At 35.5% G+C, this 121896-nt stretch overlaps 1 protein-coding gene across 1 annotated transcript; it reads left to right on the top strand.

Annotated features, from left to right (window-relative positions):
• The first annotated feature begins 43788 nt into the window (after window positions 1–43788).
• LOC149805234 (sacsin-like) lies at window positions 43789–119423 on the top strand. Its single transcript, XM_089933761.1, has 10 exons — window positions 43789–43855; window positions 50624–50685; window positions 51888–51961; window positions 53258–53343; window positions 60958–61091; window positions 65641–65754; window positions 76748–76895; window positions 88695–90272; window positions 102781–113738; window positions 118448–119423. The coding sequence occupies exons 3-10, from the start codon at window positions 51888–51890 to the stop codon at window positions 118733–118735; spliced, it is 13380 nt and encodes a 4459-aa protein (XP_089789887.1). The 5' UTR covers window positions 43789–43855; window positions 50624–50685; the 3' UTR covers window positions 118736–119423.
• The last annotated feature ends 2473 nt before the right edge of the window (window positions 119424–121896 follow it).

The following is a 121896-nucleotide window of genomic DNA, read 5'->3' on the forward strand; positions in this document are numbered from 1 at the left end:
TGAATTGACGTGAGGTACAAACAATATCCTGATGGAATGAGCTCAGCTGTTTACCCCTTCCAGGATATATTTTCTGATGTGCACTATCATAATAGTTCGTACACCACGTGAATGGTGCGTCGATGCTGTGAATAACACAATAAACAAAATAAGGTACTTTTAATTGATGATGACAGTATATGGATTTAACAACTGACCCCTCTTCACTTATTATGTTTTCTTTTCACTGATCTTCACGATACTTTTTCCGTTTCATATAACAAATTATCGACACCTTACCTTTTTGGTATTTTTCTTTTTATGTCACTATAACTTGTCTAATGTATTTGTTTTCAACTATTTGTCATATATTTGCAGTGATACCAAATTTTCCTTTGTTGTCAGCTCTGCTGCCTGGCCACAAGCATAGTTTGATAGGATTATCAAGACGGTGCACCTTGGGCGCAACAGAGATGCTACCTAATTCATTATCAGTTTTAGGACTACTGTTTATTTGAAACCATTTACTATACCTATCCCAACTGTATTTTATGGTCTATATACATGATCTCTTGGTGTGTTAAAATTGACTCTATATAAGAAATATTTCATATGTATTGTTAAATTGATGCAAGCCTTTTTGCTATTAGCCCATTTAGTCCAATCTAAGTTTGAGTTCTTGTTTCATATATACATGCAAAGTTATATATTGAATCAAGGCAAGATTCACATCATTCCTTTTGCATTTTATCTGGCCAACCTTCAAACCTTCAATGATACCATCTCTTTCACCTATATTCATTACGTTCATGGGTCTTGCTTTATAGTGAAATTATCTTTATTCAATTTTCTCTCACTCTAATGCTTGCCTCGTTATAAGTCCGATCACTTAGCATATTTGAACTTCAACAGTTCTAATATTTTGAAGTACTTTTCTAATGAAGGTATTCTTAGGTTATGAGTCAACGCAATTAAAATATTAATTTCTTGTGTGTTCTTACTGTAAAATATGTACTAAAGAACCTTTATTTTATAATAATCACTGAGAAAAATCCATGTGATTCTTAATTCTTATATTGTTAGTAAAATTATTATCGGATCCTTGTATGTTTTTCTAACTCGCTTTCGCATCGGTTGATCACATAGTTAAGATTACATCGTTGAATTTTATGTGTGTGCGTGTGTTTGTGTGTGTGTTTAATTGCCCGTCCTAGGACGGGAATAAGAAAAGGCAAAAAAAATAAGTAAATTGGGTTGAGCAAGTTTTAAAGAAAGATTGAACATAAAAATACCCCCAATGTTTAAAAAGCGTTTGGCTGCGAGTTTCAAACTCGCGACCTCTAGTTTGACAGCTGGGACACACATGAAGACAAATGTGTGTGCTTATATATTTATATATTAACACTTTAAATTAACACTTTAAATATGTGTGAAAAAGAAATTATTCAACTTGTATCCCAAAATCTTTACCTATGTGCGTAAAGCCTTGCTTCTGTGTGTATTTATGTAGGTAAAATCATACATGACACGCCGCGGGGGGGGGGGGGTAGATTTGTGGATCTTTCTCCTACGAGACTAAATTTTGTTCTCATATGAACGTTTTGTGTTTTAAGTTTCGAAAGGCTCTGTAAGTAAGCTACACACGGGACCAGCACTTGCATATCGTCTTTCTCGTTTCCTAGGTTGCTTCATTCTGACAAAAGGTGGTTCATTTAGCCTCTTGTTTATTATTTATTTTACTGTTATGTCACAAGGCACCCAACGCATGCTCAAAGCACAGATCAGTTCATTACTTGAGTCATACTAACATACTTCAAAGCGTTTACGTTGAAACGTTTCGTTTTAATTTTTGGTTTCGAAATTAAATCTATCAAGTAGAGTTTTATCATCTTCGCTAAATATAATAGTAAAAAGTTTCATCGGAAGCAAGATTCAAGCTGGCAACTTTCTCGATCTAAAATCCAGCTCTAATACCTTCCATGCTATAAAAAGGTCATTTCCAAATAATGCGATTTGCAAATCATTGTAAAGACTGATTTTTGCTGTTCCTCTGTCTGTCATATTTTCAGCAGAAAGATGTATAAAACTGTCTCAATATTTATTTATTATTGCTCTCTTTCATTCATCTGTGTACACTGTACACAACAGTGCTTTTATGATTTGTGACGTTATAAAACTATTGTCTGTTTGTGTTGTAGTTAACTATATATCTACGGTGAAGTTTATTAATTTCTCATGAATCATGTACTGTGTGTATCTCTCTCTCTCTCTCTCTCTCTGTTGTTTATATAAAACAAAGATTTTTTTATTTAAAAAAAAAATCTTCCCTGCCACATCCGAGTCAATGCACTGATTTTCCTGACCTCGTCACATCTACATATATCGCTAGAGGAAATATCTTCTAAAAGAATATCTCACAATATAACTCAGACTCTAAACGTAGCAATCAATCATCGTTTCTTCACTACACAGTCAATACAATCCAAGGATGACATATCTTTCGAGTTCAAATTTGACCTGTTGAGGTGAGATATTTTATGTACCGTTGAGACAGAAAAGGATCACTCAATATGTTTAAGTCTGATGGAACCATCAATGAAGAATGCAGTTCCTTATTCAATTAAATCCTTTTTGTAAGGAGTTTCAAATAAGTACACGATGAATGTTTGATAATTGAGATTTATGCTGGTTTTTTATTCCTACGCATTTGCCTTACCAAAATTGGTCTTGAAGGCTAGACATTAGTCAGATCATGGATGAAAAAGCTCTACAAGATTATTATTGACGAGATTACACTTAAGCGAAAATTCCTTCCACCATTGATGTATTTGATATTTATGTGGTGCGAAAGATGAGATGGATACCCAACAATATACAATGTAATACAGATCATCTACATATTATTAAACAAGGAATGGTCTAGACTATTTGTTCTGTAATTGTAATTGTTCTTTTCAAAGATCGTTATTGCATTGCCTAAAATTGTGGTGGTCATCACTGTATAATAATAATTATAACCACTTTAAGTGTTAAAATTGGCATTAGTGTCACTTTTGATATATTTCCTCAATTTAGAGTACAACTGCAGTATTTGATGTGCAAAGGATACTTTAAAGCCCTGATGCTGCTGTTTTTCACATATTGCACCATTCTTCCAATCTAACTAAGTTTTGAAGGATTTTTTGATGAATTATATTGACATTAACCGATCTTTGAAATAATGAAGATGTTACGTTTCAACGACGTTCACATATTCAGATTAGAATTAAGAGGTGCCACATCTTAATTCAGAGGCCGAAGTCGCGCGTAATATCTTTGTTTTCGAGAGTGCTTCAAAATTAGTGTTTTGAGCGGATCTGAGTAGAAAATGCATGCATTAGATAACAATAAGACGGATGATTATGGAGATCGGCTGGGGCGCTGGAATACATTTGAAGGGCGAACTTGGGCTGATGACAAATGCAGCAGTTTCGGATGTCCGTATTAATTGGTAAGAATACGACACGGATCTGTAAAACAAAAAAAAAATGTATATCAGTTATGCCTTTAAAGAAAAAATACTCCTAAATGCTAGACCGAGTACTGCATCGTATCAAACGCAAAATGATAATAGCATATCACATAAAGTGATGACTTCTTCTCTTTATAACTGTGACGTAGTCAAATGTTGTGTTCCAGCCATCGACTCAAAACGGGTTGACGCACGGATGTCGCCGATTAATATCGGATTAATTCGTACACATGTGAAAATTGCCGTGTTTACAGTTTGAGAGAGAAATTACATGTGATAAAACGTCGATATTGTCTAGTTTTAATGGTGACCAACGATGTTTAGGACCAAACACGCCCCCATACGCATCAAGAGAATTAAACGATCAAAACAACCAGAATGGTATACTAATGAAATCGCAGAGGCACAATGCAAACGAAACTACTACCATAAACATAAAGACGTCACAAACTATCGGTTATGGCGAAACAAAGTCAAATCAATCATTGTAAAACACAAACGCTCCTTTTTCAAAGAAGCCATCACATCAAACTCCGATAACAGATCAATCTGGAATCACTTACGAAATCTAACTTCTACGAAACCTGCGCCTCTAGCTCCATGTGAAATTATAGTTGATGGCACTAAATATACTGATGAGTTTGATATTGCAAACCAGTTAAACCACTTTTTTACTAATATCTCCCAAACGCTTGACAGGTCTAAGAATACAAAGCCTAATTTAGACAAACTTACTAAATTCGTGAATGAAAGGGTACCCGATCATGTTAGTTTCAACATTCCCTTAATAACAATAAATGACACTTTTGATATTATAAATAAACTTGACACAAACAAATCAGCTGGTCTAGATGGAATTCACCCCAACACTCTGAAAAATGTCGGCTTTGTCAATCTCAGAGTCGTTGAATGAAATAATTAACTGTAGTATCACTTCCAATAAATTCCCGGAGTCACTGAAGTTAGCTAAAGTATTCGCAATTTATAAGGTAAATGAAAAGAATTACCCATCCAACTATCGACACATATCTGTTCTATTCGTACTTTCAAAAACTATGGAAAAACATGTCAGCAAGCATATTTTCAGATATCTTGACAAGTTCCAACTCCTCCATAGATCACAATCAGGTTTTCGAAAGAATCATTCATGTCAAACTGCAATGACAAAACTTATAGACCAATGGCTACTAGCAGTAGAATCAGGTGAACTTACTGCTGCAATCTTCATTGATTTTTAAAAAAAAGCATTCGATTTGGTTGACCATTCGGTGCTCATTAAAAAACTTTCAGCCTACAAGTTTTCTGCAAACTCATTTGCCTGGTTCACGTGGTATCTCACAAACACACGCCAGGTTATTTGCACGGGTAAACATATATCCGAACCAAGTCATATCTTAAGTGGTGTTCCTCAAGGATCTATATTAGGGCCTCTTCTTTTTCTACTATTTATCAATGACTTAGCCTTGTATCCAGCGCACACTAACACAGATCTTTTCGCTGACGATTCGACATTGCATTTATCTGATAAATCTCTAGACTCCATTAAAATAAACTTCAAATCAACCTCAACAATATATCAGTTTGGTGTCATCAAAACAAAATGCATATTAACATCTCTAAAACGAAATGTATGACAATTGGAACAAGGCAGCGTCTATCTACTAACATGGATTTACTTCTAACTCAAAATGGCTTAGACGTATCTATTGTCAAAAATCAAAAACTTCTTGGTATCTACATTGATCAACACCTCAGCTGGAATGCGCATATCGGTCACTTATTTGCAATGGTATTCAAAAGAATAACTCTATTAAAATTGCTTTCGAAATTTCTACCTCTACAATCACTTGAAATTTATTTTTACGGCTGTACCATATGGCGAAACACATCAAATTATAATCTGTCCAGAATTGATAGACTCCAGAAAAGGGCAGCCCGAATAATACTGAAACTTCCTGTTATGACTCCCTCAAATGTTTTGTTTTCATGTCTGAAATGGCTACCTATACAAAAACGTATTCTTTATTTTAAAGGAATCATGACATACAAGTCTTTAAACGGTCTTTCTCCAGATTATATCTCTAACATAATTGAACTAAGATCATCGAATACTGAGCGTAATCTCCGATCGACGACTAACAACGATCTCCAGATTCCTTGGTCGAAAACCAATCATTACAAAAGCTCATTTGCTGTATCAGCACCTATTGTATGGAATTCCTTACCAATGAGGATATGTAATTCAACTTCTCTTGCTTCTTTTAAAATATCATTAAAGAAATTCCTTCTAGACCAGCTAGAATGACATATTAAAAGCTCTGAATAGAAAACTTTATAATCATATCCATAATTGACATATATTTGTATGTTTCCCAGTATAGTCACACATAGTCATTCATGTCAAATATGTACGAATGAGTGTGCGACGATACATGGTTATGTGCATGTTTTGTTTTTGTGTTTTTTTTGTTTGGTTTTTTTTATACAAAAATTGAGGACCACATGGCAGATGGGTCAGCCATGACCAAATGTGTTATCCTCGTTAAAGATAGTTTATTATTATTATTATTATTATTATTATTATTATTATTATTATCTTTTAAGATTCAGTATTACTCAGGTGATTTTTGAACGTAAGAGTGGCATTGGGGTTTTAATATTTTTTGAGATATTACTTTTTTAAGCTTTCCATCTCATGCATGTACTGAATAGTGTTTCGTAGTCATTAACATTCCCAGCGAACTTAAGAGCTAAAAAGTCACGAGTTGAACATGAAAATCAATACTGGAAACTATTATTGCAACTTGTAGGCAATTTGTGCCCCAAACAGAATAAGTACAATATACAGCATGTAGCATTTACAACAATTTTCACTTCATACGGTTTTAACACATATGCGGAAATCTCAAAAACTAGTTTGTCTTCTATGAATCTTTTGCTTTCCCTTTCAAGCGACAAAATACTGCTTCACGATTTGGAAATACGTCGAGCATCATATTATATTGTATCCCTAAGCTGTGATTTGTATTTGTGATCCGGTTAAATGTACTACCAAGAAATAAGTCTTGCCATTTGTTTGCTCTTTTTCAAGCGAGATCGAAGCGACATTAATAATTTCCTGTTTCACAAGTTTAGTCGCAGTGGAACTTGAATACACTAACAAAAGAAAACGAACAAAGGCCAAGCAATAATAAACAACAACAATAACAACAAAAGCAGTGATTTCGTTTATCAAAATCTTTAGAGATCTGGAAAATACCAAATGGTGCATTAGTGAGAAAGAATCTTGATCGCAGGACGTTGTTCGTATTAATTTGTAGACCAATCAATATAGAAGGGTTATAGAATCGAACATTCCAGCTGATTAAAATTGCTTTATAAATTCAGTCTTAATGAGGATAAGAAACAAATCAATGCATCCGCCCTCTATTTTTTGTACAAAGATGTTAACTTCCGAAAAACAGCAGAGGGCGTTGTCATTGTGACGCATTGCTGTATCTATTATTATACGGGTAATCAGTTCTACCTAGAGTCTATGACTTATCTTAAAATTCTGCACCCCAATAGTCGTGCAGATAGTCTATATGACACAAAGAAAGGTCCAATATCGACATTCAAGTCATTGTCAAAATAATTTCACAGAAAGGAAAAGAGGTCATTGATCATCTACTGACACCAGTACTGAGACAAAAATAATCCATGTCTGTCATCGTCACTTGGTGGACTATCTAATTTTTTCATAATGAACATAAACGTGCAGTACACACAGATTCGAAAACTTAATATTGAAGTATGTATATACAATATACAACCGAAAGCATGTCTTATAATGAATGCCAGCTTTCGCTAGTTCTTTCATGACTGGAATGCCACTAAAATGTCTTTGTATTCAAGCTAATATTGTGGAAGGACACACATATTGGCAATTTGTCTCACAGATATCACAGAAGAGCAGTTGTTTTCGTCTTGTAGAGATGTGGAGTTACAGAGTTCCATCTAAAAACCCATTATTGATCAATTCTGAATTGTTTTAAATTATTCATTGCAATTACAAAGCGCTCATTGACGTTTTGGACTAAAACACAAATTTGGGATTACCGAGGACTCAAGCAAATACGTTTTAATGTTATCTGTATTTGATGAAACTATATCTGCTTTAATATATATTTATTTTAGTGTAATTGTTTGTTTGTCAGTTTTTTAAAAAAATATTTTTCATTCACATGTTATTGTAATGTAAATTTATTCACTGGAGATGATACCTTTTCCAGAAAATAGTTTGACCTTGACTGTTAATTTTATTAAATATCAAATGTTGACCTAGATCCTGACCTTGATTCAAAATTAGTAGCAGCCACGTAAATAAGTTCTATTTTTTAAAAAAATGATTGGTTGTTGTCAAGATCATGAGAGGACTACGTGATTAAGAAGCAAACAATTTTTTATTTTATTTCTTAGAGTAAAATGATTGGTTTGCGTCAGGGTCATGTTAGGCGTACGTGATATAAACATGATCACGTGACCATCCCCTTTTATATTTTGCAACTTGGCAATTTTTTAAACTGCATTTTAGAATACGATATAATCTTTGTTTTAGAGAAATGCTCTCAGTTGGGCTTTCATCGTTACACTGGAAAGTGTTGTGTCGTTTGGAGTTATTTCAAACTATTTGGATTTAAAAGGATTAGTTCTTTATTTCCTGAAAAATAAGTGTGCTCATATGAAATTCTTGAACAAAGACAGCTCTTATACAAATTTATTCGGATTTCCAAAACCGAAGTGATAATTCTTGTTTCTACAAGGAACTATAGACTTCAACACACTACAGATTACAGTATACGTCATCATCTTCCATCTTGGATTCTTCGTCGAGGCTTGAATCATTAGAACATTTTGTTATTAGGACTTCTGAAATTTTATTTGTGGATTATTCTTGGATTATTTTTGGATTTGATTCTTAAAACAATAAGTTCATATTTTTTTTTTCATTTTTACAGTATTTGTCCAGGGAAATAAATTATTCTATTTTGCAAAGCTTGTTTTCACTCTTTCTTGTGTTATTGTTTATTCGAACCTAAACAGGTAACATAAGACTAGATTATATCATTGCGGTACATCAAGACCACTGGAATTCATTTGAAACATTCTATACTTTTGGACATTTTATAGGACATTTAGGATTATTTGGGATTGAATTCATAAAACTGTAACTTCCTCTTAAATTTTAACTTTTTAACGTTGAAAAATAAAATATTTTACTTGCTTTGATGGTTTTACTTTTTTCTGCTACATTTTTTAAGACATATAGTTGTAACATCAATATAATTTTACCAAAATCACATAAGTTACAAAATAAATTTACAGTGCTGTTTCCACAATTCTCCATCATTTGGAAGTTTCAAACGTGAAACACCGACATTCTTTTTGTATTTGTAATTTATTTACCTTTGTCTAAGAAAATCAGTTTGCATTTATTTTCAGTATCCCTTATCCAACGTTAATGTAATGATTTAAAGACTGAACTTGGTATTCTCAGACATATTTTAATTTAAGGGCAAAACGCGGCCAAAAACACCAGTTGATTGCATTTATCTATATTATTTGCTCTCGTGTCACTTTTATACTTTTAACTTGAATATCACGGCTGCTCCGTTTCGTTAAATCAAGCTTGCGTTAAACGTTGCTTTGAATTAAAAGTAAATGTCCCAACAATTTAAATTATGCCCTTCTTTTCACACAGAATAAATAATGTATTATGATTTACGGGATTTAGTCAATATTTCGATGTGGATCTAACACTTCTAGGAAACATGTAAAAACAAGCGTATATTAAATTCTGGTATGCTAAAGAGCTTTGTATATCCATGAGCTAACTCATTGTATATCTTCATGACTGATAATATGATATGTAACTTAATTAGTATTAATCCTAAAATATATAATATTAATCCTAAAATATATAAGATTAATCCTAAAATATAATATTAATCCTAAAATATATAATATTAATCGTAAAATATATAATGTTGATCATTTCAGTGCTAAAGATGCAACTGTCGGGTCCCAAACAGAGTAAGGTAATAATCTAAACTTTTGGCTGGAAAGATGGCCACGTATTCTTATCATAGTGTATTTAGTTAAATTCTACTTATTAATGACACGACGTATGATACAAAAGGACGCTCCATATACTGTTCGCCAAGAAAAGTAACTCAAATTCGATTCGTACCAAAACGTTTCTTTGGCTGGCCAGGTTAAGAAAGTTGTCCTGGAAATATGCGCTGCATTCTAAGGAGATTTACTGGATAATATCACGCATAATCATCCTTAAGTTACCATTTGACACATATGAGACGATGCGATGTCCACCGATGGAAAACAGTCACTTTAATTACAATTTGAAAGTCCTTGAGAAAAAAATTTATGTTACTCACAAACAGAAAATATGAAACAAATTCTGCTTAAGAACACAAGTTGATATATGCGCTATGAAAGAGATGAACTGCAATATTATTTAAAATGATAGCACAATCCCTAGCCCAAGTTTTCTCTCTCTCTCTCTCTCTCTCTCTCTCTCTCTCTCTCTCTCTCTCTCAAATTTACTAAAATAACGCTAAATTCTTACGAAGACTGGTATAGCATCCTTTTACTGAATCAGGCAAAGCCAGTAATCCGGTGAATTAATGACCATGTTCTTGACTTACCTATAGTTTCCCTCATCTCTCCTTTTAGCATCTACGCATGGCGCCAGGTAAATTAAAGATAAGAAACAAAAACACTTTATGTCATGGTGTCAGCGATATAATGATCTTATTTCAAGCTGGGATCGAAGTAAATCTGTGTTATTTTCCGTGATAGAGCCAAATAACATTGGAAACTAACAATATTAACAACTCAAGCAAAATGGTAATTTAAGAATCATACAACAAGATGCCAATCTGAAGATTATTTCGAACTAACGGACAATTGTGTTCCAGACCAGTACGTATATTCTGAGACAGCAAATAAATATTATATTTTGCCTATTTTGAATCGACATATTAATTTACATTTAGTTTTGTATGTACAAAAATATTACGATGTAAGTCATAATTCATCACTCTCTTAAAGATTCTCCTTTCTATGTATTCACAATTTAGAATTTTACAAAGTTTCCGAGATCACAATTATACTTTGATAATTCTAGTAGCAGAGTACAGTGTTCCGAATGAATACCAACACTGTATGTGCTGATGTCCCAATATTCTTGAAAAGGTTGATGTATCAACAGTGTTAATGTATCACAATGACATAATCCACTAGTTGTTTGAATGAATTCACAATAATCCCAAGATGTGTTTTAGTCACAAAAGATAATAAGCACTTTGTAATCTTCTTTCAATAATTTTAAAAAACGATTCCTCTCAAACTGTATCTGAATACGACAGAAAACGATTCCACAGACTGAACTTGAGTCAGCAAAAATAATTTTCTTTACGAGAACATTATGTAAAAACCTAAGACAAAAAAATATGACCAGAATATGGGTCACACGTTCGCCTCTAGAACATTTTAAGTTTGAAATAAGGCTAGACTTTGAACTAGAAATTCAGTAGACAACTTATTCATTACTTAAAAACATGACACAAATCAGGTACACAAAAAACTGTATCCTCAATCAATGGGAAAGTTTAGTCAGGCACACAATATAAATTAAATCTACATAACAACAAAAATAAAGAATTTCGAAAGTGTTTTGTGTCATTATAGACAACAAGCTGAAAAGTAACAAAAGCAGTTATATAAGAAAATTTCAACGAGAAAGTATGATATGCAACACAGTTATTCCAGTCTTAAACCTTACAGTAAAAGATTTGAGAATTCTATATTCATAATGCATGTATCTTCAACCTTTACTTAGTTTCATGTCGGAGATATCTTCTTGATTTACCCATTGCTGTATAATATAATAAATTATACGAGTTGTATAGCTAAGACATTGGCGGCGGTCTTCATTCAGTTAGCCAATATCATTTTCGTAGCATTTTGGTTTACATACAAATTGATAGTAGTGATAACCAAATGTTTGATATTTGCAATGCTTTGTTCTCTAGTCAGTAATCGTGCTTCTCCAACCTCGTAAAATTTAATTTTGAAACAAACTTATCATTTAAAGTATTTTCTACGTCGGGTAACGTCAGAGACTACTGTATACGCGTCATGCTCTTTCGTGTGAATTGTCATCAAATAGATCAGACGATGATGTCATTCTGTGCTCGTAAAGAATATAGCCATATATTTTTGATAACATTAAATACTTTTTAAATCAGCCTGTAGCTTTGAACATCGATTGTACTTATGGAAATCGCAGTAATCTCATTTGCAATTTTACCAGCTATTTATCTCACAATGGCGTGAGTAGATCGTGTAGTTTATCAATGGATCATAAACTTCAAACATTACATTTTATTACTTTGTTTTATGGCCAAACATGAGGTCGTAAAATGTACTGCTTTATACGCTTGAATGCTGCAATTAGGCATCAAACATCAATGAAGCACAAAGCCGTCTCTTCTGTGAAATTTGCAAAATGAATTCTTTTATCCCTATAAAGCCGTTCTAGAATTAATTCATTCGCCTTATACTGGCCACCTTTATATACCGCCAAATTTGACCGAAGAAGAATAAACGTCTAGACTATTTCTTCTGACTGTCATCTGTAATCCTCCTTTTGGAAGATCGGTATTGCCGTCAGTTACAGGCTGAGAAATTGCAGTGATCTACTATCTCTACTATCTATCTATCCATATATATATATATATATATATATATATATATATATATATATATATATATATATATATATATATATATGAATAAAACGATTTAATAACATCGCACCATTGTTTGAGTGCCATCCTATGTTTTCTTATGTCGTGTGTTTAGGCTCCATTAAACAGTAACACAAGAAAGAGTGAAAACAACAAGCTTTGAAAAATTTAACAAATAATTTTTCCCTGGAAATATACTGTAAGCATGAGAAAAAAAAAAGAACTTAGGTTTTAAGAATAAATTTTAAAAAATAATCGAAGAATAATCCACCAGATAAATTATAGAAGTCCTAATAATGAAATGTTCTAATGAATTCAAGTTCGAGTCCCGACGAAGAATCCAAGATGGAAGGCGATGACGTATGCTGTATCTGGTACAGTGTTGTTGTCTACCGTTCTTTGTAGAACCACAAGAAATACCACTCCGGTGTTGGAAATCAGAATAAAATTTTTAAGAAATATCTATGTTTAAGAATTCTGTATGAGCACACCTATATTTCCAGGAAAGAAAGAATTAATCCTTTTGAATGCAAATAATATCGAATAAATATTAAAATAACTCCAAACTAACACAACAAAAGAACACCGTGACATCAAGTGTTTTAAGCACAGACTGAGAGATCTCTCTAAGCATGATTGTTAAAACTAACAAATACGCAATTATGGAAATGCCTGAATTGCGAAATAGAGGGTCACGTGATCATCCTTGCATATTCAAAAAACCACGTATCACCATTATGACCTTGATAAAAACCAATAATTTTACTCCGGAATAAAATAAAAATAAATAGTTGTTTACTTCACTAAAATTTATTTACAAATCGAGGTTCAAGTATCAAACACAGCCTAGATCTCGGCCTTATTATTCCCACAATAAAAATAAATACATAAAAGAACTTGTTCACGTGACTTACTAATTTCGAATTAAGGTCGCGAACTAGGTCAGCTTTATGTGTTTACAAATGAATCAGTAAAGGTCAAACTATTTTCTGGAAAAGTATCGAGTTCCTAGTAAACAAAACTACATTATTTTGCCATATATAATGAAATTTAAAAATAAAATAAAAAGATTTTAAAACTTACAAACAATTAAATTAGATATAAATTAAATCAAATATACATAACGGTTTCTATATTCAACTCTCGCTCCTGTATTAAATCTGTAGGGAATGTGGTATGGAAAATAGATGGCCAAAACAAAAACAAAAATCAGCTGCATCAAACACTTATGGAAAATATGATGAAATTATGAAGACCTTTCCAGAAATCTCGACTACATTGGCCGAAACATTTTAAAAACACACCTCACATGTGAACTATTCTGAAAACTTCCACAGTGTAAAAAGCTGTTATGACTCTCTATGACGATATCCGATTTGGACTTTTAAAACACCTACTTGAGACAACTATAAATACACTGCTAAACAGTTTCAATAAAATTCGGAAAACCGGAGACTTTCCTCACTTGTTATACATCAACTTTGTTGTTCTGTTGGGGGTGGGGTGGCCTGTTGGGATTTTGCTTTTGTTTTCGTTGTTTGCCTCATTTGTTTTTGTTTTTTTCTTTCTCATTTTAATCTGCTATAATTCACAGAGTATGCATAATGTCAAATATCAACTTGAGACGTGCCTCAGTAGAGTTCGGAAATACGGGTTCGAATTTTCGAAAACTAAAAGTGTTTGCATGCACTTATGATGATTACAACGAATTCACGAATGACGTAAAACTCAATTTTGTCAGTACTTGTATTCCTGTAATGGATAAGAAATCTTTTTTTATCGTTTTTATGCGTTAAAGTAAATTTCATTCCATACGTTAGATGCCGAGTAGACAGATGTCGAGCAGCCCTGGATTCATCACGCGCCGGACTAAAGACAGATTGTGGAGTAGACCGGAAGGTCTTGCTACGGTTTACACGAGTCTTAAGTAAGTTCTAAAAATGATTATGGCTGCATAACTATCTTGTTGTTGTTGTTGTTGTTGTTGTTGTGTGGTTTAACGCCATTTGTCAGAACATGATAGGCTATGCATAGCGGCCAGTATTAATGGTGGAGGACGAACCCGACAAAAAACCGGGAAGAACCACCGACCCACGAGAAGCTACTGGCAAGCTTTCTCACATACCCACATTGGCCGAATCCTAGACTCGAACCCACGCAGACAGAAGTGAGATGGCAGTGATCCGTAACGGAGAGCGCTTTAGACCACTCGGCCACTCGGGGCCCCGAGCTATCTTGTAATATTTCCGATCCCGCATATGAAGTATTCCTTTAGGCTCAAGTACTAAACATTGATTGCTCAGAAATCGTATTTCATTCAAACCTTGAGCGTAAGAATTCGTCCTCATCTCGAAACAGTTACAAATAGCTTTGGCCAATATTGGAAACTACAGAATTATATGTTCCGAAATAACCACTTTGGTCATCACCCCACCCACCCACCCCACTCAACCCCTAAGAAAAAGTATTTTATATTTGCCCCCTTAAAAGTCTTCAACAAATCCTATAATGTTTAGAGTAATTACAATGAAAGAAGTTCTAAACAATGGAGACAATGGTATAGCTGCCATTTCAATATCACATTGCGCGAGATAATGCCTTCATTTGTACTGCATAAATTACAACCATTCTCAATTCTCTGAACTATATTGAAATGCCTTGAAACTGCATCATCTTTCTGGATTCTGGATTCCACACTGAAAGCACTGTTGAACCTTAAATTTGGTATCCTGTTGATATTCCATGCTGCGAAGAATCTAAAAAATATATATTGTAATGTTTGCTACATAGTCACAATGGGGTCAGGGGCAATGAAAGGGTAGATAAAATAACCATATCTGCCCTAAGGTCGCCATTTCCTGATGGAAGTTCCATATGCTGCCTCCAAACATTATATAAATCAGCTTGTTCTATTAACATGGCGTACAATTTGGAATGAAAACTCCACCAACAAGCATTTTAATATTAAATCCATCATTGGAGAGTGACATCCTTTATATATAATAAATCGCAGGGATGAGATGGTATTGTGCAGATTGCGTATAGGACACAAATACCGGATTTACTCATACCTCCAGAAAAGTGAACTTCGATCAGAGTGCTTACGCTACTGGTGCCCACTAAAATTCTATTGAGTCGGTAGATTTCCACAGTCTTAGACAAAGTGCTTAATTGAACTCAAAGATCTTTTTATTTTGAAATTCCATCCGAGACAATATGGACCTTTGAAGAGAATAGGTTGATATTAGAACATTTGCCCTACATTATTCGGATTTTATATTGTTCTTCTTTATCCCCCTTTTTATGTACATTACTTTTGATATGTTATCTTGTAGTACCTCATGTTTGCAATTATTTGATCTGTTAATGTTACAAAGTGCTTGTGCATTTATTTATTTGTATACATTTAGAACCTTACTTTTGATCAGTACCATATATCCACTACTGTGCTGACTTGCCGCTAAACACTTATACAGACATTACGAGAGGAATGAATTATCTCTATGATTACTTTCCCCTCCCTTACTTGAAGGCCGCTTCTTTTAACCTAGTGGTTAGAGAGTCCGCCTCGGATGCGGGAGGTCCGGGTTCCAACCCCGGCCGAGTCACAACAAAAGACATAAAAATGGTATTAACAGCCGCCTCGCTAGGAGTTCAGCATTAAACGGTTGGCCTGGTGTCAAGATAATGTGAATGGGTGGGATATGATGATATACGTCTGCGGTCTGCGGCAAGATGGCGCTGTGCTAGAAAATCACTATAAAATGCCACACTGTTGACATCGTAGCAATATAAATGAAAAAGTGTTAAAGCTACGTTAAAAATCCAAAACACACACACACACTCGCTTCAAAAAATAAAATCTAATATAAATTCTATTCTACTCATATCCCTACTATCATTATAATTCCGAACCACCTCCCTGTCAGAAAAAAAAAAAAAAAAAAATATATATATATATATATATATATATATATATATATATATATATATATATATATATATATATATATATATATATATATATATATATTGTATAACCAGATGTTTTTCGCGGACATAAATTTTGGAAATTTCACAAGACAACAGAAGACCGAAACTTAGTTAGATATATTTTATAGATTGTGAACCCAGAGAGGTTACGGTATTGAATGTCACAAATTTCACAAGATCTCTTTTCGCTACCTCCCTTAGACGCCGCTAAATCACTAGCATTTCTCTACTACTGAAAATTGGTGTTATGGGTAACTAATATACACTCTTCATCTGATATATATATATATATATATATATATATATATATATATATATATATATATATATATATATATATATATATATATATATATATATATATATATATGTGTGTGTGTGTGTGTGTGTGTGTGTGTGTGTGTGCGTGCGTGCGTGCGTGAGTGTGTTTATATGAGTTTATCCAGTACAAGATACAAAATAATTTTATCCGCTCTCATTTGATATGGCTTACGTTCTTTCTTTCCCTTTCTTACCGAAATTTGTACATGTCTTAGTGATGGCTTTGCATGTAAACCTTGATTAGAATCTGTAAATACTTATAAATTTTGAAGCTTTAAAATATTTCCCTTGTTATACACCTTTGTTTAATTTAATAAATATTTTGTAAATAAGCGGTGTCTGGTAATCTGCTTTGTTTCCAATGTATGCAATTTACCTTGCAGACAATAATTAACCTGATTTTATAAGCAGCCAAACCAGCGAAATAAAAACGAATTGGAGATTGTGGGAAGAAGAAAAAACCCACATATAAGATAAGTATAGGCATCCGATGATCATTAGCACTTACAATGGCAAACCCACTAGACCATACGTGTATGCAGAGTGCAATCAAAACTTATTGCAAACCCCTTAGACCATACCTGTATGCAGAGTGCAATCAAAACTTATTGCAAACCCCCTAGACCATACCTGTATGCAGAGTGCAATCAAAACTTATTTCGTCCTTCAGAATACAAATTTTAATTTGATATTTGGACGAACTGTATTCCTGATACACAATAACTGTACTGAAACTAAACGTTTTTCAATGTACGTAATGATTTGGGTAAACATTTTTTCTTTAATCATACATTGGTATTAAACAATTTATAGGTCCAAGATTAATGTAAAACACTTATTAATTGTTGTCGATAATGCATTTTTGAATTAAAAAGTAAAATTAATCAGACCATGACATTCCATATTGAGAACATTGATTATGTCGAAGTATCTCATTCAGACTTCGTCCCATCTGTATTATAGACAATGTCAAGAGATGTATCTTCTCACAGGTTTCGTTGTGTTTCCCCTTGTTTCACTCTGGTAATATATTTTATTCATTTTTACAGGACTAATAAAATTAACTGGTAAATTTAACGTGACGTATAGAATAAATAATTGCTGTAGATGGATACTTGTAAACACATGACCTGCTCACGACAACCGTAAATTAACATCAGTGACAAAGCAAATAACCAGATGTAAAATGATGACTCAAATGAAAATAGTACATTTCATGGTGATAGTTTTTTTTTTAACTCGAAACATTTGAAAACATTTATATTTGAATGATATTATTCTGCTTTACAATCACGTAATCGTGTATATTAATTATGACATTTAAAAGCCCTCGATTTTAATTATACATTTTCTTAAGTTTATTATATTTGATGAATTTGAAAATGTTGGTAAATTTGAAACAACTGCATGCGCTAAAGCTCCATCTCCAGAATGAATATCCAAGCAAGAGTTCCACACAGTCGAAATGAGAGACAAATCTATACATTTGCCCATTTCCTTTATGTTATTTGCACGGTTCTTTACAGTTCGCAAAATCGCTGAATGTACAAAGAGTGCATGGCATGAAAAATGGTGCAAATCGACACTCGGTGTCTTTGTCAAGTGAATGACTAGTTATATCCGGTTCTGTCGCAAATACGAATCCACGTCATTATGGATTATACAAAACGGCCCCGCTGCAGCAATAAAAGACAAAGCAACAAATGTATTATAGACTTTCTGTCTGTCGATAACAAATTTGCAATTGTGCTTCGTCAAAATAAAATAGTAGGACATAGGGAAAGCGCAGAAATCTTGTTTGCAATTAGATTGCGCACGTATTTAAGAGTGGCGAAGAAGCCGCCTGATACAAATAAGGGTCATTTACATTTCAAGATTCTTTCCTATTTCTATTTCATTATGTTTTATAACAAGGAATCATCAGCTTCATAAAGACCAATTACTGTTGGTCGTAAAAGAAAATCATACGGATTTATACTGATACATTTTTAGAAAGTCTTCGATGTTGTATTAGCAGACAATTGGTGAAAAAAAGTGAAAATAGGACAGAAAAGCACCTACACTTGGATGCGAAAATTTTTCTTTTCCTAAATCTGAAATTTATGCTGTTTCTTGAGGAATATTTCATCGAACTCAGTGAAATGCATAAAATATGGTGCATGCGGTATTTTTTTATAATTAAAATAAAGTTTTATTAGGGAGAAATACTGCATGCGCCGCTAGGCTAACTTTCTTTCACGATAAATTAGGAAAGATTTCCCGAAGTGACTGTGAAAAGTTTATCCAAAACTTTTGAACGGATTTAGAGATTTGTTATCTCAATGACAGCAATTCTGTCAGCTATTTTATTGTGAGAATCTAGAGGCTGACTATTTTTCTAATATATTTTGTTGAACATGGTTTTTGGGTGTGACGATTGAATAATCTCTACCAATAAATAATTTTTCTTTCTAACCAGGTTTTTCTTATTGCGAGATAGCAATTTTATTTTTTCTTTCTTTTTTTGATTAATGATTCTTTTAAAACTTGTATACGTAATGGGTGATTCCCTACACATATTTGTGCACATGCTTTAGACACGAATTGGAGTATTTTAGCTCGCTTTATGCAAATTTTGATATCACTATACTGACATTATCGTGATCACCTCAGATGCCACCCCTCCGATACTCCACTACCAACCCACCTTAGTCCAAGAGTCACATCACATGTTACAGTGAACATAACAGGATTCTTGCCTGTTTAGCTATCTTTTCTAACTAACAAAAATATGCAATGCTCATACATTTTCAAGCTATAAAAACAGTATCTATATTGAAAGAACTGTGTCCAATTTATCACAGTTATTGTTAACAATAAAGCGGTGTCTGGTTATCTGTTTAATTTCAAGTGCATGCAGATAACCTTTAAGATAAATATGAACGTCATTTTGGCTAGGAAACCATTCTCAAAATTACCCCTAATTTAATGAAATGCAAATAAAATAATACCGGATATACTCCGAAAATGACAACTTATAAGATAACTTGCAATTTATTAATCTCATGGGAAATTATATTTAATCAAGCAAAGTTCATTAACTATTGCTTTGGATATGTTGGATAGAATTTAAACTTTCAAGGTAAACGTCTAGATTGTATATCTAGACGAATGATTTACATCATGAACACCATTTTCTTGGACTTCACAGTTGTTCAGTGTACGCAGATATGATGCTAAACATTTCTTTCTTTATGTAGATTCTACCCATTGTATGAATGTACAACGATTTTTCCCTATAGTCAATAATATCTTATATTTTCAGAAAAAATAATCTTCAGAAGAAAAGAAATCATGACGATCCATCTTGAGAACATTGTAATGGCCTGGATGTATGTAATTCGGATTTCGTCGGATCTGTACCACAGACGAAATAGAAGAGTTTCTTCCTCCTCGCGAATTGCATAATACCATGCATCATTTTATATAAAGACTAATTGGATTAACTTGTAAATCAAATGTCACGGATAGAACGAATAATTACAAAATAAAGATACAAACAGGAGACCTTTCCACGCTAGAACGACAGAGTAAAAATAACACGATTAAAAAAAAATATGAATGATATAAAAAACAAAACAATTTATGGTGATAATTCTTTTAAATTGAAAGGTTTGAAAACTTTTTGATTTTAAGGTTTGTCTCTCCTATCAGACTCACTTCAACATATGCAAATATTGAACCCAATTATTACATTAGGAGCAAACCAGATGAAGGATAACTGACTAGATATATTTTGTCTCATATGGTTATGCAGTTCATTAGTGTCATTTTGTGTTCTTCACATTTTCTGAAATTTTATGGCATTTTGATGATTTGAGAATGATACAAACATTTTAAATTATGACATACGCTATGGTGCTTATAAAATTCAAACAATTGTTCACACATTCGATATATGAGACAAATCCACAAGGTTGGCGAGACCTTTTGTTGAGACGACAGCAATTTCTACGATTCTTGTGTGGCCTGAGCAATTGCTGAATATACGAAAAATGTACACACATAAAAAATGATCCCGGTATAAATAGATATTGGTACGTAAAATTCTGCTGAAGTCAGACACGGACGTAAAGAATAATCTAGTCCATGGTAAATTAAACAAGACAGTCCCGTTGCGGCAATAAAATACAAAGGAACAAATCCGTGATAACATTTTTGCTGTTATCTTTAGTCATAAAAAAGGGAAGATATATCTCGTATGCAATTCGATTGTCTATACAATTAAGATATGCAAAGAAGTTACGTCATGCACATAATTGTCATTATTATTGCTAATATGCGTTTTTCTCTCATTTATGACAAGCAATTATCAAATAAATTACTGTCAGTTCGTAAATAAATACTTACTTATACTGACATACTTCGTCGGTGTCTTTAATAGTCATCAGACAAAGGTAAAGTATCAAAGAAAAATACCAGCATCTAAAACGCAAAGAAAACTCGAACTTTGAGCCCACTCTTGTAGACTTCCTTTTCTGAATCTGAGAAATACCCGTAAATCATAATCTGTCAGAAGTGATACGTATTGCAAAGATGACTTGTCAGCTTTCATATTATTTCAACTTCTATGTGTAATGCGTGATTCCCAAACGTTTAATTCACGTGATCAGATATCAATTTGAATATTTTTCTCATTACATGCAGGTTCTCTCAGTACGTTCGACATTACTACTGCCACCAGTTGGATAATAATATGTTAACCTCAGATGTCAGCGGACAACCTATGCTTAGCCTCCCTTCCCTAATAGCCCCCACACCCACCAACGGAAACATTACAAGGAGACCGCTCATGTGTATTAAAGATGCAATGTAGTAAAGAAGTATCCTTCGCCATCCCCAATGGGCGACCTCTACCCATCCCCTCTGTTCCAAGAGACTGGCGTTTCGGCGCAGTACAACAATGTTCTTTGGATGAGATAAACTTCCAAAGATGACAGGTCTTAGGCTGATGTTCCCCATAAAAACTATGACATATTTATTTCATTTGATTTATTTATTTATTGATTTATTTACTCGTATTTATTTTCCAACTTTTGTAAATCTCACACTGACTACTGGAATAGATGTTAATGATGATAGAAATGTTTTGTATTCTTACTATGTCCTAGTTACGATTGAAATCACAATTTATACCGAGGCTCTTACGGCAAAACTTCGTAACCCTGGTATTCAAATTATAAACCAACACATTGATAAATGGTTGCCTTGCAACTGTAGCAAATATAATTTCTTAGGCACCGTGGACAATAAAGATAATACACAATGATAAACACATAAACAAATATAGCCTTAACGCAAGCAACATTTCCAGGGTAAAACGGATGAAGATAACAAATTAAGAAAACCAGATATCACCTTCCGACAGATCCTTGGCATTTTTAGTCATCACTGCACACTTAGATAATTTCAATGGCTTTTGGCTCCACTGGTCAACAGTGAAATCATTACTGACTTGAAAAGGCCCTAATCTGTAGTATTTTGGTGTGCCGAACACGAATATAACCGTGAAAAATTTGTATTGGCTCTCGTTTTGAAGATATTCATATACCTCATTTTCTATGTTTCACTGTGTAAATTTCTCCAGTAGGACTGCAGCAACATCCGGAATAATGATGTAACATTGCATAATACCATTATGCTCACATCATCCACAGTTGATTGCATCATTTTCTGATGCAGTGCAATACTAATGCCATGCGGCTGCTGAAGTAAGTTGACGTCAGCAGTGTACTATACATGTGTAGGCCTATTATACTAATGCCAGGCTGCTGCTGAAGCTGACGTAAGCAGTGTACTATATAAAGCCCAATCAGATAGGTTCAGCATTTAAAATATTTTAGACGTTGTGCGAGACAGTTCAAGCTACTGTTACATAAAACTTATTATTTTATCCATTTACGTACAATAAAGAACAGTAATGCCTCGAAAGTGTGTTAATACCGCGGACAATTTTTGCTATATTTGTGGGGAAGTGACATTTGCCAACCAGAAGAAAAGTATCAATTCTCAAGTGAAGAAGGCATATCATCTTTACTTCGGATGCAAGGTTGGTGACCAAGACAAGCCTTGGGCTCCGCATATATGCTGTGCTACATGTACAACACAGCTTTCACAGTGGTTGAATTGCAAAAGGTCATCAATGCCGTTTGCAGTCCCAATGGTGTGGAGAGAGCCAAACAACCACCTAAATGACTGTTACTTCTGCTTGGTTCCTCCTCTTTCCGGCGGAATAACGAAGCGAAAGAAGTCGAGAATAGTCTACCCAAACCTTCCGTCTGCATTGAGACCAGTTCCACATGGTGAGGGACTTCCTATTCCAGAACCTCCAGCAGAATATTCTCTTGATTCATCTGACGAAGACAAAGGTGAGTCGACCTGTTCTTCTCCTGGTCCATCAGCATGCAGTGATCCAGATTTTCACTGTGGTGCATCATCAACCCCACACAGAATAACACAGGAAGAACTAAATGACCTGATTCGCGATTTGGACTTATCAAAGAACAAGGCAGAATTGCTAGGATCAAGACTCCAACAATGGAATCTTCTAGAATAAGATGTCACAATTACTGCATATCGAAAGCGCCACCAGCAATTGGAGCCTTTCTTCAGAAAGGAAAGTAATCTGATATTCTGTTCCGATATTGAGGGCCTCATGAATGCTTTAAAAATCACTCATGACCCACAAGAATGGAGACTATTTGTGGACTCTTCGAAACTGAGTCTCAAGGCTGTGCTTTTGCACAATGGAAACATTCTTCCATCTATTCCAGTAGCGTATGCTGTCCACATGAAAGAGACATACGATAACTTAAGGCAGCTACTGAATTCCATTGAGTATAACAAGTACAGCTGGCACCTCTGTGGTGATTTGAAGGTAGTTGCCCTTTTAATGGGACTGCAGCAAGGATATACAAAATACATGTGTTTCTTATGCGAGTGGGATAGCCGAGCAAGGGAAATGCACTACATGAGGAAGGAATGGACTCACAGGCAGAATGTAGCCATTGGAGAGAAGAATATCCAACACCCAGCTCTGGTTGAGGCTCAGAAAATCTTGCTACCACCCCTTCACATCAAACTAGGTTTGATGAAGAACTTCGTGAAAGCCATTGACCGGACTTTGCCAGCATTCCGATACCTGCATGAAAAATTCCCTCGACTCAGCGAAGCAAAGATTAAAGAGGGAGTTTTTGTGGGTCCTCAGATTCGAGAGCTTTTCAAAGATGACCGGTTCAACAACTTGCTGGAAGGTGACGCGAAACAAGCATGGAATGCTTTTCGCCTAGTTTCTACAAACTTCCTCGGAAATGTTAGGGCAGAAAACTATAAGGAACTAGTAGAAGACATGTTGATGAAGTATAAGAAACTTGGCTGCAATATGTCTCTAAAGATTCACTTCCTTCATTCCCATTTGGATTTCTTTCCTAGCAACTGTGGTATTGTTAGTGATGAACACGGCGAACGTTTTCATCAAGATATCGCAACAATGGAACAAAGATACCAGGGAAAATGGTCCACTACAATGCTGGCTGACTACTGCTGGACACTCCTCAGAGATGCTCCCGAACAGCTGTACAAGAGACAGGCGAAGAAATCTAAGATGTAGTCAATGACTTGATTTTTTATAGGTAGGCTATTACAGTTGACCTTTTACTATTGGAATGCATTTCGTTATGTAAACATTAATTTCTTGCAGATTACAAAAAAACTAGAGCCAATTTTGCAATTTGACTGTCATATTCGTGTTCAGCACATAAAAATTGATAAGAATTGACTAATTTTATTTCAGTAACATGACTTTTGTAAAAATTTGTTGTCCAGTGCTCTTCTTCTTGGTAGCAAAAGTGTGGATATTAGATATGTGAACAAAAGGACAAAATATAATAGAACAAGGCATATCGACATGTCAAATGTGTACCACATTTGATAAAGGTATCATGGACATTCGATTTATACATCAGACTCGGAACTGATTCATAGATCAATGTAGAAATGGATACAAAATGTTGAGACGAAATTATTGTGTAGAGATATTATGAATGCTTATGGAGTTTTGTCTCAAAGCAAAGGGTAGATAATTGATAGATAGGAAAATAACGGACGAAAATTAATCAAATTAAATTTGTAATTTCGAAACTGTAGAATTGTGGGTTGCAGCACTAGTCTAACACCTTTTCCAAGTTTCTGAGACATGTATCTCGAATTGTTTTAGTTAATGTTCTAGAAACAAAAGTGTGATGGACACACTGACCGACTTCTGCTTGGAACCCATGTTTATTTCCCCCACCATTTTTGTTGACTCGGGTATATTAATGTAGATAGATACTTTAAATACAATTCCTTGTTCAGAATAACTGTTGTAACTATATTATGTTTGCAAAATACCAATCCTTGCATTTTTTTTTTGACAAACGACTCCTGTTTGCAGTACTTTTCAGGCATGATATAATTCTGAAACCTCTCTGAGATATGTTCACCTGTAAGTCAGTGACGACATACCAACTCTCAGATGTGCATAATTCAATCATCCGATGTTATTTCATTTTTATGAAGACCCACCCGAAGCATAATCTTGTCCCCTAGAAGCTGCATCAAAATTCTAAAACCATTTGGCACATATGTAGGCACCAACAATCATATCCAATAATTTCAAGTCTCCACATCATTTTAAGAAGAGTTGTACGAAATCGCACACTCGTGAATGTACACATGTATACACATCTGCACATATTGGCAGGCTCAGAATGTATACGCCTTTTCTGTAACAATGCACAAGGATAATAACGTAATAATTGCAGAGTGAAATATGTATTATATTTCAGTATTCTACTTACAAGGCAGAGTATTCACGTTCAGAGATGGCGTATTGGAGAGAATACGCATTATTGATCATGATGATAGAGCAATGAGGCAGTGGCAAGCAATACATCAGAGAAACTGCAATGTCACAGTAACTAGTCAGCTTTAGTATGTTTATGTGTACGTGCATTAACATAATGCAAAACATGCACCAAACTTTATTAAAATTATTCTTTTGAAAATAGTTTGTTCTTAAGAGAAATATCAAACTGGGCAAATTTAGAAAAATTATGTTTCTTGCATAGAATGTTAAGGACACAAAAAGGTTGTTGTTGTTGTAGGATTTAACGACATTGTTCAGCACACGATAGGCTATACATGGCGGCCAGTATTAATGGTGGAGGAAGAACCCGGGAAAACCCCGGAAAGAACCAACGACCCACGAGAGACACACAAAGGAAGATATATGACTTGGACAATATAACCCAAAATGTGGAAAACTATAGCGATGATGCACAGGTCAATCAAGTCTCATCCCCTATTATCGAACAGCTTCAAAGCTAATGAAAATAACCGGAAGTGACGAAAATACAAAAATATATGACCTTGACTTTGAAGGGGGCCTGAATGTGGTTTGTAACACGCCTTCTTAAGATGATTATGCAAATGTCAAGATATTTAAAGCTGGGACAAAAGTATTTTGGTTCGACTGACAGAAATATTAGTTCAAATCCCTCGTGCCTGTCTTGAAATTAGTTCAAACACTTTAAAATTAAATACTTTCATTAAGAATTATCTTCCATATCAAATATGCATTCCTCTTACTTTGACTTATTATTTTCAAAGAATAAAAAAGCCTAACTTATTTTGAATGTCAGCAAGTTCACTGAATTTTGCAAATACACGCAGGCTCAAACTTATCGAATGTTGCAACACACGCATGCTCAAACATATCGAATGTTGCAAACACACGCAGGCTCAAACTTATCGAATATTGCAACATACGCATGTTCAAACTTAACGAATGTTGCAACACACGCATGCTCAAACTTATCGAATGTTGCAAAACACGCATGCTCAAACTTATCGAATGTTGTACGCACACGCATGCTCAAACTTAACGAATGTTGCAACACACGCATGCTCAAACTTAAGAATGTTGCAACACACGCATGCTCAGCTGATGGCATGATATGCTTTAATACGCGGTTATAAAACAAGAGGCAATGGAGAATAAAAGCATCTATTTGTATCTTGCTACCCCTTAACCAGCATCAATCCAAGGACATCGGATTTTCTTAAGCTTTTCTGATGTTGGAAATGAAAATAAACTGCTGACATAAATTATAGTTCAATGAATAAGTACTCACAATCTGTTAAAATTTAAATAGCGAAGATAAGTTCAACATAAGTGATCAACGATCGATTTTTATTCGACTCTTTAAAAAATCCACTTTTATAAATTACAGCTGGTATTTTTCGCAGGTGTAAATGTTGGTCATTTCGCTCGAAAACAAGTATATATTGTTGTTTTTTTTGGTACGTTAATTTAAGCCATTGTGGACCAGACATGGTGCGACATTCAAGGTTGTAAATTTTGATGAGATCTTCTTCCACGATTTCACTCTTTGACCTCTAAATTGCTAAAATGTGTCCAATACTACAAACTTCCTGCTATACGGTAACCTAATTTCCGACCGTCATCATCAGACTAACATGCTCTAATCTAATTTACTCACTTTCTTTTCATTTGCGTCGGCAATCGTCAGCTGTCATGGTGAAACACCTTGCATCAGATGTTGCATACGGAATTCTTTGTTGATTTCTTCTTATTAACAAAATAAATCCTTTAAATCATTATATATTTTCAAGCATTTCCGTTCTTAGTATAACTCAAAAACAGCATTTTTATCTTTTTATTTAAATGTGGCTAAGTAAATGAATCTAAAGACGGAACAAGATTTAGTGATATAAATTTTCACGAGATTCTTTTTGTTTTTGCTTCCGATCTCACTCTATGACAACTAAATTGCTTAAATCTTTCCAATATTTCAATTATACGGTATCTCAGTTACTGGCATCATACCTTACTGTCTTCAAAAGATTTGTTCCAATACATTTCATATGCTCTAGTTTTATATGATTTAGATGCTTTCTCTTCATTTGTATGGGTAGTTTCCGCATGTCGTAATGAACGTACTCGCATGCTCAATTCGTATTTGCTTTGGTTTCTTTTCTTGTAAACAAAATTAAACCATTAAAATGGCATCTTACTGGGTTAACTGTTTAAAATTTAGCACATTTGTAGATAATAAAGCGGTATTTGGTTGTCTATTTTATTTTCAGTGCATACAGTTTATCTTTAGGATAAATATAAATATTTTTTCCCTAGGAACCCATTTTCCAAATTAGCTTTAATTCAATGAAATACAAATAAAAATAATAGGGGATATTCTAAAAAATTTCATACATAAAGTAAAATTAATTAATCTCAAGGGAAATTGTACTTAAACTAAAAACGTTCCTTTACTGCGCTAGCGGTATTAGTAGTACAATTCAAAAGTTTCGTTTCGTCCTTCCAAATTCACATTTCGACTTAATATCCAGACGAATATTTGAGATCCTAAATATAGTTATAGTTAAATGGACCGTTTTTCAAAGTACGCGAGAATTAGGCTCAACATTTATTTCTTTAATCACTCGTTGGTATAAAATTGATTTTCATCCTTGCACGAATGTACAGCACTTGTTACATATAGCTAATGGTATATTTTATTTAATAAACGAAGAAAACAAATCTTTTTTTTAAAAAAAGAAACTTTAAGAATGTTGTTAGGATCCAGAAGTAAGCTGATTCTGATTTCGTCGCATCTGTATCAGAGACGACGCAGGCAAGTTTCTTCCTTCTCTCATATTTCATAATTTTTTGGCACAGTTTCGCTGTAATAAAACTTTTAATCTCTTTATAAAAGACCAATCAGATTATCTATCATAGAAAGATAGTGATAAACATGAGGCTTTGTCACGCTAACTTAGACAACGACCAACAACAGTAAATATGTGTTTTGCCATAACAATCTTGACAAAGAAAATAACATAATGTAAAAACGACGAATCAAATCAAAACAAAACATTTCATGGTGATAATTATTTTAACTGGAAATTTGGAAAACGTTTGGGTTTTAAGGTTTACCTCTGCTATGAGATTCACTTCACCATATGCAAATATTTAATACATTTTGACTGACATAAAGAATAAATTAAAAGAAGAATGGTTGAGTATATATTTTGGTCGAAGGTTATGAAATCCATTAGATTAATTTTATGCTCTTGCATCAAGTAATACATATTCTGAAATTGCCGATATTTGGTGTTTTTCAAACCATATGAAAATTTATAATAAATGCACAAGGTGCTTATATCTTGAGTAAAAATTAAAATAAGTTTTCAAACAGTCGACGTAGGAAACAAATCCAAAACATTGGCAATACCTATTGTCGAGACAACAACAATTTATACGCTTTTTATGTGGCCTGAGCAATTTCTGAATATAGGAAAAATGTGAAGACATCATAAAATCATAATAGATATGTAATACTTGATGAAACTATGAAATATTTCACTCTGAAATGGAAACCTTTTGTATTGTCAACTTCAGCAGAGAAATATTTCACTCCTGAAATGCAAACTTTTTGCATTGTCAACTTCAATAGAGAAACATTTCACTCCTGAAATGGAAACCTTTTGTATTGTCAACTTCAATAGAGAAATATTTCACTCCTGAAATGGAAACCTTTTGTATTGTCAACTTCAATAGAGAAATATTGTCTTATAACTATTGACAACACCACCACTACCCTCCTCTCCCTGCACAAAGACACAATCACACGCTGAGTCCTAATATCCTTGAATCTTTTATTACAATACTTTACCGAATCCTTCATTTTTCTTTGCTTTGATATTCATAGCACCTGTCTTCATAAACCCTTACATTTGGAACCGATGTTAGAAAATCGGACTTGTTTCACAGTTTTGAATCCTATGACTTAGATAAATTGGAAACGTAAATTATTCCAGTAGTCGTTATGACTCTGCCATGAAATCTTGTTAATTGGAATCAATATCACGCGGGTCGTATACAAGGTTTTTGTGGTAACGTTCAACGAATTGAGCAAGAATAAGACCATAATAATGAGTTGGACATCCATCAAAAGCTTTTAGGTCAAGGAAAAATTACTTTAGGGATCTGGGATCTGTGTGAAAAGATGTATCGCACTAAAATTCTCTTCTATGATGAATGGCAGGGATGTTTGGAAAATGTACGTCAACTAAGGCCAGTCATTCACATGGGCCCCATGCAATATCTTTTGTGAAGTTCCGTCAAATAAGCTATGATCTCCAAAATTATAATTTAATTAAATTGCAGCTTCTGCGCCTGATGTTTCTCAGTAGCCAGCTGAAATTTGAAGTTGAGTGTGGGAAGTCTCATGAACTTGGACCTGTTCATATTAATTACTGAATTTTTTCTGCTCAGCGGTACAGAGCTGGTATCGTAATCCCAGGCTAGGCTAGACCAGGTCGGCTGCCTCAGCGTGTCCCTGGGAGCGACACTTGGATCCTATTTCCTCTGCATGTGTCAAAAGTGCCGTTAAAACCAACCAATCAACTAACCAGTGTTTTCATATTATTGCGCACGGTTTATTTCATAAAACATATATAATTGACACGGACATTATAGTTATGGGAACGAGTGGGTACTTCTAAATGTATGTGTTTAATCATGCTTTGTATTTAACCAGATTGTTATTTTATAATTTGGAGTGAATGACTAACTGCAAGTTGGCAATTCCAATTTGCTATGTAATCTTTCCTTTAAAACGAAATTATTGTTATTAGTTTTAATTAAGGAGTTAAGACAAATTTCTATTCGAACCGATCCTATCAGTATTAGAGACGAATTTGGCATGTTTATCTTTGCCAGTTTTCAATACAGTCTGTCCAATGTGAGTGTTTCATTCTTCCAGACTCTTTACCATGTGTAGTAAAAAGGTATTGTAATACCGATAAGACGGTTGTCCGAACACAGCAGATATGTGTGTATGTGTTTGTGTGTGTGTGTGTGTGTATATATATATATATATATATATATATATATATATATATATATATATATATATATATATATATATATATATATATATATATATATATTTGATAATGATAATGAGATATCGAAGTGTTCACTCCCTCTAGTTTTGGGAGATCAGAATATGGTAAAAAAATAATCTCCTATTTGACAATATGCAAATCTTATAGCTATTTGAAACTACAATGTCTGGCCAGTTTATATCAGTGGCGCTAAATCGAAAGCAGAACCTATGGAAATTTATTGCGATTTAATTAAACAGTATTATAGTATTTATGTCTCTTTATCGGAAGAGAAATTTACTATATATTTATTCGATTTAATCGTCATTACCAATATAAGATCTGGTGACTATTACATTTTCACGGCTACTATAAACGTTGTCTTTATTGATTGGCTCTCTTATTTTCAAACTGTAGGACTTTCTCCCCTTTTTTATGTCTTTGTGATAAATTAGGGCGTTTCTTTGCTATTTACACATATTTACAGAAAATACACAACATTTTATCATAAATTATGGGCATCACATATTTGGTATATTTAAGCGTAGGAGAATGCTGGATTGATTGGTTTAACTGATTGTTGTTGAACATCAGAAACAAGTAAGACTATCTAGTTCCTAATCAATTGGGATAAAGCGTCTTTCCAGAGACACAGAACAAGGCAACTTAATAAGCTGGTCGTGGATGATTTGAAACGGCAATATACTGATGGTAAGTCTGGCACCCTGACCACTAAATATCCATGGACCCATTATTAAACTTGACATTATCAGAATTAACAGCTTTAAACACAAAATTCAAGCCACAACGCAAAGGTTTATATAAATGTGTTTGTATAAGACATTGAAATGCGTCTGCCCGAGAAAATTAGAGATTACCACACTTAGGGCACAAGTGATATGGTCACTGTGACCATATCTCCGTAAATACTGTATTTCCTCTTTTATCTAATACATCTTTAGCATTATTTCAGTTTCTTCTCTTACCTTCTCTCTTCATTGGGGTGAACACATCTCAACTCTGGTCATTTATGTACTTAATGAGGGGTAAAACGGGAATGGAATGAAGCAGGGTGGTATTGCATATAGCGAAAACATTATGCGAAGGTACGTGAATGAGTTTTTTATAATACATATAAATGATGAATGAATAAATATGGCATTTTACTCATGCGCAAAAACTCCAACAGTAGATACAACAAAATGATGTATACAAAATGTCAACAATGGATATAATACACCATATGATCAATGCATGAAACAAGTATGACGGGTACATCATTGAATTTGATTTTATCACATATCTTGATAATCAGATTTTTCAAAAGTGATGTTATTTATCGTCCAGTCGATGAACACGAGACGTTTCCGATTCCACATTTCATATCCAATGGTGAAGAAACCGTCTAGCGCGGTCTGCTCCTCCCGACCAGCCTAGTGATCCTTCGAAAACTTCTTTATACTGCAGACCCGCTGTTCCATAATCTTTTTCCCCATCACAGTGAGAAAACCAGACCCATCTGACCAACGTTATCATTAACCGCAGAATGAAGTCAGACAAAATTCTAGGTTACTCCCTTGTAATACACAAGACTTCGTTTAGTACAAATACACTGATATACAATAAGCATGCGCATTACGCATGCACGCACATGAGTCGACTTCGTTTGCCATTAAAATATTTCGTAAGAACAACTGTACTAGATTATTATAATAACCACGTTTGTATATGAAACTCTATCCGGCAAGAATAGTCCCACTGGATTGCAAGAACTAGAACACTTCCCATCATTTAATGTATGCAGCATGTAACTGAATCCAACATGTTTGGTTAGCTTCACAAATGGTTAACTTTTAAACAACATGGCCTTATGTGACTGTCTGTAAAGTTTTGATAAATTCTGATATTTCCAAGGGAGAAAACAATTCTCTAGCATAAAACGGATCGCAAGAAAACATATCTTTTCATTTTATATACCTATACAGCTAAAGGTTCCTTCCGTAAATTGATCAGCTTTCTGACAAAACTCCTCTGGAGCCATATACAGAGAATTATGAGCTATAAGTATGGCCAGATACACAGCCATAGAACTCGAGAATATCTGGTTTGTCACCGCTGGCACTTTCTACATCAAGACGTGTGTAAACCGAACTCATTATGCTGAAATAGCTAAGGTTATACCACTCCGAATAACTCTGCATGCGGCAAGAAAAACAACGTATATTTTCGTTCATATTTTAATACACACAATTTTATGACCAGGACAAAAGCAAGTAAGTTTAAAGTAATAGTTTATTTAAAGAAATGTTCATATAGATTGAGGAAACTGTCACTGACTAGACATAAAACCTGTTTCAGTATCACTCTTACCTATTGCACTTTGTTTAAACAGTTTTTTACGGCAAGACTCTTGATTGAATATAAAACTAAAAATTGTTTAATTAGCGACTTAAAGTTTCATCTCACTTATAATCATGTCTAAAACAAATGGAGAAAAAACTTATATGAATTAGACAAAGACACAACGGAAGCACTATGTGTAGGTAAAATAAATTGTAAAAGGTCACCATCCTAAATTGTTGTAAAATTGTATAATTTCTTTTATCGACGTAGTAGCTTGTTTTACTTAATTGTTAACCGCATTATCCAGAGCTGAAGAAAACATATCCACGAAAGTAGACAGTTTTGCTTTCATAAATATATAACAAAAAGGAAATATACGTACTTTGAGGAGATACAAGGAAATATATCATTGACTGGAGGGGAAACATTCGTATTGTCCCTCGTATCTTCGACACTCGTGACAATATATTGTTTCCATTTTACTCGTGTAATAATTTCTTGTATCTATTAAGAAACGTAGATGTCCTCTATGTCTTTGAAAAAAGGGGAAGAAACTCCAAATACAATACTGCCAGTTCCACGATATTTCAGCCTTCATTTGAGTATATTTACATAATTCCCCAATGAACTTTGAACCGGACATTTCATTTCATATTCGCAAACATTACACATTACCGAATCCAGTCTGCTTTTGGTGCCAATTTACCTTTTCATCGAGCATTTAATGTTTCTTTGGTCCGAAAATCGTCTTTCTCCCAATATGCACTTAAGGTAATAGATCTTCAGTGGGAATAAATGTCATAAAAGAATAATTGCAAAGGGAAAAAAAACACGACTATCATTAAAACACATGCTTAAAATCCACCATTACTCATAAATAATTGGCGGCCGATATTGTTTTGTTCTAAAAGTAAAACTAAATGCAGTGTTTTCGTATAAATCTGTATGGCTCATTTCTCTTGTTAGTCGTTAAATGTTTTTTATTTGCTTTTGAAGTCAATAATAACTGGATTCTTGTTATTATAAAATCAAACTACTAATAAATGTTCATTTTATTATTTTGGTAAATTGGAGGTGTCATTGTCATGTAATCGGTTTATTACTTATAAAGCAAATAACCATATATTGTAACAATCAACATAATGCGTGATATGGCCTGTAGTAACGTCAGAAACTAATTAAACAGAAAATAATTAGCTCACTCCTTCAGCTTTTATCCCTCAGAATTTTTGTTTCGAAACATACGTACCTTAATGCATAGTATACCATTTCAAACTTAATGCCTTTCAATATATTCGGATATATAAAATATTGTTTCTTTGATCTCTGAAACGTTGATGACAACAAACGATATTAACGTTTATAAATAATTATCTTCAAAAGAAAAGTAATTGCTACATCAGGGATGAAGGACACTGAAGTACTAATGATATAACATTTTTATGATGTGCAGAGAAGCCTCGTTAATCCGTACCCCGTTTATCCGGAAACCTCGCTATCCTGACACAATTCAACGGGAACGGAGTTCCAACAGATTAATTTGCTCCGTTGATAATAAAAAAATCCGCGTTGCGGACTCGGAAATCAAAATCGGGGACCAAATTGCAAAATTATTATAAAACTTGTCTTGATAATCCGGAAATAATCTGTCCAAAAATAAGAAAATTCAAAAAGTCGTATATGAAAATACAGTCCGTCGGATAACAGATTTACCTACGTAAATTTGGAGGTGTGTCAATGTAACAATCTCTGATTGGTCAAATTCTAGTGGTATGTTATTGTTACCTTGTATAAACAATGCCTGTTTTAGCGTGTCGCCGACAGGGGTGTTAATAATCAAAGAAACGCACTGGGATCAAATCGTCCACGCTTTTTGACATAACATATGGTTAATAAATTAAGTGTCATTAAGCCTCTTTTTTGTTTACCAATTGTTTGTAACAATCACAGGTTACTGAAGGCTGTACAAATACAGTTGACCGCTCCAGTGGCCTAGTGGTTAGAGCGTCCGCCTTGGATGCAGGAGGTTATGGGTTCAATCACCGGCCGAATCATACCAAAGACTTCTAAAAATGGTGCTCACAGCTGCCTTGCTAGGCGCTCGGCATTAAGAGCTCACTGTTAGAACTGGTCGGTCTGGTGTCAGGATAATTTGATTGGCATGATGCCCCATTGCTAGGCATCACTTTAAACTGCCACAATGCAGACATCGTAGCGATATAACTGGAAAATTGTTGAAGCTAAGCTAAAAATCTAAATCACACACACACACACACACACACACACACACACACACACACACATGCAGTTGATTGATTTAAGCTGTGGACAGTATATGGCTTCATTTCAGAATAAAATGGGGACGTCAATGATCGTCTCATTAGCAGCTATAACAGCTGTAAAAGACGACTTATAAAAATGACTGCATTTTATCAGTTTACCAGAACCCATTTAACTGCGAGATATGTAGTTTTTACGTATTTTATGGCGACACCATCAAGTCAGCGTAGACGAGTAGAGATACCGGCCATCATGAAATAGAAGATTTGCCAGCACAAAGATGATCACCCAAAAGTCACCATTCAAGATATACGCCAGCACATTATAGCTTACTCATCCTTAGACACTGGCAAGTCGACAGTTGCGGACATCATAAAAAAGGACAGATGGTTTTCCGAACCTGCCGACTCAGCAGACCTAACCAGCGCTCGCCACACCAAATATCAAAAAGTCGATGATGCCGTATTCATATGGTTCTCAGACATGGCGGCCAAGACAGCGATACCCGGAGACCAACTCGGCATCACTGACTTTGCCTATTTTGGTGGTTGTCTACAACATTTCAAGAATCGGTGGGGCATCAAACGTAACTTGTATGAGGGAGAAGCAGATAGTGCCGACATGAACATAGGGCAGGCCGACAGAGGAGAACTACAGTGACTATTGCAAGACTACGATACACATGGCATATTCAACCTTGACGAAACTTGATTATTTTTCCGACTGGGGCCAAACTACAGTTTAGCAACCCACAACATTAAAGGCACCAAAACATCAAAGGATAGGATCACCGTGGCGCTCACGGCAAACGCAACAGGGACCATCACATTCAAACCATTTGTCAACACTAAAGTCAACAGACCTATGTGTTTTCGCAAAACTTATAACCCAGACACATACGTAAGAAACAAACACAACCGCAAAGCCTGGATAACGGCAGAACTTTTCATTGACTGGTTGAATGACTTCGATAGACAGATAAGGGAAGCCAAATACAACGTCATCTTACTTGTAGACAGCCCTGCAAGCCACACACAAGGGGACATTCGATTACGCAACGTAAAACTACACTTCCTTCCGCCAAATACAACGGCACACATTCAGCCAATGGACGCTGGCTTAATGCTTTCCTGCAAAGCTCACTACAGAAAATAACTTTATACATTACATTGACTGTGCTGAGCAAGGCAAGGTTCAAACTGGACATTAGGCATGCACTACACATGGTAATGACAGCGAGGGGTCCAGTGATACAAACTACAATCTCAAACTGCTTTAGACATGTACAGACGATACCAACACCAACCACTAATGTTGAAGATATTGGTGATGGAGATGACATGTCATTAAGTGAGTTCAGAGATCTAATAAGAAGCCTTCCCACCCAAGGTGAGATGTATGCCGAGGAATACGCACAGTATCCGTACATATTACATAAGCAAGCGAGAAAGAAAAGATTTCAATGACAGTTAATTGCTTGTTCGTCATGACAGTTAACTGCTGGGTTTTTCATGCGGGTGCGTTTATGTCTACTAGTCTCGATATTTAATAGGTGTGATGAAACCCTTAATTTTTCTAATTGAGAGTTATAGAGGATAGACGACATTGACAAAATGATATGCATCTTCGATCTCATTACTAACAAAGATCACATATCCTTTCATGTTTTTAATTTCCGATACGAACGAAAGTAGATTTTTAAAAATAAATATCATCAGTGATCAAGAAAATGACGCGATAAACGTGATATGGGAAAACATAGCAATCGTGCTAACTATAAAACCAACTACGCATTTTTCCTAGAGATATATTTACCATGAACAATTTAATAGGTCCATAATACCTTCAATGGCAAAAGGTTACCAGAAATTTAACCCAAATCTGTTCACAGGAGTTTTTACACTATATGGGTAAAGTAAAACCAGGAAGAACCGTTAACAAGGTGTAAATAAAGATAATTAGAAGCTTCAGTGTGAAATACACTGCCTTCAGAACGATTTTTCAGAACTTTCATTCTTCATTTCTAGTAATAATTGGATCTAAGCTACATCAATAAAGGAAACAAACGGTGGCAAGGTACTTCAAAGTATTTCAAGTCATATTTTAGTTTCCACAAAACAAATATTATCTTGGGTTACGATTAGTACGAGACTGAAGAGAGGAAGAATTGGGTAGAGTGTTGAGGTGTAACATAGACACTAAAAAGCACGGTTCACGATATTAGCTATAGACTGAGCAATGATTCATGGTCTTTGCGACAGCTGCAATTATAACAGCAATTGATCCAACGTTCTCACTGACTAATCCGTTGAAAGTTTCACCTAACGGTACTTTTTAAAAACTTTTCATTAAGCATTTAAGCATTTTCTCAGACCTTTATATTCCACTGCTTTAGATGTCAGTAATTACGTCTTAGTGATGTGTCTGTTTCTTTGCGAATGTGGTTTTTTCTACTTTTTAATATGTTGACCGTACATAACAATATCAGATCGTTTAGATTCTTTGTTCTAATTGACAACATCTACCGGTTTTCAATGGTCCCTTATTTACATTTCTTCTTCTGTAATTAATAACATTCAATCACGTTTGGATTGCTATGCTAGAATGCTGTAACAAAAATATGAGTATGTATAAAATATAATTTATTACTGTTGTTGTTTGTCATAGATTCTCGTACCTGAACCAAATCATCAACATTTACCGGCTCCGCTTCGCTCACAAAGTTTTGGTCTTATGTGTATTGATTGTAAAATGATATTTCGGATGAGACTACGTCTCAGTAGCTGGGTCAGTATTTTCTAGTGTGCACTTAGGAATATATACAGTGTAACCATAAAATTTTAGTCAATTTAGTATCTGAGCAATAACGGTGTGTTAAAACTCTCACCAATGATGATCGATAATACTTGCAGTCTTAGCACACTGCAAATAAGAGTTGCCTTTCTTGATTTTTGGGTCGCTGGTATAGGGAAAATGATATATATTTTCCATAAAAAAATAATAAGAAATTTTCGTTACATTTTCTTTAACATTTGCTTTGATTACGTTGTACCACTTTGTGTCTTTTAGTGCTCTTAGCGACATTTACAAGGACTGGACACAAAAACACTTATTTTTTGCCACTAACAGATCGTTTGATTTCGTTATTTAAGACTTAGTTGAATTATTAAAGTTGAGACTGTAAAAGTCCATATTATACTCAACATTTCTTTATCGTTTCTATACCATTTTATAAAGCACCAGTCTCTGAGGTTATTGTCTGTTCGATAATTTCCATTATTGCTGAATATTTGGCATTTTATCATCTCTATCAATAGACGTGGAATTCTCTGCATACGCATTTCCTGTGCATCTAGTTTAATTCAAAAACCATCAGCAAGCTAGAGAGAAAGGAGACATACGTGTTACAGGACCATGAAAATAAACAATAAAGCAAGTTGAGGAAACGCAAGCTTCATTCTAATAGGAAATAGAAAACTTTTTTTGTTAAATGAGGAAAATTTCAAAAGCACAGCAAAACGGTTAATCTTTTGTTGTATTTAGTGCATCGCCAGTGCCTATGTGAAAATATTAGAGTTCTTAGATATTTCATCCTGAAATCAGTGCATTTAGAGTCTATATATATTGAAAATATGTGCTTTGTACATGCTCATAGACTACCCAACTATAAACAATGAGCAAAAACAATCACGGTGAAATTTGCTTACTTTGAGGACTGGGAAGCAGTATTTAGCATGGCCAACAATTTTGGGACCAATAACTCAACTAAGATACAATCTGTTCACAGCCAATAGAAAATAGGAATTATTTCACGTCCAGACTGGAAGAGGGGAAGCTCCGCCAGGAGTGAGTGGGGTGGGGTGGAGAATCGGAGATATCAATCTCATATGAGGATATGGTTCTCGGTATGGGCTGCCAATCCAGGCTTCCAGCGCGGAAGGACCACCTTACCCGCTCTCTGACAACTACAGGATAAAAAAAGAAAAAAAAAACAATTGTCTCTTGTCATGTACCTCCACACTATGTATGAAAAAACTCCCTCACTGACCTCACTCTCTAACACAAGCTATAATCCTACGACAAATTCTTGTATTCACTTTCCTAATATAACACAAATCCACTTTCGTTATTCCTTAGTAAGGTATTGATATCGGAGAATTATTAGAAAACATTACAGGTTAACTCCCACACCCTAAAGAACACTTCAACTATACAAGGTGGTCCTAAGCCCAGATCATCTGGTCCCGCTGCACAAGGTGGCAATGATCGGCTCACTTAAAACAAATCAAGCATAGGACCCGCTAATCTGACTACAATAACTTTAAGAATATAAGGTGGTCTAAACTCAGATCATTACATTAACAGTCTTGACATTCATCGTCGGCTCATGCATGAAGAAAGTGACCAGTAAACATTGCCAAATTGGAAGGTTGTCACCGCAGTCTAACTTTTGGAGAAAGTGCAATACCTCCCGGATAGGTTGAAGGAGATCTCATCTACCATAACGACCATCGGCAAAGAGAGAAATGGACTCCTTAAAAGCAGCGAAGGGGCTCATCCGATAAGTTCTAGAAGAGGAGACAGTCGAAATCAAGTCTAAATATGGCGTGAGCGAAGGAGGAGAGGTCGCGAGAACAAGAAATAAGGGAGAAGGAATTATACGCAAGATGGATGAGGGTACAAGAAAGGTGGATGGAAAGGGAAGCAGAAAAGAAGCAGTCAGAACCATTCTTGATTCATGAAGTCCAGTACGTACATAAGAAGGCAAATGATCTTGATTTTAGACTCAATATATCCGTCTGCCGAACAACCAACAACGTCGAGCAGATTTGTAACTGTAGTTACTCCAGGACAAAAACAAATGGTCCTATACAGGGCCAACCAAATCTATTACAAAAGGGGTATAATATTTAATCATTGCCAATCTATATGTTTTCTGTTTGTGTATGTCTGTGTCTTCCACAAACTACAACACTTAAACCCCTTCCTCTCTTGTGTCATTGTATGTTTGTGGGTATATTGTGTGTATTGACACTCCTCCCCTCGCTGGTATATGCTAATATGTGCGGAGATCTATCTTGTCATGGGTGTAAATAGTGAACTACGGTGGACTAGAGTTGGCACATTTGTACACCCTAGAAAGGTAAAAAAAAAAGAGGATGCAAGTGTTAAGGGTATGAAGATCAGGTATTTGTGTTACTTTAAAGCTTTTGTCTGCAACAGGTTTGTTGTTAGTGGTAAGAGGTTCAGCAGAGATAACCCTGACCGGGGCCCAGTAGAATAGCGGTGACGAGACATACGAGGATATCGACATTAGATTCTGGAACAATCATGGTGGAAAACTCTACAATTGCACAGCCGTAATCTTTGTCAGTGGATATTAACGAGGTTCACAAACATGTTAGCAGAATTTAAAAACATGAACAAAAATTATACTGAGCTTATCCATAAAGTTAACGATCTTTCCCACGAACTAAGGCAGGAGAATAAGGAACTTCGGGAGCAAAATGTGAAAATGGGGAATCGGGTAATGCAAATGGAATAACAGATGGACAAAACTGAAGCACAGTCTATGAGAAATAATCTTATTTTTTACGGTTTCTGCGGCACAGCTAACGAAGGATGAGATGTGTGCGAAAAGAAAATCAAAACTTTCCAACAGGACACATTTCATACAGACGACGTGGGAACTATCCCAGCAGCGAGGGCACATAGACTGACGTCCATATACCAAGGCAAGCAGACCACAAGCTATCATAGACAAGTTTATTTTGTATGAGAGAATGTATCCTACAAGCAATATCCAAAGTAATCAGTAAATGTAGTAGATGACTCGGTATTGGTCACTACACACGTAGCATTGTGTGTGTGTGTGTGTGTGTGTGTGTGTGTGTGTGTGTGATTTGGATTTTTAACGTAGCTTTAACAACTTTTCAGTCATATCACTACGATGTCTCCAGTGTAACAGTTTATAGTGAAGTCTAGCACTCGGGCATCATGCCGCAGTGCTGCAGACATGTAGCATGATGTCCCACCCAGTCACATTATCCTGACACCAGGCCGACCAATCCTAACACAAGCCTCTTAATGCTGAGCGCCAAGCGAGGCAGCTGTTAGTACCATTTATGCAAGTCTTTGGTATGACTCGGCCGGGCTTGAACCCACGACCTCCCGCATCCGAGGCGGACGCTCTAACCACTAGGCCACCGGAGCGGTCCACACGTAGTGTTAATAGTATCATGTAATGATGGGTGGTAAGTGTGGGGTACTGGTCACTATACACAGCGTGTTGATGGTATAATCTGGTGTGTTTGATAGTAGATAAGTAGGTGCTGGATAGTAGATAACTTCAGGCTGGATAGTAGATAACTAAATATTGCTCACTACACAAGGCGTATTGGATAGTACGTATGGGGAAATGAATAGCAGATATTAGGTGATGGATAATAGATAATTTAGTATTAGTCAATACACACAGCGTGTTGGCTAGTTTTAACATTACATTTCCTGTTAGAAGCCATATAAAACCAAACAAATAAATTATTACCCCAGTGTTAAAGTCTCATTGGAGGCCATAGAGACCCACAATGATAAACTTAGGAATATTTTTTTACGTTGTTTTTCCCGTTGGAGGCCATGTCGCTCCACCATGTTAACTATTACCGTTTGAGGCTTAACGCTCCATAATGCTAATTTCCTGCTGGAAGCCATAAAGGACTCCAAGTGTTAACATAATCTCTTGTACACTTTTATCTGATAAAATGATATTATACATCCAGTTCTTGCCATCCGCACTGTCCAATTTAATTGATCTTCCAAAATTTCATATAACCCTGTGTTCTGTATCTATTAGCAAATTCGGCTATGTCAAATCTTAAAGTGCAATTATCGAAAATGTTTAATGGCTTCTGCGTTCTTCTGTGTAGTCTATTTTTTTAAATCTCTTAAATATTTGTGAAATATACTGGCGAGTTAAACTCAGTTAAAGGTCAAGGATAAGTTTCGCACTTGTTGGTTTATTTTCAAATCTGAAGTCCATTCTTTTTTCTTTAATGTTATGCATTTTTATAGGCCAAGCAAGAACCCTGGACCTCATATAGGAGCAATACACATGGGACTTCCTACTTACAGATTGACGTTATTTAAAATCATCTTTTTGCCATGCCTAGTAGGTTAAAGTGAAGGTTCCATAAATCTGAATGGTCAGCAACGATGGTATAAAAAATATCCACTTGCATTTTGGAATTCTTATATGTATAATTACTGTTACTTAATTTTTTTTAAAGAAAGTGGAAGAAATATTTTATAGTATTATATGGAACACACATTGTGCAGGAGCCTAATAAGCATTCTTTACACATTTGAACGTTCTTCAATATCAAAAGGAAAGAATTAAACCACCCATATTCACTAAAAAAAATTTTTTTACTAGTAATGATACCAGTCCCAGTATCACAATATACACAAAATTTTGGACTTTGAAGTGTAAACATTCTTAAGCTGGTCCAAAACAGTTTTGATCAGATTTGAATGGTACGGAAATAAAGTTCATCCTCATCAAAATCACTCGAAAAATGCGACATACTATTTAAAACAACCATCATGTTGGTTCAATCTTAGTTCAGACGGGGTTCCTGCACCAAAAGGCTCTTTTTTTTATTTTCCAGGAGTTTTCCAAGAGATTTTAAGGAGAACAAGACAAATTTCAGGAGTCATTTCGAAAGTCTTATACTTTGATTAAAGACATAATACTGCAGTTGAAAGCATGTGTACAAAAATCTCTTAATTACCAGATTCAACATTGCTACTGACGTAATATGACGATCGTTGAAAACTCGTTCACTGCAAGGTTGCAAAGGAAACATATTTTCTCTAACAAAATTTTTAATTTAGCTTTTTAATCTCAAATCCCAGAACATTTCATTGCAAAAAGTGAATTTTCAAGGCGGTTTCCATGATACATTCGCTGAATTCAAATTCCAGTTGGATTCAAGGACCTCCTTAACAATCAGGAGGGCCCGGGAACCATGTACAGACCTTCACACTTTTTTTTAAATTATATGTATAAAGGTGAAAGAAATGAAAAATCTGTCATTTTGATTGATTTGTTGCATGGGGAAAACAAGGACAGTTCTTTTTCGTGCAGTTTCGTTCCCGTGCTCTCTTGGTACTCGTGTAATGTACTAAATAAAATAACTAATGTATGCTTGTTGTTACCCCACGACGAACACACACACACACACACACACACACACACACACACACACACATGGAAATCGGTTGAGGGTTTGTTTTTTGTTTTTTAGTGTGGCTTGACAAAAATGGTTACTTTGATTGTAACATTTCACTTATTCCCTCCTCACTTACATGTTGCTCCCATTCACCTTTGCAAAGTTATAAATTCTGAGATCTACAGAATTGTCTTATATGGAAAATGCCGAACATGCACAGCCAGTCAACTATCATACTTGTTTATTTAATATTCGTGAACTATTTATAACTTGCGGAAGCAGTGTAATCAAAACTGAAAGTAAAACTACCTAAATACGAATTGTCATCTACTACAAGCGCCATCTTGCATACGTTGCATGGTCGGACACTACAGCCGCACGGACGAATAGAAAGACAAGTAAGGGTACAAAATCTGTTCCATTTCATGTTTTTCTTCTTTCGAAATGCAAGCCAACACAAACTTGACACTGTGTTGTGTAAGAAAAGGCTTTGTTCGAATTTCTAATGACCGACTATTTAACCCCGTTTAAAATATCTGGAAAACTGATATCGGGGGTTACATAACTGTCCAGATACCTAAAATACGGGTCCCGAGTCAAATTCGTACAATCACAATGTACCTCGCCTGAAAGGTCTGTTCACATGGTTGCAACGTATATGACCTGCACATAACATTGGGGGAAATTCTCGGTGTTTGACGATGAGTCAAAAATCGACAACGTACACCGTAACCTACGACATAACTGTTACCGTTTTGTTTTATTCTTTAGCAGTAGAAAGTGACACGATTTTGACCAATTGGTAAGAGATGGGCTTCCAATTTTATTGCTGTATCGAGTCTGGTTATCGTATTTAGGTGATTACAAAGTAATAAATGAATATGAGAGACTCGAAAATAGTGTTAGATGCATTGAGACCTAAATACAAACGATAAATATACGAAGTTCAGACGCGCTTTCTTTAAAAACTATAGTCTGACTCTACATCCCCGTTTGTTTGTACCCCTCTACCGATTTCCAAAACGAGAACGTTTAATTTGATTATAAAAAAAAAAAGTGCACAGAACTAAGTCAGTTGAATCATTGATTTATGATTTCTAACCTATGGCACTAATGCTGGCATCCCCTGCACCATTTCATGCTTAACGGACTTTCCATACTAACACGGCGCCATATTGCGTACACTATAGGCTAGTTTATTTCCATCAGACGATATAATGCCGTAGTTCATCCTGTTTGATAATGCTGAATAATTGCGTAAATTACATAACGTTGAGAGTTTGGAATTATATCCTTCTGCATACATGAACATAGAAATTAAACAGCTTGTTAAATCCACATGAAAAGGGAAGTTGTAATTTTCCTTTGCTTGATTCGACATTGTAAATATCAAAAGCAGACGACTTATTTATGTACATATTTAGTCATGGTACACCCCTTTGCTGAAAATGGACATGTCCAGAAACAGGAAATGAATCCGAGCATGTCCGTCTATTGCACGGAAAACTTCCGTTAAGCATGTGACGCGCATAAGATGAGGTGTTAGGGACTTTCTACTCAGAGTCAGTTAGAAACTATAAATCAATAAAGGAATTGACTGAGTTCCTTGCTCTTTTTATCACATTAAAGGTTTCCATTATTTAAATCGGTAGTGGGGTATAAACAAACGGATTTGTATTATCAGACTTATAGTTGTAGTGTCATATCTTTGTGGTGTAACTTCTGGTCGTGAACTAGGACAAAAAACAACCCCCCAAAATAACGTCCAATTTTGTGCATCCAGCACAAATACCTATCAACGTTAATATAAAGTAAATGCATCTTGTATCTAAATTGACTGGAACAGAAATGAAGCTGGACTTTTTAGATGAAACTGCTTTCACAAACTGCCATATCTTTCATGGTCAATAACAACTGTTTTTTAGCCTCGCTGGAACAAATTATTAACCACTGAAGTTGATACATTTTGAAGAGATATTCCCCATATTTGTCTGATTATGAAATAAAATATGCACATTTATTAATAAGCGTCATTATTTTAAAAGTATGTTTATGAGGACCATTGTAATTATTTTCTATTTAGCTGTATTGCTATTTCTGGTTTCGTAGGGGAACTACTTTTATAACGAACATAAAACAATTATCATTCATTCAAAACTTCCGTCAATCCCATCCAGGTATCCTGGGTCATTGGTTAAAACATTGTTTTAACTGATGACCCAGGGTACCCGCATATGTTAGTCCACCTTTCAACCCCATCTGCCACAAACCCTGAGCTATGTTAAAAGCAGTACATATGAACAACTGCGTGGCGTCAGGTACTTAAACAAATGTTTTTCACATCAATTTGATAGCCGATATATTAATAAAAACAAAAAATAGTCGCAGTTTTGAAAATATCTTAAATATACCCAGAGATATACCACTTTGAATTTCAGAAAAACAATGGAACTAACACTGTTAAAACAATGACAGTTTGTGTAGCAATTAGGCAGGGAAACATGGCTCATATTATGAATGAATTCCTAATAACTTTTGCCTCATATGAGAAAAGCTGCAAATGTGGATTTTGTTTGGTCTGATAAATCATTTTCTATATTAAAAAAATACATAGCCACATGTCAAATATGATAATTTTTAATTTCCATGTCAACTAACAGTCAAAATATGTTTTAAAAAATTCAAGAGAAAATATTTGTATAATAAATGTCAGCTTTCTGAACAATTAATTGTATCAACAACAACAAAAACAGTAGTGTGGACTAAAAACCTCATTCTTGCACTCACAAGAAGTTTTTCTGCTGACGCTAATTTATTTTGGAAGTTTTTCATGTTACCATGGCACAGTGTCATGAGTGTATTTTATTATACATAGTTTTAAAATTAAGAATATGACACCCTTTAAAATTCATAACACTTAGGCCAAATTCAAGAATTATTTTTTTTATAAACTGATAGCAATTTAAATAAAGCTAAATAACTTTAAACTTCAAAACAGAATATTTCAATTTGTTTCTGTGAGGCACCCCGTATAGGGCACAGTCATTTAATTTTTTTTTAAAAAGAAGTGGATCAAAACAGGGGACATCTGATGTCAGATTTGCGTCTCCTATTTTTCGAAAGCTTATCATCTTAGGCAGCAAATTCCAGTAACATATGTCTGTCATTTCCCAACTGAAATAGGTATTAAAAAAACACCTATTTATCACATAAGAAATGTATTTTAAAGTGTCCTTACCTTTCTATTTGTTCTTTGAACACTTCAGAACAGGTGTGTAGTGGACTGAAAATGATCAAATTCGGCAAAAAGTGACTCAAAATATAGGTAGATGAACATAGTTTTATAAATAGGAAGTTTCAAGTATGAAAGTAGTGCACTAAATGCATTTTCCCACTTGTTAGATTTAGGGTATGTGTCACTCATTTCAAGCTGTTTAAAGCTCAGAGTGACACTAGCATCACCCCTAGTGGGCTGTGATGGCTCTAATGTGGTTCATGGGTATATATCAAGACATATATGAGAGTGCAGGCAGAACTGGGTACCTCCCCCCCCCCCCATGACAACAAAACAACTGGAACATTTCCTTGAGTATTTTGTTTTCTTTACATGGTTAAAATTATATCATGGAAATGCTTAAAGTGCCAAGTGGGGCTTAATTCACCTCCTGGGCCCCCACAATTGATTAAATCCCACAGACCTGATGCCTACACGTTTATTTACCCCACCCCACCCCAAAACAACATTTCTGGATCCTGCACTTCTGTGATCTATAGTCTGGTCAATTTAGGGAGATGATCCATACCAGCTCCCCAGATAACAGGAAAAGTGTTTTGTATTAGAGAGATATATGATGTCCAACACACACACACACACACACGCATGCGTGATGTTGTCCAATAGCTATATATTAGTAATTCATGTTTGTAATTAAAATATTGCTCTCTATAAAGTTAAGAAAGACATCCAGATTCTAAATAAAGCAGAAAGAATAACTAAACTAAAACTGGTAAGACCAAAAGAAGGAATATGTGTGTTGGTATGTTTCCTAATTCCTAACGCACTGGTTTTAAAATTAGTGTAGAAGGTCATTTTTAAAAAAAAATATATATATATATATATATATATATATATATATATATATATATATATATATATATATATATATAATTGGGATTTTGTGATTATTTTAACCATGGTGTAAAAGGTGCTTGTGCGGTAATGAAATACAGGAACAGAAGACCAATTGGAAACATAGTTTTTTTAATCAGTAACTGAAAAGAAAAGTGTAAATTTAGAAAATTTTAACTTTTTAATTAGCAAACAAAAATTTCAGACTTAAATAGATGCAGCAAAAGTCCTTACTTCATTATACTTGCATATATTTTGTCCTGGATTCTTAAGTTTAATCTTTGAAAAATGATTTGCTAATTGCAATTGGTTTTAACTGCACTTTTAACACATGGTGCAAAATTTTGTACATATAATTTTGCAGTACATGTTGTGGTCGGCGTGACATGTAAACATTAAGTTTGACATATGGGCTAGACACACAATAAATTGCTGACTGTGAGGGAATTTGTGCTCTTTTTTGTTTGGGGCATGAATTGAAATTTAATTAGAGTTCGTTCAATAAGGGCCAGATATGTCAGTGTAAGGTCATATAGTGGAAAATAACAGAGTTGAAACAAACCGGAGCAAAATTTTGGGAAATCTTGGGCTGTTAGGAACAGGTGTCATAGAATGATATTTTCCAGAATAGTTGTTAGTATAGGCAGACTAGAGATGATTATTTTGACATAATTGAGAGTGTTAAAAAAATTGGCGGTTAGAAAAAGTAATCCTAATTGGCTAAGCTAAAGGAAGATTTAGGTATTCACAGATGGAATGCAAGGTTTTAAGTAAATCTCCACTGCAAAATTAGACAGTCTAAGTTTCTGAGGCAAGCCATAGTTTTAGCTTCAGGAAAATTGTAAGTATTTTTTGTTAGATTGTCCATAGGAACATTTGTCAGAAAGTTGGAAACATTGAAAGAGAGAGATTCAGCTAATAATAAGGGTGAGTCTCAATAAGGCACAAAGGTATTGTGTCACATACAATAAGCTTTGATGTAAGATTGTCAATATTTGTTCAATTTCATTCTTCAGTTTTCCTTGAGTTCAGATAATAATCATACATTCATCTGTTTGAATGTAATAGAAATCATGTAATGTAGGAATTTTATACATTACTCTGATACACATTGTGAGAATTAATTAATTTGTCTTGAATGTTATAGGAATCATGTATCCTGAAGATTTCATGCATTTCTTCTGATACAAATTGTGAGAAGTGAATAATCTGTCTAAAATGACACTTGTATCATGTTTGCTAAGAATTGATTTTTTATGTCTGGAAATGTATGTCAATGAATTGTTAATTATCAAGTAATGTAGTTATGACAATGAGTGAAGTGCATTAATTCATTTGTTTAATTAAGTTGTGATTTCTTTTCAACCAAGAATTGATGGTATTACATTAGGAACGTGAGTTGACTGATATAATCAGCTAGTAATTTACAGCCCCCAACATGGGTGTAATGGTTTATCTAAGAGGTCTAATTAGGTCATGGTTCCAGTTAGGAATGTGAAGAGCAGATAGAAAAGACATTAGCTGATGGTAATAGGGGTTTAAGTGCATATTAAGTTGAGAACTGACCATAGTTTAGTTCTGTTGAATTATGATAAGAGAATATCAAACATATAAAGAGTGGGAATAGTGCTTGATCCCAAAAGAAGAAAACTGACAATACATGTACATGTATTTAGGTTTCATATTACATTTTATTTAAAGGAAAAAAATAGCTCTAAACCTGTACTGTACAGTGGAAGAGAGCACAATCTACAGCCAAGATGATTGTTGACTTTAAGAGGCTAGAGAGAGAGAGAGATGGCAACACCTACCTATCACCAGTGATTTGGAAATGACTGGAAGCATCCTGGTGATGCTGATATGTGGGCAGTTTTGAGTTCAATCATTTGCTTGATTATATGATGAATTTTTTATCGGTGTAAAAGAACACCTGTATACAGAAAGAGAAAAGGGAGAGACAAATTTAAGAAAAGAACGAGTGAGGGAAGAGTGGAAAATACAAATAAAAATATGAAAAGAAGAATGAGAAATGGAAATGCAGGTGAAATTTAAAGAAATGGAACTGTCAAGCAAGCAGCATTTACTTCACAAAAGTTGTTGTTTTTTTTTGTTACCAAAAATGTTAGATTAGTACCCCCTTATAAAGACTATACATAGATGAATAATTTTCACATTCTGAAAAAATAGCTGAAAATTTAAAATGGCCAAGAGATAACTGTACTTATTGGAAGAAAAAAAAGCTTGTGAAGTTTATACTTTTCTGTCAGTTGAATCAAGTGCTGATTATGGTTTGGTCAAGGAATGTATCTTGAGGTTTTTTGAGTTGGTACCTGAGGCATATTGACAGTGGTTTCAGAATTGCATAAAAGAAAGTAACCAAACCCATGTCAAGTTTGTTAGGAAAAAAGAACAACTGTTTGACAGGTGGTGCACATCCCAAAAGATTGATAAAGATTGTGACAAACTTAGACAACGTTTAGTTAATAGTTGAAGAGTTCAAGAAAGGCCCGGATGCATAATGCCACAGACATATGTCATCATGTCCCACCCAGTCACATTTTCCAGACACCAGGCCAACCAGTCCTAACACTAACCTCTTAATGCTGAGTACCAAGCAAGGCAGCTGCTAGTACCATTTTTATATGTCTTATGACTGGGCCAGGGTTAAAACCCCAACCTTCCACATTCAAGGTGGATGTTCTAACCACTTCGGCCACTGGCAGGAGTGGTCTATCTGCTTATGAGGCCAATAATTAGCAGCTCACTCTTTGAATTCATTAGGCATTGTAGAATGTTCTTTTATGGCTGTTAGTGAAACATAGGGGCAAGTGGCATAAGTTTGATGCATGTATCTACAGTTTTTATAGTGGATCGTAACATATGTCAATGAAATCTGTAAAAGTTTGAGATGACATGGCACTATACCAAGAGGACAGGATACTACCCAGAGTGGGCTGTACATTAGGGTACCCTCTTAAAATGGACTCGGAACAACATTGGTATTTTCAAGTCTTATTTTCTGTCATTTGTCTTGCAGATATGTGACCCATACATGGTAGCTTGTAGTCACAGAGAAGAGTTTTGTGGTCATTACATAAGGTAATATTCTGTCAAAGAGAATGCGCTTATCGTGTAATAAACTTTTGTATAGTTTTGTAGTCTCTGTACTTTATTTGGATGGGTTGATGTTGAAGTTGGAACAACAACCTGACAGTGTATGTTTATTGTTCAGAGATGTTATGTAGTGGACATTAAATACATAATTTTCATGAAGAAAGAAGTGGATTTGAGATCCAGACAAAAGCCAGAACTAATGCTGATTTACTAAAGATTTTAAAGTTACATTGCATGCCATGTTAAAATTTAAACAATCACTGAGTAGATAATTTTGTGTTTGTAGACAAGATTTTGCTGAGGGACTTGAGAATGTATTTGATTACCCTAATTTACTCAAATGACCCTATGGTCAGATCCAAAATTTATTTACTGAAGCAGGGGGGTGTAATTACTTCTGTACTTAAAGCTGCCAACCTTCTGATTTCTCAGTTAAAAAATGTTCCCACCCCAAACTCCAAATCTGCCATTTGTAGTTGCTCAAAATTCTGGCAAGAAGAAATTAAATAGAATCTGGGTATATTAATGGGACAGTGTTTCTTTGTTTGGCTCTCATCTCTTACACCCCAAGCAACACCTTTAATCAGCAGATCGCATTTTATTTGTAGATGTAAAGGACTGAGATTCATATTTTCTATGGCCAGTTACTTCTAGATGAAAAGTCATGTACGACTTTTTACAGGTTTAGTTGGTACTAAATAAAAATGGTGCTGATCTGACATCATGGCAGCCATTTAAAAACAAAATTGTTGCTATTGCTTCTAAAAGGAACGTCTTATTGACATGAGGTTTAACGAAAAGACTCATTGTGAAATCTGTTTTGTCCTGAATAAAAATGGTGCCATTCTGACAACAGATGTGACTGCCACAATGAGCATATTGATAATCATGTTAATTTTTCTGAATTGATTGTCATATCAACATCAGGTTTTCACCAAAAGACTTATGATCGTGTCTGGTTTGTCCTAAATGTAAACTGAGCTGATTTTACATCAGTCAGTGCTGCTACTATGGCTAATTAGAAGATGTTCTTGCTCAAAAATATTAGAAAATGTTTCAACATTCAGCAGTTAAAAAGAAGACTCAGTAGAGCATCAGTAACATCAAGTGACTCTTGTTATGGAAATACAACTGGATTGTAGTTATTGCACATTTTCTTAACTTTTTGTTTATTTTTCCTTGTCCAGATGTCCAAACGAAAGCTTACCACCCAGACTTCACAACAGCCATCAAATGACAGGACAAGTACTGGTAGTACAAAGTAATCATTTGGTTTTTATAGTTTGTTTACTTTTTTTTGTCATTATAATGAATTGAAATTTAATTTAACTATTTGAAATTCAAGTACTGTATTAAGTTGGTCTTATAAAAAAGCATACTTGTTGGTGTCTTTTTAGCAAGAAATTTTCATCCATACTTGCATTCATGGTTCAGGAAAGTTTTCTTAGTCTTTACAACATGTTCAATCAGGGTTTTAGAAGAAAAGGCCTGCTATAGTTTAAATACATTGATACAAATGAATCATTGTCAAGTCTGGATTAAATAGGGACTTGGTAGCAACCACAAATTAATAAACCACAAAAATGTGTTCCCCACAGATCTAATTGAATAGCCCATTTCATACCGAATTTAACCAAGTTGCTCCATAATTATCCAAATAACCTCCTGAGTTACTTATACTCCAGCCAATCAAGCGCTGGTGGGCACATGTACATAACAAAATGGCATCCATTGTTGTTTAGAAATATTTCAGAAATAAAATTAATTAAATGATTGAAATTTATATGTAAATTATCCACAGACTTTCAAAAACAAATCTGATAAACTCGTATGAAATGCATTTTATTATAGTGATGTTTCAGATGCACAGAAATAGTTTGAACAACTTGCTCTTTGCCTGTCAGGATTAAATTTGTTTACTTCGACACCGTTTCCTTACTTACATGTACATGTCCAGATGTAAACAGCTCAAAGCTACTCTCTCGTATGGGTTTGAAATCCGCCCTGGTTTCCAGAAAATAAGACAGGATGGTTCCAATATTAAATTTCGTCAATATCTGCGGTAGCATCGCTGTTAAATATGCATTTTTCAACTCGATAAACAATGTTGAAGTAGTTACAGAAGCTGATGCTGAAGCGTCCACCATATTTTGCCCACCACCTATCGAGTGCCTATTACGGTCAGCTGACCACCTGCCACGTGATCAAAATTCCGAACAAATTACGAAGTTCACCGAAGTCTGCATGAAATGGGCTATACTGATCTACATTAAGTATGATACATGTACAATCAGGGTTTAGAAGAGAAGGCCTGCTATAGTTTAAATACATTGAATATGATTTTTCGTTTCAGTTTAAATATTTCAAGTACTTTTATCAACCTTGGATTAGTTATGATGGTCCATAGAATTCTTATAGTAGCAATTGTTTTCATTACTCATCTCACATGGCCAGCTTTCTTATAGTAACACTTTGGCACGGGTGGTGATTTGTCCAAGAAATCTTACCTGTTAATCAGCAAACATCATTTGATTGCTGATTCATTGTCGACTTGCAGATCAAAAGAAGATAGCAGGAAGAAAAAAAGACGAGCTGAATCTCCAGAAACAGATGAGGATGAAGAAGTGGATGAAAGTACTGAAGGTTAGTTACCAATGCCAACATCCTTTACAAAAATAACCTGTATGTCACTTGTAAGTAACGTCTATTCATAACTTATAAAGGGCTCCTTAACTAACTATAAATAACTATTCACGTTACTTACAGATCACTTATATGTGACTTACAGGTACATGATTTATATACAGATTACTGTATATACTCGTGTATAAGCCAAATAATTTAGGAAAAAATAGGTCTTTTTGTTGACTACTGTAATAGTTGTAAATCTTGTGACACGAAAAAAAAACAATTTTTTTCTGTGTCCTAAGACATAGGCATGTAAAAAGAAATAACTTTCAGTGACCCGACAATTATTAAACTGTTATAAATTACTGTGATTGAGTTTGGTATTATTTTGCATGTGCATATTTTCTGATTTCTCCAACATGAAATTAAATAAAGGTAAATACAGACTTCATAATTCACAGGCAAGTTGAGTTTACCCGGGAGACCAGGCTGAACTATAATGTACAGTACTTATACAGTGCAAAGCATGCATAGCGTCACTTAAATCCTTATTTATTCACAAACATATTATATGCAGATTTTGCTTTTTTCATTGTTTTGACTGAATTGCATTCTTACAGATAATATTTCAGCTATTTCTTAATAGCTGCTTCATTTACATTGAATCACATGCTCATGAGTTCATCATTTTCAATGATATAAGCGATCCTACAAATTGAGGTAATGTTTTTAAAAAGGTACACACATTTAATTTGTACAAGGCACATAACCAGCATAATTTACATGTTGACGAAGAGTGGTTATAATAATGGCTAAAATTCTCATATAGATCAACTAAGATCAACATCAATCAATTTTAGTTGTTTTGGCTGAACCAACATCATAACTTTCCACACTATGTTGATAGTCTGTGAATTTGTCTTTCGTTTTGCGACAGCAGTACAGGCCAGTTAATCATTAAAACCCTGAAACTGGCTTGTGCTAAAAGGAAATTTTGACCGGCAACTATACCAGTACCTTGATGTGTAATTGCCTTTTATTCCATAATATTAGCATGATTACCATATTTTTGTAAAACAGGGTGTAAGGCATACCTATGAACTTTTCAAAAGCCAAGTAGGGAGACTGAATAAAAATATAGAGATTGGAACCTAAAATCAGGGGTTTTTATGGCATTTTTAAAGCCTTGTTTTCACTAAATATTGATAGAGCTTCCTGGTCCAATATGCGTGAAATTTGCAAAAGACTCCCTGTTTCTCCCTGTGACGCGCCCCATTTTCCCCCATATAGCTTAAATAAACAAGCAAGAAAGCCAGTGCGACTAATTAAAAGTTAATCCTTATCGATGCAGCTATTTTGTGAAAACTACTGGTACTCCGTTGTAATTTAAAGAAACCACATTTTACACTATTGTGTGTTATGCAAGCACCAGCAATTGATTGGCAAATAAAGAATTCCCAATGTTGTTGAACTAAAGGTACCTAAATAGGCAGCTGTACGGTACCGTACATGAAGTAGCTATTTTCCCCTCATTGTATATCCGACCTTATTCCCTTATTGTCAACTTGTAAAGCATTTAGTATTGTTTACTATAAAACATGTATTCTGAATTAGTTTTTTGAGGACACATTTGCTGCATGGTATGTTTTTTCAAACCTTCTTTTAATTTAACAATGGTAATTAACTAACATTGGTATATACAGTATAAAAATACCAGGTGTTCACTTGTTTAAGTTTCTTTCGTGGGAATGGCGCTATAGCATATGAAGTTACAGCATTGGTAGTTGGGATTGAAATTAATTGTGGATGATTTTATTGTTATGGTTTATGCTTTTTGTTCTTGTTTATTTTTTTTATTTTTGTATTGTTGTAGAGGTAAAAAAAAATCATTAATTTACGTGAATAATGTTTAATCTTAACATTCTATTTAGTGAAGAAGCGAATTCTTTCTGGTAAATAATTATTTTGTCACAACAATAATTCATAGGTGATACAACATAATATGTAGTACTTTTCTTGTTTAGAAGAAATAAAAATTGAAGACATAATGTAATAATTGGGAAATCTCTGCAAAAATCGGAAGATATTATGAAATCGGGAGGTAGGCTTTGAGCAACCCCAAAATTGGGGAGTTTTTTCTGGTTTTTTCCCTCCCAGCATGAACGTTGACAGGTATGGTATAAGGTCACTTACATCAAAGCAAACTTACAGCTCAGCTTTTACGATATTAGCATAATTTCAAAGCATTATTTCTGAAACTTCATTATTGTATTTTGGAGATATCATTAAAGTTTACACATGTGTCCATGATTCAGCTCCAAGGGATGTACTTAATTCAGCACGTAATCAAACCTACAATGTACATGTGGTGGCACCATTATGTAAATACATTCAGAGGCCTAATTGCGAGCATTGAGTCAAACCATATTGTTGTTCATTGTGTTGTCATGCTGGGATTACATTTTAATGAGTTAGGTATTTACAATTTCAAAGCAAAGCAAAAACGTAATTACCAGTGCGCTGATAAAAAATGTCCAATGCAATAATGCATAAACAAACAATCGAGTCAAAAGGGAGAGGTAATGTTATAGCGAATAAATTCTTGTCATCGTTCGATCAAATTATACACAAATTTAAATTAGGTAGAAACAATAAGAAAACAGAAAATTAAATAAATTACTTTTCAAACAAGTTTATACCATTTCTTTTTAATAATCATGCATGCCAACCTTGATATAAGTATACATGTATTTATTTTTTAAAATATAACTTTGCCTAAATAAATGCATTTAGAACTTACCTCATGCATCTTGAGATGTCTTGGAGTTGTGGGTCAGTTTATACACAGGTCATGCACTTTTTAGTGTTTATACCTGTTCAGTTTGGGGGTCAGCTTATAAGCGAATGGGCTTATACATGAGTATATATGGTAGGCATTTCACTTTATTTATAAATAAAGTATACTTCACTTATTAGTGAAGTATTTGTTCATTTATCCAACTCAGAGCTGATAAAAGTGAACTGTTAGCCATTTCTTATAATATGATGCAAGTGAAATGTGTCAGAGTTCAAGCAGTTTGATAGCCTGATACAGGCATCCCCCACCCCCAATCTAGATCAGGCCCCTCTCATATTCTAAGCTAGTTGCTCATTTGGCCTGTCCAGTTATCCAATTTGTCTGAAAGAAACTTTAGTCTGATGTACAAATGCAGCATTTTATTTTCAAGTTTTTGAAAGAGTGACTGATAATTTACTTGGCTCCCTGCTGGGGGCTAAATTTGTTACATTCCCTCCACATTATGAAGATCATCTGCTTAATTGTATCAAAAACTATAAATTTGGTGTCTGCAAAGTAAAGCACATGACCTATGAATGTGGACAGTTTTATTTTTGTTCTACATTTTGTTCATTACCTGTAATTAGCAGTCACATGTACAGCATAAATAATAAAGCTGTTCCTTGCTCATGATGACTTGGTAATGATTCATGATGTAAACTTGGTAATGACTCTGGTTGACTTGGTAATGACTCTGGTTGACTTGGTAATGACTCTAGTTGACTTGGTAATGACTCTGGTTGACTTGGTAATGACTCTGGTTGACTTGGTAATGACTCTGGTTGACTTGGTAAAGACTAATGATGTTGACTTGGTAATAACTCATGTTAACTTGTTAATGACTGGTTGACTTGGTAATGATGCATGTTGACTTGGTAATGACTAATGATGTTGATTTGATAATAACTCATGTTAATTTGGTAATGCATCACTGGTTACAAAGACTGAATAATACCTATTCAGTTCTTTGGCAGTTAAGCCAACTCAGGGGCATAGCAACTTATAAGGGGAGTGGATTAGCAAAGTTTAAAAGCCCCCAAATACAATGTTTTTTGCCCTAAAGGAACTGAGATCATTTACACTATATTACACTATCATTATATTTTAATTCATTTAGTTCAGGTCATCGGTAACCACAGATTCTGTTGATATGGAGTGATTGTTTTCTGTAATTGTGACATATTCACAATACTATGACACATACTAATTACAAAACTTCGAGCTACTTTTTATTACTGATTAATGTACAAAACAGTGCCTATTAGATTTCATTTCTGTTTTCAACTTTGATCAAGAAACATCGAGGCTTTTGCAGCATTCAGAAAGTGAGACTGACCAAGGCCCCTCATTACTCATCGCTACAGATTGTGATGAAATACAGAGACAGTACATCAGCCTGAAAAGCATTGATGAAGGGATATAGGTGGAGATCACAAGAGTAGAGGTGTTTGCCAGTTATTCAGAATTTACAACTTGAGTGTGTGACTGCTCTGGTGGCCTAGTGGTTAGTCTGCCTCAGTTTCAGGAGGTCGTGGGTTCGAACCCTGGCTGAGTCATACCAAAGACTTATAAAAATGGCACCAAAAGCTGCCTTGCTAGGTGCTCAACATTAAGAGGTTAGTGTTGGGACTGGTCGGCCTGGTGTTAGGATAATGTGACTGGGTGGGACATCATACTACATGTCTGTGGCCTGATGCTCCAGTGCTAGACATCTCTATAAACTCCTATTCTGCAGACATCATAGCTTTATGACTGGAAAATTGTTAAAGCTACATTAAAAATCCAAATCACACCCACCCTCCTGAGTGTGCAGAAATTGTGAAATTGTTAAAAGTCTCATTAGTTGTGAGACCGTCTTCAGCAGATTGTGAACAAGAATTGTCTCATAAACAGTATCACAAGTAGAAGGGACCATCCATTTAATTTTTCTGTAGGGAGTGGGTGTATCAAAATAATAGGAAATATATGGTCTTGTCCTGGAAGGTTTTAGAAGACACTTACCCTTGGCCTTTAATGTATGAAAAGAAGTTTTTAATGAGCATGGCACTCTTAACATAGTATTTTACAGCTTTGCTGATCCATTAAGCATGGAGGGCATTGATAGAGCAATTGGAAAATGGTTGATATCTGAGGCCCTATCAGGGCCATAGAGTGCGATCAAAAGGCCCTGTGGTAAGAAACACCTGGGCCTCGCCTAGTTCTTGTTCAAAATTTTTCTTTTATAAAATTAAAGAGTGTTCTCCGCCCAGGCCTCCTTACGCGCCCAGGCCTCAGAGATATAGCCCCGTTACCATTACGCTCCCTCTTGTTGGCCCTGGGCCCTGGAGGAAAACATTACGTTAGTATTTTAAGAGCCAAAAAATGATATGAGTCAATTTTATATGATTTTGCTTATTTCTTTTCGTATTTAAGTACAGCAATGTCTAAGTTGTATCAAAAAAATAATAGTAAAATCAGTTGGTCCAATGTGAACACATGGAATTGGAGTCAGGGCTAAAGGAATAGCAGTCAGGCCAGGTTAGTATTTTTTTAAAAGTTATTTGTCCTGGCCAATCTCTGATAAAGAAATCTCTTTGAGCAGTTTGTATATAAGTGATATAATGTGATTCATTCATTTACCATACTTACAGCTATAAATGGCTTATATATCACTTGTAAGTGAAATGTAGGTGAAACATGGCTTAAAAACGTTTTTCACCTGTGTTGTGCTTATACTTGCATGTACTGACTTTTGACTTGATACATATAAAATTTATAAGTAATCTATGAAGGAAATAACCAGTGAGATTCGAAGTAAGTGAATTATCAACTGTTATTTTCAGATTGTTAGTAGCACCTGTACATGTCTGCCAGAAGGTGGAGCGTATACTATTATCACATCTTACTATCAATCTGTACATAATGTTCTGTGTTACCTTTATTGTTTCTGTAAAGTAACTTATGTTTTACATCATCTGCCTTTACTAAACTTTGATGATGGCTTGCACTTAAGAGTAATGTAGAACCAGATCACTGTGACTGAAAGAATAAAAACTGTTTCTGTACAATAACATTACTTGTACATCACAGACTTGGTCCATACTTTGTGGATGGCTTGCATTTTGATAAGGAAGAAGCCTATTTATTTTGGGATCACTGTCAATAAAAATGGTAAATTTAAATTAATATATTCAATTCTTCACTATATACCATCACCTGAGTTTGTGTGTGGTTTTCACTTTGCATTTGAAAGAAGCCTGTTGATTTGTCGGTTAAAGGGTCAATGGTCCAGGTCACTTTGAGTGAATGAAGAAAAAATTATATTGTAAAATTACTTATAGCACCAGACCATGTAGCTGTATAATTTTTGTATTTGGGCCATGCCCAAGGATGTTGTAATGGGGTCATTGTACTGTTAGTGTTGCAATTAATGGTGTTAATATTGCAAGCAAAACTGCACACAATAGAGTACATTTTTTATGAAACCGCATTATATTGGTTATAATAAGAATTAGAATTCTTAGTAAAATACACAAGCATAAATTTCAACAAAGAAAAATTGACAAAATACAGGATCCATGACCAGACTAATTTGTATCACATTGTTTATAGTAGGGGTTCCATTACCGGATATTGTATTGGGAACCATGTTATAGTGGGGGAGCCATGATCAGATCACTGTTATATCAGGAACCATGTTATAGTGGGGGAGCCATGACCAGACCACTGTTATATTAGGAACCATGTTATAGTGGGGGAGCCATTACCAGACCACTTATATCAAGAACCATGTTATAGTGGGGGAGCCATGACCAGACCACTGTTATATCAGGAACCATGTTATAGTGGGGGAGCCATGACCAGACCACTGTTATATCAGGAACCATGTTATAGTGGGGGAGCCATTATCAGACCACTGTTATATCAGGAACCATGTTATAGTGGGGGAGCCAATACCAGACCACTATTATATCAGGAATCATGTTATAGTAGGGGAACCATGACCAGACCAATGTTATATCAGGAATCATGTTATAATTTGGGAGCCATTACCAGACCACTCTTTTATCAGGAATCATGTTATAGTGGGGGAGCCATAACCAGACCAATGTTATATCAGGAGTCATGTTGTGGTGGGGTGACCATGACCAGACCAATGTTATACCAGGAACCATTTTATAGTGGAGTGCATTATAGGAACCATTGTGATTGTCAGACTTATCCATTACCATAGAAACAATTATTATGAGTCAATCAGAAAGTGTCATTCCTATTAATATGTAAAAGCTCAACTCTATCAGAAAACCAAATTTAATCAGATTGGTTTCAAAGTTTCAGAGACTTGGTTTAGGGGTTTTCTTGTGTTTCTTGGCACAGTAACACTTTAAAGGTAAGTAGAGTACCAGTAAATATTTTACACAAGAACACACTGCACTCATAGACCAAGAGTGATTATGGTTATTCCTGACTTACATGAAAGATGCATTCCTAAGAGTGGTCACACGTTATTTCAAAATTTACTGTCATCAGATTTCATTTAACAATATATAATTCATTTAACTTTAACACCATTCGTTTCAGCCATTTTTGGGTTTTTGACAAATAATTTCATCATTCTCTAGTCTTCACTAAAAAAATTAATATTAAAAAAGTTATATGAAATTACATTTTTGCGAAATTTGCACATGTCAAAATTAAATAAGTCAGTGGATACTTGAATCTTTGTTGTTTCCAGGTAGACAGTATCCTGTAATGACATGAACATGATCTTTACTTGAATTTCTAGTACTTTAAGCTGTTTTTGTTTTATTCAGCTACAGAGAGTGATGAATCATCTGGTGAAAATGGGTCAGACCAGGTAAAATGGTCATGCATGATACGACCTTCATTAATCAAGGATCTCAAAAACATCCTCTCTGAGTACCCTGATGATGGACAGATTATTAAAGTAAGATTTACTAACCTAGAATGCATGAATGAATTAATCTTTTTATTAGTATGTGCTTGCTTGTAAGTCAATTCCGACTGCAAACTACACTAACCCAGACATGTGATCACATAATGTGTCAGCAGATCTGGATCTATGCAGTTTGTTAGCAGTAATCATGAGAAACAAGAACAGAGACCCTGTTTTTCTGTCACATAATACAATAGCAGAGCAGGGTAAGTGTTTTTCCAGTTGGAGTTATAAGCAGTTATATACAGTAACCATGAGCTAGTTTTGCCATGGCATAATACCGTGTCTACAATTTTCACATGAAATGACGAGTAGTGGGGTATATGCATATTTTATGCAAATTATTTGCAAATGACAAAAGAATTTTTGTTAATGCAACCAAAAGATTCAAAGCAACTTGATTTTAAGTATTCAGTTTGATGTTGTCAGATTATATTGTTACTGTCATAAACATGGTCGATGTTTTATGTTGGTGTATTTGATCAGTATAAACTATGTCATCAGTTTAATGTTGTCACATTATATTGCTACTGTCATAAACATGATCGATGTTTTATGTTGGTGTATTTGATCAGTATAAACTATGTCATCAGTTTAATGTTGCAGATTATATTGTTACTGTCATAAGCATGGTCGATATTTTATGCTGGTGTATTTGATCATCAGTTTATGTTCCAAAACGTTTGTAATAATACTTGATCACTGTGTGAAAAGAAGCCATCCATTAATGACGTCACACACTTTTGGCAGATTTTTTACCATGCCCCATTCCCCCATCACTACATTTCATTACAAAACAAAAGCCCTTCATATATGATGTCACAAAGGTTTGACACCCCCCACAATAAGAAGTTTACAAAATAAAATTGGTTTGAAATCCTTTTGTTTAAAAAGAGATGCATCACTGCATTTTGAATTGCTTAGTTCTTTAAAAAATATCTTGATAAATTCTGGTTGTCTTCTGAAACCAGTACTAAGGAGAGAAAATATGGATAGGAAGAAGGAATAAAGTTTTTGACATCTCATCTCATGAATTTATTTCTCAGTGTTTTCCTCCAACTGTGATACTGCAAAAAAAACATGTTTATATTTTCTCTTGTAGATGACACTAGTTTTCTTGTAATGTCAGTTTTCAGAACCTCCTTTCCTGAATCATCACACAAGTTGGACCCCCTCCCCCAATTTGGTGCATGACGTCATATATGGACAGCCCTAAACTCAGTGAGACCATTTAGTTAATCATGTATTGAGTTTGCTTTGATCATGAAGCAGTTGCATGTATTCAGGACATGCCCGCATCCATTCAGATGATCTTATGATCATTTGAAAATGATTTGTATTATTATAAATTCATCAGGGCTGTTCTATTTAAAAATACAGGAAGGCAGCTTGAAAAAATATAAACCATGGTACTCTGGTGAATCAACTGATTTTTTACAGAATTCTAAATTGAATCCATTGGTAACCTCTGTGAAATTAAGGTGTTTTCGCTTGGTCCTATGCCAATTTTACAGGAATAGTCCTCAGCATCAACATTAGTTTTATCCGCAGCCAGTTCATAATAGTTTCAGTACTAGATGGTTATATCCATGTTTTTTCTCTCAGTAGATCGTAAGATAATATGACTGTTCTCTGTGTTAATCTAGCACAGCACAGTCATATTGTCAGATTTGTTGTTGTTCCTGTTGTATCAGATTATTTCGGTTCGTTTATATTCCTCAGCAATGACTTGGTAATGGACTGGATGTACCATTACCTGCCTAGAATGGGATCATCAGGTGATTTATGCTTATGCCGTATTTAACAAAGAATAGTGGCATGGGATGATTTCGATGTAGTGTTTGGTAAAATAGGTGTTAAACTACAAGAAACAACTTGGCAAGATCCATGGAGGTAGAAATAACTATCACAAATTGTCTGATAGCCTAGATAGAGGAGATGAAATAGCTTCATGAAAAGGAAATCAGCATGGCTTCCTTGATGTCCACTTGGAGGAGTTTGGTAAATTATGATGTACACTGCATATATTCTGTCAGATTTTTAAAAAAAACTGCAGATTTACACCAAATTTCTTTTGCTGCATTAAGATTGTAATGCCTAGATGGAGTTTAAGGGTAGAAAAATATTATGTTGACGAAATTCATTAAGGTAATTCATTCAGTGGGATCATTCTTTACATTGCTTCTTGCAAGGACTTTATTGTTGTCAGTAAAAGTTTCAGAATGAATTGGAATCCATTTCTCCTGAGGCAGGGCTATTCTTGGCTAGGATAGTTCTTCCTCCAGTACTCGGCACCGGACAGCTTTCTCATGAGAGATGTTGACTACCATAACCCCCATGAACTCCTTAGTAATCATGGTTTCTTAGCTCATCCACTGCTCATCCACTGTCAGACCCTAGAACGGTTCTTAGCCTTTTTGGGCGGCAGCTCAGATTAGGTTTGTGGTGTTGGCCTCACAACAATATCACCTTCCATTTATCAAATGCTAAAAGACCACTTGAGTAGAAAATTTCAGATTATTATTATTAAGGTTGATCTTGGCAACCCCCCTGAAAACAGCATTATCACTCATGGGTTAAAAATCACTGCTCAAGAGCAACATTTAACGACAGCTGATCTGCCTCTGAATATGGCTTCTGTGAATACCATTATATATACAACTTGAGAAGGGTCCAGAATTCCAAGCAAAGATAAATATATATATCTGGTATGTTATATATATTGGTGGCATCATAGGAGATCACCCTCAGAGTCTGACAAATTTCAGGCAAGAGAAATATCCTGTTGGACAGACTATTCAGATAGGAATGGTCTCTGCACCAGCCGATGCCAGAGAAACATTTTCAGCAGTAGGAGGAGCCAGATGTAGACTTGTTTGCAATGCAGATGAAAAACAAGCTACCACTTTATGTCTGTCCATTTACACACCAAACTGGCATGGATGATGGATGCCTTCAATCTGAAGTGGCACCAATTGTATGCTTATGCCATCCCACTTTACAGAAGAATCCATCAGGTTTTTCTTCAAGCCAGGATGTATACATAATATTTTATCCTAATAGCTTCCCTGTGGCCCCAGTATTCATGATTCAATGATTTCCTTGACCTTTCCATGGAGTTACCACTGAAGTACATTGCAGCACAGAGAGTCATACAATTGCAGATATTCTTCTTTTTCCTTTGAAGAAATGTATTGTTAAGTCTCCACATTAAGATCTATAGGTAGCCCTGTCCACCCCTTAAGTTTTCTGTGGGCTCCACCATTGAGTAAGATCTTATCTTTCAGAACTGTTCAAATACTGAGTTGCAGGGACCTGCCTTGCATTTGTTCTTTGGTTGTTATCTAAATCACCATAAGAACCTATTAGTGAGGCTACTGTACTCTAATTACTGTCCTCCCTCTCAATTTAGCATTGGTAAGGAGGAGTTAAGTTCATATTTTATTGGTTGGAAAGGGTTGCTTATGGTTCAATAGCATCAACAATATGAAGATAGGCTTTCTTTGCTGAGACAGTGGCTTATGTTTTCATTTATATGGATTAATCAAAACAGTAGAAATTATTGCAGCCATCTCTTTCTCATTCTGACATTTTGGCAGTGATCATGTCAATGTAGATTACTCTATTGTAAGAGTTGATCAGTCTGTCACTGAGAGATATATTTATTTCATGAGACTGAAACTCCATGAGGTTAGGACTATTGCACCATCAAAGGTCTTTAATAATCATTCTTCTCTGGATGATGTCATGAAAGTTGCCTTCTGGTTGTCTCGACCCACTTTTTCTTCATTCTACCTCTGTTCATTGGTTGCACCAGAGTAAAGATATGTATGCATTGGTCAGCCCAGCGAGTCTACAGAAAAGCATCCTAATAATAGCAGATGGTCAAATAAATAGACAACTTGTCTTGGGACTATCCAGCTCCCACTGATCTGAAAAAGTCAGCAATTCAGTAATGGCAGGTAAGGTATTGCTGCTTTTGTGGATAAAACTAACTAAAATTATGTCATACTTACCTGCTGTTATTCTCTTAATTTCCCTTCACCCCACCTTACTCAGTGTCTTCTCAGTCTTGATCCAAGTCAAAGAAGGACAATATTCTGAATGAATGAAATAGCTAAGGCACTAGACTGGATTATGATGTAAAATTTGATGAGTTTGCTTGCAAGAAACTGTATTTATTATGTGAGGCCCAACTCACAATTTGGGTCTTTTGACCTTAAATTCTTTTTGGATTTTCCTCAATGCAAGTGTTATCACTTGCATGGAAACCAGTTTGTTTCTGGAAAGCTGGACATAATAAGGTCATTGTTGCTACCTCCCTTGTCTTTTCAGTAAGTGGGATAAAAGAGAGTTTTTGTTTATTTAACTTGAAAAACCAGTGTTAGCAGTCTTGAGTACCCACTTTTAAAAGAAAAATAAAGAAAGATCTAAGAGGAAACTATATTATATGACTGCATGTCCAGATGTGTATCATTAGTAAAATATAGTTTTATCTCAAAAACAAGACACAATCATTTATTTTATTTTTTGTTTCCAGGAACTTTTGCAGAATGCTGAAGATGCTGGGGCAACAATGGTTAAAATGCTTCTTTCTGGAAAATACTGCAATCAGAAGCTCAGTCCTCAGAGACCTTACAAGAAATTTTTCAAGGTGTGTATTGATGGATGGATACACTCCCAGCTGTGTGAATGCGATATCACATTGTACATCAGAATGGGTGCCCTCCACCTGTATGAATGGGATATCACATTGCACATCAGAATGGATGCCCTCCACCTGTGTGAATGGGATATGACACTGTACATCAGAATGGGTGCCCTCCACCTGTGTGACTGGGATATCACATTGTACATCAGAATGGATGCCCTCCACCTGTGTGAATGGGATATCACATTGTACATCAGAATGGGTGTCCTCCACCTGTATGAATGGGATATCACACTGTGCATCAGAATGGGTGCCCTCCACCTGTATGAATGATATTACAGTGTTCATCAGAATGTATGCCAACCACCTGTATGAATGGGATATGACACTGTACATCAGAATGGGTGCCCTCCACCTTTATGAATGGGATATCACATTGTACATCAGAATGATTGCTGTCTACCATTATGAATGGGATATGACACTGTATATCAGAATGGGTGCTCTCCACCTGTATGAATGATATTACAATGTACATCAGAATGGGTACCCTCAACCTGTAGGAATGATATTACACTGTACATCAGAATGGGTGCCCTCCACCTGTATGAAAGATATTACAATGTACATCGGAATGGGTACCCTCAACCTGTATGATATTACACTGTACATCAGAATGGGTGCCCTCCACCTGTATGAATGGGATATCACATTGTACATCAGAATGATTGCCCTCTAGCTGTGTGAATGGGATATGACATTGTACATCACAATGATTGCCCTCCACCTGTATGAATGGGATATGACACTGTACATCAGAATGGGTGCCCTCCACCTTTATGAATGGGATATCACATTGTACATCAGAATGATTGCTGTCTACCATTATGAATGGGATATGACACTGTATATCAGAATGGGTGCCCTCCACCTGTGTGAATGATATTACAATGTACATCAGAATGGGTACCCTCAACCTGTAGGAATGATATTACACTGTACATCAGAATGGGTGCCCTCCACCTGTATGAATGATATTACAATGTACATCAGAATGGGTACCCTCAACCTGTATGATATTACACTGTACATCAGAATGGGTGCCCTCCACCTGTATGAATGGGATATCACATTGTACATCAGAATGATTGCCCTCTAGCTGTGTGAATGGGATATGACATTGTACATCACAATGATTGCCCTCCACCTGTATGAATGGGATATGACACTGTACATCAGAATGGGTGCCCTCCACCTTTATGAATGGGATATCACATTGTACATCAGAATGATTGCTGTCTACCATTATGAATGGGATATGACACTGTATATCAGAATGGGTGCCCTCCACCTGTATGAATGATATTACAATGTACATCAGAATGGGTACCCTCAACCTGTAGGAATGATATTACACTGTACATCAGAATGGGTGCCCTCCACCTGTATGAATGATATTACAATGTACATCGGAATGGGTACCCTCAACCTGTATGATATTACACTGTACATCAGAATGGGTGCCCTCCACCTGTATGAATGGGATATCACATTGTACATCAGAATGATTGCCCTCTAGCTGTGTGAATGGGATATGACATTGTACATCACAATGATTGCCCTCCACCTGTATGAATGGGATATCACACTGTACATCAGAATGATTACATCAGAATGATTGCCGTCTACATGTGTGAATGGGATATCACACGGTATATCAGAATGGGTGCCCTCCACCTGTATGAATGATATTACAATGTACATGAGAATGGGTACCCTCCAACTGTATGAATGATATTACACTGTACATCAGAATGGGTGCCCTCCATCTGTATGAATTGGATATCACATTGTACATCAGAATGATTGCCCTCTACCTGTGTGAATGGGATATCACACTGTACATCAGAATGATTGCCCTCTACCTGTGTGAATGGGATATCACACTGTACATCAGAATGATTGCCCTCTACCTGTATGAATGCGATATGACACTGTACATCAGAATGGGTGACCTCCACCTGTATGAATGGGATATGGCACTGTACATCAGAATGGGTGCCCTCCACCTCTATGAATGGGATATCACATTGTACATCAGAATGGGTGCCCTCCACCTGTATGAATGGGATACGACACTGTACATCATAATGATTGCCTTCTACCTGTATGAATGGGATATGACACTGCACATCAGATTGGGTGCACTCCACCTATATGAATGGGATATCACATTTTACATAACAATGATTGCCCTCTACCTGTATGAATGGGATATGTCACTGTACATCAGAATGGGTGACCTCCACCTGTATGAATGGGATATGGCACTGTACATCAGAATGGGTGCCCTCCACCTCTATGAATGGGATATCACACTGTGCATCATAATGGGTGCCCTCCACCTGTATGAATGGGATATCACACTGTACATCAGAATGACTGCCCTCTACCTGTATGAATGGGATATGACACTGTACATCAGAATGGGTGCCTTCCACCTGTATGAATGGGATATCACTGTACATCAGAATGGGTGCCCTCCACCTGTATGAATGGGATATGACACTGTACATCGTAATGATTGCCTTCTACCTGTATGAATGGGATATGACACTGCACATCAGATTGGGTGCCATCCACCTGTATGAATGGGATATCACACTGTACATCACAATGGGTGCCATCCACCTGTATGAATGTGATATGACACTGTACATCAGAATGGGTGGCCTCCACCTGTATGAATGATATTACACTGTACATCAGAATGGGTGCCCTCCACCTGTATGAATGGGATATTAGAATGTAAGATTTAGTGTGCTTGTGGTGTGATCTGTCATGTATCATCAAATCACAATTCCTATTTAAATCTTCTCAAAATTAGGTCAACAGAATTTGTCAGAAAGGATTCTGGCATGAAGTTTATTCAATTTTGTTCCATCTGTCAAATATTGTAATTAAGAATAGAAAAGCATTGGAAAAAATTTAGCTGAAAGCAATTTAGCATGGAGGCCTTTCAAATTTGTCCAAAAGGTTCCAATCTTCCATCACTAATCCATTTCTAGTAAAACTAAAACCATTATAATGGTTCCCATAAATTTGGATCTGGAACCAAACAGAAAGCTTCTGCAAACCTTTTTGCAAGCTTGTGCTTGTTACTAACTTGTGAAAAGCTTGTGCAGCTTTCTTGCAACTTGCTTGTGGGCTTTCACAAATGCAAATTTTGACCACATGCTGAATCAGAAAAAATTACATATTATTGTATGAAAATATAAAGTTAATCAACACAAAGTTTGTGAACAAAATCAGACACAAAATAACAGAGTGTCATTAGTTTAAAAGTATTCTAAAATGTAAAAGCAAAGGTATAAAAGTGCAGTACATGATATTAACTGGACTTTAATGCCCTGAGACCTGTAGTAAATCTGTTGTTTATCATTTCATTGAAATTTGCTTCAGTAAACCAGGACTCAGCTAATTCCTTTTTAAAGGTTTTCAGAACAAATTCTTTTATAGTTTTGATCACAATGACAGTTTAAAATGTAGTCAGTTCTATGGGCATTCCTTGCCCCTTTCTCATTTGATCTTGCCAGGATTTCTTTACTAAAGAAGCAGTCAAGCAGGACAATTCTATGTTTTCTGGGCTGCCTCATTGCTGTATAAATTGCCTGAGACAGTTGACCCTGGGTTAAATGCACGTCATATTCTGGCACAATATCACTTTCTTCACACCAGAATTTTGAATAAATAATAAAATTACAAGTTATACATGAACTGAAATAATAATCTCTAAGTGTCAAAACTTATGTTTAAGTTCCAGCACTGAGGACATTCTACAGGTTACAGAGTTATTACATGACTACACAAACACTTATGACTAAATGATTACCAACTTTGTATATTTATCTATGGTTGTTGTTATCTCTAATCACCATGATCAGATTTCAGTATAAGAGCAGTGACCAAGAATGATGTCATGAAATATGGACTATAGATATGAATGCAGAGGGTTTCAATATGATTTCTGATTTAATAGCTGCTGCATACTGTGTTTTCATCATATAATGAAAACAAAATATGTTTCCTAGAGCTAGGTTTTACATGACCAAAAACAATGCAGTTATCATGTACAATATTTTTTTCTAAAGATTTCCTGGTGTAAAATAGATACTATAGGTATCATTGCAAAAAAATGGGGAAAAAATTAACTTAAGTAAATACAGTTAATTGATCATCAGTTTGAATCAAGGTCATCAAAGATTACTAAGTGAACCAGCAAATAGAAAATCAATTTTACATCTAAATAACTAGCAAGCAGCTTCAAGAAATTCAACTTTCTGGGTATAGCATCAAAATCTGAAAAATAGAGCTGTTTTGTAACAGTGGTGTCTTTTAAATATGGAGATCCGAATATTAATGCAACTTTTTAATCATTTAATGAGTATTTCTGGATGTGCCAATTATGAGAGGATCTCCCCCAGATTCTGCCCTGAAAAGATCCATTTATGAATGAGCCAATGATGGAGAAATTGAAAAGTTGTTATTGAATTTTAAATTTTGAAATATTACATGGTTTTGTTCATTTAACCATCTTAGGCTTATGTATATATTATTTCTGTAGTAAATTCACCCTTGGTGAGATTTTATATGAAATAGCACGTCAAAACTTCCAACTGAAAAAGCTGTTTACTTTTTTTAAGTGATTTATCTCCATTTACAGTTGTAATTTAAGTTGTCTCCCTTTGCCATCTTAGTCAAAAGTTCTCTCCAGCATTAAAATGACTACCTGATAATTTTAAAATGAAAAAGGCTAAAGTGTGCACAAATGTGTTGATTTTCATTAAAAAAAGGCGTACATCAAAATAGTGTTCACTGCTTGAGGGCGGCTGAATAGTTTGATCTGAGAAAATGATATCCACCTCAGTGGCAATAATTAACTAATATTTTGGAGTAACCTATAGTTATAGGGTAATTGTAGCTATAAATACAAACGTTAAAAGTCATTCACCAATTAGTTTTCAGATCATAGAAAACATCTGGATTTTCTTTAGAGCCAGGATTTTTATTTTTGTTTACCAGAATTGTTTTTGTTTTTTTAATGGGATATAAGGAATATAATGGGTTCTTTTTGTTTATAAATCCGAGCATTAATATTTTTTCTCTAGCTTTTTTGAGGACAGAGAAGTTTTGCTGAAAATTCCCAGACCCCTGTCAGCCTATGAAATTAAATGGTCAGTCCTTAATGTGTCATAAATGTGTTTCAAATTATACACATATATAATCTAAAACTCCATATATTTCTCTTAAAAGAAAATACTCATCTTTGAGTAAATTGCACAAGTTTGTGAAATTCCACTATCTGTGAGAAAGCTAAACAAACACAGTCCAAAGAAAATGGGAACATGATAACACGCATACACATAATATGCAAACATGACAAACAATAAAATTGCATCATTAACTGTAGGCACAACAATAAACAATACTGATTTGCAAAATGATTGACTCAATGACTTATGTGGCACAAGATTTTAAGGTCATCTTATTTATTGTATTGAATTTGTAGGGGCAAACTTTGCAGTAGCAATCTAAAGTGCCTGCCTAAGAGCAGTCCTATAGATCAGAAAAATGATTGGATGTAATTGTCAAGATCATAACATGGTCAGCATAGGCTAAAGATAGATTTTGTGGATTAACACACAAAGAAATTAATCTTGAACAAAAGAGGGTATTAGACAAAGATAGAAAAATCATGTGACAAAAGTTTTGTCAGCATAATTAAATTGCAATACTGTACAATTAGCAACATAGGAATAAATCATTACAAAACTTTAACATGTCATCACGTAAATGAAGAAATAATACTTTAGAAGGAAAAGTAAAAGTTATTTGACAATAGGAAGAGTTCACTTGCTGAAGAATGTTACGTTGGGAAGACTCAAATAAACAAATACGGAGAATATTCTGTAGCAGTGGAAAAATGGATTAAATACAAAGAGAATTATTTCTTACTATGAAACATTGTATGTACCAAAATTTAAATAGCACTTTTGAATGGCTTTATAATGCACATGCCAACAATACCACACTCACATTTCACGCATACGCATAAGAACTATTAATTACTGTTACCTTGAAATATGTATGCTTTTAAGAACATTTTAATAATTAATGCTACTTTTAATTGAAGATATTAACTGCTTCAAGTTTTATGTAGATTTCTCACTATATACACATACATATATATACACATCTCACAAATATAGCCCCCTCTCTGGAGAGGCCACTTGTCTTATACAGCCACTTTCTGGGTGTAGAAGAGGTGACTGTATAGGAGGGAGATGACTGTATATATTGTACTTTTGATGCATGTATCAATTCTGTAATGGAAATACAATCTTAAAAGTGACAGCTCACTGATAAAAGCCTTTGTTATTTATCTATTTCTTAGATCTAGAGCCCCAAGCCAGTAACACTTTTAAGATGTTGGAAGCATATAATTATCTATAAAATGAGTAATTATAAAGTAAAAATATCTTGTAATCAGGCTGTCAAATATTTACTAAAATCAAGTAAATTCTTTTATTGTTCAAGTAGATCATCTTTATTAAGTAAAACAAGTAAATAATTCATGCTTGAAAAATAAGTAATTTGTTTACTTAGTAATTTGTTTTTGTTTTGAGATTGGTAATATGTGTCATCATTTCTGATGGAAAAGCCTGTACCTTACTTACTTAGTCTGTATGCTTACTGTAGAAGTGATTGAACAACTGAATTGGTGCTGTACAAGTTGTTGATGATACAAAAAGTGTAAAATAATATTACACAAATAAACAAAAAATTTGTATTTTTTGTGTTCTGAAACTGTACAATATACCCAACACATGATTATCCAAACTCAGCTGTATGATATCAAGTAATTTTATTGGCAATCAAATTTGTACAATAACTGAAATGCATTGGGGGGAGGGTATGTATTGCTAATATGAAAGTAATCAACCATATTATAACCAAATGCAAAATAAAAACATACTAAAGTCTAACATTTTTTACTTTTTTGTTCACTTGAAATTGTTTTTTGTTAAAGTTACAACCCTGCTTTCTGAATGTTTTGTTAAGATCATAGTTAAGATCATAGTTGCAATATTTCTGAACAGAAACATTAAGGCAAAGGTTAACATTAATATTTTGAAAGAATGGGGGTTAATTTTGGTGTTGTGTTGTAGTGATACTTTAAATCTTAAAATTATTTTAAAAAATTTTTACAAATTCTTGTCTGTATGAATTTAACATCTGCAAACTACCTTGTTCATTTTCTTGAAGTAATACAATCAAGATGCTTTTATGTTTTGTATATAAATATATTTATGTAAACATGCTTTCTATAAATCTTTAATGAAACTAATATTGTGAGCAAAAAAGTATATTTTTGCTGGGTTTTTTGTCAGATTGCAAAGGTAGAATAAGACTTGAAAAAGGCTGAGAGGGTTCAATGTCCCTTGATGTACCTCATATTGTATGACAAATAACTTAATTGTTTAGTAGCACTGCAGTGGAAAACAAACTTATTCTCTCTAAAGATTAAGTTAAATTCAAGTATTCAAAGCAGATTCAAGTTGTCAAGATTGTCCATCTCTTCCCTTAAAGGTCATTGATAAAGATTGTGGGGTGCACAAGATGTGAAGCTGATAACCCTCTGAAAAAGGCAGTGTCTTGCACCTTCTAAGATATTGGGAGAGGGGAACATGGCAGGAGAAGTTCTGATTCCTTATGGTTGACTGCCTCCCTTTCTTTAGGACAGGGGAGTGTCCATACACTTACTGCTCTGGCCTTTCTGGTCATCCCATCATGTGAAGGAGGTGCAAAAGGAAGTTTCTGAAGGGGATTTCATGGAAGCTTATCTTAAAATATTTAGGTGGGGAACCTATAAACTTCACAGGCTAGTGGTGTTTCCTAGCTGGGCCTGTAACCCAAGCCAGAAACCTGTGTTGTTGATCCCTAAGATCTTGGGAGGTCACTGTTGGAATCATATCACCAAATAAGACCTCCATGCCCTGAACAGCTGCTCTTAGCATGTTCTTGTGGTGCTCCAGCAATACTTTAGAAGTGTCCAATGCAGCATCTGTATAGAAACAGAGAAGTTCTGCTAATAGAGCCATTGACATCAAGAGTGAATGCCTTGCTGTATTGGCGACAGTTTCCAAAAGTCTCTGCAAGGTGGCCAGTGACATCTTCATTTTTTAGTTCATTGAAGGTTAATTTGCAAAGAGATCTGGATGCAATGCAGACTGTTAATGAGTGTGCACTTGCCTTCAGTTTCATGGCTTTGAGAGAAGTAACTGGAATATGAACCCAGGTCCCAACTGAAATTCCAAACTGGGAATCTCCTGAATCCATGGCTGCATGTTTCAAAGGCAACATCAGAGAGTGCACTCTGTCGCTGGAGGTGGAAACCAATAACATAGGGGGTAACTGACCAGCCTCTCAGATGCCTGGCCTAATGTGTAGCAATGCAGGTTCTTTCTGTCTAACTGCTCTTACATTTAGCTTTTTGTTTGATGCCTGCTGTTTTCATAGTGCTAATTTCAGTTGGTGACTTTTCTAAGCACTTAAAGTTAGTACATCGCACAGTTTATTCATAAAATTGTATATCGAATAGCTGATCATGGTCACATAAAAGCATTTTGATGAATAAAGTTACTTGTTACATGAAATATTCATATTAATTGCATCCATGTTAGGTTTTCTATATTTAGCTTTGTTCGTCTAGCATTGTTCAACTGGTTGTTCATGTAACTTCAAGAAATATGTCATATGAGGGTCTGGTTAAAAAAAAAAAACAACACTGTTTTCCTAGAACTCCCAGAACAAGTCTTTCCCAAAGTTAGGAATAAAGATTAAATTTAAAGATGAGACGGGTATATGTAATATGTCATTGTTAATCCATCATTGTGATAATGAGATGGTATCATATGTCATGAACACGTGCACAGTTTCATTTGAGATGTTCTACCAGTACCTGCATTATGTGTCTGTTTGCAAAGTCCATAATCAGTGAGAGTGATAGGGCTGAATCTAAATAAAAACTCAGTTATGACATTTGACCTATGGGGTCATGTGTTTTTTAAAGTATAATTCAGGAATGCTTATGTTCATGTGAATCAGTTTTATTTAAGCATGCAGTATATACCAAATGATGCTGGTCCCTAGATCAGAATTTTACTACAGAGCTAGGATGCAAAACTGTGCTCAGAGCAAGTACCAAGATGAAAAAAAGCAAAAATGTGTATCAAATGTTAGACATGAAGTTGAAAAAGTTCAGCCAGTCAAAATTTACCTTTAGTTGGCACCATATAGCCACTATTATGCTAAGTACCATATAATAATATTACATACATACAATTACATACATACATACGTACATACATACATACATACACACATACATACATACATACATGCATACTACATACATACATACGTACATATGTACATTCATACATACATACACACACATACATGCATGTATACATACATACATACATACACACATACATGCATGTATACATGCATACATAGATACATACACATGCATACATACATGTATTCATGCATGCATACATACAGACATGCATATGTACATACAGACAGATAGACATGCATACATATGCACATACATACATACATACATACACACATGTATGTTATTACATATGTACCTACATAATATACATACATACATACATACATATTTTGTTTAGAGAAATGCAATTAAGGTAAATCTCTATCACGATGTGATTGAAGGAATTCTTTTACTTGAAAGAGACAGAACAAAATTAAAAATTTCTGCTTTCTTTGAAGCAGTTTTTCAAGTTCACAAGCTAGATTCAAATGGGGATGGAATACTTCTGTCTTAAATCTATGATAAAACCATAATTTTGATAAATAAAAGATTGTATTTTGGATAGTAAAGGAGCAAAAAGTTTCACTTGGGCAGTTTTGCTGCAGAGACCATGTCTCATGCATATGACATGCAAGGAAGGAAATGAAATTGGGGGGAAGGACTGTGCAATGTGACCTAAATCTGCATTTTTCTTTCAATGGCACAACAAAACTTCCTAAATATTGAAAGGAGATTTCATTGGCTGATGAGATGAGACAATGTCATACATCATTATGTTGATAAGAGGATGTTATCTTTCACACACATGTTGGCTGATTGAGACATCACCTAGGTCAGCATCTTTTTCTAAAGTATTTTTAGATTATATTGTTTTAAGCGTTCAGTGTAATCTTAGTTTGAATGACATCAGAAAATATGTCCAGGAAATATTTGTTGTTGTGTCCTACAAGGTTTTACCAAAGTGTTTTCTATTGGTAGTAGAGATCAACCTAGCATTTTAGAAGACCCTCATATTATACAGATCTCATCGAACTATGCAAGAGTCAGGTCAACTAATGCTATTGACGTTCTTTCTACAGTCATGAAATGTGATAGGTATATTCACCACTGAAAGGTACTACTCAGATACTTAGTCACAGTGAGATACTTTTCTTGCTCTTGCAGTTTTACAGGGTTTTTTCCCTGGCAGAGCAGGTGAGACAAAGCTAATTCTACCTTTGTTTTATGATGACTCTTTTACCAACTCATCCATTATAGCTGAGGTCAATAGTTATTTAGGCAGAATTTTCTGTTCACTGTTTCAGCAGTTTTGTTGTGTGAGGGTTAATATTTTTTAAAATAATATTTTTTAGTGAAAAAGAAGAAAGTAAATCAGAACATTGCAAAACATTTGGCTATACATGCATCAAGAATATGGATGTTTCCAAAGTTCATTTTGTTACATTATAAGAGCTGACCTTGTGTCACCCTTGATAAAATAAAAGATATTATTGTTATTAGTACTGTTATTATTATTATTATTATTATTATTATTATTATTATTTATTTGTTGTTATTGAAATAAAACTTTACATTTAAATTCAACTTCAGGGACCAGGGTTATGTGTGTATAACAATGCTGAATTCACCAAAGAGGACTGGGAAGGAATACGCATGTTGAACAGCAGTGTGAAGGAGAAGGACCCAATCAAAGTTGGTAGATTTGGTCTTGGATTCAAGTCTGTATTTCATATAACAGGTACATATATGCAATGATCAAAATATAGCATATAGAATTTCTTTGATTTATTTTGTTTAAATAATTCTTTTTTGGAGTTTGAGGTACATACAGTAACATCCATTATGGATGTTCAGTTACAAATTTTTCTCCTTTGTGATAATTGTAGCTTAGTGTTTTAATGCATTTATAAACTCTTTGTTTTTGTTTAGTTTTTTAACACTATTATTGCATCATCTGAATTTGAGGACACTGTTGATATAGTTTAAAAGAATATGTATTAAGCTCATATGCCAATAATAAGCATAAGCAAATAATACTTTTGATGAGAACATTTGAGTAAATAGCTTGTTGAGGGAAGATATGATTTTTTTTACTCAAGTTCCAAATCAGCTTTACCATCATGGATTGTGACTGGTTGCAGGAGAACAAATGTTAGTGTCCCCCTAACAATGGCTTTGCCTTCATGAAATGTGACTTGCCTTGGGTGAACAACTCATCATATCTCCCCCTAATCAGGGCAATAAATTGTTTATTATACCAAATTGTAGTTGAATTTAATAGTGTGTTGTCAACACATTCTCTGACCACATTAAAGATATACAAGTCATACTGAATTTCATGTGGGGTTCCAAATTAGTGTATAAGTGATCTTTAACTCTTTTCTCCATGCTTCTAGCAGTGTTCCCAATCTAGTCTTTTCCATAATTATCACATTGGAATTTTCCCAATAAAGTCTTTTCCATAATTATCACACTGGAGTTTTCCCAATATAGTCTTTTCCATGATTATCACACTGGAGTTTATAGATGACATGGCACTTCTTATTCAAAAGAGTTTTTGTAATATATTGATGGACTCTCTGAAAAATTATAAAATTATCTTCAAAAAAGCATGGAGCTAATATGATCCACTAACCCTTTAACACTGCTTGTTCAATCTCGGTACATCCAAAAGACCAAACTCCTTTGACTAAGAAGTGCTCAGTCATCAATAAACACCAGTGTGATAATTGTGGAAAAGACTATATTGTGAAAACTGCTAGAAGCCTTAAACAAGAGCTGAAGAACACATATATGCCAACAGAGAATCCCTGACACCAGTTGGTGAACATTGCAAAGAATTAGTGCACAGTGTTCTTGGGATAACATCAGAGAACTCAGTATAAGAATAATACCCTGAGGAAGAAAATAAGGGAAGCTATTGAAATCATGGATGGGGAGCCAGTATTGAACTGTAATTCCAGATTGGAACTTCCACCATTGTACAGAAGAATTTTGTCACCTGGTCAACATTTAGTTGATCATGTGATTCCACTCCAGAAGTCATTCCTATGATGAAGGCCTTGTGATAAGGTCAAAAGCTAAGGAGTCATAACCTATTATGCAAGAGAAAAGTATCTATTCTTAGTTTCATTGAACGCAGATGGCTGTAGCAGGTAACAATATTGATTCTACAGTCTTTAAAGCTCTTGCCATTGATGACTGCAAAGCACTCAAGGAGGAGGACAAACAAATTTCAAGAAACTTAGCTTGGGCTAATTACTTCTAAGCTCATGCTGATAATCTGCTTTGCAGAAAGTAAATCTGAATCTGAATATGTACAGTGCAGGGCCAGTTACAGCTTATATCGGAATGTGTACAGTGCAGGGCCAGTTACAGCTTATATTGGAATGTGTACAGTGCAGGGCCAGTTACAGCTTACATCGGAATGTGTACAGTGCAGGGCCAGTTACAGCTTATATCGGAATGTGTACAGTGCAGGGCCAGTTACAGCTTATATCGGAATCTGTACAGTGCAGGGCCAGTTACAGATTATATTGGAATCTGTACAGTGCAGGGCAAGTTACAGATTATATCGGAATCTGTACAGTGCAGGGCCAGTTACAGCATAAATCAGAACATGTACAGTGCAGGGCCAGTTACAGCATAAATCTGAATGTTACAGTGCAGGGCCAGTTACAGCCTTTATCTGAATGCGTACAATGCAGGGCCAGTTACAGCTTATATCAGAATGTGTACAGTGCAGGGCCAGTTACAGCTTATATCGGAGTGTATACCGTGCAGGGCCAGTTACAGCTTATATCGGAATGCGTATAGTGCAGGCCAGTTACAGCATAAATCTGAATGTGTGCAGTGCAGGGCCTGGAGTTACGGCTTAAATCTGAATGTACAGTGCATGGCCAGTTACAGCTTAAATCTGAATATATACAGTGCAGGGCCAGTTACGGCATAATCTGAATGTGTACAGTACAGGGCCAGTTACAGCATAAATTTGAATGTGTACTGTGCAGGGCCAGTTACAGCCTAAATCTGAATGTGTACAGTGCAGGGCCAGTTATGGCATAAATCTGAATGTGTACAGTGCAGGGCCAGTTACAGCTTAAATCTGAATGTTTACAGTGCAGGGCCTGGAGGTACTGCATAGATCTGAATGTGTACAGTGCATAACCAGTTATGGCTTAAATCTGTATGTGTATAGTGCAGGGCCAGTTGAGGCATAAATCTGAATCGGTACAGTGCAGGACCAGTTACAGCGTATATCGGAATGTGTACAGTGCAGGGCCAGTTGCAGCTTATATCTGAATGTGTACAGTGCAGAGCCAGTTGCAGCTTATATGTGAATGTGTACAGTGCAGAGTCAGTTACAGCATAAATCTGAATGTGTACAGTACAGGGCCAGTTACAGCTTATATCTGAATGTATACAGCACAGGGCCAGTTACAGCATAAATCTGAATGTAAAGTGTACATGGCCAGTTACAGTTATATCTGAATATGTACAGTGCACGTCCAGTTACATTTATATCTGAATATGTCCAGTGCAGGTCCAGTTACAGCTTATATCTGAATGTGTACAGTGCATGGCCAGTTACAGCATAAATCTGTATGTGTACAGTGCAGGGCCAGTTACCACTTATATCTGAATGTGTACAGTGCAGTGCCAGTTATGGCATAAGTCTGAATATGTACAGTGAAGGGCCAGTTACAGCTTGATTCTGAATGTGCACATTGCAGGGCCAGTTGCAGCTTGAATCTGAATGTGTACAGTGCAGGGCCAGTTACAGCTTAAATCTCAATGTGTGCAGTGCAGGTCCTGGAGTTACGGCATAAATCTGAATGTGTACAGTGCATGGCCAGTTATGGCTTAAATCGGAATGTGAACAGTGCAGGGCCAGTTACAGCTTAAATCGGAATGTGTGCAGTGCAGGGCCTGGAGTTACAGCATAAATATGAATGTGTACAGTGCAGGGCCAGTTATGGTTTAAATCTGAATATGTGCAGTGCAGGGCCAGTTACAGCTTACATCTGAATGTGTACGGAACAGGGCCAGATATGGCATAAATCTGAATGTGTACAGTGCAGGGCCAGTTACAGCTTGAATCTGAATGTGTACAGTGCATGACAAGTTGCAGCTTAAATCTGAATGTGTACAGTGCATGACCAGTTACAGCTTAAACCTGAATGTGTACAGTGCTTGGCCAGTTACAGTATAAATCTGAATCAGTATAGTGCAGGACCATCTACAGCTTAAATCTGAATGTGTACAGTGCAGGGCAAGTTATGTCATAAATCTTAATGTGTACAGTGCAGGGCTAGTTATGGTATAAATCTGAATGTGTACAGCTTAAATCTGAATGTGTACAGTGCATGGCCAGTTACAGCTTAAATCTGAATATGTACAGTACAGGGCCAGTTACAGCTTGAATCTGAATGTCTATAGTGCAGGGCCAGTTACAGCTCAATTCTGAATGTGTGCAGTGCATGGCTAGTTATGGTCTAAATCTGAATGTGTACAGTGCAGGGCCATTTATGGCATAAATCTGAATGTGTACAGTACAGGGCCAGTTACAACATTAATCTGAATGTGTATAGTGCAGGGCCAGTTACAGCATAAATCTGAACGTGTACAGTGTAGGGCCAGTTACAGCATAAATTTGTACCGGAAGAGAGAGCCAACTAGGAAGTTAGTAGTATTGTTCAAGAACTGCCTTGATGCTCTCTTCTGATTGCGCACACACTGACAACACTGTCACTCCGATGATTCCAGTCCACAATTGTTTTTATGAAGAAAGAATTTCTAAATTGTTCTGTTCTACATTGCTCAGTTACAAAACATCTTATATTGTTTGATACTAGTTTTTCTACAATGTTTTTATTTGCAAAATTAGGAAAAGATTTGGTTTTAATCTGGCATTTTTTTTCTAATGGTTTTAAAAGTATATTTGGTGAGAGAGCTGGCACTAACCCCATGACTACTTTATAGAGATATGTCAAACTGAATCCCATTACGCCTGTCTTGGAGTTTTGGTAGATCAAGGTCAGTTAACATTTTGGTGATGCATCTTGTTTCTCTGGTTTTGTATTCACCCGATATAAATCTAGCTGCCTGGTGTTGAACATTATCAACATCCAGACAACACATCCATATCCGAACATGGATCTGACTAGTGCTAGATAGGCAGTTAGTCTACATGTCTGTGGACAGTGTCTGAGGTTTCTTTTTAGAAATGCTAGTGTAGTGTTTGCTTCCTTGGTTGATTCAATAATATATGTTTCCCACTTGAAATCCTCATATAGTGTTAGTCCATCATAGGGGTTTTCACTGACGTGTTGCAGTATGTGTCTATTTAAGGTGTAAAAGTGAGATGATTTTGCTGTTTTACTTGTCATACACATGAGGTAACATTTAGTGGCAATGAAAGTCATATCCCAATTAGACACCCATTTTTCAAGGGCTTTGAGATCATTCAGGAGGGTATGCTTCTCAATCTGGTTTTGAATTATTCTGTAAACGACGAAATAATTAGGCGGATTCCACCTGGAACTTAAGCAGACTCGAGGCTGAATCTGCCTAAAATGTTAAAAATCTGGTTAATACAAAGGCGGATGTGGAAAATTGGAGAAGTCAAAGATGAATCCATCTAGAGTCCGTCTAACTCTAAGATGGAATTTTGTCAAATTCCTGCTATATAATACATCTTTAGGCATAAGTTTGGACTTGGTTGATTTTCCACCCACCATCTAGGTGGAATTAGGAACTTAGTCACTGGCATCTATTATATGAAAGGAGGAATTTGGACTTAGTTTATTTCCTAACCAACATCTAGGCGGAATGAAGAACTTAGTCATTTACATCAGTTAAATAAGGCAGAATTAGGACTTGGCTTTGTGTGTCTGTAAAGTTAAATGACTGAAAATATAGTGATATTTTGTGATTGTAATATCATTGACATTTCAATAAAAATATCAGTAAGATATAATAACATTTATTGTTTCTTGTGCAATTTGAATTATTTTCAGCAGCATTTATATTTCCTGTTTCTGATAGCTGTAAATTTATTGTTTATTTTGGGCTCAATTTATAACTTCTTTGTTGTTGTTGTTGTATTTTTTTAAAACTTCAATTGGATTTAACTGCCTTCAAACAAGTTTTCGTCTTGTTTTCCGCTTCAAAACAGAATTTCGCTTGTCTCCTGATGTGAATTTCCTCGATATGCACCCATTTTTTAATATCATCTCTGAAACTTTTTTAAAATAATGCTCTATCTGGTCCCATTTCGCAATGAGCTTTAAATAAGTATTTGTTCCATTTATTGTTTAACAGAGGATCATTGTATAAAGCTTTCTGATTGGTAAAAGTTTTGTAATTGCCTAATGAATCATCGCATAACAGAAACTGATGGGAATGAGCATGTTTGCTAAACATGGCGATTCGAATTTTCGAGCAGGATACGAGATTGAATAACAATTTAAAAAATCTGTCTGGTGCCCCCCCCCCCAAAAAAAGGAAAAGAATAACCTTTTAAAAAATGTGCGGCAATGAGAATAGCTTGAATGCAAAGTCGATGGGAACATAATTAGTCAGTCTGTATGAAAACTCAACGCCAGGACAAGCATTTTGCTTTTTGTGCCATAAAGAGCTTTCAGTAGCGGCTAACGTGCTAAATAGGACAAGGAATTGAACCAAGAATCAGGATGATTGCGAAGTTATACAACTCCAAACTGATTAACTCCAGAATTTAAGGAGGGACAACATGTAGATCACTGGTGGGAATTCTTGCCAGATATCCATGTCTATCAAAGATGGTCCTATTTTTGCAGAATTTTCTTGGCTGAAAAGTAGAATCTACTTTCAATATCGTGAGGCATTATTGTGAATACTATCGAAATGTTCTAGGTGTGTTAGAATTCAGTGTAAAATAAGAGTAATCATATCATGATAAACGTTTGTCACGGCTGCTTATGGAACAAGAACTAATTTAAGAGAGAGACCACAACAGCATCATAGTTTGTGCAATCAAAAATCCAGTCTACTGTACAAGTGACGTAAGGCTGGGCTCCTAGCTTTTCTTCTTCTCATAATGTCTCAAATGGATGATTTTCTGTAATTTTGCATTATTTTCATGGCTGAATTTTTCAATGCAGATTAATATTTTATATTTTATATATGTTTATGTGTTCACAGATGCCTAAGCATATGTTTCAGGCTTGATACTTTGATTTTTCAAACCACCTAATTATTTTGTGTCAAGCCAGATACTTCATATCATGTTGTACGGTATATACTGTATGTGTTGTACATCACAGGTAGAAGGCCTCAAGGTAGATTAGTTCTGTAACTAATTGAATTACCTTCTCTAAATAAAGTCTTTATTATTATTATTATTATTATTAATATTATTATTATTGTTATTAACTTCCATATCTCATGCCTTGGATGTCATATAATTACAACATCAGGATAATTGTTTTCATGCACACTTAAATATCACATTGGTTAATAAAGTCCTGTTTAATTCATATCCATTATTAATTTGAAACCTACTGAAATGTCTGAAACACTACTGAAACTTCAGTAAAATACTATATAATGATCACAATTTTAGTGAAATCTTACAAAAGTTTTAGTCAAATTTTTTGTGAAACCTCACAAATCTGAGAAATTTTAGTGAGACCTCTACATAATTTCAGTAAATGTTTTGGTCAAAATATTTGTGAAATACCAAACTTTAAAGTGAAATAAAAAATACTAAAGTTATGCCATCATGGATTAGATTTTGTATGCAAGAAAGAAAATGGCATTGCCCCTCAGGACAAGAAAAACCTAAATCTTATTTGATAATGTATGTCAAAATAAAATTTATGATCCATTTTAAATATTACTGTGAATAAATATCATTGATTCCCAATAATGTCTAAAAATCATTAGGCAGTTTAACAGAAATCTGAAGTATATTTTTATGGTTTAGGTAGAAATTGCTTTTAAAAAAACCCGTCTGAAATCCGCCTTGACATTTTCATTATTGGATGGGGTTTCAGCAGGTATTTCCATCTAATTAGGCAGAAGTAAAGATTCCACCTAGTAACAGTAATTTGCATATTTCGATCTATATTCCACCCTGAATCTGCCTGAAAGTGATAATAAAGGGAATCTAGGCTAAATAAGCGGAATAAACAGATTACGCCTAGTAGATGGAATAAACAAATTCCGCCTAGTAGGCAGAATAAACATTCCTCTTAATAATAGATGGAGTAATTTGCATATTTCGGGCCGTATTCCACCCTGAATCCACCTAAAATTTATAATAAGTGGAATCTAGGCTTTATGTGAAATCCGCTTTAAAATTCCACCTGGAATCTGGTTAAAGTCAGGGCGGATGTTTTCGTACAGGAAGGAGGCAGTCATCTGCAAACAGCCTGACCTGAGATTTCACACTGTCTGGAAGGTCATTAATAAGGCAAAGGAAAAGGAGTGGTCCCAGTATGTTTCCCTGAGGGACACCGAAGTCGACAGTAACTGCTTCAGATCATTCTCCATCCACCATCACTTGCATGTGTCGCTTTGTCAATAACATCTCTAGCCAACAGTGTAGTGGCCCAGTGATTCCATAGTTTTCCAACTTCATTTGTGTGGATATCCATCCAAGTTCTACCTCTATACAGAAGCATTTTAATGGCTACACTGAGACTGAAATACTTGAAAGGACTCAAAATCATATATGTTGAGGTTGAGTATGAAATATCTGTATGAACCTTAAGCTCAAAAGGCAGAAAATTAAAAATGACCTAGATGTGGGTGTTTTGTTTGTTTTAAACAATGAAGGAGCTACATTGAAGGCCATGAACCAAGTGAAAAAAAATTAAAATCTCTTCTGTAACGATATCACCAATCCTACCTATTAAAAAAATGTTATAATTCCGCCAGTGAGAAAGGTACAAAGATAGTCCTTCTAGTCAATAATTTCCTGTCCCCCATTTAAAATATGCATTCTTCTGGTCAGTAATTTCCTGTTCTGGATTCAAAATGTATGTTCTCCATGTGTGTCAGGTAATTAATAATTATATATGCCATTCTTGGCCAGCTGCTCCTATATAAAAAAAAGCTTTGGTCTCTTGCTTAGTTTTATGACTGTATTATCTTTAAATCTTGTTATCGCTGTTCCTTTGGAATAGATGTTCATCTTAGCATGCATTTTCAGTCAATGACTATTTATGATGTCTACCTCCACCTAAATCAAAAATGGTGTAAATCTAACGTCCAATAAGGCCATATCTTGATAATCATGTTATCTCTCCTCCTCATGCATGGGGTTTCCACCAAAAGACTTGTTATTATGTATACATTGTACCTGGTGCTAAATGAAAGTGCTGTTGGCCAGATGTTCAATATAGTCACCACAGTGGCCATCTCATAATCCTTGTTTAATCACTATTCCACCAGAAAAGATGGTCATATCAACAAGAATCTTTCACATCTTATAATGTGACCCTAAAGGACAATTGTGCCAATCTAATACTGAATATGACCAACACAGCAGCAATCTAAAATCTTGTTAGTGCTCCTCTTCCTTTTATGAAAAGTCATATCAGCATGGGTTATCACCAGAAGACTTATTTTGGTGTTGGTTTTGCATGAAACTTATGCCACTCTGATATCCAAGCATTTTGGAGTAAGATCTTTAAAATCTCCTCCTAAATGGAGAGTCATATTAGCATTAGATTTTCACCAGAATTCTTATGATGTCATAAATTAGTATTAAATGAAAATGGTGCTGTTCTAATCCCAATTAAGGCTGCCAATATGAACATATTGAAGATTTTGTCACCAATTCTTGTGATTGAGTGGATGGTCCTATCAGCATGGGGTTTTCACCAAGTCTTCTAATGGTACCTACCTGTAGTTAATTTGTCTTATAAATGAAAATGGTGCATCCATTTTGGCTGCCACATTGGGTGATTTGAAATTCTTGTTGCTCAAGAATGTCAGAGATGGTTTCAGTACTCAGTAGTTAAATAAATGAAATGGTCTTATTTTTTGAATTCCTGGAATGTTTTTGTCATAAAGTAGAGTATCAGTCTCTTTGAGAGACTCCTGAAAATGGCCAGAGACAGCAGTTAACCAAATCTTTGAGTTCTATTTCTATGAGGGTCCATTATGTTCTTGCTACTCTTTTCTTTTATCCAAACAATGTCTGGTGAACTAATATGTGGAGAGAGCTAAAACTATTTTGAGTTTGATACATATGACATTAAGAATCAAACAAGACTTTTTTTTCCATGTTGAGACCGTTAAATTTTCAGGTCTGATGCCCATTAGCTTCTTTGATCAGTGCCATTTTATTGACTCGACAGTCACCTCTTCTAATATGGTACTCTCCGTCATACTGAAGAAGATTCTTAATTTGGAATAATTCAAATGATGTCAAGTCTAGTATGAAGATAATAACATGTTTTTGTCAGATGTGCATTTCAAACTATTTTGGGTGGTAAGAATGAAATGCCCCACAATTTCACATAATTGCTCATTGACTCCAACAATGGTGATGATAAACAGATCCAGTGGGCCTTGGTCCTAAAAATGTGATGGCCTCAGCACTGGAAAGGAAGTGTAGTTTGGTTGTAATGTGGTATTTACTGAAGGTAAAGTCATCTGGGCCCTCTACAAGACTGACATTAGTTAGATAAAGGAACCTAATGGTGAGAATACAGTGACCACTCAGAGAAATAAAAGTCTGTCTGAAGATTTGGTCATCTGCTAGTCACTGACCCTCAGCCAGTAGAAGGGATTCATAATGGGAAAAAAATGGAAGAGCTGGAAAAATTTGGCTATGTTCTGCTTCCACTACTCATTGAAGCTCGGTGTGGGAGGTGGGGGCATTCGTGTCACTTTAAGCTCGGTGTGGGAGGTGGGGGCATTCGTGTCACTTTAAGCTCGGTGTGGGAGGTGGGGGCATTCGTGTCACTTTAAGTGCATCAGTAAATTGCCCTATATGGTAGAAACAAAAATGCCAAACATATGCCAAAAATACCAACTTAACAATTTTAAAAAAAAAGTGCCCAATTTTGTTTCATTATATAGTTTGTGGAGACAAATAAGTTCTTGTAGTGGACATGATGAGCTGTTTAAGAGTTCACCTGCTAACATGGACAGTGTCCTCTGCAGCCTCCTGGTTAAACTCTGGAGGACTGGGAAGTGGATGTAGTACCTAGTCTTTCTTTGGCTTTAAATCAATAAAATATGGTCAGAATCTTTGCTAAAGCTGATATTATCAATATTTTTGCTGAATGTGAAACTTCATAGCTAATATAATTTGGAATATATGAATTATATTTTTCACAAACCAATCAAGTCAATCAATCAATAAAATATGGTTGAAATCTCCTAATCATCAAACTCATCTGAGATCTTGTTAATAATCAGTAAAGCTTTACAGGAAATTTAGTTGATGTATAAAAGATATGGCCTCTAGAGCATTCAGAATATGTTGGTATGCATGACCATTCAAAATTGGTCAAGGGCCATAACCCTGCAAAATATGTATAGAATCTGGGCATGGGACCTTGTTGAGGAGAATTTATTTTTAAATTGGTTCTAATCTTTTAATAAATGTTGTAGTTGAGTGTTGACAAATTTGTGCATTAGCATCTCCTGTGTTAAGATCATCAAGGGTCATAACTGTGTAAAATTCCTGTGCTATGATGGTTAAGGGTCATAACTCTGAACATAATGTGCAAAACGTGCTCATCATTTAATTCACACAAATGCTTTTTGAAATTTCACAGCTGATTTAGTTGAAATCTAGTGATGAATGTTGAAGTTGCAGTGTTCATTAGGTTGTGCTTTAGCTATACTTGCTAAGATGATCAAGGGCCATAACTCTAAGAGATATGTGCAGAATTTGCTCATAATCAAATCCAAGTTGGTTTTGATATAAAGCTGTTTAGTAAATTTGGTTCAAATCTAATAATAATTGTGAATTTTGTGCATTCAAAAGCTGGATGGATGGAAATATGGATAACAGTCCATGGATGGAAGGAGACCATTTATATGTCCCGTCACCTTAGTGGTGAGGGACAAGAATAATATAACAAACATGATACAATTCTGTCTTATCTAAGGGTTTTATTCCATGTGAGAGTCCCATTCAGTGAACATATAAACTTGCTCTGGGTGGGGGAATAAGAGATCACTCAAAAACATTTTGTAAAGTGGAATCTTTGCCACAACACTGAAAAAAGACTGTGATTCCAAAGAAGGAGGTTGGAGCCTTAAAATTATGTTTGAGTCAACTATATAATCCATAAGTTATTTTTCCAGAAGAACCTACAGAGATATTGTCTTAAAAGTGAAAATCAAAATGGCACGTGAAATGCCTGCATTGGACGCTTAATCACATCACAAAATTGCTAGCTTAAAAGCAACTTTAACTGTGCTGAGCACGCTCATCAAGTATATTATGGTCATTGCTTTAGGTAAATCATGTCTCCAGATTCACTGAATCTTTTCATGCCAGTTTAATTTTGTTTTCTTTTGACAGACTATCCTTGCATTATAAGTGGTGATCAGCTTCTGCTACTAAATCCCCACGACCCAGAAGACAGAGTCTGCAACATAATGAAACTACATGACATGTCCAAATTTACACAAGCTGATTGCCTAGAGGCACTGAACAAGGTGTTTGGATTCTCTGCAAGGGTATTGCAAAAGGGATATTTCAAAGGAACTTTATTTTGGTTTCCACTGCGTGATGTGCCCACTGACCTGTCTGACACAACCTATCCGACTGCAAAGGTCTTGGATCTGTTCAAATCATTCCAGACAGATGCCCCTAGTATCCTCATCTTCTTAAAAAGTCTTGGAAGTGTGGAGCTGTTTTGTTCTGACACGGGGACACAGTTTGACCATGGAGTGGTGAATCCATTCTTCAGGGTTGAAATAAAGATGGATCTAGACTCTAAGGACAGAAAGACTAAATTCATTGATCAGGTGTTAAAATTAAAAGGGGGCTATTCTGACAATGACCTAGACAGCTGTAGACATATTTGTGTGAGCATAACAAAAACTCAGAAAGATAATGAGGCAAAGACAGTTGGGGTTCATTGGACAGTGGTGGATTTCTACAAAGGTGGGGAAATGTCTGACACTCTTAAAAGGCTTTCAAGTGACAAATCACTCTCATATAGCCCATATGTAGGTGTTGCAATGTGTGAAAGTTTTAGTGATTATTTTCAAAATGGAGGCCACATTTTCTGCTTCATGCCTCTACCACAGGAAAGAAAAAGCTTGACTGGACTTCCAGTGCATGTTAATGGATTATTTGCATTGAGTCGGAACAGACGTCATTTGAAGTGGTCATCATCTGAACAGGAGTCTCAAGGCCTTCATATTGATAATGCTATCCAGTGGAACCAGTGCCTCGTACGAGAGATACTGCCAAATGCCTACTGCTTGTTGATACAGGAGATGGTACAATGCTGCTCTGACTGGGGAAATGAAAAGGAGATGGTTGAGCTGGTCTATGCAGTGTTTCCTGTTTTGACAAAGGTTGATGAAAAATGGAGTCATTTAGTTGATAGAGTAAAGGAGAAATTGTGGAACATGTCAGTTCTTTTTACACAGTGTCATGGTGGAAAGTGGATAAAACCAAGAGATGCTTTGTTTTCTTCATTCAGCCATTATCAGTCATTGTCAAAGAAGTGTAAGGAAGCGGTCAAGAAAACTCTAACAATATATGACCAGAACTGGGTGGATGTTCCTCAACATGTAGGTACCTATTTCCTTAATAAGCCAGGGATTTTGGACTTGAGCCCAAAGGAATTCTGCAAAATTCTTAAGACTAGTCCTAAGTACTGTGAACTTGGTCCTGAGGAAAAGGTTTCAGCACTAGAATTTCTTGTAGCAGATGCTGAATACCATAAACTGAAAGGTCTGCACTTGTTGCCACTACAAGATGGAAACTTTGCATCATTTCAAAGTAGGGAGGATTGTCATGATAAAATCTTCTTGGCCAAAGCATCTGAGGTGGATCTGTTTCCTGATATGGAGAACCTTTTCCTTCATCTGGGAAAATCCACACAGCATCTTGTGGAACACTTCAGAAAAATGGCAAATCATGGTAGGTACTGTTCATATGATTTATTTTTGTTGAGATATAAACTAGTATGATGTACACAAGGAGTTGCAGTTTACTGTTGTCATGATGGAAATTTTTTTAGACTCCATGCAAAACTGTAACTTTTGGACTAATGAATTAAAGTATTTACTGTAAAACTTACAGTGTAGAGATTTACAAAACAATTGTTGTTGCAAGGCGGGTTTGAACGCCTTTGTTTTATCTTACAGAAGAAATAAGGCACTACCTGAGACAAGGCAAAGTTTTTGAATTTTAAGTAGGTAATTTTTTTCTGAAACAAAGAACACATGTTAAACAAAGAATTCATGTTCAGTAGTACAGTACATAATTAAGTGTTTGTGTATATCAGCACATCAGTCTTTTGTACGATTTTGGAAACTGTTTGCTTACAAACATAGGGCTGATCAAATCCCAAATAGCCTGATGTTCCTGATGGACTGTATTTTTCCAAAGTCTGACAAGTAAAATTTTCATTGGTGCTATTGCAGCAGACAAATGTTTTTATTTTTTTTTTTAAGCAAGCCAGACAAGTACTTATTTTCATGCTATAATCACTTTATCTGACCGTTCATGCAAAATGCCACTTGAATCAGACTCAATTTATTCACATTGTGATACCTCAGTAAGCAGTCATTGATAACTGTATACAATTTCTTATTAGCACAATCAATTTTAAGAATTATTTTATTAACATTTTTTAATCTATTTTTATTAAAATATTATATATATTATAATGATCACTATATATAATGTACTAAGTGCATCAAGAACTGGGCAAAACCAGTTCAATCAATCTTCAATCAATTTTACTAATCTTGTTTCAATAATTTTTCTTTTACCCATGAGTGTAAAAAGTGCTAGGGTCAGCAATCAAAAACAGTAATGGTCAACTGACCAACCAAAAACAAACATATTTTTCTTTGTCTCATAGTGAGGATCGACTTCATTTTGTGGTATTGCATTTTAAGTGAAATGATGAAAGTGTTTGTTAATGCAGTCATATCAGTGCAAATATTTACTAAAATTAAATAGTAATTGTTGTTCTAAAATTTTATACTGTTATACTTATAGTTTTACCAAAATCTGTTCAGTCCTGATTGTTGATTGGCTGCACCTTAAATGTTTTCAAAAATGTCCATGTGAAAATTAATGATTGCTAAGGAATTTTACAGTGGAGGCCAGTACTCAAAAAAAGTGGATGTTTGTCTATCATAAAAAATAACATGGTAGTAAAAACAGTTTTAACACAGCATATGACATTCAATCTGGTTTGTACTGGATCACACATTTATGTTGACCTATCAAAACATTTGCACCTGCTTAAAATTTAAAATGCATATATGAGCTATATGACTTTTACTGTACTACATGTATATGCTAAAGCAGTGGTCTGTGTTTGCATTTGCATTAATTGTTGCTGCATATGTTTCTCCAAGGGGGGGGTAAATAAAAGTTACCTTTCAAAGGAATATGAGTGTATGAAGATCCAAATAAAAGTTAATAATTACCTTGTAAAGGTGCATGTATGCATAATTGGATTACAAAAATGACACCCATTACTGAAATAGTCGGTACTGAGCACATAAATGACCTATGTGACTAAGGTACTATATGCTAAAACGGTGGTCTGTGTTTGCATTTAAATGACAAAATGTATGTCATGATCACTGAAGTAAAAGTAGTTGTTATCTGAGGTGATCTTTTGTATATATATTCAGAGGCGGCGTTAGGAGTATGTGGGGCCTAGGACCAACCATGACTGCGCAGGGCCAGAGTATTGGTATCTTGATTGGTATTCTACTGTAAACACTGATTATGCCTAGATTAGATCAACTTTTGCAATTTGGCAGAGAATATAACTTGACAAACTCATAAGGACGACCTTAGGCCTGAAGCGTGGGGGCCCCCTCAAGAGCAGGACCTGGGGCAGTCACCCCACTTACCACCCCTAAAAGCCGTTCATGTATATATTTCAATGTTGAGACTAGTATCCCAGAGTAATTAGCTTTGAAGCACATAACAATTGACTTTCATCTTGTAAGCAATATACTCCATTCAGATTGATATAACTGAATTCATTTGAAACATTACCAGTACTTACTTTTGCGAAGCATGCATGTAAAATCTTAGTGATGTAACATCATTATCAGCTTACAACCAGGAGACCAAGAAAGGTTAGAAAGTTTGTGTACTACATCTCTTGTTTTGACACACTTCCCATGAACCTATACTTCCCACACTTCTCACAAACTTACTTCTACCCATTACACTGTTGCAATGTATGATCTATGACAAAAATATGTGGCAGAGCAAAATCAGTATTGCATAGAAAACAGAAGTTTTATAAGGAAAGTTACATTTAAAAAATTATAATAATTTAACATTCCTGAAGCATTTCTTATTTTTATAAAACTTTTTATTTTGGGAGAATTTTCCTCTCCATAACTGAAGTAATCAAATTGGAAAAAGGGGAATGGTATGATAAAAAATATGGTTATATAAGCAAAATATAACAATTTTAGCTTGTGTACCATTTTTGAAAAAGAAATAGTCAATAATGTTGATATGCAAAGCATAAGTCTTTTGAACGCTTTGGAACTCAAAAACTCATTGGTATTCTTCATAACTCATTTATCCAGATAAGTGGTTCTTAACCCATGGGTCAGATCCCAAGACTTGTTTGCCATGCTGTTTTAAGTGGATCACTGAGATCAAGTATAATAATTTGAAATTTCCAACCTAAGTGATCTTTTGCATTTGATGGGTCAAGAGGCTAACTCCACAAACCTAATGTGGGTCACCACTCACAAAGGTTAAGAACCACTGCTCTAAATGTATGTATAACTAGGGAAAAAAGACCTTAATTGCAGGTATTAGCTTTTTTTTTTTGAAGTTTCTTATCATTCTTACCATTATCTACAAACTAGGACAATGAAATAGTTTTAGTATCAAGATTAATTTATCATATGTAACAGAAACAATACAGTATCTGCTATTATTCCAATCATGTCTCCAGTCCAAGTTAAATATTCCCACCACCAATTAGTAATTGGAGATCCAAAACTGAAAAGAACATGATCCCAGTATGAATACTGAACCATACCCAAACATATAGAGTACCCTTCTCATTTTCTTTGGATTTTCTTGAGAGTACACATCTCAAGTCACTCCTTGAAATTTTTGTTGTTGTGATTTTTGAATGGATTATGAGCCAGCCATATACCTTTTATGTTGATTGTTTTTCTCCCCATTCCCTGCATTATTTAAATGTGTGATGGGGGGGAGGGGTATTTCACTAATTTTGAAAAAAATTCCACCTAGCTCAGCAAGCAATGCTTCTGTTCATTGTTCCATACTTAGTTACTGCTGTTCAGGTAAGTATTAGTTTTTTGTTTCCTGGTTATCTCTGTTTTTGTTTTGGGGGGAGAATTTTTTCTGTCATAGATTAAAATTTTGCAAAGCATAAGAAGTGGATGCACAAGGAGGCCCTATCAGATGCATACCTTGCCTATTGTGCACTGGTTGTGCATGCTGAAGTGGATATCCTGAGTGTGTTGTACTTTGGGAAAAGTTGCCATAGATGGAAGAGAAAAATAACTCACATTTTCATCATCATTGCAAGATGTTGCTGTCCATTTCCAGGTAGGATCAAGATCACTTGCCAGTTTAAGAAAGTCAGCTCTATCTGTGGGGCAAAAGCAAGGCATGATCTCCATAGTTTGTGGATCACCAAAAGCTGAGGATCCCTGTTGTTTGATCTGATGGATCCTCTTTTACATGCTCTTTTGTCAGTTATTCATTGCCAGACCAGTCTTTCACCAGTGCCCAGACACTGATGCCCCTCACCCAGCTCTATCATCCAATCCTAGTGGATGTAGGGAATTGCATTTTGTTTGCTCCATTTGGGAAAGAGTTTGGATTGGTAACCACCATTACCACATTCCCATTTAATCCCTACTGGTTTTTGGGCCCTGGATGGCTGAGTGGTCTAAGGTGCTCACTTTTACAGATCACTAACATCTCATCTCTGTCTGCTTGGGTTTGAGTCTCACCTTAGCCAATGTGGGTAGGTGAGAAAACTTGCCAGTAGCTTCCCATGGGTTGGTGGTTTTTCCTGGAAGTTTTTTCTGGTTCTTCCTCCAGCACATCATGACCTGAAAAATGTCATCAAACCCACAAAACCAAAGAAACCCTGATGGATTTGGAAACCTCCTTTACACAGTAGTGAATTTTCTAACACTCCATAGTAGTGAATTTTCTAACACTCCACCCTGCATGACATCATGATGTCTTTGTCTTAGTTTCAAGATATGCTAAACATGGCAGACCTGCTCATTCACCTCTGGCTATTATGTCCAACAAAAGGGAGGTGGGGTATCACTCTCCTTAAAGAAAGTTGAGGAAATATCATTGATCCATTCCCCAGGGAGAATAGCTAGTTGGATGAATCCCAGATTATCTCCAATGATTTGTTATGGCATGCCTGCAGAAAAACTATATGTCATGATAAAAACATGAACTTTTAATCCTGTTAACCCCCCTGACACAGTTATATTTCAAAAAACACATTTTCAGTAATCAGTAAACAAATAAAAAACCACTTCAGTATAGGCATGTAGCATGTATAAACGGTATACAGACCTGCTTGTTGATCATGTAAAACTATCCTTGAGGCAGTTTATACAGCAAATTGTCATAAAGTCAATTAAAATACAAAGAGAACAGGTATTAAACAGCCACCATTTCACTTAGTACTTAATTGGCTGATTATAGCAAGGGTAATTGTATTACGACCTTTCAAGACTGGAGGAGGCAGTTGTGCTAATTTGTATAAGTAATGTTCACAAATGAAACCCAATTTATTTTAAGTTACAGGGGGAGCATTTAGTTTTTGGCACACACTGCAAACAATATTATCAACACATCATCGAAATAGGAGCACCAGATATATTAAACATGGGGGCCTCTGATGGCTGCAATGGTCTAAAGCACTTGATTTTACTGGTCACTCTCATCTCACCTCCGTCTGAGTTTGGTTTGGGTCTTGGGTTCAGCCAGGGTGGGTAAGCGAGAAAGCTTGCCAATAGCTTTTTTGTGGGTCGATGGCTCTACTGGCATTTTCCTAGGTTCTTCCGTTCTTCTGGCTACCATGTATTGCCTATTATGTGCTGAAAAAGGCATTAAACCCAAAAGAGCAACATATTCAACATGCTGAACTGAACATTCCAATTAGTTCTTTTTATTATTATTCATTATATTAATCTTGTTACAATAATAATTCTTAATTGACTGATGTTTTTCAGGATGATTTTAGCCATGAAGTAGATTGATTGAAAGACAATAGAATGCACACATTTGCCTTTGCACAGTTGATTTATGTTGATAAAGTGTTAATACCCATATTGAACAGATACATTTATTACTGCTGTATTACCTGTAAGCCCCCATTAAAATTGAAAATATTATGTCCCCACTTCTCATAATGAAATGGTCAGTCCCAAATGTGAAATTTATTATTCTATAGAGACAAACATATCTCATGGTCATCAAATACAGTTCTGACCAGAATTCGTTCACAGAATCCAACAAGGAAGTTTAAATAACATTACCATCCAGTTTCTTGTGAATGCATTAAGATGAATCCTATGACACTTGCATTACCGTCCCACTACTGAACTATTGACAGCAGCAATTAAAGACTGCATCTAATTAAGCAGATAGTTTGCCATCCAACTGAATTAAATGACAGAAACATAGCATATGTAATTTTATTTAATGTCAGTGTGATTGTGATTTATGTGAGTGTCTGTATATGTGTGTAATGATTACCTTTGACAATACTAAGTCAACCAACTATTTTTTCTTCTTTGTAAGTGTATAAAATGCTTTGAAGAAACAGTTATTTTCTTTTATTTATTCAGATTTGAATTTCAAATCATTTCCTCTTGGTTTGGATGAAAACATAGCTTATTCTCTATTGGATGATTTCACTTTTTTGCTCATGCTCATTGACCCTACCTTGGGACCTCAAAACACACTCAGTTAGTCTCAAACACCCACCCACCCCAACACTATCAGGGAATATGGCTGGTATGTTAAGGGACAACAAAAACTTTGTTTCAACTTCCCACTTTCTAGAGAAAGATACCATTGAGAACAGTCCTGTTTCATGTCATGACTGTGTCCAGGATGATGATGTCCTTCCCATTCTGATGAGTTCCCAAAAATGCTAGCTGGTTGCAGGAGCCCCTTTCACAAGTCCCCACACAGTGAAATATACAGTGTTTTCCAAAATACACCCTCCAGTCCATCATCTGTGTAGTACTTGTGTACCAAATATATGTGTCCGTAACACATTTTCTCAAGAACCAGACAGGTGTTTACCTTTACCACATACCTGCTATTTGTACAGAGACTCTATCTACCAAGCACACACTGCTGTATTATTATGGCAACAGTTCAAACAAATATACTATGTGAAAGTTACAATGAATCATAACGATCACTTTAATTTTTTTGCTTGTAGGCAAACTTGTATGCATTATTTTGAGTTGATTCAGGTAACAGCTTCTTTTAGATATACAGTACATTCAGTCAATCCACATGACAAATACTGCAAAAATCCCACCACATTTATATTTTGGGTGGGTTCAATTACAGATTTTTTGGGGTGAATGGTTAAGCCCAATCCATCAAATGTACGAACCTTAACATTTTGCCTACACTGATCATAACATTTCACCAACAAACAACTACCGTCAATGTATGACACATTTGTGAACCCTTTTTATCTCAGACCATTCAGCAGACAGGTAAATTCATATATATCCCCAAACCACAGAAAACGCAAATACTTCCCAACTATCTGAGCCACAGGAGCAGAATAGTAGGCTACCCTTAAGTCAACAGAATAGTAGGCATCCTTCAAGTCAACAGAATAGTAGGCATCCTTCAAGTCAACAGAATAATAGGCATCCTTCAAGTCAACAGAATATTAGGCATCCTTCAAGTTAACAGAATAGTAGGCATCCTTCAAGTCAACAGAATAGTAGGCATCCTTCGGGTCAACAGAATAGTAGGCATCCTTCAAGTCAACAGAATAGTAGGCATCCTTCAAGTCAACAGAATAGTAGGCATCCTTCAAGTCAACAGAATAATAGGCATCCTTCAAGTCAACAGAACAGTAGGCATCCTTCAAGTTAACAGAATAGTAGGCATCCTTCAAGTCAACAGAATAGTAGGCATCCTTCAGGTCAACAGAATAGTAGGCATCCTTCAAGTCAACAGAATAGTAGGCATCCTTCGGGTCAACAGAATAGTAGGCATCCTTCAAGTCAACAGAATAGTAGGCATCCTTCAAGTCAGCAGAATAGTAGGCATCCTTCAAGTCAACAGAATGGTAGGCATCCTTCAAGTCAGCAGAATAGTAGGCATCCTTCAAGTCAACAGAATAGTAAGCATCCTTCAAGTCAACAGAATAGTAGGCATCCTTCAAGTCAACAGAATAGTAGGCATCCTTTAAGTCAACAGATGCAAAGAAAACAATTTTTTCTTATGACATTAACAGCTGTTTTCAGACTTTCCATTTTAAAATGTATCTTCTCAACATTTGTTTTAAAATTCAAAAATAAGTCTCACAGACCCATCATTTTAAGTTATATGAAACTGTTTGAAAAATATTGTCCAGGTCTTGAATTAACTTTACAAATAATACCTTTTGCAAGAAAATTTTAATTTCGGCATTTATTTGTTGGCACATTGCTTTTAAAATTTGAGGCCACTTGTTGTTTTGCAGCTTCCTGTTGCTTTTTTCTCAACAGCTGAATTCCAGCCTTCTGGGATTCATTTAGCTTAGTTACCTGCACATTTAGGTTATTTCCAAAAAGCCAGTTTTTGATGGGGTTCAACGCAGCACAGATGGGCTGATACATGTCAGTTAGCTCAGGTTTTATGAGTGCACGACTGAAGTCGTTGAACAGAAATGATGAAATTTTAAAAATGTCTGTGACAAAGTCCCTAACTGAATCCAGCAGTAATTCTTAAAGATTGTTTCTATGTTTCTTAAACAATTCCATTGCTCTTAAGGTGGGGACCAATATTTGCCCCAACTGAGTTTGCAAGTTTTGCAGTGATATATCAACACTCCTGACCTGTTTTATATTGCATTCCAGACCCAATATTGACTCAGGGTGCCTTTAAATTGTCACAGTTTTCAGGTCAGAGATACTTCTCCTTCAATGGTTTAACCTTGTCATGAGTTAACACTGAACGTAGGCCTTTATTGAGAACTTCTGCTTATTTTTCATCCACATTTGGGCCCGCTTTTTGGTGTTCTAGCAAAAAACTTTCCAACTCCACAAATAAATCATTATCATCATTTGCATTGACCTCAGCAGAATCTGTATCTGACATAATTAGCCCTGCAACTTCCACATCAGATTCGATGTCCCCTTCTTCGTGCATATTATCCAAATCCTTTTCAAAATGACCCATGTGTGCTGATCCTGCAGAAACTGCAGCTGATGTACTTTGCATTTGGGTTTTACTAGCAACACTTGCCAAGATCTCCTCCGTTTTTCTCATGTGAGCATGCATTTTGGACACAACATCTGCGTTTTATGCCCACAACTGACATCGCATGGCTAATTCTTTATCCATGGTAACCATATTGGTTGTTTGGGTGGAAATCACCTGACTTGTGCCAGTAGCAGACAATGACATCATGTCTTTATGTTGTAATGGTCGACCTAATGTAGCTTTTCCCAGCTGCCCAACAAGTTCCTCGCCAGACCTCACATCTATAGAGGCAGATGCTGATGGCAAATGCACTCATTTCCCCACCAAACCCATTCCCGAAAACGTACTTACATCATCTGTGACGTTTTTCTTGCATTTTCAACAATTTCTGAGAAATTCACTCCTTTACTCTGCACCCTCTGGCATTTGCCTTCGGTGATTTGCACCCTCCATTGTCTTAAAGTTGAACTTCATTGAAAACTTGCAAAAGCTGGGAAACTATCTGAAACATTGCCTCTGCAAAGGTGCAACCCACTTTACAAAAATTACTGCTCCCAAATGCACAAAACTGATGACTGCAAAACTTTTCATCCGAAGTCATAAATTGTGCTGTTTTTTTATGCATTCTTTAATTTGCTCACAAATTGACACTACTACACTTCCATGAAACTGTTGTTCTGATCAGCCACATGACCAGTGTCATCTCATTAGGCATGTAGGGGGGAAGTGAAACAGTAATTACTATTTATTTTAACATTTCTTTAGTATTATAAATGTTAAATTCTATTATATTTACTAACACATACTATCTCTTCTTAAATACTGTAACATGTGCCAATATTTATGGACTGCCAAACAATACTGTCACTGGCAAGGTGTGAACATCACTAAATTTAAAGATAGGTTTCTGACTGGAGTTTAAATTCATATAATGGTACCTTACTTCCTTTACATCATGGCCTCAAATTCTCACTTGAGTACTTGCCTAGAGCCTGAGGGGTACTCCTGCAGGGCCTGTGGTCTCAGAAAGAATCTTCCCTTCACACCAAAAATCTACAAATGGGGGTTTCAACCACACAAGACATCGCTGCATCATGGTCACAACAGAGAATATGTAATTTGCAGCATACCTCTGATGAACTTGAGGGGGCATTTCTGCTTGAAAGTCTGGAACTTTGTTTATTGAACAGCTTTGAATATGCCACAATCCTGGTAAGAGAAATATTCTGATGGACAGCTTGTTCTAATGTTTGAGCAGTCCTCACACAATTGTCCATGTATCTGAAGTAGATAGAGAATTTCAGCAGCAGCGGAAGCCAATTATAAACTTGTTCTCAACATGGTTGAATAACAAGCTTTCTCTCTCTCTACAGTGCTGGAACAGAGGGCATGTGCAATGGTTGCCTACAGTATGCATATACCTACATCCTCCCATTTTTCAGATATTTACAGGTTCTTCAAAGAGTCAGGATAATCATGTCATCCTGACTGCACCAGTGATCATGGTCTAGTACTCTCCTTGACCTGTTGGCATGGTCTAATACTCTCCTTGACCTGTTGGCATGGTCTAGTACTCTCCTTGACCTGTTGGCATGGTCTAGTACTCTCCTTGACCTGTTGGCATGGTCTAGTACTCTCCTTGACCTGTTGGCATGGTCTAGTACTCTCCTTGACCTGTTGGCATGGTCTAGTACTCTCCTTGACCTGTTGGCATGGTCTAGAACTCTCCTTGACCTGTTGGCATGGTCTAGTACTCTCCTTGACCTGTTGGCATGGTCTAGTACTCTCCTTGACCTGTTGGCATGGTCTAGTACTCTCCTTGACCTGTTGGCATGGTCTAGTACTCTCCTTGACCTGTTGGCATGGTCTAGTACTCTCCTTGACCTGTTGGCATGGTCTAGTACTCTCCTTGACCTGTTGGCATGGTCTAGTACTCTCCTTGACCTGTTGGTGAGCTACCTCAGCAAATTACCACAGAAGAGGGATCTTCTGTAGCAGTATAGATTGTCTCTCTTACATAACATGTCTCAAATCCTCCACCTTCAAGCTGTGTTAACATAAAAACAATTTAACTGCCAAAACCACTTGCTAATTCATTGCTGAAGCTAGAAGGCTAACTTCCATAATATGCTATGCCAAGTGGATAATTTTCTGTAGTAGGAAATGCATTGCTCCTATCTGCCCCTTCTTTGAGATGCAGCTGCAGATTTTCTTCTTTTTTCTCTTTGAGTAAAATGATTGCGCGTTATCCAGCATTAAGAATAATATTGAGCAGCCATCTCCAATACTTTTATGTTATCTGCATTCTCCACTAAATGATAGGATTGTCAACCTGGGTTTCTGGCCAAGAATCTGCTTTCTTTGATAGCTCATGTTCCAGTTAAAATCCAGAGTCCCAGTCATTTTTATACTGTCAGTGATAATGATAGACTCCTTGCCCAATGACTCTGAGCTTTATGCTCTGTTGAAATCAAAACAAAAAGAATAGTAACCTCTCAAAGGTACCTCTGATATTTCAGTAGCCTATGTTGAGATGGGTTGTTTGGGATATTCAAAGAGTCTCTTGCTGAAAGAGAAAGATCTTTCATGAAAATTAAAACCCATAAGTTCAAGGCTTTTGTTGAATCTTGGCCCTTTTTTAATAATTCTTCAATGGATAATGTCATGAATGCCGACTTTTGGCGATCTCATTCCACTTTCTTGTCATTTTACCTTCTATCAGTAATAAAGATGATTTCAACTGTCTTGTGGAAGACCATGAAGCTGTTGTTACTTTTACATGTATCCCTCATTTACCAAGTTTCCAATGAATTCAGTTATTCCACATGTGTGCTTATGCAAATTAGCCTCATTGGCTTTCTCACAGCAATGTTCAGAGAACAAACAACACAAATCATCATAGCTATTTTAAGCTCTATGACAATTAACTGTATAAACTTTCAGGGGATGATAATATTCCATGAGCATAAGTATGAAGCTGTTCATATGACTATTCAAAAAGATATTTCAGTATATACATGTATATATTAGGTATCTCACTTTTTTCCTTAAAGATTTATTGGAAATCATGTTTTTCATGTCATATATCACTGACATGGCAGGTATGTTTACGCATCCATTGGGGGGGATCAGAGAAAGAAAAGCAGGAAAAGAAGACAAAATATAAAGAATTAAGTCATGCTTTTCTATATAAAATTGAAGAGCAAACACATTTCTTCACTAAACCTTTGCTTTACAGGTGGAGAAATATCAAGCAGAACATGGTGAAATAGGGATTATATTTAAAGGAGCTGGTTTCTCCATTTACAATTTCAAAGACCTATGGCCTAATTTCAAAGTATTATTCTCATTAATTTTGAGTAAAAGTGGGATCTGGTGTATTCTTTTTCTCTGTGTGGCATACATAATGTAAAAGTTAGAAAATTGTCAAGATTGACCTTCTGCATTTGAATACACATTATTTTTTGTAATTCTTTCTAAGACTCATCATCATTTGTTTTATTTTTATCTGGTGATCACTTTAATTCATAACCTACGACAAATTCCCTAGACAGTAAGCACTATGTTATCAACCTTTTTTGTTTTCTGCATATTAATATTTAATATATATAAGAGATAAGTAATACTTATGGATGATTTATTTAAAGGTTGTGCATTTACTGCAGTTAATCATAAATGTTGCCATAGATATTAGAGTTAGGTATTATGAAGTAAAGTGAATCAGCAGTAAATACATTCATCATTCACACACATGCAATTAGCTTTGTCATGTTTTTCAGTTCCACGGTCAGTATCAATATATAAAAGGGTACAACTCCATCAAGTTTTTAAGAAAATACATTTTACATCGATCAAAAATGTCACATGCATGTAATATATGCATCAGGTTTGCTTTTCATCAAATTGCTTATTTTACTTTTAGACTAAATAGAAATATTTTTTGAACCACCCAGAATAAAAAAATTTATTCCAGGAATTTACCAGCTGTATGAACTGACACCAGGAACATCATTCCTAAATCTCCTTCAAGAGACTCTTGGGAAAAACTTTGGGAATAAATATCCAGTTCAGATACAAGCCTCACATTCAAAATTTAATCTTCTTTGGATTGAAAAAGTATGGAAATACCTGATGAAGAACAAAATTCAGTTGAAACTGGTGGAACAGTTTCCACTTGTGCCAGGTTTTGGGGAAGACAAATACATGAAAGATTTGACACAGTTTAAGCTCTATCGTTTGAAAGACCATCTTATTTTGAACAACCTTCTTGGATTGTCTCCCTTGACAAAAGACCTTTGTGAAGCCCTGCAAAATCTATCCATCACAGTACTTTTCTCTTTACCTGCATTCATTACTTTTGAACATGTACAAGCTTACATCAGACCACCTACTCAGGCCTCAGTCTTAAATATCTTCACCAATATTCAAAACTCAGGGAAATGGGAGTGTATTGACCATTTTAACAGACATGCCTCAAAATCAAGCAGAACAAACATTGCAGAATACCTTGGTAAGTCACAGGAATCAGACTGGAATGAGCAGAGTAAAAAGTTTGTCCGGAAGTTACAGTTGTTTCACGAGGTAGTCTCATTGCAAGGTGGAAAAATAAAGGGCCTAGTTCCTGCTGATGACATCAAATTTCAGTGTCCAGTGAATACATTTCCAGTTAAATTTCCCTGTAGATTGATTTTGTCTGGATCAGATGCTGAGGCAAACCTTGCTTCTTTGATAGGTGTAGAGAGAATGAGCAAGGAAGATCTAATGAAAAAGACACTGAAGACAATCCAAGAAGGTCAATATTCTGAAGAAGAAGTAGTAAGCTTCATGACATACCTGATTGATAATTTTAACAAATATAAAAAATGTTCCGAGATCACAAGTATGGCAGGATCGGTCTCCTTTTTGAGAAACTCTGCTTTGAAACTCTGTCGACCAGGTGAATTATTTGATCCTTGGGATGAAGACTTAAAGGAACTATTCTACAATGAAGACCTATTTCCCAGAGATCTTATCATAGCTCAGAGCAGTAGAAGGCAAGCGTTAATGGATCTTGGATTGAGATCAAAACAGAACATACATGCCTCAGATCTTCTTAAAACAGCAAAAAAATTAGACTCTTTGAGTGATGGCCAAGTTCAAGTAAACGCTTTGTGCAGAAAAGGAAGACGGTTCATGAAAATTTTGAATGACTCATGTTATCTTTCAGAGAAGATAGATGGAAGAGAACTTGCTTTTCACATAGAGAATTTGAAATGTGTACTCCATAAAAGCTCTCCTGTTAACAGCTACCCTAGAATCTTAACATGGTTTGGCCAAGCAGCTGTGCTGAGCAAACCCACAGATATCAGAAGTAGTCAGTACAGTAACAGTGTTGGGTCAGCAATGTCACTTGTTGACTGTGAAAATTTCCCTACTTTGGCAGATTATTTCAAATGGAAAACCAGTCCACCATGTAACAAGGTGTATGAACACCTCAGGCATTTGATTGAAAATCAACCCAAGTTACCCTCAATGCTTCAAATCCTACTGGATATTTATACTGAACTGAATAAGCTTTACATCAGTCTTGGAACAGAGATGGAGAGACCTAATTTTCCCTGCATATGGTATGGTATGGGGTTTACAATTCCAAAAAATGTGTACATCAGTGAGATTGCAGACTTAAACCTTGTGCCTTATCTATACAGACTGCCTGTAGACTTGTCACATTATAATGGATTATTTGAGTGGATGGGGTGCCACAGTCATCTTACACCAGATGTATTATTGGAGGTTCAACAGAAAGTGAATGAAAAACATGAACAATACAGGAAAAGTCCATTGCCATCCAATCAAGTAAGATATGACAGGCAACTGATAATAAGAATCCTTGAGGTTCTCAAAGAACATGGGAACCAATTGGTTGGTGAAGAAGGTTACAAAATACTTTTTCCTGTTCAAACAGAAGATGATTCCAAATTAGTGCTAAAGCCAGGGACGGAGTGTATATACTCCACTGGCCAAAAATGGCTTTGGAACTCTGGATACAGTGAGGAAGAGGGACTGTTCCACATCCATGAAGATGTGTCTATCACAGTTGCAAAGCAGCTTGGAATTAAATCCCTTAAACAGAATTTGATGTCCAGTGCTGAGGGCTTTGACTATGACGAATGGGGACAAGAAGAATCACTGACAAGAAGGATACATAACTTGCTTGAAGAGGGATATACAGATGGATTTTCTGTTCCAAAAGAAATCATACAAAATGCAGATGATGCCCGTGCAACTGAAGTGTATTTCCTTTATGATGAGCGTGAAAATCATGATGCCAAGACAAAATTGTTAGATGTTGGGATGGCTAAATGTCAAGGGCCAGCTCTTTGGGCTTACAATAATTCTAAGTTCTCTCCTGAAGACCTGACAAATCTCACTAAACTAAGTGGAGCCACAAAAGCAAATGACACAACAAAGATAGGAAAGTTTGGCTTAGGATTTTGTTCTGTGTATAACCTAACTGATGTTCCAAGCTTAATCACAGGTTCTGATGTAGTTTTTTTTGATCCTCATAAGACCCACCTGGGAAAAGCATTACCAGGGTCGAAGCCAGGGTTGAAGATAAATCTGACTAGTCAGAAGAATCGTAAACTTCTTAAGCTGCTGGATCATCAGTTTAAACCATTTCAAGGGATATTTGGATGCACACTCAAAGAGGATGCTCATGTTCCATATGAAGGCACTTTGTTTAGATTTCCATTCAGAACTACCAAAAAGAGCGAGATAAAACCACATCCATACTCAAAAGAGGATCGTATCGAACTGCTAAAAAAGTTCATAGAATATGGTGGAAACATCTTATTGTTCATGCAAAATGTTGTTAATGTGAAGTTATTCCATCTTGCTAAAGAATCTACAGATCCAACGCAGATGAAGTTGTTATATTCCATTAAAAAGTTCATTCACATTGATCCTTTCTTATCTGAAAGGAAGTCTGTACTTGAAAAAATGACAGACCTTTGTAAGAGCAGTAAAGATTTATGTACAAACCGATTACAGACAGTACAGAGGATTTCCATAAGTACATCTGTCACAAAGGAGGCATCACATGTCATACAAGTAATAAAGCAAAGAGCAGGGAATGTGGAGACTGAGTGGTTGATTTCATGGACAAGTGGGCGAAATGAGTGCCTAAAGTTAATGGGGATGATGAAAACAAGCGTTTTGCCCCTTGGAGCTGTTGCATTGTTGATTAACAAAGATGAACAAAATCATATTATACCAGGAAAAGTAGATAAATCCCCATTCAGTTTTTACAAAGAAAGCCATTTCTTTTGCTTTCTTCCTATGCCACTGGAGGCTAAACTGCCTGTCCATATCAATGCCACATTTGCAGTAACTTCAGACAGAAAGCAGCTAAGAGTGTTCACACAGGATGAAAATGTGACTGTTGAAAGCCAATGGAATGATGCACTTTTGGGCGATGCAGTATGTGATGCATACTTGTATCTCTTGAAGTACCTAAGGGAGACATCTGACATATCCAACAAATATGATTGCTTTCTACTTTGGCCATGTCATTCATCTGTCTCATGCTTGGAGACAAACTTCTACAGAAAGTTAGTAAATGAAAACTGGAAACTCTTTAGAGGTGAAGATGGGTGGACAAATTTTTCAAATTGCCTGTTCCTAGACAAAGCACTTACAAACAAAAGGATTTGTCAAATATCATTGAAAACACTATCAGAATTCAAGAAGACCAAAACTGATGTTGTTATTAATCTCCCAGTCAGAATCCGTGATCTTCTTGAGAAAAGTCACAAGCAGCAGCTCACACAAAGAACTGTCAAAATGAAATCATTTATCAAAGATGTATTCTTCCCTAACACAAATTCACCATTTTGGAAAGGTAAAGAAAATGAGAGAAATGAAATGACACTTCACATCCTCAGTGAAAGAGATAATGATATAAATCAGGAAGCACGGCATATAGCTTGCATACCAACAGAACCAAACGGGGATTTGAAAATGCCAACAGAACTGGTTCATCCTGAAAAAGATATTGCTAAAATGTTCTCAGAAATTGATGGGAGATTTCCTATCAAAGAATTTAGGACAGAAGATGTTTTGGCTGGACTTGTAGAGTGGGGCATGATGAAATCAAAGATAACATCAGATCTGCTTCAGGATAGATGTCATTCAGTTTCATCTTTAGCAAACACTGACCCAGAGCATTCCTTAGAAAGGTACAGAGCTGTAATGAGTTACCTTGAAAAGCTCAACAGACAGAAATCATTGGACAAAGAAACATTGTCCAAGATCTGCAAAATTGCTTTTCTACCAGTGATGTCAAAGCCATCAGGGTGGCCTTTTAAATGGAAAGCTGATGAAGCACTGAAGCATAGGAGAGGTATGTGCAGTAAAAGATCTGAAATGTCAGGTACTTTTGCCAGAGCAGACCAGATGTTTTCCAAAAAGCATTATAGTCAAGACATTATTTCCTGCTCAGAACTCATACTTGATGTTACAAAATCAGACACATTAAACATTTGCTATAAACTTGGTTTGCAAGATATCGGTGAAAATGAACTTTCATTTGCAGGCATAGAAAAACAGTTACTAACAATTTCAGAAACTCTACAAGATCAAGAAGGAAATTCAAAAGTGTTGGCCCTTACTCAAAGGATTTGCAAATATATATATGAATACTTTGACAAAATATGTTCAAAAGAAAAATGGGCAGAAGAAAGGTTAAACAAATTTCAGAGTGTTACAGTTTTATTTATTAAAGACAAGTTTGTGGCACCAAGTTATACATACAGCAGCCATTTGTTTGATTGCAAGCCAAAGTTTTACAGAGTTCAGGATTTTGACAATTACAAACATTTTTATTCAGCTGTAGGTGTAAGACCTACTCTTCCTCCACCTGCTATTTGTCAGGTTCTGACTTCCATGAAAGAAGAATGGAAAAATAAAAAGCTCTCAAACCAAATGCTGAAATTGACTTTGAATCTGCTTCACTGCCTGGCTGAGTCATTAAAAATAGGTGATACATTTAAAACTTGTTCAGACTTGAACATTGTAGGTGTTGACAATAATGATGTGTTAACACCAGTGTCACAGCTGTGCTTTGATGATCGAGATATCAAATCAAGGAAACAAATGAGGTACGTACATCCTGATATATCAGAAAATGAAGGGAAAGTATTGTGCATCAAAACAAAAAAGAAGAAAATATTGAATGAATGCAGCAAGAAGATTGCATTTGGTCAACATGAAGATCTTTTGACTCGCCTTAATCGGATATTAGAGAAATACCCCTGTGATTTTGGAATTTTAAAAGAACTACTTCAAAATGCAGATGATGCAGGTGCAACTGAAGTGCACTTCATCAAGGACTATCGTCATTTAAGAACAAACAAAATATTTGATGATTGTTTTGCTCCTTTGCAAGGCCCAGCTCTGTCTGTCTTCAATAACAGCTCATTTATGCAAACAGATTTGGAAGGAATCCAGAAACTAGGTCTTGGAAGCAAAGGAAGTGACAGATTCAAATCAGGCCAATATGGAATAGGATTTAATGTAGTTTACCACTTGACGGATGTGCCTTCATTTCTCACAAAAGGTCCAGAAATTGAAACTGGTCAAACATTGTGCTTCTTTGATCCTATGTGTCAGTACATATCAGATGCTACACAAGAACAGCCAGGAATGAGATACATTGACTTGGAAGAGTTGCGAGATTCTTACTCTGATGTATTTGAGGGTTATCTTGAAAAGACATTATTTTCAAGAAAAAAGGGCACATTATTTCGATTCCCCTTGCGAACTGGTCGGATGGCTCAACACTCCCAAATTTCTGCCTCTGAAATATCAACTGCACAAGTGGATAAGTTGTTGGAAGATTTCAAGAAGGAAATATTTACTGCATTACTTTTTGTCAAGAATGTCACAAAGATTGTTTTTTCCAAAGTAAAACAAGATGGAAAGGTTGAGATAGACTATGAAGTAGAGGCCTCTCTATCAAAAGAGAACAAGGAAAGACGCATATCATTTTTTCACTCTGCCAAAACAAATGCTTCTAATGTAACAGACACTTTATATTCCAGATTTGAAACAGACTACATTCTGAAAATAAAAGACAATAAAGGTAAGTCACAGACATGGCATGTCTTCCAAAACATTGGATTTGGTAACTGTGAGCATTTTCCAAGCAATATGCTTGAAGCTGTAAAAGGGGGATTCATTAAATGCTTGCCAGTAGGTGGAGTAGCTGGACTTCATTCATCATCAACAGATAGTCATAATCAACCTTCTATGGCAGGAAATGCCTTTTGTTTTCTCCCATTACCAGTCAATACAGGGTTACCAGTTCATATAAATGGGCATTTTTCTTTGGATGATGAAGGTAGGAGAAGCCTTTGGCGTGATAAAATGGATGCAAGAACTACATGGAACTCACTGCTGTTGCAACATGTAGTGAGCCCAGCTTATGTTAGGTTTGTCAAGCAGATGAGAAAGGGTTTACTTCCAGATGAAGTTGTGCAAGAAAGTGTTATGGAAAGCCAGTTGACCTCATACTTTAAGTTTTTCCCATCATACACCAATTCTAAGGATGACTACTGGAAAGATCTCACAAAATGGTTCTATGAATACATTGTCCAGAATGAAGAAAAGATCTTTCCAATGGTACAAAAAAAAGCAAAAGAACTTTTAATTAAATGGATACCTGTCAAAGCTATAGGGCAAGAATTTCCAAGTTACTTTGACATAGAAAATGTTCCAAGATCAAAGGGAATTGTGTATCCTGGAAATCAGTACCAAACAATTGAAAGTGCTTTGCCAAAGTTTCAGCTTGAAACAAATGTTCTCAAAGACTTAGGCATGCAGATAGTTCACAGTAATATTGAGATCTATGAGTCAATGATAGAGTCTGGCCTACATGTTTCATGTCTGACTCCTGAGGCTGCAATGACATTCTTGAAATCCCATTTCAGTAGTGATGGAGATTGCATAGTACCAGGAATTGGACAAGATGTTAGTCAAAGCACTTTGAAAAATCTAACACAAGTATTAAGTCTTCTATATTTCTGTGCTAGAAGTGACAGATTCATCACAGAATTGGATGGATTACCTCTTCTAGTTACAAATGACAAAATTTTGCATGTCTTCTCAAAAGAAACCCCAGTTTACATTTCAGAGTTTGCAGATTTACACACTGGATCTGCCAGCATGTTTCTCCATCCAAAGCTAGTTAAGTTTTTCTTGTGGAAATTTCAGAACCAGTCTGGTAGTCCAATAGATATCTGGCAAATAGGAATATTTAAAAAACTTGACATTCAACATTGCATGCAACTACTTGAATGCACATTATCAGCCCATGACTATAGACAGCAAAACCACACTGAGTGGATACCTTCATCCGTGAAGCAGCCGAATCAGCAATGGATATCTAGATTCTGGGATTTTATTGAAAAGCAAGCTGAAGAAAATGTTCTGTCAAAAAATGAAAATATTTCAGAGTCAGACTTCTTGAATAGAGAATTTGAACAGCACAATGATTGGTGCCTTGTGCCAGCAGTTATACAGCAGAATCATTCCACAAAGTTCTTCCTGGTGCCTTTATCTTTGTCCTACACAGTATTTGATATTGAGACTATAGAAAATCCAATACTAAAGAGAGTCTTTGAGAAATTAGCCTTACCCAAAATTTGCAGTACTCTATTCAGAGTAGAATTAAATATGGAAGTAAAAATAATACAAACATTAGTTTCACAAACAATGAGGCCTGCAGAGGTTTTGAAAGGTTTATTCTTTCATAAAGATGGGATCCTTAGAAAGAAAAATCTTACTGAAAATGAATGCACTGTGATTTTGGAGTACTTTTGTCAGCAAATGGAGATGGAAGAGTTTTCTCAAGACACTATGTACATAAAGTTGCTGCAATCTCTCCCTCTTTTTCTAACACACACAGGAAAAGTTACAAGTCTGGAAAATTACTCGGAGGTGGTGATAATACCATCTACTATTCCTGTTGGTGGCTTGGATGAATGGATGTTACATCAGGATATCTGCTTTCTAAAAAGGATTGTAAAACTGTCCAAACTTCATAAGATGGTTGCCATAGATTGTGAAACGCATGAGGAATTCTACTGCAACTTCATTATCCCAAAGTTTAGTCTTCTACCTAAGAAAGATGAGCTAACACATTTGAAATACATCAGAGATTTTGTACTTTTCAAGCAACCTTCTGAAGCATATACAGAGAAGCAGAAAAAGGTAATATCTGTGATAAAAAAATGTGACTTCATTTCTGTTGGTGCTGGAAGGAGAAAGGCATGTGATTTTTTCAGTCCCTTTGTAAATGTATTTGAGGCAATGTGCATGGATTATGAATTTCCCCCATCACCTTTCAGAGATGAAAACTGGAAACATTTCATGAAACTTGTGGGAATGGTATCTGAAGTAACTGCTGACCAATTTTGCAAGTTTGCAGAAGATCTTTCCAGATTGTATCAGAAAGCTACAGGTGTACCAGATGAGCTTGCCAAAAAATCACAGATCCTATGTGAACATTTATTTTCAGATAAGAAATTGATGCAGGATAATGTTTTAGGGAGAGTATCATACATCAAGTTTATTCCACCTTTTAAGGTTGACAGTTTTCTTAAAGATATCTTCCCACAGAATTCAACATGTCCAATTGCCTTTTCAAATTCCCTAAGTTCAGAGTTTGTGAATTTAGCCTGGACATGTTGCCAAATCCTACCAGATTTTGCATTCCCACCATCCTCATATATCCAGGAACAATTAAATATCCTTCCACAACCACAGTTGCAAGATGTGATCACCCACACAGAAAATATATGTGAAGCTCTCCAGTTTGATCAGTCACATGGAAAGTATCATGATTTGAAAAAACTTGACTCAATAATGATAGAAATCTACCAGTTTCTCATGACACATGGCATGCAGAAGGATGTGTTGAGAGATAGATTGCACAGGAAGCCTATACTTTTTATTCCTGATGGTCCCTGTTTTGTTCACGCTGAGCAAGTAGTTCGTGATGGAGAAGAAATTAGACCATACCTTTTCAGGTACCCTATGGATTATGGGCGCTTCTATGACCTCTTTAGGTATCTTGGGACAGCAGAGAGGGCAAACATAAATCACTATGCCTTAGTGTTGAATTTAATTCATGAAAAATGTGGGTTGAAGGAACTGCTTCCAAATGAAATTAACACAGTTAGAAATGCTGTTGAAGGGTTGATTTGTTGTTTTGAAGCCAGTGGCAGTGAAGCTCTAAAGATCACAGTTGATTCCCTTTATTTACCCAGTGAAAAATGGTCCATGGTGAATGCAAGAGAACTGATAATATCAAACCACAAAGTGTACAGAGCAAAAGTTAAAGCTTGTCAAAATTTAAAGTTCTTCTCTGGTTTCAAGGAACTAGGATTTGAGGGAAAAAATGAGAAGAAAATCTTCTCAAAATTTCCAAAGCAGTGGAGACCAGCGTTTCTCTCAAATATCATATGTAAGAGACTTGACAAGGAGAATTCAGACCTCATCCCTATAGATAGTGAAGAATCAAGATTGCTGCAAAGATTCTTCACCTCAAAAGAGGTTTTGACAGGCTTGATGAGACTTTTACAGAATGAGAATAAAACTCTGGAAGAGAATACTGTTAGATCAAACCTGGCAAATGTTGTAGTTCAGCAAGTCAGATTTATTTGCACATGCTTATACTTCCAGAATGAGAAAGTCAGTGAGAAAAGAGAGGAATCATGGATTGAATGGATTGACAGAGAAACAGAAGAAAATAGAATAAAGTTGTATTTTACAATAAAAAGTTCAGTGAAGAGTCAACAAATACTTGAAAAGTTGCAGCCACAAATTAGTGACATTTTTAACAGCTGTACAGATAAACTATTACAGGACAATTTCAATCACCTGATAACTATTGCTAAGTGTGTCACTGCCCCAGACAAAATTGCAGAACATCTTGATGAAGCTGAAATCTGCAACTATGAAGTATCCGACAAGTTCAGTTTTAAGAAAATGTCGGACAGCAATATTCCACAGCTTGGAGCTTATGTTCCAGACAAGTTCCATGCCATGCTAGACAATGCTTTTGTCCTGTTAGACATTGGAGAAATTGTTGCTTATGAAATTGAGGATAAATGGGAAAGTGGAAACCCAGTCTTTGTGTTTGCCAAGGTCCTTAAAAAGGTTGATTCCACAGTTCATTCTTCAGAAATAGATTTAAAGTATGAAATTGACCTTGGAAGTGAGACTAAGATGGCTATGGCAATTTTCTTGTACAGATTTATAAGAAAGGAAGTTGACAGTCAGAGTGTTGTAATAAGGACATCTATATCCACCAAACCTGAGTCATCCAAAGTGGAATCATCTAATCAGTTCAAAGAAGTAAAAAACAACATAAGGAAAATGCTGAAGGAGGCATGGACCAAAGATGAGGAAGAAAAAAAGCAGATAATAAAACGCCTCTGTTTAAAGTGGCATCCAGACAAAAACCATGGTAATGAAAACTTTTGCACAAAAGTATTCCAATACATTCAACATCTAATCAGTAAATTTGAAAAGGGGCAGTTTGTGGATAGTGACAGCGATGATGATGCTTCCACAAGAACAAGAAGTGAGTCATCCAGGAGTTCAAGAAGTAGTCATTCAGAGAAGACATCATGGCAAAGTGACAGTAAATGGAACTCATTCTTTGATTTTATGGGAAGGAGAGCCAGGGAACACAGGTATCAGTATGAATCCTACAGTGAGGCAGATTTCTCATGTCCAGATTTCTCGGCTGAACCATCACCTCAACCCAAGGAAGCACAGCGATGGCAGGACCAAGCAAGGTTGGACCTTGATGCAGCCAAAATAACTCTCAGGTCTGCAGATGGTCATAGACTTCACAACTGGGTCTGCTACCAGTGTCATCAGGTATGTTACATATATATCGCTGTAGAAATATTGTAACTTAGTTGCAGAAAATTATATCACTGGTTATATCTGAAACTGAAAATGCTTTTTGCAGATAAAACATGCAATACACAGATTAGTCTGCACTATCTAGCAAATATACATTAGTTCTCATATGATAAGCCAAATGTAGAAGTCATAACAATTTTTTTTTTCTTAAAGTGTGGTTCAGGTGGGTAATTTATAGAGAATTTTACTCAGCCTAATGCCAACATATTTAAGTGTGGTTCAGGTGGGTAATTTTAAGAGAATTTTACTTGGCCTAATGCCAACATATTTAAGTGTGGTCAAAGTGGATAATTTTAAGAGAATTTTACTCAGCCTAATACCAACATATTTAAGTGTGGTGAAGGTGGGTAATTTTAAGAGAATTTTACTCAGTCTAATACCAATATATTTAAGTGTGGTGAAGGTGGGTAATTTTAAGAGAATTTTACTCGGCCTAATACCAAAATATTTAAGTGTGGTGAAGGTGGATAATTTTAAGAGAATTTTACTCAGCCTAATACCAACATATTTAAGTATGGTTCAGGTGGGTAATTTTAAAAGAATTTTACTCAGCCTAATACAACATATTTAAGTGTGGTGAAGGTGGATAATTTTAAGAGAATTTTACTCAGCCTAATACCAACATATTTTAAGTGTGGTTCAGGTGGGTAATTTTAAGAGAATTTTACTCAGCCTAATACCAACATATTTAAGTATGGTTCAGGTGGGTAATTTTAAGAGAATTTTACTCAGCCTAATACAACATATTTAAGTGTGGTTCAGGTGGATAATTTTAAGAGAATTTTACTCAGCCTAATACCAACATATTTTAAGTGTGGTTCAGGTGGGTAATTTTAAGAGAATTTTACTCAGCCTAATACCAACATATTTAAGTGTGGTTCAGGTGGGTAATTTTAAGAGAATCTTTATTGGAAAACAAAACCTCTAATTACCTAAGATCAGTTTAATATTACAGAAAGAGAACATGAGAGAGAGAGAGAGAGAGAGAGAGAGAGAGAGAGAAACTAGACTTGGAATCATAGCAGTTTTCTCACATTATTTTTTTTTCTTCAGTAATTTAGTTCAGTTTCATTACAGACATCCAGATATAAATAAGACAATTACTTCTTCATATCTCTCCTTGGACATTTGCTTTTTTATAATAATGTGTTTCGGATGGAAAAAAAGGGGGGATATAATTTCTTAAAATTTTCAGCCCAATGCAAAAATGCAAATTCCTGGAGCACAACCTTATCTTAAGGTTGATGCTTTAAACAAATTTGAGGAAGACAAATGAAATTTAATATGCATGCTTGTATGCATATATGGATAGCCTGATTAGATTTTCAGACTACAATAGGAATTTTTCAATTGTCCGTCTTCTTCAGTTTTTCAAGTTTTATTTCTTCAATTCGCAAGATCAGAACAGTTTATTCAATGGCCCATCATCCAGCATCTGGTATCCATCTGTGCATCCATTAGCGCAAGTTTCTTATTGTAAGTCTTCATGAACTACTTGCATGGAGGATTACCATGAAACTTTCAAACACAGTCATCCTAGGATCAAGTTGGTCCATAATGAAAATGGTGCTGTGGAATAGCCAGTGTGGTCATCTTGAAAATCTTGTCATCACTCCTGAATTAATGGTTTCATGAGTTTGGAGTTTTAAGAAGAAAATAAAACTTTGATGATGTCTCGTTTGTCTTCTATGGAATATCCAATATGGACCAATGGTGGCTGTCTGGAAAATGTTGTTATACTGTGCCTCAACAGATGGTCCTATTAATTGGGTTTTCATTAAAAGGCTTCTTGTGATGCATAGAAAATTGTACCAATCTCACATATAGTATTACTCCCCCAATGTCCATCCTGAAAATCTTCTTATCACTACTTCATCTCCTGAATAAATGGTCATGTCAACATTGAGTTTTCACAAAGATTGTAATGAATTGCTTAGTTACTTCTGGGTTTATTGACGTATTGTGTTCACCTGAACACTATAACAACACGTAGCAAGGTTCTGAATGAAATGAAATTTTCTCCCGTCAAGCATGGTATCATAGTGGCCATCTCACAAAATATTGTTATCACTTATCCTCTTACATGAATGGTGGTAATTTATCAAAATCACTTCTTGCAGTATATAACTGGTTCTAACACCAGCCAGCATTGCATTTTTGTGAAGGAGTTGAAAGCCATGCTTAATTCACCTTGGCATCAAGTCAGATGTCCTAGCATTCGTTTGAATTTTATTGAGCTTATGGAATCAGAGACTTATACAAATGATTTTTAACCATGAGATTTTGTATTTAGTTGCATTACAATAAACAAGTTGATTATTAGCAATATGACATTGATTTAAAGTCAAATGTATACACTGGTATCTTTTGCTGAATTTGTGAACTTCAATTCATACAACAAGGATAATGTATTTCACAAACGTCAATCTGGCCAATTAAATGTGAAGTTTTTAGGTGACAATCAAAATGAATAACACCAGACTGCAAATGCATTCTATGATATTAATATAAATTGGAAACATAAAAGTATTTTTGCATGCAACATTTAACGGAAATCCCCATGTATGTTCAAATAAAAAAAACAACATATTTCTGGGTGAATAATGTCATTCTATATTGTGCTTGCATGTGACACAACCAGCATATTTCAAAATACTGATCAATTTTGATCAGTTGATGGACTTTTAAATCATTAGGATTTTTATCAACATAAACTGCATGTGTATTAAGGGGATTGAAAATAATACAAGTGCATTTCTTGCCATATTGTGTATTACCTTGAAATTATTATAAAACAGCATGTTTTGAACATGCATCAGATTATGATGGTAAATCTACAATAATAATTAATTGAGTTGGGTATTGTTAATTAAATGCATCAGGAAGAGATCTATATGTCGTTGTGCTCTGATCCGATTGGTTCTCATCATCTGGCCCGATATCTGTTCTTGTCTATAAAACTATGGGTTCAGGATGAGGGGACCTCAGTTGTACATGATACGTAAGTCATTCTGAATAATCATTGTATCATGAGCTAACATTTCTTCTATTGTTAGGAATAGGCACATGTTGCAGCATTTTGACATGAAAGAATGAATAAAGACTGGTATTTATGGAGTGTTAGATAAAAAAGAATTAGGAAGAAAAGGAGGAATTCAGGTGGGCCCATATTGTTGGACAGTTGTATAAAAGGAGCTAAAAGGAGCTGGTGTGATTTTGCAGAACACATTTTGTCACACATAAGGTCATGATGTAAACAAACTCAGTACAAATTAGGTATGGCACATACAACTGCATATAGTCTATCTATCCATAATTAATCCGAGGGTTGGCAAAGCCAGATGTAGAACTCATTTTCTCACTATCTGATGACTTGGTGAATGCTCCTGACCTAAATCCTGGTCTTTCTAAAGCAAGAGTAATTGACCCAATAGAAAAACCAGACTAATTGTCTTTATAATATATATTTAGAATCTGCAAGCACGTTGCATTTCCAGATGATCTCCATGCCACTTGTTATAACAGGGTTGTCTTGACCAAGAAGCAAATACATATGGTATATATAATGTGTAGGTACTGTTTCATGTTAAAGATCATTGGTGGAAGGGAGGGTAATTCCATGTGTTGATGCAATTTACATGTACAAAGGTCTATATTTCCACAGGTAGCTTGGATTTTTCTTCTCAATTTTCATCACCAATATAGAAAAACTATGTTTCTCATTCATTTTGAACGATGGATTGTTCAATTTCCAGTTTTATTTCAAGAAGTATTTTATATTCTTGATGACACTTGCACCATTTTGTGGTATATTTTAAAATTTTGCTGCAGCCATGAAGTTGCATGTTCAATATACCAACTGCAAACTGGAATGACTCAGGTCTACTATCACATTACATGCTGACAGACCTGGGTATATGCAGTTTGATAGGAGTAATCAGTAAAACAAACAACAATGACCTTGATGTGTAAGCACATTATCTGATAGTATATCAGGGTCTATGTTGTTTACAGTTATAAGCTAGTACATGTATTATAGTATTTTTTACTCATTACAGTCTTCATTTACAGTAATTTGTTTCTCAATGACAACTGAGCAATCTACCTCACTTTCTTGGACCCCTTTTTATAAAATCATAAACACAGCCCTGGCATAATCAATGCTATTTTAGTCCACTACACCTGGAGTTTCCAAACAATTTAGATACATGTACCAGTACATACCTAGTGTAATGTGTGCTATTTTAGTCCACTACACCTGGAGTTTCCAAACAATTTAGATACATGTACCAGTACATACCTAGTGTAATGTGTGCTATTTTAGTCCACTACAGCTGGCATTTCCAAACAATTTAGATACATCCCTGGTGTAATCTTTGCTATTTTAGTCCAGTTTGCCTGACCTTTCAAACCAACATAGATACAACCCTAGTGTAACTAATGGTACTTTTTGTCCACACACCAGGGTCTCCAGAATAGCCTGATCTAGATGATCTGGCAAAATAATGGTCATATTAGTTTAAATTTAGTTTTTTGAGATAATACAGATCCAAATTTGTGCTGATACCTACCACAAAACTGGTATACCATTAATAAAGATAACTTCACAATAACTGATGTCCAAAATATTGTAGATTAATAATTAAATCATATGATTTCAGGCTGCAGAGAAGTCACTGAAAGGAGCAAGATTTGCTATTGATGGAAACAATGTTCCACAATACAGTCACCAACTTGACTCGATTGCCAGTGGATTGAGTAATGTGCCCCTCCTTGAGATTGCAAGACAACTTCAGGCCCTTGTTGGGGAACATACACGTATGAGATACCCAGACCGATTTTCTGCTCCCTCTATTCCAGCAGATTACTTCACGAGAGATCATTCAACAAAAGCTTGTGTGCTGGCAGAACAGATTTTGAATTTGGTGGAGAAAAGTTGGAAACTTTAAGGAATCTTACGGAATCTGGTCCATAAATTTGCAGCAGCAAAACTGGAAAAGTAACTAAATTTCCAGTTCACATAACAGGATATAACCAGGTATGTTCCTGGTTATGAAGAAGCTTTACATTTACACATAAATATGATTTGTAGTATCTTATGGAGCAGGGCTTGATAATACACAAGCTCTGATTGGCTGTTTAGTTTTGTAAATGGCTGCCTTTACAACACACATTTTGTGTGTTATGACAATGATTCACATGAATCTGAGATTCTGTACTTGAAATGGGCCTCAAATTAAAAATTATATTGATAGATTCATAAATCCAGAGCTGGATTAAGGCCTTCAAGGGCCCTAAGCACTGAAAATATTATCATTCCCCACTCCTACAAAATGTCAAGCTAAACCAGAAACAATATTAAAAGATTAGAATGTGGGAAAATAACAGTGTTGCCATCATTACCGATAAAAAAAACTCATACATGCAGATTGAAATGGATATATATAATTCATTCATTTTTATCATCAACAATTAATTTTGAAGTTTTTCTGGTGCTTCTGTTGGGCTGGTACCCTAAGCATGTGCTTAGTGTGCTAAATCAGGCTGTGCCCAAACTCCTCAATATTTATCAGAATAATTGTTGAATTTTTGCCCATTTTAGGATATAACTTCAGATTCCCATGCTTTGATTGAGAAAGTGTGTGTGTGTGTGTGTGTGTATATATATATATATATATATATATATATATATATATATATATATATATATATACACACACACATGACCAAAATGTGCCAGAAATTTTAACTACTAAAATCTTCTGTGTACTAGCAAGTTTTGAAAGTCCCAATGGAGCTAGTGAACAAATTTGGCATGCATCAGTCCCAATATTATCATTTTTCAAGGAGCTAATTTTTATATTAAGACAGCAAGTGTAAATATGCTTTTGATAACATATGTTAATTTTTGTGTAACTGTTCAATCATTGATTAGTTAGCATCTGTATATTTGTTCCTAGGAAGAAAGTGATGAAAAACAACGCAGTTGTTCTGATAAGCTTGCCAGTCTTGACTTCTGATTAGCTCAGAAAGATTATTAAGTGTTTTAATCAACATTGTTTGCACTCTTTTATTTGATGGAACTCTAAACATAAATTTTGTACTTTATGAATCATACAGATTTAACATAAATTGTTTTATTTACAGTTGTCAGTATTCAAATATGTGTAGCTTATCTGATACAGTATTTCTTCAGAAGAAAAGTTACATGATTGTATACATTTAAACAGATTTCATGATTTTGGATTAGAATTTGGCATGATCACATTAATGTGTGTGAGTGTGTTCACATTGACGAGGTTTCATTGCTATGCATTGCATACCTTTGGGCTGATTTTGCTTGCAAGACCTCTACTTGTACAAGTCCTAAAGTTGTTTTCTTTGTTGTATGAACTATATTTACAACATTTTCTAACTGTGTCTGTGTGTGTGTGTGTATATATATATATATATATATATATATATATATATATATATATATATATGTATGTGTGTGTGTGTGTGTGTGTTGGAAATTGTTTGATGACATATATTTGTCATATTTTTGCAATAATTGATAGTTAATGAAAGATAGTGCAGTACTTTTTCAATTTATGTCTATAGAGTAAGAAATCATTTTATGTTAATACACAACATTCTATTTAGAAGATGGCTGAGTGACTTTCCATTGAGTTTGCCTACAGCCTAATCTTGTACAAAGTCTTATCTCTGTAGAAATAAATCACCTTTCTGTCTGTCAATCTATTCATCCATTCACCCTTCTTTTAAACATCTAAGAAGTGCAAATACTGTACAAAATGTTAGTGAAAATAGGTCTTGGAAATCTATGTTTGTGGTCTTAGAAAGATTGGGAAAAGTCTTTGAATTGATCATTCAGAATTCTGAATGAACCCCGACTATCTATTAGACCTTGATATATATATGATCAGTTTTGTCTTATCTGCATGCTTTTGGACAGAGTTATGGCCCTTTTCAATCAATTTCTTATCTTTCTATAAGCTGTTGCTTGTAATCATCAGATCTAAACAAATGAACATAATTCTGATGAAATTCAAAGTGACTAATGTTTCAGATACCTTTGTGTCTTGCCTGCTTTATCACAGCTCATTGTTTTTGTCTTGTCCAAGGGAAAAACAATATACATTTTTACAGCAGCTAAATGCCTTCAGTATTTTACTCAAACTTTGTTCATTCTTTTATCTTCATTTTAGTAAATACTGTAGATACATAAACCATGCACAGTTCACAATCTTCCTTGAACACAGCTACTTGAATCTTGTATAATCTATGATTTTCAGTGTACACAGCTGTATTTACTTGAACTTTTTACACTCTGTGATCTTCATTCTTGTAGTCCATGATTTTCCTTGTGCATAGCTCTATATTTGCTTGAACTTTGTACAGTCTTTGACTTTTATTTTATAGCTCTATATTTACTTGTACAGTATGAGATCTTCACTGTACACAACCCTATATATACTTGTATGAGATCTTCACTGTCCACAGCCCTATATTTACATGTATAATCTGGGATCTTATGTTTTCACATCCCTATATTGTATAGTCTGCTATCTTCGCAGTACACAGGTCTGTATTTATTTGTAGTCTTGTAACTGCACTGTACACAGCTCCATATTTGCTTTAACAGTCTGGGGTCTTCAAAGCACACAGGGCTATATTTACATGTTCAGTCTGGGATCTTCAAAGTATACAGCTCTAAAATTACCTGTACAGTATGATATGTTCATTGTACACAGCGCTCTATCTGCCACATATCAAAAGATTTTTTGTTGATTTCACATTCTTTTAATTGGTAAGTAAAGATTTGTGGTCAGTCATTTCAATTAATCACTAATTCACCCAGTGTACGTATGCCTAATAATCACATATGTTGGATGCTCTGTTTGTATTCAGCAATCATTTAATGTGTATCTATTGTCTATTGGATTTATGTAACCAGAAATGATTCACTGTGTATCTATTGTATTTATGTAACCAGTAATAATTCACTGTGTATATATTGTCTATTGGATTTATGTAACCAGTAATGATTCACTGTGTATCTATTGTATTTATGTAACCAGTAATGATTCACTGTGTATATATTTGT

The sequence above is a fragment of the Sinohyriopsis cumingii genome, chromosome 2 (assembly GCF_028554795.1).
Source record: "Sinohyriopsis cumingii isolate HCF-2022 chromosome 2, ASM2855479v2, whole genome shotgun sequence".
Taxonomy (NCBI): Eukaryota; Metazoa; Mollusca; class Bivalvia; order Unionida; family Unionidae; genus Sinohyriopsis; species Sinohyriopsis cumingii.

What these genes read in the sequence shown, in the direction of transcription:
- LOC149805234 (XM_089933761.1), top strand. Translation starts at nt 51,888, where the DNA reads ATGTCCAAACGAAAGCTTACCACCCAGACTTCACAACAGCCATCAAAT. An exon ending in ACAAGTACTGGTAGTACAAA is followed by an intron (nt 51,962 to 53,257) that starts GTAATCATTTGG and finishes GTCGACTTGCAG; the next exon opens with ATCAAAAGAAGATAGCAGGA. An exon ending in CAGAAAAATGGCAAATCATG is followed by an intron (nt 90,273 to 102,780) that starts GTAGGTACTGTT and finishes AATTTATTCCAG; the next exon opens with GAATTTACCAGCTGTATGAA.